The sequence below is a fragment of the Coffea arabica genome, chromosome 5e (assembly GCF_036785885.1).
Source record: "Coffea arabica cultivar ET-39 chromosome 5e, Coffea Arabica ET-39 HiFi, whole genome shotgun sequence".
Taxonomy (NCBI): Eukaryota; Viridiplantae; Streptophyta; class Magnoliopsida; order Gentianales; family Rubiaceae; genus Coffea; species Coffea arabica.
Genome location: NC_092318.1, coordinates 48,683,234 through 48,819,029, shown reverse-complemented (window position 1 = coordinate 48,819,029; position 135,796 = coordinate 48,683,234). Strand labels below are relative to the sequence as shown.

Below are 135,796 nucleotides of genomic sequence, written 5' to 3'. Positions count from 1 at the left end.
TGTTGTGAAGCATCAAATGTGGCAAGGTTCCATGAGGAAATTCCACCTTGCGGCCTTAAGCTTTGCAGTAATCGCCGCAGTTGCTCTATTTATTCAGATTCCATTCAGACAAGAAAAGCAAGGGAAGAAAAAGTAATCAAGCTGCGTGAAGGTACAGGATTCCTTGCTTTATATCTCATGCATCTCACCAAGCCACCAATTACAGGATCAACTAAATGGACAAAGAATCACATTTCACATCTGCCAAAAAAAGTAAATTTACAAAGAGAACTTAAAAGATGTACCTAAGGCAGGAAAGTTGCAAACACTGGGAAATTTCCTCCGTTGTAAGAGTCATTTTCCTTTCTGTGACAGACCCTATGAACGGAAGTAACCAGAATTACACGCCACCAGAATACTTGAGAACTGGGCCGGATTATGGTGGATATTCAGCTAGACCTCGTAGGAGGAATGGATTGTCCTCCTCGTTTGCTGTGGTTAGGCATATCGATATGTTATCTATGAAAGTCATTGGTGCATCATATTGGATAATTTATTTCCAGGAACATATCAGATCAGTCTTTTTTCATATGAAACAGGCTCCCAGAGGAGGAGATCCTGATCCACGGTTCATTTTTGGGGTAAGCAATCCCAGTGGATTTCTTGGCGTATCCAGGTAAATTTGTTCTTCTTTCTACACACCCTCACTTCCCAGGATAATCTCTTTCCAGCAATACATAACTAGAAGATCTATGCTGAAGTAGGAACATGATAAATCTAAGCTGTACGAAGTTTCTTTGCAAGGTAAAACTGCCTTGTATGGTCACTGGTCTTTTAGCGAGATTGAACTGTTTATCTTACCAACCTAGGACCTTGAGAACAAATAAAAGTACAAAAGGGCTTCCCATTTTAAGGAAAGGGGAGATAGCATATAATCATCCCATCTTCAAGTTACATTTCTTATCCATGCCTATTCGCTCTAATATACAAATTACTGTCACATGAGCTCTTGCCAAATCTTTGTGGACAATTCCAAAAGATGCCACACAAGAAAGTAAAAGAAATGAAAAACAATAGTTATCATAAAGATTTAGTTTTGATTCCGGTTCCCTCCCCCCTCTGGGTGAGGGGAAATTGTACAACACTGAAACTTGGAACATAATCACATCTTCCAATCCAACTGAAGAAGTAGGAGCCGAATGTAAGGTCAAAATTCTTTTTCCAAGAATTATAGACTAAAGCACACCAGTATATGTATCAAATAATGAAATCATAAGTGTATACTGCATATTAAGTAGCAGCCTGGATATGAGCAATCCAAAAAAAAAAAAAAAGAAATTTCATTAAAAGGGCTTGCTCAGAAACACTTGTTAACTAAACATAACAGAATGTAAAGTGGAGCTAGCTTGAAGAAAAGATAGAAAAATCTGTTTATTTCCTTTAATTTCAAACCCTACATTTCTTCTAGAGGATTTAAGGATGGAATGCATGCCTCTTCATGCCAGTTCTGATGATTATGTCCGTTTGATGTTCTTTAATTACCAACGGATGATGCAAGGACATGATGATTGTGTGGGATATTCAGGAAGCATAGAGTATTGTTGTTTAGATTGAAGAGAGATGAGAGGCGAGGGGGACGAGGAAGAAAGCATCCCTTAATTTTCACACTAGTCCAACTTAAGAACTAGGTGGAATGGATTAGTCCTATAACCATTTTCTTCGTTTGTATCATTCGTTTCCAGTTTATGGATACGATGCGAAATCTCAAATTTGTGAATGGATAAAAAAAAAATCAGGTACATAATTTTGAAATCTCAGTGTGTGAAAACTAATAAAATGACTTGCAGTTTTCCAGCCCCACCACATTTGCAGAATCAAACTCAATACTTCAACATTGACACAACAAGAAACACAATACCATCGCCACCTGCAGCTATTGCTTTGCCAAGTTTTCAGCTGCAACCGAGTGTGCCACCTGCAGCTATTGCTTTGCCAAATTTTCAGCCGCAACCGAGCGTGCAAGGCCCCCAGGACGGGTCCAAATTATCTCAAGAAGAGCAAAAGAAAGTCTTGAACAGGCTGAAGAAAGAAGCATATAATCCCGTGACAAAATTGTCGAGAAGGAAACCAAATCTGTACTACCGAGATAACCCACTTACTATTTCCAAAGAACTAGAAAAAGAGAAGCATGAAGAAGGTAAGAGGTGTGCCATTTGCTTGGAAGATTTTGAGCCTAAAGAGATAGTTACGATTACTCCTTGCAACCACATGTTTCATGAGGAATGTATTGTTCCTTGGGTGAACAACGAAGGTCGATGCCCTGTTTGTAGGTTCGCAATCAGTGAAAGGTTCGGAGAAACTGCAGCTGGCTCTAGCAATGTGACTGCAAATGACCATTTTGGGAACGATCTGACTGCAATCGTGAGAGCCATGGAAGAAGCTTTTGTACCTGAAAACATGAGGAGGTTTGTGGAGTTCCTTACCTAACAAGGACAAATTTTTAGTTTGAGCAGACTGTTAGGGAAGTTGTTTTTCTGGAGCTACCTTCTGTGATTCAGCAAGACAATACATTGAAGAAATGACAGTATTTGTGTACAGAATATAGATAGTCGTTTGGCAACAAATGCGAAGAACCGAAGGAAAATGAGACTCAGTGGATGCAAATGGGATAATTCCTCTACCACAAGAAGTTTGCGAATGAGGAATGGATTCCATCAAAGAAAAACTCGGGCAGCAAAGAGTGTTAGTTGCACAGTACTTTATTGTGATTCGCAGTATGTTACTTCCGTGCACAGATGTTAATGTCCCATCCAATTATAAAGGTCACAAGCTATTACATATTACTTATCCCAAGTTTCCCACCAACCAACCGAGCAAACTGAAATTGCAAATGCTGTACTTGAGCAAAGAGATTATGCAGAAAACATCATAAAAATACAACAAAAAAAAAGGGAATGGAGGAGTTAGAAATTACATAAAGAAAAAATATAACTAAGGGAGCCTTGTGGAACATTATTAACAGAGGCTAACTAGTTTTTACCAGTTTCCATAAGACAAATTGAAATGAATCCGCTTTTCCTGTGCAAACAAAATTAGCTTTGCTGGGATGGTTGTTTTCGCAGGGAGATAGTTGCACGAAGTTAATCCATTGTCGTCAAGAATTCCAACATCTGCAACCTGCAACCTAGGCTTCATTTCCTGTTTAGCCCTGGCCTAAACTGAATTCCATTAGCATCATGCTACTCTATATAATTTTTTTTGGAACAAACCTCCCCTGAGGTTTTCAATAATTACAGAGAGCTCCTCCAAGTTTTAAAAATTACATATACCTACCCTATTTTTATTGTTTAGTCACAATGTAGGTCCAACAAGATAGATTTTCTCACAAAAATCGTAAATTACCCTTTTGTATAAAACTAAGAAAGAAAAATATAGTCTACTCAATCATTTTCTTTCACCCAAAACAACAAGTCTAATCCTTAACAACCATCCAAGCATAAATTCTAAAACCAAGTAGCCGTCCAAAAGATTCCAAATTGCATATATAGTATCAATACTTGACATGCAAAAAAAAAAAAAGAAAAAGAAAACACACACACACACAAATCCTATTGACAATCAATTTTATACCTCCAAAATTAAATATCAATACTCAAATACGTTTTTAATACATGCTAATCTGATATAAAATCACCATGACAACCAGAAAAAACCATTCTTCATAATCCTGGCTTGGAAAAATTCCAAGCTTCCTACAGTCAAATATCCTTTTTTCCTTCCTACCGAAAGAAACAGGGGAAAAAAAACCAAAAAGCAGTATTTCTTTTTATTTTAACATTTCTATTTCTCATAAAAAATGTCAGATTACTTCCCTGAAGAGGTTTTAGTTCATGTCCTCAGAAGGGTTCCTGCGAAAACCCTCCTGAGACTGAGGTGCGTAGCTAAGTCATGGAAATCTTTGATCTGAAGCCTTCATTTCGTCTCCATGCACACCCATCATGCTTCTCTCTCAAAAATCCTCCACCCCAGATGATAGAATGCTTGTGAGGCGCTACTGCAAACACCGACGGACTGAACGTTACTCAGTATACCACGAAAATGAGGACTTCACAGGGGAAAATGAGGTCAAAATATTCTTCCCTTTTCGCCAGTTAGTGCAGTATTATTTCAGGATTGTGGATTATAGCAATGGGTTACTATGTTTGTCTGATGATGTTTTTGGATACATGACCTTATTATGCTGTGCAACCCTTTCATCAAGCGAAAAATCACTCTTCCTTTGCCCCGAGCAAGTTGTAAAAACTTTTGGCCTAGTATGTACTCCTTGTTAGGATTTGGATGTCACATAAAAAACAGTGATTTTAAGGTCGTGAGAATTGCTTATGCTGAACAGAGTCATGGGGATATTATGCCTTCTATAGCAGAAGTTTTTGCACTACGTGTAGGTAATTGGAGGGTGATTGCTGCTAATTTGCCTCAAGCGGTGATTCCACACTTCTGGACTCATGCATTTGTTAACGGAAAGGTGCATTGGGTTGGTTACAGATTCAATATAGAGGAGGAGAATAGCACGGAGAATTTGATAATGGCCTTTGGTTTGAGTGATGAGGTGTTCAAGGGATTGTCATTGCCTAATGCTTTGGTTCGTGAGTCTACTTTACATTTGTGCAATTCTGTTTGCGAGGATGCAATCGCTGTTCTCCATTATGATGCTAGCTCCGCAAATTTTAACTCGATAATATGCATTGTACTTGCAACAATCTCTGTCCTCTGAAAGGTCAGTGTCATGGTGATTATAGCTTGTGTAGTTTGGATGGAAAAGTTACAATCAACCGAAAGTGCAAACAGATTATGTTGATAAGTTAAACAAAATTTTACATCCTTCTCATAAGGGAAAGTCCATGAAGCTTTCTATGGAAGGAAACAAGAGATGATGAATGAAAACAAAGAGTCTTTCAATCCCTGTTTTGAGACAAATAGGCACTTGATCATTGTGCTATATTTCATTAGTTTGTTTGATTCCTGTCACATTCATGGCTCAGCTACCTGGACCTGGAGAGACCTAATTCTGTCGTGAAGCATCAAATGTGGCAAGGTTCCATGAGGAAATTCCACCTTGCGGCCTTAAGCTTTACACTAATCCCCGTAGTTGCTCTATTTATTCAGATTCCATTCAGACAAGAAAACAAGGGAAGAAAAAGTAATCAAGCTGCGTGAAGGTACAGGATTCCTTGCTTCATATCTCATGCATCTCACCAAGCCACCAATTACAGGATCAACTAAATGGACACAGAATCATATTTCACATCTGCCAAAAAAAGGAAATTTACAAAGAGAACTTAAAAAGATGTAATAAGGCAGGAAAGTTACAAACACTGGGAAATTTCCTCCGTTGTAAGTCATTTTCCTTTCTGCGTCAGCTGACAGACTCTATGAACGGAAGTAACCAGAATTACACGCCACCAGAATACCTGAGAACTGGGCTGGATTATGGTGGATATTCGGCTAGACCTAGTAGCAGGAATGGATTGTCCTCCTTGTTTCCTCCACCTGCAGGAGGTCCTCTGGTTAGTCTTCAGCATATTGATATGTTGTCTAAGAAAGTAATTGGTGCATCATATTCGATAATTTATTTCCAGGAACATATCAGATCAGTCTTTTTTCATATGAAACAGGATCGCAGAGGAGGAGATCCTGATCCACGGTTGCTGTTTGGGGTAAGCAATCCCGGTGGATTTCTTGGCATATCCAGGTAAATTTGTTCTTCTTTCTGCACAACCTCACTTCCCAGGATAATCTCTTTCCAACAATACATAACTAGAAGATCTATGCTGAAGTAGGAACATGATAAATCTAAGCTGTACGAAGTTTCTTTGCAAGGCAAAACTGCCTTGAATGGTCACTGGTCTTTTTCTGGGATTGAACTGTTTATCTTACCAACCTAGGACCTTGAGAACAAATAAAAGTACAAAAGGGCTTCCCATTTTCTGGAAAAGGGAGATAGCATACAATCATCCTTATCTTCAAGTTACAATTCTTATCCATGCCTATTCACTCTAATATACAAATTACTGTCACATGAGCTCTTGCCAAATCTTTGTGGACAATTCCAAAAGATGCCATACAAGAAAGTAAAAGAAATGAAAAACAATAGTTATCATCAAGATTTGATTTTGATTCCAGTTCCCTTCCCCCCTCTGGGTGCGGGGAACTTGTACAACACTGAAACTTGGAACATAATCACATCTTCCAATCCAGCTGAAGAAGTAGGAGCCCAGTTACAGCAACAAATTTTATCCTGGTTCCATCTTAAATACATTTACTAATGACACCAAAGTTTCACCTGAATGTAAGGTCAAAATTGTTTTCCAAGAATCATAGACTAAAGCACACCAGTATATGTATCAAATAATGAAATCACAAGTGTATACCGCATATTAAGTAGCAGCCTGGATATGAGCAATCCAAAAAAAAATGAAATTTCATTAAAAGGGCTTGCTCAGAAACACTTGTTAACTAAACATAACAGAATGTAAAGTGGAGCTAGCTTGAAGAAAAGATAGAAAAATCTGTTTATTTCCTTCAATTTCAAACCCTACATTTCTTCTAGCGTATTTAAGGATGGAATGCATGCCAGTTCTGATGATTATGTCCGTTTGATGTTCTTTTAATTACCAACTGATGATGCAAGGACATGATGATTGTGTGGGATATTCAGGAAGCATAGAGTATTGTTGTTTAGATTGAAGAGAGAAGGGAGGCGAGGGGGACGGGGAAGAAAGCGTCCCTTAATTTTCACACTAGTCCAACTTAAGAGCTAGGAGGAATGGATTAGTCCTATAACCATTTTCTTCGTTTGTATCATTCGTTTCCAGTTTATAGATACGATGCCAAATCTCAAATTTGTGAATGGATAAAAAAGAATCAGGTATATATTTTTGAAATCCTAGTGTGCGAAAACTAATAAAATGACTTGCAGTTTTCCAGCCCCACCACATTTGCAGAATCAAACTCAATACTTCAACAGTGACACAACAAGAAACACAATACCATGGCCACCTGCAGCTATTGCTTTGCCAAATTTTCAGCCGCAACCGAGTGTGCAAGGCCCCCAAGACGGGTCCAAATTATCCCAAGAAGAGCAAAAGAGAGTCTTGAACAGGCTGAAGAAAGAAGCATATAATCCCATGACAAAATTGTCGAGAAGGAAACCAAATCTGTACTACCGAGATAGCCCACTTACTATATCCAAAGAACTAGAAAAAGAGAAGCATGAAGAAGGTAAGAGGTGTCCCATTTGCTTAGAAGATTTTGAGCCTAAAGAGATGGTTACGATTACTCCTTGCAACCACATGTTTCATGAGGAATGTATTGTTCCTTGGGTGAAGAACGAAGGTCGATGCCCTGTTTGTAGGTTCGCAATCAGTGAAAGATTCGGAGAAACTGCAGCTGGCTCTAGCAATGTGACTGCAAATGACCATTCTGCGAGCGATCTGGTTGCAATCATAAGAGCCATGGAAGAAGCTTTTGTACCTGGAAACATGAGGCGGTTTGTGGAGTTCCATCCTTAACCATATGACCTAACAAGGACAAATTTCCAGTTTGAGCAGACTGTTAGGGAAGTTGTTTTTCTGGAGCTGCCTTCTGTGATTCAGAAAGACAATACATTGAAGAAATTACAATATTTGTGTACAGAATATAGATAGTCGTTTGGTAACAAATGTGAAGAACCGAAGCAAAATAAGACTCAGTGGATGCAAATGGGATAATTCCTCTACCACAAGAAGTTTGCGAATGAGGAATGGATTCCATCAAAGAAAAACTCGGGCAGCAAAGAGTGGTAGTTGCACGGTACTTTATTGTGATTCGCACTATGTTACTTTCATGCACAGATGTTAATGTCTGATCCAAATAAAGGTCACAAGCTATTACATATACTTATCCCAAGTTTCCCACCAACCAATTGAGCAAAATGAAATTGCAAATGAAGTAAAGAAAATGTGGATGCTGTACTTGAGCAAAGAGATTATGCAGAAAACATCATAAAAATACCACAAAAAAAAAGGGAATGGAGGAGTTAGAAATTACATAAAGAAAAAAATAACTAAAGGCCAAAAAACACATTAACAAAGAAATTCGCACGAACCAAGTGAGCCTTGTGGAACATTATTAACAGAGGCTAACTAGTTTTTACCAGTTTCCATCAGACAAATTGAAACGAATCCGCAAAAGTAGCTTTGCTGGAATGGTTGTTTTTCCAGGGAGATAGTTGCACGAAGTTAATCCATTGTCGTCAAGAATTCCAAAATCGGCAACCTGCAACCTAGGCTTCATTTCCTGTTTAGCCCTGGCCTAAACTGAATCCTATTTGCAGCATGCTACTCTACATAATTCTTTTTTGGGACAATTTAACAAACCTCCCCTGAGGTTTTCAACAATTACACAGAGCTTTCCCAGGTTTTAAAACTTACATATACCTCCCCTACTTTTACTGTTTAGTCACAATGTAGGTCCAACAAGATAGATTTTCTCACAAAAATCCTAAATTACGCTTTTGTACAAAATTAAGAAAGTAAAATATAGTATACTCAATCATTCTCTTCCACACTTTACCCAAATCAACAAGTCTAATCTCTAACAACCATCCAAGCATAAATTCTAAAACCAAATAGCCGTCTAAAAGATTCCAAATTGCATATATAGTATCAATACTTGCGATGCAAAAAAAAAAAAAAGAAAACACACACACAAATCCTATTGACAATCAATTTTATACCTCCAAAATTAAATATCAATACTCAAATACGTTTTTAATACATGTTAATCTGACATAAAAACACCATTACAACTCTTCTATGGCCTTAAAAATATTAATATTTCAAAAGTAAAGAATAAATGCTACCTCCACAATAAAGTCAAAATAAAAAATTTCTAATCCAATGAAAGAAGTCCTTATGTAATTATTGACAATTTATAAAAGTTTTTCTTGATAACAAACAAAATATGACAAATTTCACATCTTTAGTTTTTCTTCTTATTTCATTATTTATTTCTCCATCACTGCGAGTCTCTTTATTTCCTTCTAATTTGACACATAATCTACTTCCTCTGTTGATTTTGTAATTTCAATTTTCTAACATCCACAAAATTAAAAATAATAAAAAGAGGTTATATTAACTAGAAAAGAGAGGAGCGAAAGATAGACGAGAGATAGAAAAATAGATTTTTTTTTTTTATTTTGTAAATTTATTGTCTTAAATTTAAAATTGTCTACTAAGTGGAGGGTATTATATGTATTTTACTATGTCAAGGGAGGTAAGTGTAATTTTTTAAACTTGAGGGAAGTTAAGTAAAATTGTTAAAAACATCAAGGGAGGTTTCTGAAATTATCCCTTCTTCTTTCTTTACTATGAGAATGATAAGCGCATGGCACTGCTTCAAGATCCCAAAATCAGATTTTGAAGGGGTTTTGAAACCCAAGATCATTTTGAAACCCAAGATTTTCCAAGGTTTGTCCTTCTCTGTTTTCCTTTTTGGGCTTTTGTAATTTTCCTTTTTTTTTTTTTTGTTTTCTCCTAGATCTGTTTAACGTTTCAGTAAGTAAAATCTTGACGTGGCTTTAAATCGACCCTAGATTAAAATCTTGACGTGGCTTCACATCGCCCCTAGATTAAAATCTTGACGTGGCGATTAAGCTCAGATTCTATCCATACAAACTGGTGTGAGAACCTCGACTCTCAAAACACTTCCCAGCTGAAATTTTCTTCGATCTTTTTCCCTCATCAGCCAATCAAGATGTTCTCAATCACTTAGAAGATTCTTTCCCTAACGCACAAATGCCACTTCCTACTGAACTACTGTCAAAAGGGAGTATTTTGTTCTGTAAATCATCAAACAAACTGAAATGGGAGTTCTCATCTTTGCATTCTGAAAAGGATAGCACATGATGGATGCATTCTCTGGTGCCAACTCCCAAACCAATTTTCTCAAACCAATACCAACCTCATTAATAACACACCATTCATCACAGCATTCCTCTCCTGCCTGTTTATCCCTCCTCAAGGTATAAACTTTACTTCCATAATCAACCGTTTGGAATACGAACATGATCTTGCATATTCAGTTTCCTTGAAGTATCAAATTATGGCTTACTAATGTGATATTTTTCTGTTACTTCTTGGAAATTCTGAAGAATCCCTGCTCGGATGGCTGCTCATTTGCATCAAAACAATCTTCATTTCTAAGAGGGCAATTCAAAACTGGGCACTTGCTTGGTTTCAATTCAAATCAAAGACATAGAAAGCATGCAGGTAAATAAGAGATTCAAAAAATTATATTGTCCTTTGAACAACTTCGGCGAGGATGATCGAACTGTTCTATTAACTCTTCGTTTACTGATGTTGAAGGGACTGTGGTTTCACCTAGTTGTGTACTGCCACTTACTGAGGAGAATGTTGAGAAGGTATTGGATGAAGTAAGGCCAGGCCTAATGGCTGATGGAGGAAACGTAGCCTTACATGAGATTGATGGTCTTGTGGTTGTATTAAAGCTACAAGGAGCATGCGGGTCTTGTCCTAGTTCAACAATGACACTGAAGATGGGGATTGAAACTCGGCTTCGTGATAAGATTCCAGAAATACTAGAAGTGGAACAGATTGTTGATACGGAAACTGGCCTTGAATTGAATGAGGAGAACGTTGAGAAGGTAATTGACAATAAGCTAAGATAGAGCAACAAATTCACTGTGTGTTTCAATATTGTTCCGGACCTTCTGGTTTATGGACATTTATCCAATCACCTGCATTTTATATTCCCACCAAACAAAAGAAAAAAATAATTCTGTTGTCATAACTCACAGAAAATTTATTGCTGTTGCTAATGATATTCTTATATGTTTGCGGTGGAGACCTGAAAGAATGAATGGATTTCACATCTGTTGGATATAAAGAAAAAATTGGCCTACTTGTAAAATTGTCTTCTTTCTTGTCAAACCAATACTGCAAAACTATGCCTTATTACTTGTCAGCCAATCAAGTTAGCTAGTTGGCTGCATTGCTGATAGTGTGCAGCTCTTTCATTTGAACTATTTCCTTGGTGAGAAATGTGATTTTCGTCTTTTTCCCCCATCATTATTCTCACATAGAGAAATCTAAGCCTCCTAGCCTCCACATATGTAGTCTACTGCTCTCTTCTTAGGATTGCATTTGAGTTGATTGGTTGTGATTTTACACGAGTCTTTATGTTACTTTGGAACTGAATTCTGCCTAATCTTCATAGAAGCCGTATGAAATTCATATGCTTTCAAGTTCCATGCATCTCAGGAACTCTGGAACATCACATATTGTGCAAATAACCTGATTAATGTTCGTTTTGAATGTTTTTATTTCTTTAGTCCATCTCTTAGGTACTCTTGCGTCTGTGATTGATTAAAGGAGTCTTTAGTCATTGCTGCTAAGAGAGGTAGGCTTTGAAATTATGCAGGTTCTTTCAGAGATTAGACCCTATCTGGCTGGCACAGGTGGTGGAGAACTGGAGCTCGTTCAGATTAATGACTACGTGGTGAAAGTTCGGTTAAGTGGCCCTGCAGCAGGCGTAATGACAGTCCGAGTAGCTCTAACACAAAAGTTGAGAGAAAAGATACCTGCAATAGCTGCTGTTCAGTTGATAGAATGAATTATCTTGTAAAAAAGACTACTAAAAATCAAGAAAACACAGTTTCAAGCACTTTGTTGCACTTTCCACAGTGAATGAGTTTCCGGTGAGTTTTGGCCTTTTGGGCTGCCATCTGATTTTATGCTTGTTCAACATAATTTTTTACTGTATTTTTTGGTGGAAGTAACAAATCAAATTTAACCTCATGGTGTGCTTTTCTTGGGATGGAGAATCCTATCCGCTTTCTCTCTGGATTGCCTAATGCTTGCGATGTGATTTCTTCCATATTTGCTTGTTTTGTCGAGTTACGATCACTGCTCACAGGATTAGGGTTCTAAAACTGAAAACTGAAACTAGGCATGCAACACCCTGATATTTCCATTAGGATGAGGATGGGGATGGCTCTGTAACTATTTTCTTCCAAGGAGCTCTGCCTAGTGCTTCTTGATATAACCAACCTGCAATAATTTGTCAGTTGAGAAACAATTGGCTATGCTAGAAGCTCCAAAAGATGCAACCAATCAACACTTTAATATTCCATTACAAAAATTAAGCAGTTCACTCTTTCCCATAATCATAGAATGGTGTCATTTTGCATCAGAAATCTGCAGCGGCCTGATGCTAGCTAGGATGCATTTACTTTTCCAGGCAAGACTAGGTAGAACTTGGATTGATTGACTAGAAATGGATTAATTTCCCCTGTCCATTTTTCCTTGTGCTTCAGATTCTAGTCGAAGCTCTTTTCCAAATTTCTAAGATTCTTTAGTAGTATTTGAGTAGTGTCTCCATTTAGATGAAAATCAATTGAGACATAAGCTCTGCAAATTATACAGTTCAAAGATTGTTCCAGTTGAGTTCCAGAGAGTTGCACGAATCCCCTGGTTCAGAAAGAAAAACAAACAGCTAGAGACACTTCTATAGCAAGTACCTCATATATGAGTCATATGTGACAGCATCTGGCCAATCCTTGAATACGATCAATGCAGATAGTTTACCAAAGAGCTAACAGAATTACCAGGACCAATCAGTCAGCAGTCACTGATGTTTCATTGTTTCTGAAAATCCCATCTGGAACAATGTGAAAATGCACTGGATTTTTTCACACATTCACATCTGCGGATCAAGAAATCAGATTCATCTGTCTAACTAACTGGAACTCAATGCTTGCACTTCTCTACATGTCAAAGGAAACAGGGGAGGCCAGAAAACTAATTATTGATTCTGTTGCTTTGCTAGTTGGCAGAAAAGAAAAAAGGGGTCCATTCACTTCTGGTGCTTAATTAAGATTTCATAATCCAATCACGAACACACAAAAAAGATAAGCATCCAATTATTTGCTTAAGGTTCTGAAAGAACACTAAAACAACTGATAGTGGCAATTGCATGATACAATGTAAATACTAATACAACAAAAATAAACACTAAAACAAGTGATGTAGACATTAAAAAACATAGCAAATTTTTTTACTTGTTAAAATATGTGCCCAAAATTAATACCCACCAGTCAAATTTCAAACTTGTCCACCTCCCACATTTAATTTTCTCTATAATCCAAATTGTGATAGTGGAGAAAATGGATCCCCGTGTCCAAAACAGGGCCCTGGACCTTAGAATTACCCTTATTTAGATTAATTTTTTAAAAAAACACGTCTTTGGTCCCAGATAGCTCTTTTTTCCAGCGTTATATCTTAAACTTCAGGACTGAAATAAAAAAGGGATTGAAGTCAAGGACGGCTCAGAAGAAAAAACATGGGGCAGATATAAAGTCTTGAAGAAAATGCCAAACAAGGAAAAAAAATCTTTGCAATGTGGAAATTGTAGACAAATTCCTTCAAAAAAAAAAAAAGAAATTGTAGACAAATCAATCAGCAACTGAAATAGTGCCACGTCTACGTTTTCCAAACCACATCCATTTTCTTTAAGTCCTTCTTTAACGATTGCTTCCCTCTCTCAATAGTCAGTTTCTTTCCTCCTCCTACTACTCCGAAGTCCTACAGCCCATTTACCTGACTGGTATTTCAATCTTCTCAGAATTTCTTTGTTTTTATTTCTTGATTTTTTGCGCTTGCGGGTTATTGATTTGTGAAATTTAGCTCTGTTGTTTCTTGTTGGTTGGGATTACTAAAGTTTGAGTCTTGTTTCTTGCATCCTTCAATGTTTGTGCTAGAATTGTTGAGAATTAAGTGAAAGTAAAGAACTTTTCGATTGGTTAGTGGATTAGTGGCTTATTGACGCAGGCAACTCTTTATATAAGTGAGTATAGCACATATGGATAGGTAAAGGATATTGCTCTATCTATTGATTTTGCAAAATGGGCTTTTGAAGAAAAAGAGAAATTTTGGATTTTAAATGTTGAGTTTTCCTATTTCAATATTTTTGTTTGGTGTCTTTGAGTGCTGGATGGAAAACATGGTCGGTTGATTTAGCATACTGCCGCTAGGATAATTCCGTTGGCTATGGTTTGAGCTTTTTTTTTTTTTTTTTTTGGGTTAAGCTGGAATGTAGGAAGAACCAATGTAGAGTTCTTGTCTTTTCTCCTTTTTTTTTTCAAGCTGCTTTAGTTTCATAAATAATAAGGAGTGAATGTGTAAGCTTTTATTTGGTTGGTTAAATTCAGGACTTCTCCTCAATTTTGGTATCCAGTCAATTGTTATACTAAAGTTGTGGATATTGAAGATTTAGATGAATGGACTTATTTGGTGCGCGATATTCTAGCTTTTTTTAGTACCTTTTTAATTCAGTTCTGAAGAAATTAAAAAAAAATTGTTTAGTTTCTTTCTAGTAATGTAAGCAATTAAATCAAGTGGCAACTCAACTTCTAAGTATTGCATGTAGTACTACTGATGTGAGATTTTTCAATATTGCTAAAGCTTACAAAATGAAATGATACTGTGAGCGGAAGTTGATAATTGTATATGATAAGCTCAAGTATTGCCTCGTTTTGCTTTAACGTCAGTAAGATCCATCATCTTGGAATCATAATATATCAGTTGAGCGAGCTTTTAAGGTACAAATATTTCAATCCTCTAGTTGTAGTAACGGCAAACTGGGCACCCTGCTATGGATAATTCTGTTTTAGCAATATTAGTTGGACCTTCTTGTAATCAAATCAGTTTCTGGTGTATATACTTAGTAGTTTCTGTTTTCATTCCTATGCTTCTCTTACAGATGGCAGTATCATCGGTATCTGTAGTAGGAAATGGTCTATCTTCCCATTCTGGTTTTAGCAAAGAAATATATGGCAGGCAGCTTTGCTTATCCTCAAACCTCCCATCACTGAGTAGAAGATCTAAATTCATCATAGTAAAATCATCCCTTGACCAGAGATCACATGAAGGGAGGAGAGGCTTCCTGAAACTGTTGCTGGGAAATGTAGGATTAGGTGGAGCAGCATTACTTAATGATGGAAAAGCTTATGCCGATGAGCAAGGGGTTTCTAATTCAAGGATGTCTTATTCTAGATTTTTGGAGTATTTGGACAAGGATAGAGTGAAGAGAGTAGATCTATATGAAAATGGAACTATTGCTATTGTTGAGGCAATCTCCCCTGAGTTGGGTAACCGGGTGCAGAGAGTTCGCGTGCAACTTCCAGGACTTCCACAAGAGCTTCTTCAGAAATTTAGAGAAAAAAACATTGACTTTGCTGCTCACAATGCTCAAGAGGACTCTGGTTCTTTGTTGTTCAACTTGATTGGAAACTTGGCCTTCCCACTGATCTTGATTGGAGGTCTATTCCTACTTTCAAGGCGATCTTCTGGAGGGATGGGTGGTCCTGGTGGGCCTGGTTTTCCATTGGCCTTTGGTCAATCAAAAGCCAAGTTCCAAATGGAACCAAACACTGGTGTGACCTTTGATGATGTTGCAGGGGTGGATGAAGCAAAACAAGATTTTATGGAGGTTGTGGAGTTCTTGAAGAAGCCTGAAAGGTTTACTGCCGTGGGAGCTCGTATCCCTAAGGGGGTCCTTCTTGTTGGTCCCCCGGGTACTGGAAAAACCCTCCTGGCTAAAGCAATTGCTGGTGAAGCGGGTGTTCCATTTTTCTCGATTTCAGGTTCAGAGTTCGTAGAGATGTTTGTTGGTGTCGGTGCCTCTCGTGTCCGTGATCTTTTCAAGAAAGCAAAGGAGAACGCTCCATGCATTGTATTTGTTGATGAAATTGATGCTGTTGGGCGGCAAAGAGGAACTGGCATTGGAGGAGGCAATGATGAAAGAGAACAGACCCTCAACCAGCTTTTGACAGAAATGGATGGTTTTGAAGGAAACACTGGCATTATTGTAATTGCGGCTACTAACCGTCCTGACATTCTTGACTCTGCCCTGTTGAGACCAGGTCGTTTTGATAGACAGGTATAGCTTCTTCAGTGATTCTCACTCCTCAAACTGAGGTTTAATGGAAAATACTTGTTTAATGGAAAATATTTAATTTTGTGCTCTTGCACAGGTAACCGTTGATGTACCAGATATTCGGGGAAGAACAGAAATTCTAAAAGTTCATGCTAGCAATAAAAAATTTGATTCAGATGTGTCTCTTGAAGTGATAGCCATGAGAACACCTGGTTTTAGTGGAGCAGATCTTGCTAATCTCTTAAATGAGGCTGCTATCTTGGCTGGCCGACGTGGGAAGGCAGCAATCTCATCAAAAGAGATTGACGATTCAATTGATAGAATAGTTGCAGGAATGGAAGGGACAGTTATGACTGATGGCAAGAGCAAAAGTCTGGTTGCATACCATGAAGTTGGGCATGCTGTCTGTGGGTAAGTTTTGAGATTGTCAAGCTTGTCTTTATTAATTCGAGGTATTTTATCCTGACAAGTCATCTTTGAAAAAAAATAATAGATAAATAAAATTAAGGCTAAAGCTTACATCCTCCCATGGTTATTAAGTCTACAGTCTGGTGGAATACAAACTTTGGCAAGTTGTTTTTTATATTAATTATCACTTTTCACCCTGCTGCCTCTTGTAATCAGTATTCAGCACCTGAACAATTAAGCCTTAAGTCAAACTTTATGGATTCTATGAAGTGAATGATTTTTCATTTTTTCTCATATTACTGGAAATGGGGTTGGGGACCTGCGTATGTTATTAGAGATTAAGACATTCCAGTATTTTGAACTTGCATCCCTGGTTTGGCACTTTCCTAAGATCTGTCCTTGATACTGAGCTTTAGTCACTATTTCTATGTGATGATAGTCATGATAGTATTTACTGGAGCTCGACTTCTTCAGATTTTTCACAATCATTAGCTGATTTTCATGCTCAGTTCTGAATCTATGCATTTTGAGCTCATATCCTTGCTTCACTTCCGATTCACAAAGAAGCACACGAGTTGAACAATATAGGATAACATTCTTTAGATCTAGTTGGTGGCTTGGTGTTAGTTTAACATGAGATTTCAAGTATGCAAATCAAGTCATTAGACATGAATGGATTAACTTAATGCTGTTGAGAGATGTGTGGATTAAGATCTAAGAAAATTGTGATCTTCCTGATATCTACCTGATTGGAGCTGATTCCTTTTTTTTTTTTTTTTGGTAAGATCAAGTAGAATTGTTTATACAGACTCTAGAGTCTAGACTTATGTCTCAAGTTTGTTATTATCCAGAACTCTCACTCCAGGGCATGATGCTGTTCAGAAGGTCACCCTAGTCCCACGTGGTCAGGCTCGGGGTCTGACCTGGTTTATTCCTGCAGATGACCCAACCTTGATCTCCAAGCAGCAACTCTTTGCTAGAATTGTTGGGGGGCTTGGTGGAAGAGCTGCTGAGGAAGTGATCTTTGGCGAGCCTGAGGTGACAACAGGTGCTGCTGGTGATTTGTATCAGATTACTGGTTTGGCCAAACAGGTGTATCAGTCTTTCCTCTTTTCAAACATTTTTCTTTACTTATCATTGTATGGTGGCTAGACTTCTTTGAGGAATTAAACAATCATTTTGAATCCTTTCAAATCAGTCACAATGCTGCAAGTTCCGTAACCAATTTCTATAATCTTTTAGTTTTGGGGGATTGAAAAGCACAGAGAATGGTCAAAGTCCTCTACCTAAACTTCCAAAGAACTGGATTAGGCAGCTCAAACCGGCTGTTGGAAGGATTTCTCCTAGAATACTTTTAAGTACTTCAGAATGATCTTAGAACAATCAATTGGCCACGTTCCTTTGTAGTTTTACATACATTATTTGTACATTGAACATTTCTACTTCTGTGGAAATAAATTAGGTGTTCAATCTTTTTTGCAGATGGTGGTCACTTTTGGCATGTCAGATATTGGCCCGTGGTCTTTGATGGACTCATCAGCTCAAAGTGGCGACGTCATCATGCGAATGATGGCTAGGAATTCAATGTCGGAGAAGCTTGCTGAAGACATTGATGCTGCTGTGAAGAGAATTTCAGATACTGCGTATGAGGTTGCTTTAATCCACATTAGGAATAACCGCGAAGCAATTGATAAAATTGTTGAAGTCCTCCTTGAGAAAGAGACGTTGACTGGAGATGAATTCCGAGCAATCCTCTCTGAGTTTGTCGAAATTCCAGCTGAGAACAGGGTTCCTCCTGCTGTACCAACACCAGTAGCTGTATAATTGCACTAAGTAGTACATGGTAGTTAAGCTTGATTATACATCTTCAGTTCATTGAGTGTACAATATTCCCAAATTTTGCATAATGTACGTGTAATTTGCTATTAATTGTAAGTAGAATGTGCAGAATTCAGATTCACTTTGTATTGTATGTAACCATCAAGATTGTAGTTTCATCTTCTCCTTGTGGGTATTGGCTTAACATCAATGTGCTGATGGCAAATAGTTAAGCAACACATATATCATATCCTTGTGAAGCATGAATTATGGTCAATACCTCTTCTAAAAGGAAAGTGAAAACATGCATGTTCTTTGACCTGCTTTTCTGAAAATGATGCATTTAATGTCCAAATATTAACTCATTATCAGGTATGTGGTTCTTGAAAATATCAAAGTCTATAACTACGAGTTACATAAGTTGAAAACTTCATTCCAAAATTATTTTAGACTTGTCCATGATTCAAAGGTGTTGGATATAAATTTGCTTGCACTTTCTTAATTGATACCTCGATGTTAAAATTAACGCAAATTTTTTAAAATCTGCATATTAACAGTAAAGTATAAACATAATTTGATCCAATAGTTTAATAATTTAGGAGTTGTCTTACATATACACGAAAGTAACCTACCACAAACAATTAAGTATTGGATCCAAAAGTAATTTGCTCATTTGCTTTGGTAACCGGTTGCTTGTACTAACAAGGGAGAAAAACTTGCATCCCGTGACGCTGCCTCGTGCGGCCAGTCTGCTTGGGTGTTGGACAATCCTATGAACCAACACAAATGCATAGGCCTTTTGACTTCAACAATTCGCCTTCCCCTCCATAATTTTACCTCCCATTCTTTCAGCACAAAATCATTAACAGCAGAGTTCAAAAGCCTCTGCTCAAGAGGCCATATTAACGAAGCCTTCACCAACTTCACTTCTTTGATATGGTCATATCCACCTCTCTTTTCTGACCTCCTAAAAGCATGCATCCAAACCCAATCTTTCTCCCTTGCCAAGCAACTCCATTCTCTCATCTTGACAGCTGGCTGCTTCAAGGAAAAGTTTGTAGTCAACCATCTCCTCAATGCGTACTCCAAATTAGGCCGTTTGGACACCGCAGTGTCACTGTTCGAAAATATGCCCAACAGAAATACTATGTCGTTTAACATTTTAATTGGAGGGTTCATCCAGAATGGTGATTTGGATAGTGCGTTTAAGTTGTTTGATGAAATGGGCGAGAGGAATTTAGCCACTTGGAATGCGATGATCGTTGGTACGGTCCAGTTCGAGTTTAACGAAGATGGGTTGAGTTTGTTTTCTAGAATGCACAAGTTGGGATTTTTACCTGATGTATTCACTCTTGGGAGTGTTTTGAGAGGGTGTGCTGGGTTGAAGGACTTGAATAAGGGAAAGCAAGTTCATGGATATGTGGTTAAGTCAGGTTTCGAGATGAATTTGATTGTTGGAAGTTCGTTAGGTCATATGTATATGAGATCAGGGAGCTTAAAGGAAGGGGAGAAAGTTATTAGATTGATGCCGATGCATAGTGTGGCTGCTCTCAATACACTTATTGCAGGGAGGTCCCAAAATGGGTGTTCAGAGGGTGCCTTGGATATTTACAACATAATGAGAATGTCTGGGTTTAGGCCGGATAAGATCACATTCGTGAGCGTGATCAGTTCATGTTCTGAGCTGGCCACACTTGGGCAGGGCCAGCAGATTCATGCTGATGTCATCAAAGTTGGCGCCCTTTCTGTCGTTCCTGTTGTTAGTTCATTAGTTAGCATGTACTCACGGAGTGGTTGTTTGGATGATGCTGTGAAGGTTTTTGAGGAAAGAGAGGGAGCTGATCTTGTTTTGTGGAGTTCTATAATCGCTGCTTATGGATTTCATGGTAGAGGAAAGGAAGCTGTGGAATTGTTTGATAGGATGGAGCACGAAGGTTTGGAGCCGAATGATGTCACTTTCTTGAGTTTACTATATGCTTGTAGTCATTGCGGAATGAAAGAAAAGGGACTTGAGTTATTCAAGGTGATGGTGGAAAAGTATGGACTGGAGCCTCGGTTAGAGCATTATACATGTGTTGTGGATCTACTTGGTAGATCAGGCTGTTTAGACGAGGCAGAAGGCTATGTTAGATCAATGCCAATCAAGGCAGATGCTGTTATATGGAAGACTTTGTTATCAGCCTGTAAGATTCATAAAGATTCAGATATGGCTAAAAGGATAGGTGAAGAAGTTTTGAAAATTGATCCTCAAGATTCTTCCTCCTATGTTCTCCTTGCAAATATTCAGGCCTCTACTAGAAGATGGAAGGATGTTTCAGAGTTGCGAAAAGCAATGAGAGATCAAAATGTGAAGAAGGAGCCAGGCATAAGCTGGTTGGAGATAAAGAACCAGATTTATCAGTTCATTATGGGTGATAAATCTCATCCGCTGGCACAGGAGATTGAGAATTACTTGAATGAACTGATGGAAGAAATAAGAATAGAAGGTTATGTGCCTGATATTGGCTCAGTGTTGCATGACATGGATGTGGAGGAAAAGGAGTACAACCTAGTGCACCACAGTGAGAAGCTGGCAATTGCTTTTGCTCTGATGAACACTCCAAAGGGTTTTCCGATCAGAGTGATGAAGAATTTGCGTGTATGCAGCGATTGTCATGTTGCTATCAAGTACATATCGAAGGTCAAAAACCGGGAAATTATTGTGCGAGATAATAGTAGGTTTCATCATTTCAAAAATGGATATTGTTCTTGTGGAGATTATTGGTGAGGGGAACAGGTGTAACCTTTTTTCATTCTTACTAGTTAGCGGTTACTTCCATCATCATCATTTTTCTTCTCGGACAGTAACCATATTATTACAACTTACATTAGAAAAATCGAAAGTTTTGTGGGTTTTAGTTACCATGAAGCCTTTTTTCTTCTCTGAATGTAGCAATATTCCTACAATAAAAAAGTCAACAATCTTAATTCATTCATTTTTGTGGAAAATTCTGTGAATCAACTTTGATCAATGTGGAAGACTTCAGTTCATATTTTTCCTTGTGCAGGTAAATGATTGAGATATGAGTGACAAAGCCTCTCATCAATCTCCCCTCATGTCAAATGGGTCCCCTGAATGAACAGCTTTTTCTTAAACCCACAAAAAAATGAAAAAAAAAAAAAAGGTCTTCCCTCCCTGAACGAATCCGACGAAAGGCTAAAGAAGACGGATGAATATCCTGAGCACTTTGCTATTTCATGGTTTCACTAACAACGAAAGGCATGACTTCTCCAAGTTCATGTTTACTCTCTCTCTAGGTAATCTATTGGTTGCCTCTTGCCACTGACAACGAAATTTCTGAAAATTTCCAATTTCTAGTGTGAACCGGCATTGACTGGAAAATTGCAAATTATTTGTCCTTCAAGATGTAAACTTTTGGTTACAGTTAAGACATGCAATCTGGTCCACAAGGAAGAAGAAATCTTTACTTACTAGTCGATGTTTGAAGAGTTGCTTGGTCATCAACACAAGGGCATACGTAAGAGAGACACAAAGAGTCAAGGATGACCTCGATTCACTTTGAGTCCAAATGGCAGATAGTTGGAAGCTTTATAGTATGATAAACAATCACTATTCAGCTATGCATTCTTAGCAAGAACGTATAATTCCCTCTTTCAAGGGAAGACAAATTCTCAGATTTTTGTCAGGCAAAATAGTAAAAATTCCAGTCCTGCTTCCTCTCCCTGTGCCACAAGTTATAACATGCCAGCATCAATTCTGCCCTCAGCACTTTCAGCAAAAAGGTTACTTGTATTGCCTCCCGTTGATATTGGTGTTCTTCATTTCTTGTTGGCACCTTTGTTGTTGCAGTGATCTTTAGGGGAATTCCTGTTATAGTTGTAAGTGCATGTACTTTCATTGTTTGCTTGGCACAATCTACATGTTGATCTCAAGAAAGGAAGAAAAAGTAGAAGACAGTATAAAACCTCCAAGACAGCCAGAAGGAGAGAAAGATAGTAGCATACAAATGCCAGGGTTGCCTATGAGGTTTTCGTACGAGGAACTCCGTGTGGCACCAAGCAATTTTGAGGAGAAGCTAGGTGGTGGAGGATTTGGGAGTGTGTTTAAGGGAAGGTTACAGGATGGAACCTCCGTTGCTGTTAAGCATTTGGAGAAACCAAGTCTGGATATGAAGGGATTCTTGGCTGAAGTCAAAACAATTGGAAGCATCCATCATTTCAATCTCGTGAAATTGATAGGATATTGCAAGGACAAATCTCACCAGCTTCGGGTATATGGATATGTGCCTAATGGATCACTGGACAAATGGATTTTCAGCAGAGATCCAGAGCGTTAGCTGAATTGGCAGATCCGCAAGAGGATAGCAATTGATGTAGCAAAAGGATTAGCTTATTTACATGAAGAATGTTCCCAGAAAGTCGTCCACCTTGATGTAAAACCACAAAAGCTCCTGCTGGATGAAAACTTCAACGGCAAAGTCTCTGATTTCGGGCTGTCTAAGCTCATAGACAGAGACAAGAGCCAAGTTGTCACAACCATCAAAGGAAATCCAGGATACATTGCTCCAGAACGGCGATTCACGACAGAAAAAGTTGATATCTACAGTTTTGGGATTGGCCTCCTTGAAATAATTAGTGGAAGGAGAAATGTTGATAATCACTCAGAATCTTGCTCGCATCCGTTGAATCTCTTGCAGTGGAAGTCTAAAGAAAACAAGTTACTTGACATTGTGAGAAATTTTGACCAGGACATGAAGAATAATGCAGAGGAAGTGGAGAGGATGATAAGAATCGCAGCTCGGTGCCTGCAAGATGATCATACAAGAAGGCCTTGCATGTCCACAGTAGTGAATGTCTTGGAAGGAGCAATGGAAGTGGAGTTAAAACATCAGCTTCAACTTCATACATGCGTTGGCAGATCATGTTGTGAACATTGATGATGTTTTTGGGTAATGACTGACTTTACAATCACTGCGTATCACACACATGCATAATCGAGATGCAGAATGTTATCTCAGTGATAGTATTAAACTCCGAGGATAAACTCTTTGACAGCAAATTGTTTAAACTTCAAAGTCGGAGAGCGAACACAACAGTGTCCTCATTTCACCAGATTAAAAACAAGAAGATCTCTAGTCTTGAACAATGACAAAATGTTGGCCGCCAAGGTGTATTATCTTCCTTCTTTGGGTCCCAAAGTAGGTGGTGTGAATCTTCTGACAGGCAAAATGCTGGTGCACAGAAAGATGAAAAGGCGTGGTACAGTATTCGATGTTCAGCAAAATACACGGCATATCAAACATTTTTCCCCTGGGCAAACAGCATTTATGTTAAGCGAAGTACAAAACTCCTCCTGTAATCCGGTACACTAAAAAGAATTTAAGTAAACAACCTTTTGATCATACAACAATGGAACTGAAAGACCAACATAAATAACTAGATATGACAAAACAAACAATCCGATTTATGGAACTGGGATGTTCAACTTCAAGAGGACAACAGCATGCCAGAATATGTACATGTATAAACAATATACCAATGTTTATTTCGAAAAGAATTCAAAAGGGTGACAAGCCAATGCTACAGTTAAGATCCAGGGTGAACTATGTCTGCCAAACAGAATTATTGTCATGATTATTCTAATTCTTGCATCCACATTGCTTTCATTAGTACAAATATTGCCATCCAAAAGAACATTGCGGCCTTCTTCTCCAGTCAAGCAGGACAAATGCAGAAATACAAATTCCCTTGATCTAACATTTTAATACTGATTTTCTGGCTTCAGACCTTGACAGACTTCATTCAGTAGGTCACCCTTCATGCATAGGTAATTTGCTCCTTTGGAGGCCATAAACAATCTCAGGTCTACAACGAGGGCAACAAGCCTCAACTCCCAAATGGTATCACAAGTGCCAAAGGATCCTTTTCATCTACGGCATGTGAAGTTCAAGCAGACAACATGTTATATTCTCAACAAGATGCCAAGGAATATTCAGAAATTCAAAATTATGTTGCTTCCATTAATTAAGAGGAATAGCGCCAAACTTCATCCATGTTAGTTACGACAGCCTCAATCTCTCTGATTACCAGATTCAGTAATGCACAATTATTGTCATTTACCACCAAGAACACGCTTAAAATCCTGTCCACAGTTTCGCACTAAAATCTAACCTCACAAAATCACACCTTCCTGTCATTAAATTCATCCCAAGATCCCAACTACTTCTAATAGATTCACCCCAAAAAGAATTCTGCACCAAACAAAACTTTGCCTTCTCCTCACTGGATTGGTATCTATCTTGGAAGGCACTGAAGAAATAGAGACAAGAGGTAAATAAACGCAAAGCAGAAAGGGAAGACTACTAGACTTGATTTCCTAAATCTAAAACCTAATGCCCTTCTAAGCATACATGCACCACCAAATCAGGAACTCCATGTGTAGAAGAAATCAATAAGAAACCTGATGATTTGTTTCAGGAAGAATCTTCTGTTTCATCTTCAGAGGTAACTGGAGTATGAGTGGCATCAGCAAGAGAGTCAAGCATGTTTATCACCTCAGATGGGTCATCCAAGTAGTATTTCGCTTTACTCGGTTTTTGTCCAACTGTGCAGGCAAATACTTCAGCTTTGTAAGAAAGAATATTTCTTGATATTGCAGTGCCTATAATTTCAAACATATCCTCATCAGATCTGTCATCACCAATGCAAAGCACAAAATCAGCCTGTTTCCCTTTCTCCGCCATGGATGTAAATATTCTTTCTGCAACTGAGCCTTTGCTGACCCCCTGAAAGAACACAAGGATTAGACACTCACAATTATGATGTTCAAAATTCAAAGCCAAATGTGTAAGTGTTGCACTATACTGCTGGAGACCCACAGTAACCAAGTTGGCTGAATTGTTTATTAGACATTTACTTCTCAAACTATGAGGCAAAATCAATCAGTTGTTTTAGATAACCAGTAGTCTAATTAGGTGTAACATATCCCAACCATTATCAGATTAGAATCATAATGCATATGTTAATGAAAAGCAATGGACACAGCAGAAATGAAAGCAAAAGGAACCCTATTTAATACAATAAAATAATATAAACAATCCATTGCAAAATGATCGAGTAAACATAATCAACTCCAGATTGCTAAATGATGTAGCTGCACTCAAAGGAAAATTATACTCCGCATCTACATGATTCCCAACCTATCAGGTAAATTATGAAGCTAGTATCCACCAATTCCTTCCGCACTCTATGCTCAACGAGATTAACATTCCAAGAAGGTTACAAGGAAAGAGAACCAAATGAAAGTGCAGCAACCAAGTAATCATACTGGGAAACAACACAACAAGAAAATAAATGAGCTCACAATACAAAGACAACCCACTAAGGGTGACTACAAATGGTTAAACAGATCTTGATAAGTGTATGGGCTGCGGATTTCATTTTCATTTATAGATTCATATAGTACATGAAGAATGGGAATGCATAAGCAAAGTTATAAAATTATTAGTAACTCTTATAATGCCAACACTATAAGTGCTGGGGACTTCACTGTCATTTATAAATTCATGAGGACTTCAACATCATTTATTATCATTCATAATTCTGCTGAGCTATAATAAAAATCAGGCCAGTCTGCTTGCAGAAGACAATCAAACAGGTAGACAAAACATTAGAACTAAAAGTAGAATAAAATAGTTAACATGCAAATCAAGAAGCAAACTACATGCCTGTGGCTTGACTTCTACGATATGCTGGCCACTCTTTACAGAAACAGGCTCATTTGCTAAAACGCTCTCAAGATGATCCAGCATCTCCTTTGCCTGAGAATACCCAAAGTCTGGGTCTGCATCCCCATACTGCCAGACCAAAGCACTTTCTTTCTTCTCAATGCAAGAACCATCTGTTGCCTCAGTATACGATTTCATTACAGGTTCAGCAATTTGCATCCATCCAAATTCAGAATTCTGACCACAGGTCTCCCAGTCTTTATGTTGTGACCACCTGCCAATTTGCAGAATTAGTAATAGAGCAAAACAACAACAAAGGAAACGTGGTTTTTTTATTGGTTCTTTTTTGCTTTTTTTTTTTTTTTTGTGTTGTTTATTGGTTCTGTGTATAGCATTTCCACTACCAAATTGTCCAATCCCAATTAATTTTCACTTTCCACAAGAAACCCTTACCCAGAGTGCTCCATTAGCACCCATATCTAGATCATGGGCTCCTAGAAACCACCAAGTATCCTTAACTGCATTCCAACTTAAGCATTAACGTTTACAAAATATCTGGTCAAGAGAGAGAAATGAAGCTAAAACATTCACTACTCCAGCAAAATGAAGGTCCTCTATAAACTACTTGAGTAGTTACTGGGTATTTAGTTAACCACTGACCCCATCATTAGAGAAGCTGTACAGGTTGCGAATTAATGTGTAGGCTAACTATTTACCTAACCCCATTAAACCCTAAAGACACAAAGCTTAAAACCAGAAGCCCCTCAGAATCAATTTTGACCACATTTCTTCATTAACTTCATAAGTGCCTTCCAATTGGATTCCCAAAAGAGAGTGAACAGTAAACCTACTTACCAGGACAAGTATAAAGAACAACAAATTGTCAATCAGAAGAATACTTCTATATATATTATTAGCAAATATAGACGATAACTATGTGAAGTTTCAGTGTAAAACCATTTCAAGGCATCAATTCGGACACAAGACAGCACCAATGGAACATCTGAAGCCATAAAAGATGTCAATGAAAATTTGAAACCAGAAAAACACGTTCTAGGAAACCAAACCTTAAGAAGTAGCCATGTTCAGCTGCAAGTCCCAGCTGTTTGCAAGGCTCAAACCATCTGCTTAAGCTGTCCCTCCCCCTTCCGCTGACTATGAAGACCACATTATTTGGATCCCCACAGATTGTGTTCAAGATAGAGAGCACTTCAGGGTTTGGAGTTTTGATGATGGAATTTTGAGGCATTACAGTCCCGTCATAGTCCAACAATATGGCCCTATGCTGAGCCTTAGTGTAATCTGACACAATATCATCAATTGAAAGCTTTCTAAAGTTAGGATCCAGAGCTACAACTCTGAACCCGAATCCCAAACCTATGCCATAAGATCTCTTCCTAAAATGATCGGCACATGTCCTCTCCAAGTCTTGCAGGAAGCTTCTTGCCCAATATGCCACATCATGCGTACTTACATAACGATAATGCTTCTCATGTCGCAGTTCTTTCTCTTGGTCAGACATTGATATAGCCTCATTCAGTGCCTCAGAAGTTGCTTCAACATTCCATGGGTTGACTCGTATTGCCCCACTAAGGGAAGGAGAACACCCAATGAATTCTGAAACAACCAGCATGCTCTTTTTGGTTCCACTCAAATCTGAGCCTGCTTCTGCACCAGGTATTCCCTGTCTACAAACAATGTATTCATATGGGGTCAGGTTCATCCCATCCCTTACTGCAGTAACCACAACACACTCAGCAATCCTGTAATAAGCCATTCTCTCTGAGATGGGCACAGGCCTGTCAATTAGAACAACAGGTTGATATCCAGGCTTTCCAAATTTCTCATTGATCCTGTTGCAGCTTTCCTGTATTTCAGCCTGTATTTGCTCCAAGTCCAACCCTCTTCCTCTAACAGGATTTAAAATCTGAACCAGCACTGCCCTTCCTTGCCATTTCGAATGTTGCTTGAGCATATTCTCCATAGCTAGGATTTTCAAATTGATGCCTTTGAAGATATCCATATCATCGACCCCAAGCAACACGGTTTTCCCTTCAAATTGCTTCTTCAGCTCTTCATACCTCATCTCCTTATCAGCAAGTTTCATCACTGATTCAACATGGCCCATATGTATTCCAACGGGCATGATTTTAATACCAACGGTCCTACCAAAGTAATCCAACCCTATATAACCCCTTTTTGATAAATACTCCAAGCCCATCATGCGACTACAACAAGAGAGGAAGTGCCGGGCATAGTCAAAAGTATGAAAACCAATAAGATCACAATTAAGTAAAGCCTTAAGAATCTCTTCTCTAACAGGAAGTGTCCTGTATATCTCTGATGAAGGAAATGGACTGTGGAGGAAGAACCCCATCCTCAATCGAGTAAAGCGCCTCCTCAAGAAAGTGGGCAACACCATTAAATGATAATCATGAATCCAAACAAAGTCATCCTCAGGATTTAGCACCTCAATCACTCTCTGCGAAAATATCTTGTTGGCCGACACGTATGCTTCCCACATGGAACGATCAAACCGCCCTCCATTATCAGCAGAAAATGGCAGCATGTAGTGAAAGAGCGGCCACAACTGCTTCTTGCAGAAACCGTTGTAATACTTCTCCACAATATTCGGCGGAAGAAAAGTTGGCACGCATTTAAATTTTTCCAAAAGATAATTGGCAACATCATCTTGTTCAATTGGATCAACATCAACGCACAGTGACCCAACGTATTGCACTTCCATATCTTCTGGCAAACCATCTTTAAGCCTCAGAAGCAATGAATCCTCATTCCAAGTAAAGCTCCATCCTTTATTATCAGGTCTTCGCTTAGCTTTCAATGGCAACTGATTTGACACAACTATCATCCTATCACCAGCTATTGAAGACGGATTATCCGACGCAACACTATGCGCCTGGTCATCATCTAGCTCACATATACTTCCGGGCACGGTCATGACCCTAGGAAACCTTCTCCTTTCCTTCTCTCTACCCATTACCGGAATATTCCCGGATGCCAAATCTAAGAGATTAGTATACGATCTTGACAACATTTTTCCAAGGTTCTGTATTATCTCCCCAAAAAAATTCAGAACAAAAGTCGCCAACCTAAACCCCACAACTCAAAATTCTTCTTTTCCCCTCAAATTGATAGTTTTCAATTATCTGCACGAGCCCAAGAACACCTTTTTCACATAAAAGAATCAATTCAGAAACAATCTACACTAAATTATAACTAAAAATTCAACAAATGCACTAGAAGATGAAGAAAGCAAGACATCAAGCCAATTAAAGAGAAACCCGTTTACTGTAATTGAATAAATTAGTGATCTAAGCAAAGCCCAACTGAGAAAAACGTGAACAAGAGAAAGCCCAATTATCAAAAGCCCTAAATTTGCAAAACTCAAATTGAAAAAGGATGAAAGACATCCTGAAATTGAGAAGCGAAACTGACCTCTGTTATTAAATCAGGTGAATCTTTTGAATCTTTTCGGGGAGAAAGCTTTGATCTTTGGAGGTGTATTGGGGTCAAATTTGGGTCTATTTCAAAGAACTATAGAAAATAATTATGGACTTTGCATGAAATGTGTATATATATATATATATATATATATATATATATATAGAGATGTATATATATATATATGATATAAGTGATCTCCAGAAAGAGTGCAAGGTGGCCCTGGAAAATGAATATTTCAGAGCAAAATAATTTATTTCATATTGAATTTTTTTTTTCTTTTTTGGAACAAAACGTGCAAAGAAATAAAAGGATCTCTGGTATCACACCACAGTACTCAACTTATGTCACAAGCCAATAAAACCAAGACAGGTACACACTGCAGAACTAAAAAATATACAATAGAAATACTTTTGATCACATTTGTTTCAATATTGTGAATGCTGTTTTACTGTAAATGTGCATTATGGAATAAAGTTCATAATTGAAATATTTTGATAAAAGATGATTAAAAAAAGTGAACGAAAAATGCATTTATAATACAGACAAATTTTTTTTTTCTCAAATGGTGTATTACACTCTAAAACTTACCATGGGCATGAATTTTTGTCATTCCCCTTACTATTTTGTTTGCAGTCATAACGGATTTTATTTTATGATGAAAATCTAATACTTGCATTACTATTAAATAATTCATTCAATATTTTCCATAATTATTATATGTATCATTAATTTTAAGAGTTAAACTTCACCCTATTGTAATACGATATGTTCACGTGTCAAAAATTAAAAAATCGTTATAAAGTCACTTAATAAATCATTTTTCTAACTTTAATATCATTTATTGTCCCCTTATTTGTCTCATCATACAATATATTAATCAGCTAGGAGATTTTCTTCGTTGTGTAGGGTAGAAGAGATTAGAGTATTCAATTACTCAGCCATCAATCTTGAAAATGATGGCTGCTCAAAACGCCAAAAAAAAAAGACGTCATTATATGCAAAAAGATATTATTAAGTTTAGATTAAGAGCTGGTTTGATGAAATCCGGGTGGATTTATCACAGCTCCAAAAAGGAGGAGGATAAGGTTTAGCCAGCCGACTTAGAATTCCGGACTAAAACGCCAGCTGTGGGGAGCACGCGGTGAATGACCACGTGCGCTGCACGTTTGGGCTGGGCAATATGACACGTTTGGCATTTGATTTAAGTGGACTCGGCGTTTGTTTTGTTGGGTCAACCCTCGGCCTGTGAGCGTACGGACGACAGCTTGGAAAGTTTTTTGAAACCATCCCTTGGGATGCGTGTTTTGATTTAACTTTGCCAGCTGGCTGTCCATCTCAGCTTGACACGTGGCGCATTTTCAAAGACAGGTTTCCGGACTTGCAGGATCAGCCACCTATGGTGCCAAGAGCAAATTAGTACTAGTAGTAATCTTTGACCAAAGATCTTGATAGCCCCAACAAATTCAGAGGGCTCCTGTCTGCTGTGCAGCTCTTTACATTTGAAATGCAATGAATCTTGTGAAATAAAGGCTGTGAATTTTGAAAATTTTGGGTCTCTGAATTCTAAGTAAGAGATCGAGCTTTCGAGTTAATCTACTCGAACCTTATCGAATCGAGCTCGAGCACAAGCTATATGTCTTGAACGGATATATACTCGAATTTGGGTGTGAATCAAGTCGAGCTCAGGTATAACTCAACTCGACAGCACCCTTATTTGAGATATATTAAGTGAGACAGACAACTACAGCTGGATACTGCATGCATGCTGCAGCTAATGCAATCAAATTGGGCCAGTGAATGCGGTGCTTATTTTGGGCATATTGCACCAGTTTGTCCACAGAGAATTAATGGACTTTAACCTCATCCATGGCTTGCATTTAACAACTGGGCTCCGCTTAGCTGCATCAACTTGTTACGACTCATCTTAAAATGGTGTCTACGCAATTCGATACTAGCAACTGCTTACCGAAGAATTAAGCACTACAAAAAAAAAAAAAAAAAGAGAGAGAGAAAGGCATGCATGGCTTATCTGGCTATCACGCATTTGGCTTTTATCAACCAGAATATGACAAGCAAAGCATCACATTATATTAAAGCAAAAGCAGAGCTAGAGTTTGAGACTAATATCCACCACATATCTCTAAAATATACAGCTAAAACAAGACTGATAAACATGAGATCTCTGCACACACACACACTATAGAGTGAGTTGTTCTACATTATTACAATTTTGTTGCTACGTAATTATTCTTTCCCAAATGCATACAAGTTACTCTCCATGAGGCTCTACTTTCAATTTTCAGAAACACATAATGGAGATTTCTTGAAATACATGGTGTCATAGGTGATCCTAGTGTTCTTTCTTTTTTTTTTTTTTTTTTTTTTGAAAGAGTGATCCTAATGTATTTAGTGGAGAGTCATGATATTAGTGCTTTTTGTGTCCTACAATTTTACTAGTACACACAATTACTCCAAATTGCGTTTGACTTTTCTATTGATCACCCATGAAGTTAAATGGTTTCATGTACTTAATAAGTCAATGGAATTAGCAAGGAGTCAATTGGCAGAATTGGGAATATGAATTCTTATAAACTTGCAAAAGTATATTTCAAAAGTGAAAAGAAGAAAAAAGTCTTAAAGAATACATAAAAAAAAAAAAAACTAAGAAGTGAAAGTTCTTCCTTGGTATAGGTAACGAATTCAAAATTCATTGCCTACATTTTCCATTTAGGATTTTCCAAATTCTCAATAGTTTAGCTCAATCCATCTTCATTCCTCTCCCCTCTTCCCTTAATATACGATCAATTGTAAAAATATTGCAATAAAAAAAATTCCTTTTTGAAATTTCAATGGTTTAGTTGGGTCCATTTCTTTTCCCCTCTCTTCTTCCTCTAATGTAGGATCAATTGTAAAAATGTTGTACTAAAAAAAAAAATCCTTCCGAATTTACAATAGCTTAGTTGGATCCATCTCTATCCCCCCCTCTCCTCTTAATGTAGGATCAGTCGTAAAATATTGTATTAAAACAGAAAGAAAGATATCTATCAAACTCAAAAATTCTAATAGTAATTTCTCTTTTTTCTTAAGAAATTTTCTATTAGAAGATTAGTTTTAAGAAAATAAAGGGTGCATATATCTAAAATCGTGTACACAAAAAATGTTGAATTTGTTTAAATAGCCATTTATTTGATTGCATCATCAACATATTTTTTAATAATTATTTTATTTTACGGACATCATATCAAACAACTAATACAGTATTTTCTTAAAAAAAAATTATCCCAAATATCTGTTATCCAAACATATTCATCATTAAGAGAGAGAGAGAGAGAGAGAGAGCCCAAGGATTTACTCTTTGTTGAATCATTGAATGTTGAGGATATAAAATTAAAGGGTAAAGATGTAAATTAATATTGGCTGATTTCTTTCAATTCTGGAAGCAGGAATCTAGGCAAATCCCCCGACAACAGTCTCTACCATTTCCTTCCCACTTCAAACCTCCTTTTTCAAAAAAGACTCAGCTGCCTAACCAACATCCGTCACCACCACTACTAACCAATACTGGTGGAACAGAGAAATTCACACACACAACACCTACTGAAAGAAAAGGAGAGCCAGATATATCAGTTATGGCACGCTACAGAGCTGAAGATGAGTATGATTACCTGTTCAAGCTAGTGCTAATAGGTGATTCAGGGGTTGGCAAATCCAATCTGCTTTCAAGATTCACCAGGAATGAGTTTAATCTCGAGTCTAAGTCCACTATTGGTGTGGAGTTTGCTACTAGAAGTCTTAACGTAGACTCCAAGGTTATCAAAGCTCAGATTTGGGACACTGCTGGCCAAGAAAGGTTGCCTAATCTTCAACCCCTCTTACTATTTTATTGGGGTTTTATCAAAACTGAATCTTTTTATGCCATGGGGGTTTATTTCCGTGCTATTATTAGTTTCATGTGTATAGATGTGGATATGCCTTGGTGAGCATAAAAATAATGCGCTATTAGATGTGTTTGATCGATTTACCTGTGAGTTGTGTGATTTTCTTTCTTTCTGTCTTTCTTTTTCCCTTTTTTTTTGATGAATTGAAAGGTTGAGCAACAGTAAGCCAGTTTCTTTTTTTTTTTTTTTTTTGATGAATTGGAAAGTTGAGCAACAGTAAGCCAGTTGATTGCATGGGTTTCTTTGATGATTTTCATATTTGCGTTTTGATTTTTGTATTGGAAGATTGAAGATTGGTGCAGCCAATTGTGTAATGATTGTTGCTAATGTCTTCCAGAAACATTTATTATGGTTTCCATGCACCCCCCCCCCCTCCCCCCCCCCAAAAAAAAATCTTTGTAGGAGTTTTCTTTTGTTTTTTGGTATTTCCTCGATTATTTTGTAAATGGAAATTGATGGGTTTGTCTTGACTTGGTGATTGTCACTTGTTGCTTTAATCAGTATGACTCCTTGCTTGTCAAGGAGGGAGAGTTCTTAGTGGTCTGTGTAGTCTATAAACAAGGTACCAATTATCCATTGCTTGGAAGTGAATAGTACGATGTCCATGCTACTTGTTTGTGATTTAAATTGATCATCAATCCCTTTTATGGTTAATTGTTTTATGATTACCTATCATATGGTCCCTAGGTTACATACCATATGACCTTTAGATTACCTACCATATGGCTCCTAAAGAAAAAGTTATGATTTTAAAACAGTCATGCCTATTGTCCATTGTGATTATCCTTTAAAGAGTAATTCTCTGCATGTTAAACGTAGCAACAGGATGTACTGTGATGTGTGTCCATTTTAGTGTTAGAAGATAGAGAGTTTTCAATAATTTAACTTGAGATGATTCTTAGCCATGCACTTATTTCTTGCTTCAAAACAGGCCTAGGTTTCTACACACTTTTAACTTGAGCATGGGACAAAGAGCTTAGCTTTGTGATATGCCAAACTTCATGCCACGTGTTAATTTAACTGTACTTCTGGGAAGAGTTAAGTTGTGTGAACAACTATTCTTCAAGCTTTTCCTTATTGGTAGGCAGGTTCAGATCACTACGGTCTATAATAAGGCTGGGAAATTCTGTTCTTTTTATTCTCCAAAATCCACATCATAAGAGATACTGCTTGTCGTTGTACTTCTCCTTCTTTGGTACCTTGCTTTATGATTCTAGTTTTACCTAGACTCATAATCCTAGCAGTGTGTTTATACTTGATGCTACTGATCGAAGAAAATTTGTTGCCATTGGACAATAATATCCTTGGGAGAAGTTGCAGTGATCCTTCTATGTCATGGGTTGTATAAATGTGTCCATATATGCTGGTTGTGTTGCGTTTTGATCCGTTACATTGGAATTCTAGAGGTAAAAACATACACGTAGTTTACGTGGATGGAAAATGACTTAGATGATGAATTTGATAATCTAGATGGATATGAAATGCATCAACAAGGTGTCATTACAATTGTAATATGTGTAGAATTCTGCAAACTGTTCAATTGAAAGTATTTTGAATACTTTTGCGGGTTGTTTGTTTTGCTCATGTAATTATTGATGTTACCTGTCAAATGGGTTAAAGTGAAAAACAATATTTTCGAGAGGTAAATCAATTCCTCTCAATGGTTTGCGTAATCTCTAGATGATGAATTCTTCACTTGGACCACTTTTTTGTCAGTTGAAGGGGTTAAATGTCTTGGACTAAAGTTGGAAGGGGATAATGTAATTAGGCCATATGTGTACATTTGGAAAGAGAATAGCGTAATCTTTCAATTGGCATCTTGTTACATTTTTGTTTATTCATTGGTACTTGGCTGAATTCTTATGATAGAATCAGATGTCTAATCCTCAATGAATGGGTGTTTCACTGAGCAGTTATGCTTAGCATCCTTCATTATGTGTTTTGGGCTCCAATTTATTGTTTTATTTCATCATGTATGTTAATGTTAATTGGTTCTCATTCGGCAATAACTTGGGATATCATACCCAAATAACAATTTTATCATTATTTGAACTGGTGTAATTGTGATACTGGCTAAACATTGACTCCAATTTTTTTTGGAGTCAAAATCATCTGCACTCAATCCTGAAGTTTGTAGAAAGTTAAGCATACTGGGGTTCTGATAAGGAGGAAGCTAAGAGTGATTGTGACTGGATATATAAGGAGGAAGCATTGTATCTGGTTATATATTTGTCTGGTTAGGAATAAATATTTAGTGAACAAGATAGGAAAGTTATGGCTATCTCATGTACCTGATTTTGTTTGACAAGGACATAACTTAGGTCTCATGTAACCGGTGTTGTCTATTTCCAAATCCTTGGCATCACATGAGGTATTGTTTGAGGTGCTTTAAGATTCTGATGTGAAAGCAACTATTACAACACTGTGATTGGTAAAGTTATGTAATTAATTGCTCGAAAATGCTAAAGAGGAGTCCCTTATGTGAAGTAAAACATTTTAGAATGCTGCAATTTTTTCCCCTAAGGAGCTCATTTTCATTCGATATGCTAGCCTAAAAGCTTAAGTGAATTTGCTCTTTGTGAACAAATTGTGGAGAAATATGAGGGTGCTGAAAGGAGCAAACATTGAGATATATGTAGTCTTACCATTGGTGTGCATGTCCTTGGGCGCTGATTTATTTGCTTATACCTTTTTCCTGTAATTTAATGATTGTTAGGTTTTGAATTATCATGTACTTGTTTAAAATCTGCACCAGATCTAAACTAGAGTAGTTTATTGTGAATGTTGGAGTACTGAATCTTGTTTGGGTTATATGCCTCAGAGTGCAACTTCTCAGTGGCAGCATCATATGCTTCCTAGGCCATGGAACATAAATCTTATTCTGACATCTGGTCCATGATGAGATCGAGTTTCATTCTTTTCCAGTTTATTAAAGTGTGTAGTGCTCTTTAGATAAGGAGCTTAAAACTTATGGACGAGAATGTTTAGTCACATTTAAAGTTGTGTTCATCTGCTTGAGAAAACACGTTGAGTTTCCTTATTTTCTTGAACTGTTTCTTTGCCTGCATTACCCTTCATAGACCACCTTGATAGAAGCCTAATGTTGTTTTTTTGTGATTTTATGATCTTGAAGGTCACAGGTTGGTCTTTGTATGTTTCCATTCCAAGGGGTTGTCTCAAGTGCCTTGCTCCTGGACTTTTGCCTTACAGATATTACAGATATTACATGCATGTTGTGTGTAATTTTTTAGCATGCATACTTTCTCTGCACTTTTGTTTAGACCATATCTCCACCAAGAAAATTTTAATCATATTAGCATTTCTTTATAGCATCCTCTAATCAGTTTTTTCTGTTTGTTCTTATTTCTTGCAAACTTTCATGTTTAAATCTAATTTTGTGAACTTTTTTTAATGCCGAAGTTAAAGGAGTATCTAGCTCACATGAACTACAGCTGAAATCAAGTACTTGAGCTGTAATTCATTTCTGAATTATGACAAGTAGTTGGAATTGCATACATAAATTGTAAAGCATTTAACTTCTGCATTCATATATGCTTCCTTTGCCCGCTGTAGGTACCGTGCCATTACCAGTGCTTACTACAGAGGAGCTGTTGGTGCTTTACTTGTGTATGATGTCACTAGACGTTCTACCTTTGAGAATGTTGAGAGGTGGTTGAGGGAATTGAGAGATCATACTGACCCTAATGTTGTAGTTATGCTCATTGGCAACAAATCCGATCTTCGGCATCTTGTAGCAGTTTCAACTGAGGATGGTAAAGCTTTAGCAGAGAGGGAGAGCCTCTTTTTCATGGAGACATCTGCACTGGAAGCAACCAATGTGGAAAATGCATTTGCTGAAGTCCTGACACAAATATACCACATTGTGAGTAGGAAGGCAGTCGAGGCCAGTGATGAAGGCGCTACTTCATCTGTTCCTCCTAAAGGCGAGACAATCGATATCAAAGATGAGGGATCTTCTTGGAAGAGATTTGGATGCTGTTCAAGCTAGAGCTTGCATGGAAATCTTCAAGGACAATGGCTCTTGCTGCACAAGTCTTGTACATTACATCGTTCAACCAGCAATATTGTTCATTTGATTGTCCTCTTTGTCTGGGATCATATAAGATGACAGTTACATGGAAATACTTAAGCAGTATTTTCATGAAATTCTTACTTGGTAGGATCAGGAATGGGTATAGTTACTTGGTTAGTCCTTTCCTTTTAGAATATGGAGAAGAGCCTGCTTCGATATTTTCTGAAATATTGCTTTGGAAACCTCAACTTTGGATGGTTGTCTAGTGAAAATTGCATATTGATGGCTTTTTTTTTTTTTTTTTTTTTATAAACGTCTTCCTTACTTTCGATTGCCTCTCAACTATGGGTTAATGTTCTGGATTATGACATTTCCATGACAGCCATAATTCTGGATATTTAGCCTCTAACTCCACTAGGTTTGTATGTAAAGCTGTTTAGCCTGGCAAATGACTGCCCACAGAGAGAGGTAACTCTCTCTAGCATGTGGATCATGGTCGATAATGGGAATATTATGTGGTAATCACATTTTATATATTTGAACAATTATTGATCCCAGCTCATTATGACTCATCAAATAATTGTACTCAGAATCTGACAAGCAAAATATTGTTGGCCATCAAGACTTTCAAGTGTTATAGGTAGATATTTGTGGTAGCAAGGCACCAGCAGTTGGGTTGGACTTGGAGGAACAAAAGGGGGGAACCAACCAACATGTGTTCATCAATTGAAATCATTGAGGTGAGTATTAGTGATAAAAAAAACCATGAAATGTAACTTATTTTGTTGCCCCTTTTGAGTCTTGATAGACAGACTATCGTAGCCAGAGTCCAATGTCTTGATCCAACAAAAACTCAAAAAGTAGACAGGGAGGATGAAATCATCCAAGAAGAGTAGTAACAGAAATCACTCATTCGTTATCTTTATACTTCTCTGAAATTGCACAATCAAAATATGTACATTTTTCCATAAGAAAAAGAAAAAAAAAAAGTATCAAACATGTTCCTATCTTAAAGCTAAGCAAGAAGCCACCGGCTGAGCCATGTTTCCATCCTCCCCTTTTCAACCTCCAACTTAGAGTGGTTTGACTCTAATCATCTTCACGATCGAGTACTAAATATGATACACTAAAAAAATGACACTAGCACCATTGGTTGTTGACATTGATTGTGTCATTGATCATGACGAGTTTCGTCCAACAGATCCAAAAGAACATCTTCTTCACCTCAAAATTCCCATAATCTCAAGGTAACTAGGATTCGACTATAACTTAGTGCCGTTAGATTATCATCCTCCCGTAGAGATGTAATGTACCCAAAAAAAAAAAAATGTAGAAAGCCCACTTGACATCTCGACCCCCAAAAAAAAAAAAGAGATAACAGGGCAAAATTAATTGCAATGAAGGTGTAAAATAAACTCCTATTTCCCATTTTTCCCTTTTGTCTTTTTTTTTTTGATAATTTTTTTTAAAACAAAAAAAATTTGCAATTGGAGCATGAAATGGCAATTGGCAGGTTAGCCGTTGGCTTGTGGGGTGGAATTCGCAATCAACGCCGCAACACGTGCACCTACAATTATTTGTATACTCGATAGTCAACAGCGTTATTCGCCGTTGGATCAGTCAACGAGAAAAAAATGTACACCCTTCTTATCCTGAACCCGCGCAGCACGGAGTCCCCTCCAGTCCCCGCCGCCGGAAAACCACCGAACATTCCGGCAGCTCCCCAAGATCACCAAACAAAAACTGGTCCTCCTCCCCAATGGGCAACATGAGTGCCACGTCAGCATCCACCCATGCGGGGCCCACTAAGCTGGGGCTGTCCATCATGGTGGACCCCACATTGGAGAACCAACCCAATTCTCCGGCGAGCTCGTTGAAGCTGCTGCTGCTGCTGTCGTCGGATTCCAAGCCCGGCCGGTTGGCGAAGACCCCATATTCGTCCTCCGCGGCAGATTTCACGGGAACGTTGCCGGTGGCGGTGGATGATGTGGATGTGGAGGTAGAGGTCGCGGTTGCACTCGGTGCGGCGGCGGCAGCGGCAGAAGTGGTGGTGGGGTGGTGTTTGGTGGTGGTGGTGGGGATGGGGTGGTTGTGCTCACAAGAGTAGGTGACGAGGAGCTTGGTGGGGTCGAGGCAGCTCCTCTCTACTTGTTTTCTTGCGGGACAGCCTTTAGAGCTACTGCACCGATAATATCCCCTGGCATGCAACACATGCAAAATATTAGCTCAACTTTTTTCTACATCAAATATTATGATGACAAAAAAAATCACCAAAACGGAGATTTAACGTTGTCCATACTACTACAAAACAGCATAGCATGCACACTTAAAATTTTATACTACTAGATGAGACATCTCCAAAAGATAAACGTTATCTAAAGGTTGGGACCCTTTTGCATCAGGGCAACAAAAAAGAAAAGTGCAGAAAAGATGGCCGTTCACTAATTTTTGCCAAATTGATCATGCGAGAAGACAAATCCTTACCTACCATTATATAAAGATGCAATTAAAGCTGATTTTTTTGACAGTCCCCATTGTTGTTCCAAAATCATGTATATATATATATACTAATGGAGTAAATAAGTTCTGCTGATAAACTGATTTTGGAACACTTCAATTCTTGGCTTCATCTATATGTTTGATAGATAGCACTTGAAACTGTCATCTTTGATGACATGATGCAATAATGAATCTTTTCGTCTTCTTGGACAGGATGACTTTTCAGGAACCAGAAAACCAGAAAGAAGAAAAAAAAGGAAAACATTAAAGAAAAGACAAATCAAGAGAAGCATCATCAGAAGTGAAATGTTTGGAGTGGGCTCCCACTAATCAAAAGTAGCCCCCCCCTCTCTAATGCTCCCAAATCCAAATTGCAAATTCTCATCAGAATTTGCTTGCTAGCTCTTAACTCTTAAGGGCGTGTTAGCCACACATTTCTTTTGAGAGAGTGGAAAACCAAAGAGATGTAAAGCAACTCCAACCACTACATCCATTAATTAATTAATGCACATATTTTAGTCCACAACTCCGAGCCGCCTTTGTATATCTTTTCCAGCATTGATATTTGATACTAGACTAGACAAGAAGATTATTTCGTTCCAACTCCAACAAATGCCCGGCCGGCAGCTACAAGATTATCCTAAGTTCCATACTAAAATTCGATCAATTTTGCCTAGTTTTACTCAATGGATATTGTTTTATAACACCTATAATCAAAGCATCTCAAGTTTAATTCCAAATTTAATGTATGTATTATATGCTACCATTGCTAGCTGCAGCATCCCCATGAACAAACAAGCAGAATCTCAAGGCATTTGTCTACCATTTAGCTTTCTTGATTTGCTGAAGCAAAGTGCAAAAATCAAGGGTAGTATACAGTATAAAAGGAGAGGATTCTATACCTGGGATATGGTGACCCTTTAATTGGCTTCTGCCCATACTTCCTCCAGGACCAAGAATCAGGGGGTGGGTATACCTCTCCTTTACTTCTTGATCCATCCCCTTCTCCAATTGGCACTGTTATTACCTTCTTCTGGGCGCCCTTCCTATCATTCCACCAAAAAATACAGCATCAACGCTCCAAAATTCTTCATGGAAACGGTCTTTCTTGCAAAAAAAAAAAAAAAAAAACCCACCCCTCCACCTCCAGAGAAGAATCCCAAGAAAAACTGTAAACATGTGAAACATTCGAGGAAAAAAAAAGGGAACCTTTTTTTAGGTGAAGGTGCTGTAACTTCATATGCTTCGTCACCAGAGAAGGGAGAGTCATCAGCAACATTCTCTGGGGTGCTTGTGGAATCCTCTTGCTGATCATGATCTAATGGATTCTTCTGAACCATCACTAAGTAGTAAAAACTATGCTACAGGACAAAATAGTTACGACAGGATATAGTTGCTACAGGCTTTGTGGCTTCTGCAGGCTGGAGATTCTAGCAGCGGAATCTACACGTACAAATATGACATCTGTTTATACATGTACAAACACGAAAATGGGCCAAATGGGAGAGGAAAAAGTGGTGTTGCCGGAAGGGAAGAGTAGGTGCGGTGTGGTATCAAGTGGGGAAGGTAGTGGAATTTTGAGAGGTTTAGGTTTTAATATGGGAATAGTCACATTGACAGATTGGCACAGGTCTAATTTAATATAGGACGTGGGAGCAATTCACGCAATAATGCGACACAGTCAAGTGTATTTTAGATTTTTTGGCTAAGGGCCCCTACTTATAAATTTGGAGCTGATCTCATGGATAAATATTTATGGTGAAGTTGGCTAGTTTGATATTATGTCATTGGGAGCATTAAAAATTTGTACCAGACGAAAAATGCATCAGCAACCGGCCTATTGTTAGGGGCTTTTATCTATTGGTTTGGGTATTTGGAGTCTATGGTGAAAATGGACCAACTGGTTTTAGAGGTTTGGTTGGAATGGGAGCTTTTGGTTCTTTTTGTTAAGAGGACGGCTATATATCCATCGTGTCCAACTAAATCCATGCAAGAAATGTAGGGAGTAACATCCAAAAAAAAACAGTTTGACAATCATTAGCTCTTTCTGGTTTTCTGAAGTACTATAAATATCCTTACAAGTTTTACACCATAGGTTTTCTTGCCAGTTTTCAGTTAGCATTAGTAGGCAGGAAAAAGAAGGGAAACGTAAAGAAGTGCAGCACTTGTAAATTCTTTATCTAGTGTGACAACTTGATTATTACTCCTATTGGACAAAAAGTGATAGAATGTGACTGAACCACTACTGTTTGTCTTCCTTGCTATAGTTCCTAATCCAAAACTTGACATGTTCCAAAAAAAACTAGCCCGCCATCAATTACTGAACCCAAGTAACCTAGCTAGCTAGTTGGAATGGATCTTTGAATGTTCTAAGTTTCAGAAGAAATCTTGATGATTTAATGTGGATCCTTATCCAAAGTCAATCCTGTTCACAATAAAATAGTTTTCAGTCTACCTCAGCATGCTCTCGCAGCCATCCATCCAGGGGGATGGCATGGCACATGGCAATTTCATCGAGTCTTTGATTTCACACATAGTAAAATAATGACTACTGCCTGCGGTCATTGGTTTCATACCTAGTAGATCAGATACTAGGCTTTAGAAATTATAAACTACGCATGCATTTCTTGAATGTGTGCATGGAAAAGTAGTAGGGAAATAGAGAGTCAAGTAATGCATATTCTAAGGCCCCTCGGCCGCAGATTGGCTATGGGATAACCTCGTTAGGTCCCAGATCGTGTGATCGACTCTGACTCTCCTATCCTCTCATATATTTTTGGAGGGCGGGGTGTACGGGCGTAGGGAAATTAGTCTGGTAAAAGTTGAGATACTCCTTGTGTTGACAAAAAAAAAAAAAAGTAATGCATATTCTAAAAGAGTATAGAGATTTTCCTAGGGAACTTTAAACCAATCGTAAGCTTTACAAATAAAAGTGACATAAACCAATTGTAAACTGTAACACTTGAGCATAACTTCTTGGTTAGGATCTAGTCATTGTACATGAATCTTCATTACTAAATTTTTTGACAAATTTTAGTTGCTTAAAATTGTAACAACTGTTAGGCCTTGTTTGATAATTTAACTCAACACTTAAATTTAATGGGTTCAGACGCGTTTGATAACCAAAATTAGAACACTTGAAAAAATTCATTAAGTGGCGCTGAATTTTCTAGACAAAATTTACTCCAAAAAATAAGTGATAAGTTATTCACTTATCATTTAATGTAATATACACTCAAATGTATCAAATTTAGTATTTAAGAATTTACTAATTTAATAGATTCAGATTTCAAATTTCAAATTTCAGTTTTATCAAACACGTACGTACTAAACTAAAGTACTAAAGGGAAAGATGCATGTCAGTTTAAATTCTTGGACATCCTTTTTTCTAACCAAAAATTGGATATACCAATGCTTTGTCTTTTTATAGGAAACATAATGGAGATATGAACGGAATCAGAAGCATCTATTTACCTTTGAATGAAAAGGATATATCGATCAGGATTATTATCATGCTGCATAACGGACTAAACCTATTACAGGGCCTTTCTCTTTTACAATGTACGACTTCAGAGCTATAAAAAAATGTGTATGCCTTTATTAATGATAGTTTTATCTCTTGTCATTCAATACAAGGAACCAAGAAGATTCCGAACTATTGAAAATAATCAAATGTACGACCCTCTAATTGTATTGTGTATTCAAAGGTGGCGTGGAAGGGGGAATTGGTGTTGGTTTTATCATTATCTAATTGATTACTTGTCTATATAAACTTCCTATTTTAATGAATAATAATGACAGAGAACAACAGGCTGCAGTCAATTGTGACGTCATAGAACTTGTGGATTCTTTATTTAAGAGGAATGAAATATCAAGATGCCAATTCTGCTCGTATTTTCCAAAAACCAAAAAAACAAAAAGAAAGAAAAAGGTTGCAATTCTATGAAAATCCGTAGTCAATTGTATACCACACTTTTAGCATATCTCAGACTTATCGTACTCTCTCCGTCCCACTTTGATAGTTCTGTTTCTTTTTTCACACAGTTTAAGAAAAAATAGTTAACTTTGTTGGAAAAGTAAATTTAGATTGCTATTTTCCTAAAATACCCTCACATTAAATAGAGTACAACTTTATGGGAACTTGAATTGATGGTAAAAAAAGAATCAATTCTCATTAAATGGGGTAGGTTTATAGTAACAACAACTTACATTGAATAAGGGCATTTTAGGAAAATTAAAATACAACCACATTCTTCAATTGGAAAGTGGACTACAATTTGGGACAGACGAAAAAAGAAAACTGGACTATCAAAGTGGGACGAAGGGAGTATATGCTTCCTGGCGAAAATAAAAAAGTTCTATTCATATGCATTAAAGTATCACATTAAAGAAAATGATACAAGTGTTCAATGTGGATATACCTATGCATATTAGAGCTGTAGCCATTCACTTTAATCGCATTCAATTTTCTTCACTCAATTAATTATGCAAATTCCGAAAAACATTTTAGTTTTATTTGTCGAAAAGTGGGATAACAACAACATAACCATCATAAACTTCAGAGTAGTAAAATATTGGAGTTAAAAGATACACTAATCTAGTAAAAGGCTTTTCCTATTTTTCTCCAATTTTGATCTTGAATTAAATTGTTGAAGTGAAAAAAAAAAAAAACACCTATCCAGTGAAGGGTTTTATTATCTTCATCAAATTTTATTCTCAAAATTTTTGGGATATCTCAATTCTTTCTGTGCTTCCATTAAATTGCTGATATTCTTGTGTCCTGAGATCAGCAGAAAATTAAAAATTAAAAAAAAAAAAAAACCAATCCTGGTTGGTTTGGTGGCACTTCTATTATTTGGCGACACTGGCTAGATGAACATTATTATTAACCGACTTATGTTCCTTTTTAGTAGGCAATGCCAACATTAGCTTAACCTATACAACTAATTATTTCTAATGACAATTACTCATTATCAGGCAAATAATAAAAAGCATAAAAAAAGGGAATAAATCATCAATTGGGGTGGTTCTGCAACCTGGACTACTATTAAATCAACCATTTCGTAAAAAAAAAAAAAAAAAGGATACGCATTGGTGGATAGGACTATTCTATCTATTTTGATTAGCAACAATCAGATTGTACAATTAAGTTTGGTTGATAAGGAATAATTCACCTCTGACTATTATCTTACTAATGCCAGCAGCATACTATTCTGATTGGATTGATTATTAAGATAAAGTTAAATAATTGAAAATGAAAAGGTATCTTAATTTGTTGTGGAGGGTGGGAAATAGTTTGCGGGGTCCACTCCATGCAGGACACCGAAAAAAAAAAAGGAAAAAAAAGTAGTACAAGTCTCGTTGATTTCTTAATCAGCAACTGATTATTAAAAAAAAAAAATCTCTAAGGATGTCATGTAAGACCAGTTCTTGCTCCCTTCATTGCCTTAGGAGGGCAAAGGATGCCATGTTACTATAGGTTCATTATATTCAAAGATGAATAAAAAAGTGTATTTTTGTTATCTTGACAGGATAGCAACTTTTTATTCGAGTTGATTGAAGGAAGGTTTTAGGGGATGTTTGGAAAATGGGTTTGAAAATCATTAACGGGTATCAAATTTAATGATATTTTTTCTTATTGTCTGATTAATCACTATTCTAATTATACAATGGGTTTGAAAGTAAGGATGATTATTGATTAGTGAACATCCATACCATTGTGAGGTTTATAATTTTGATTTTGGTTTCCATGCAGAAATGCGAATCAAAAGCTCCATGGTCGTTTAGATGATTATTGAGGTACACCTCCCTTCATAATTCCCTTTTCCTTTTTTCTTTTTTGGATGAAGTATCTTCTTTCGCAGGGGGATTTGATTAGATAAACTGGTGCAAGAACCAGAAGCCATTTAGAAAAATGTTTTAATTTACGATTCCTCCCACATTACCACCCAACCTAATCCTCCCCCATTGTGCATGGTATCTTAATAACTCATAAAGATTCAATTTTAAGACGATTATTTTATCAAATTAGGCATTAATTAACCTACTAGTAAAACATTCCAAATCTCTTAAATCATTAAAACCACATGCTGTTGTGTAATTTAACATAATTTGGGACATTGAGTCTCAACACCATCCAATCTAGCATCTACATGTTTTTTTGTTTTTTGGGTTCGAAAAAAGGATGATCTAGCACCTAAAAAATTGCCCTTCAAATGAATTGATTAGAGATGGAAATGTCCCATTGGGAAAAATGGGCCATGACTTCACATAAGAAGACTGTCCAGAGCACTAGTCAGGACTAGTATCCAGACAGCCATAGCATTAGAATTTAATCCCCTTGTGTTCTCAAGGGCCCAGAAGCTTAGTTCTAAAGTGAGGCTAGTCAACACCAAAAGCCTAATCCATCCATCAAGAACAAAAGGGTCAAATCAGACAAAATCATACAATCACCTTTAAGACTTTAGCCCCCATTATCCAGATGCATGCGCACACTCAGATTATCTTCATTTGACACCGGGTACAGACATGATCTGCTCCATGAACTAACCTTCTAATCTTATAAAGCTCTCTTAGACTTTGGAGTTCTTGAAATGGTTTTCTTTTCCGTCTTTCTTGTGCCTTTTTTTTTTTTTTTATATATACGGTCTGGCTAACAGATGCTCATTAGATACTCGATGATAAAAGTGGTTTTAAGTGTTAGTTTTTTTTCAGAAAAGTATAATTAGTTCGAGAAAACATTAGAGTTCAGAGAGAGCGTAGTAAAATGTGAGTATGCATTTTTACAATTCAAGTGTTTTGTGTTAAAGACATTTTACACGAGCCACCTTAGATGCATGGTGTTGCGCATTAGAGACAGTAGATTGTGGAATCTCCCAAGCCGTACAGCGCGATCAAATTGGCTAGTCACTAGCTACAATGTGTGGTGTAAAATTTTATCCTCTCTTGTCTGCGATCATTGAAGTCTCCAAAAATTTGTTTGCTTCTGATACGAACCTATAGAAACGGAATCGTGTGGATTCTTGGCTTAGCTCTGGACAATGTGTGACACGACAAAGAATTCGAAGCATTGACTATTCTTAAGTGAATGAAGTCTGGATTGAAAGGTCGGTACGTAGAACTAAAATAATTAATGTAAAATCGTAGTGCATACATGGATTCAAAGTACTAGTAGTGTTTCATGAGCTTGGGATTGAGCATCAACAGTTGAGACTGAAATCAAAACTGGAAAAGTTGCATGCTGGCAGTTGCCAAGCCTGGGTTTCGGGCAATTGGACCTGATTTCAGAGGCTATGGGCTTTCTGAAGTCCCTGCAGAGCCAGAAAAGACAACTTTTAAGGACCTTGTGGATGATCTTCTGGCAATTCTTGATTCTCTTGAGCCTCAGATGGTACCAAGTATTGAAATCAAGGAAATCTTGGACTTAGTTGATCCATCCGTGCCATTACCTTCTAGGTTTAGTGAAGAAGATCTCGACAAATACGCAAAGCCTATATAAGAAATCCGGTTTTAGAACTGCACTGCAGGTCCCATGCATATAGGCAAAAAGGAAATAAATTTCTAACAATCAAAATCATCAAATACTGAAAATATGACTTTCTGAAATTTTTTCAATGTTTTTGTTTCAACATGTATGTATTTATTGGTCTGCTGCAGGGCTTGGTTAGAACCTGTAGCGGTTTGATAATCCTAAAATTACTGTTCCTTCCCTGCTTATAAAGGGAGAAAATGACTGCGTCTTGAAAATTACAGGTCTAGGAGAATATATGACTAGTGGAAAGGTCAAAGAATATGTTCCTGATCTGAAGGTAATTGTCATACCGGAAGGAAGCCACTTTGTTCAAGAGCAATTTCCTGATAAGTTCAACCAGCATGTGCTAACCTTCCTAAACAAGCACAAAAGATACTGATCATGTGTACCTGGAACAATCCATCTTTTATACCACATCTTGCATTTCCCTCAGCAAAATTTTTCAGTATACAGCAAGTGTTGGACAAGATTCTTTACCTTTATTGAACAATTGCCGAACTGGAAGGATTTACACGTATTCCCGCAACCTACTTTTACAAGTAAAATTAGTGACCTTCATCAGAGATTTTTCACTTAATAGAAATGACCATTTGAAGTTTCAATTTGAGAATATGAATTTTCTAGCCATCAAAGCCATTCTACTGTTGCTCAAATACTTGCCAGACGGACCAATGTGCCTGATGATCAAAATTTTGCTGGAACAAAGCATAAACATATACAAAGCATCGTTTTCTCCTCTTTCTCTCAAACATATATATGTTTCTTGATCATATCCTGCAGACTTAGTAATAAACCCCTTCATTTTTAGCCCCAAAAAAAAAAAAAAATATTTCACCTGGGAACTGAGCTAAAGTCATCACGGGATTTCCCATCTTCTTATCACATTGTACTTGTGAGTTGAATGAATAATTTCTTGTAGATATGGTGGCTTACGTGTATTCCAAACACTGCTCGATCTGCAGTTTGCACAGAAGATATTAACGTTCCACTTGTAATTCCGGAAGAATAATTAATGCATGCATCATCCATTCCAGCCCTTGCTTCTTCTTTTTTTTCAGTCTTATTTTGAACAGACTGAAGATATACTTTCAACTTGTCTGATGGCAATTATTGCCCATGACTTAAAAGACGTCAAGAAAAGGAAAGTTTGCCAATCCCATAGCATTTCATTAGACCCCTGAGTTGAACAATGAAACTGAAATGCGACCGACCAGATTTGCTCAAATCAATTTTAATTATCATTTGTTTGAAGGTTTGACACAGAAATTGAAAGTTAATTACATTCAACTCCAACAGCAGCAAATCATACAAAGTTTCTTAAACCTATGTAATTATGACTAATTCTAGTGGTTGGAAAGGAATGTCACAACAACCATAAATGTGAAGGGCATAAATAGTTTTGCTTTGTCTTTTATTTGGGACATGATATAACAATGTTTGTCACATGCCTATGGCCCTTAATTGATATTTCAACTTCATTTCAAGTAGGCCATCATTTGCTGCTGTTATTATTGTTTTCTTCTTCTTTATTAATTGGAGGAGTGCATGATCATGATTTGATTTGTCAATTATCTTTTTTTTTTGTGGCCCTTTTGGTTGTGTGTGGGGCATTGTAGGTTAGAAAGGAAAAGTCTCACCTCTTGCGTGGATCTTAAACAAAGTAGCACAATTGATTCTTCAAATTTACGCATCAAAATGGACCAGACATTTTGGACCCCTTTCAGATTATGGGAATCCGAAGAATTGAGTTGATTATTACAAAAATTATATAACCATGTTCCGTCCATCAAAAATGAATATACTGCAAATATTTGTAATGGTATATATATATATATATATATATATATTCATTTCTAGCTTTTGTTTACACTCAAATTTCCTTCCTTTGTGATTTCTTTTTGGCAAAAACATTTGTGTTTGGATTGCATTTTCCGTCATTTTCCATGGAAAAATTACTGTAGCGATTTGATATATGTGAAAGAAAAAGGTGATAGAGAAATGTGATCACGAAAAACGACAATATTTTCCGATGGAAACAAGCAATCCAAACAAGGATCTCTAGCTACAAACCCGCAAATTGTAGGATCAATATACCAACATATTAGAATCCAACGTTGTAGCAATAATACAATCCAACACATATGACTAGCCTATAGCTCACATTTAGTGAAATTTAAATCTTGAAATAATTTAATCATAGCCCTCTGCGGTATCAACCATAGTAGTTTCTAGTATTATACTCCCTCCGTCCCACTTTGATAGTCCTGTATTCCTTTTTCATCTGTCCCAAATTGTAATCCACTTTCCAATTGAAAAATATAGTTGTATTTTAATTTTCCTAAAATACCCTTATTCAATGTAAGCAGTTGTTACTATAAACCTACCCCATTTAATGAGAATTGATTCTTTTTTTACCATCAATTCAAGTTTCCATAAAGTTGTACCATATTTAATGTGAGGGTATTTTAGTAAAATAGCAATCTAAATTTACTTTTCCAATAAAGTTAACTACTTTTTCTTAAACTGTGTGAAAAAAGAAACAGGACTATCAAAGTGGGACGGAGGGAGTATTCTTAAAAGTTTTCAAACCTCAAGTTCAACCTATTTTCAAACTGACAGACACAAAAGTTATAACAAGAAATTAGATTATTAAACCACAAAGTTTAGCGTGTGTGTTTAATTTCAGTCTAATTGGGATTAATGTAACATGTGATTAATCTCACTTCATATTAACTCTAACCAAATTATCATCTCTAGTTAATAATGTGAACCGCGGAGTCCAACATAATTATAGAGAATGATGAAAACAATCAAAAAGTTAAAGTCAAAGGCATGCAACGTACGACTTGGTCTTTTTCTTAGTGATTAATATTTGGTGTATGTAAGATTTATTCTTAAACTAAACCTTGAACGATGAGAACACGGAGAAACACAAGTCAAGTCAAAGCCTCGTACACACAAACAAATTTTCTTGCTTGATTAAATGCTAATACTCCTAATACTGCAAAATACAAATTGTTGAAAAATAAATCTCGAACGACAAAAACGTGAATTACTTTAATAGACATCCACGTAAGCTCATCAATAATTTAAAGTTAACAACTCAACCACTGTGTGTGTGTGTGAGTGTGTGAAATGGCCTACTGGTAACGGGCCAGTGGGGGGATATAAATACATTTCTAGCGTATGACAATGTCCACCATTATCAACCCAAGAAAATAAAAAGTTCTTGAATTTTGCCAAAACCCCTTCTTCATTGCCGACAGAAGAGAAAATGTCAGCTGAAGAAGAGCTAAGAATCTTCGATATTTACTGGTTTGAGCATTGCATCCTTAGGAAAAAACAACCCTCAACCTCAAATCCAGTTCTTGATATTGATGGAGAGGTTAAACCAAAATTAAAGCTTTCTTCCACTCCTTCATTTGTTGTTAGATCTTTTAGTGCGCAAAATTTGAGCTCCAAAGATAGCCCATCGACTACTTCTCCTGATCATCGGTCTCCTTCTCCAAAGTCTGTTCTTCTTTTGCCTAAGCCACAAACGATTCTGTCTGGGAAGGAAGTCGGAGAGTTTTCAGAAGTAGAAGAAAATAAAGCTGGTTTTGATGCAGGGAAAAAGAGGAGGAGAAGAGAGAGGAGAAGAAACAATAGCAAGAGTTTGTCTGAGCTTGAGTTTGAGGAGTTAAAAGGGTTTATGGATCTGGGATTCGTGTTTTCTGATGAAGATAAAGATTCAAGTTTGGTTTCCATCATCCCTGGATTGCAGAGATTGGGAAGGAAAGTTGACGAAGAAGAAGAAAAGAAGGATTTTGCTGATGAAAAACCTGTTGTTTCAAGGCCATATCTATCTGAAGCATGGGACGTTTTAGATGAAAAGAAGGCTGAGAGAAAGGTAAAGAAGAAATTGATGAATTGGAAAATTAATCCAGGTTTGGGAAATGAAATGGAAATCAAAGATCAACTCAGGTTCTGGGCTCATACTGTTGCATCTACTGTTAGATGACCACTTTTTGTATTGTATATACATATTTTTCCCCTTTTGTCCGCTTGCAAGATAGAATCGTTTCATGTTACACTTCATAGTTTCATAATTTTTAGTGTTCCCTAAGAACAAAGTTCAATCCCTATAATCAAACTACAGCAGCCTGTAAATGCTACAAAACAAATAAGATAAATATTTCCATTTGTAATTTTCATATGGCACATCAATCAAAATTGAAAATAATGGTACATTTGTGATGTAAGGTCATCACTACTATCTTTTTTTGCATTTTTTTTTTTATTTTTTTGGTTAATTTTGGGTGCGATCATCAAAATGGTTTGAAAGATGAAAAACATAGAGAAAGACACGAGGGATAATGGAGCAGTAAAGGATAGTGCTCAACTGTGCCGTTGGGAATTTGAGTTGGAAAAGGAATCCAGCAGTGCAGATCCAAATGAATTGCTGGCGCATCTGTCATTCCAAAAAGAAAGTAAAGCCAGTTGCATATGGAATATTAAAACAGTTTGCAGATTCCAAAAATCTGGAAAAAATCATGCACAATATTTCAAATTCGAGATCTAAGTCAACTATCTACAGCCCAGTTATATTACATGAAACCTAATTGAAGATAAGGTGTGTTTGGATATCAAGAATTTCCAAAAAAAAAATTCAGATTTTGTTTTACTTACATCATATCATACACACATTTTCCAACGATCTTTTTATCTAACATACATCACATCACAAAGAGAGTTACACTGACTATTTCAAATAAATATTTCAAATAATCTCCTATCCAGCCCCTAGGCTCTCTGTTTGAATATAAGGAAAATTGTATGGAAAAGTGAAGTGAAGTAGGAAAATGAAAATAAGTTTTTCATACACATTTGGTTACTAAGAAAAACATTGTAAAAATATAAGAAGTTAATGACAAGTTAATAGCAGTTATTAGAACTTTTGTGTGTAATTAATTATTTTCCTTCAAAATCCTTTGCAGGACACAATATGCATGGAAATGCAAGAAAAAATTGTAACATTTCTGCCAACTAAACATGCATGAAGGAAAAAATAATTAACTTTTCTTCACTTTCCCACACTTTTCCGTGCAAACAAACACTATCCTATTGTTTCATCACGAGAAAATTTAGAACTTTTTATTATTGTAGAATAGAAATCTAGATCGATATGAATATCCATAAAAAAAAAGCTCTATAATCCCTTTTTTAAAGAACCGTTCCTTCGATTTATATCCCTCATGTGTATTTCAAACAAACATCATCATGAATAACAAGAAAAATTTAACTCTTATTACTTAAAAATTTCCACTTGTGATTCAAAAATTCAAAAAGATTCTACGGTTCTTTAGGGATTCATTCTCTCAATTTTTATCGCTTAGAGACAATAATTATTTGAATTTTCAAATGATTGAAATGATTACAATTTAAGGTTCCAAAACACTTATATTACCATCCACCTAAATTCATAAGTCGCAACTATTCCTGCAATTTGTGTTTGCCCTTTAACAATAAGCTCGTATTAGATTCAATGAGTATCATTTCAAAACTGCTTAAAGGAAGAATGTGCTAAAAGAATAAAATCCCATCAAAATCGTAGGGAGAAATTCAAAAAGAAAAAAAAAAAGAAGATAATAAAGAAAAGCATCTCCATCATCACTTGTTGATCTCCTTCGTCGGATTATGGCACTTGGGAATTGATTAAGACTTACAGCTCCTGTAGGTTTTGCGGTTGGTAAAGCTTCCATATGGCACAATGTTTTGTTGTGACTAACGAAAATTTGTTGGGCATCTGAGTATTTTAATTTTCTTGTGTGATAATGACTTTTCTTTGGCAAAAGAAAGAGAATATTACTGTAATAGTAGTTCAACTAAGAGATAGTTCAAAGAGGAATTTTCTTCATCCTTATCAAGTTGCATATTCCTCTTTTGATCATGTTAAAATCAAAAGTTAAAAATGCATTTCAATATAAAGAAGAAAAGAAAAATATGTGAGAGTATCCATGTCTTTATTTCAAGATCAATATGCAATATGAAGCAATAAAAATTTGTCAAATTTTATTCACAAAAAAAAAAAAAACTCATGGCCCCGGAGTTTACAAATATGGGGTCATAATAAATCTCATCAGTGCTTATTACCTTTCTCTGATTTAGAAATGAAAATTATAATTTAAAAAAAGAGTAAATCTTATGTATACTGACGATGTATACATTATCATGGTTGAATATATGACACATACACAAAATTTGAGTTTCAAATTCAAATTCAAATTATGTGTCATGTATCTAATGGTAAAAAAAGCTCTTGATACTTAAAATGGGAAACTAGCAAAAGTGAGTGAGTGAGTAGCCTGAAATCTAGAAAAAAAATCCTTATTGCTTTTACACGTGCAAGTCCTTAAATTCGACTTGCTTGGATGGATATTGAATCCTACTAGTCTTTTTTTTTCCTGTCAACACAGGGATGTTCGAATCAATCCTTACGGGGCCCGACTAATCCCCTGTGCCTGAAGTACCCTGCCCCCAAGAACACCCAGACGGTATGTAAAGTCAGACTCGAACCAGTGTCATCACGAGGAAGACCCCGTGGGATCACCAGCTGAGCTGACCCGAGGGGCGAATCCTACTAGTCCTTGTTAAGGAAACTCATAAGTTGTCGAAAAGGACAAATAGAAAAAATAAAAAATTGCTTCCGCCAACTTTTGATTCGTTCACATTTATTAACAAGAAGCATATCCTGTTTGAAGTGAGGAAAAAATAATAATAAGAGGGGGAATCATTTCTCCAGTTGACTATTATGTCTCATTTTATACCACAATGCAGTGGCATTTTTTAATACAAAAGGAACAAATCTCTGCCCATGCCTACTTCTTCTTCAGAATATCAAAATAGCGAGTTGATGCCTACATGCACATTTATTATTGTACAGGTAATTTTGTTTATTGAAATTTAGATAAAGATATCTCAACCATTTGTTGCCTCAATTATTTAATTGGAGCAAGAAATTTCCTGACCCCATATCTACTCGGCCTTATTAGCAAACTTCCGAGTCATACTCTTGACTGGCATTGCCTAAAAGGGCAATGATATATGCCAGAAGTTTCCTTTTTTTCTTTAGGGAAAAGAAAAATCATTGTAACCGATATATAGATATAGAGAGAGAGATAAAGCATAAAGATATTTTATTCATCATGGGATTCCTTTTAAGAATTCCGCTCGACGGCATAAAGGATACCAATTGGTAAAACTTTAATTAGCCTATTACTGAATTATGAAAAAGATGAGAAGAAAAAATTTCAACAACAATATGTGATGAGCAAAAGGTAAACCAAACAACACACCATTTTATTTTTGATGTTCAAAAAGAACAAAGAATTAATTTCATCAACTCGCAGCAGCCCTTTCCATGATCTCCTCAGAACCTCGGACGCTTGCATTCAACAGGAAGGCCTTGAGGATACCTCTTACGATCAGCACAGTAGTTGTAGACCATATGCTTCTGTTGAACCCATCGGATTCTATTTCGTCCTTTCCCATCAAGTCCTTGAGTTTCCCATTCTTGAGTGTCCAGAGAATCAGTGGATTTAGAGCCAGAACCGCAAGGAGATCCAGGAACACAAACATTTCCCTTGACGTTGAAGTTTCTGTAGTAAACTGTGAATGGTGCATTTGCCCAATCTGTCTTCACTTGGCCACCTTGTGTTGCCCAGTCATCTGCATTCCAGAAACTGCAATACACCCTCATTGGTTGGTTCTTGGGGAATGGAACTCCAATGGCTTCGTGGTTGTTGTATACTCTTATCGGAATGTTGTCAACCAAGAAACTGAAAGTAAAAAAAAAAAAAAATTCAACATTTGGTGAAAATAGATGGAAATCAAAATTTAACGGTACCAATTGAACCAATAATATTTAATAACTTTTATGGATTAATCTTTCTCGTACCGAGAGAAATACATTAACGGTCAAGAATGCGTGTTCGATGTGTAAGACTTGAAGTTAGTGTGAAAAAAAGAAGTTAATTAGTATAAAAAAAATTAATCCAACTTTTATTATTTTTTATGTTTTGACTAGCATGTTGATTGAAAGGACTAAGAATGGATCATCAGGCAGATGGGATCAAAAGATAATTAATGATCACCATGCATCTATAAATATCTTTTTTTATGGGCATGGTATAGGGACTTACATTATACGTTGAGAGTTCCACACTATTGTATAGGTATGAAAGAAAGTTGTGGGATCAAACCAAAGCTTAAATTGCTGTTCTTTATCCCCTTTTCCTTGTGAGTAAACATTGGTGTGGAGGGTGTATGGTTGCCCACTAGCATTGCCCAAGAACTCAAAATCAATCTCATCATGTCCCTGTCCCACAGATGATAGCTACAGAAGAATATGATTGCCATTAGCCACTTAATTAAACACCACAAATCTAATTAATACAGTGCAAAGAGAAACTTTTATTTTTCTTCAGGAAAAAAAGAAGAAGAAGAAGAATAAGCGCTGATGATCATGAACTTACATAGAATGTGGTGACGGTGCCAGCAGAGTTTCCAGGGACAAGCTTGAGTTGCATGTCAAATCTTCCAAACAAATATTCATTCTTGGATTGAAACCCTGAACCTGATATTTTATCTAGGGACAATGAGAGAAGTCGACCACCCTCGGCTATCTTAACTCGTTGATCGCCAAAAGTTGTGACAGCATCTTGGTAAAAATTACCAGCGGAGGTAGCCAAGAGCAGTGTCATGAACACTGAAAGCTTCAGCCAATTACTGCAAGTGATGGACTTCATTTTCATTGATGATGGAGAAGAAAAAAATTGAACAATGGGAACTGTGAAAGGAATTAAATAAAGGGTTTAATTTCTTTTTGGTGGTGGCTAACGTGAGAGGATGAAGACTTTATATAGTAGATGTTCTGCTCTTTTTGGGCATTCTTTCATGATTGACAATCATGATTTAGGAAACATCATAGGGGAGAGGAAAGAGCCAGCCAAGGTTGTATTGGATGGCAAAGTTAAGGAGCTGGCAAAATGTTTTCTCATGCATAATTTACGAGACAGAATGGGAGATTCCGCGTTGCCGCGGCGGTGGGGGGGACAAGCTACCAAACAGTCATAGACTCTTTTGATTGATATTATTTTCAAGTGTATACAAACAAGTCCGAATCATTATTGGAGTTCATTTATTTATTTATTTTGAAGTATTTTAAAGTAACATTAACTGTTGCTCTTAAAAAGCTATTTTGAGTGTTTTTAGCATTTCAATATAATCAATTCAAACTACTTTAATTTGCCTCATTGTTTTGGTCGTCTTTTGGTCTAAATCATTCCTTGGCCAATTAGTATTTAACGACGTGAATTTTTTTTTAAAATTTTTTAAGTAAAATTGCAACATTTTATTGATAGAGAACTGATGCGTATACAAAGTAGCATATATATATATATATATATATATATATATATATATATATATATATATATATATATATATACACGCTATCGCTATCTGTACATCAATGAAGCTCTACAACTTTTACAACCCAAAATTTCTACAACATCAAAGAAGTCATGTAGAGGAACTAATGTCTTAGCAAAAAGATTTAAAATGATAAAAAAAAACCTAAAAATTTTATCCTTTACTTTTCTTTTTAGGAGCGAGACTGAAAATTCTGAAGTTAAATTATGTGTGTTTGGATAAGAGATTATTTGGAATAATTTTTTGAAAAAGAAATAGCATAACGCTTTGATGTGATATATGTAAGATAAAAATGTGATAAAACAATATGTTAATCATACAAGCAGATAAATTTATGTAAATAATTTACTATCCAAATTTGTTTTGATTCAAGAGAGACTCCTAGTATAGGACCTATATCCAAACCCATATGAGTTCAAGTCCTTACCCATAATCTCGTTTAATGAAGATGCATATTATAATCCAAAGTTGAGATCAGGTTCGCCCAACCGGCTAACCGGCGAAGACCACCCAAGCCACCACCCTCCACCTTCCCCCTCCGTTCCCGGGGCCCCCAAGGCAAAAGACTTGTTAGTGCCTAGACTTCTTATTCTTGGCAATACATACACCACATGAATTGCATTAGTCAACTAGCATGCATTTATTGTTTGATTTTCAGTTTTGTCACCTACTACCACTAAATCTTGGTCAAGTTCATACACTACAATAATTATAAGTTTTGCAGGATTTGGGCACTAATTGACACCACTAAAATTTTCAAACAAAAGAAGAAAATAATGCCTCCCCACCATCCAAAGAATTGAGTAGTTTGATTATGATCTAGTAGTACTGGACTGGCGAAAAATGTAATGTATTGTTTTAGTATACTTTTATTTTTTCTTTTATAGCAATGGCAATACTAGAAAGCTCAAGCTTAAGTTGAGTTTGAGCTCGCTTATTTTGCTTTCTTGAGCAAGATCGAACAATTTAATCGAATTGATAACGAGCAAGACTGAGTTCGAGTTCAAATAAATATCTTCAAGTTCAAGTTCGAATCATCAGGCTTGATTAGTTCGTTGCCACACCTAGTACAAGAAAGTGGATCGCATCATGAGATAATGGTAAAAATATGATAAGGACATATAATTCCTTTCTTTTTTTTCGAGGTGGATGTGTGTGTGTGTGTGTTTTTTTTTTTTTTGGGGGTGGGGGGGGGGGGGGTGGTGTTTGGATCAAATTTAAAAGTCATCCCTTCCCCACGAGGGAATTTGATCTAGTGCAGAACTTGTTTAAGGTAGATAAGGAGAAATGCTTATGAAACAATTGGAGCTAAACTACATTTCTTAGTGGACAAAAAGGGCAATCCATTTCAGCCTCAAGCTTATTGAAAATTTGATCTCAGTACAAATCTTATCAAACTAATCACAGTCAAACGATAAGCTAGGTTTAATTAGCATTAATTCTAGTACATTCCAATGACTTCACATCCCAACTAACACTACAATAATTGGAAGAAGTCAGGAGCATACCTTTGCTATTATATTATATGTTAGATGAGACCAACGAGGGCTTACTTTATTATTAGCCACTCATGAGATTCTAATAATAGTCCACAAATAATTGAGCAATATGCTGCTATTGTAGTTATATACTTCAAAGCTTGGGAAGAAATACTATGAAGTCTGTCTTCCAGTGTTTTTGGCATTTTATTCACAGAAGAGATCACTATGGCTGCTGAAGAAATTCTGGAGCTCTTTGATTCTTATTGGTTTGAACATGGAATATTCACTAGCAAACATTGCTTAGCATCTTCAACTAGCAAGCCTATTCATGATCAAGAAGATCATGAGCTTGAAAAATCAAAGCTTGCGGGCATAGTAAACCTTCAAGTTCGTTCTCTAAGTGATCACTGTGTCAGCTATAATACAGGCTTCAGCCCAGATGCTGCATCTCCTAAGTCAGCGATTTCCACAGCAACACTACCAAAGATACTCTCTGGAGTAGAAGTGAGTGATTTCTCTGAAAGGATTGAAGAGCAAGAAGAGATTGAAACCACAACCACGAAAAAATTCAGTAACAAGAGGAGGAGTAGAGGTAATAGCAGAAGCTTATCAGAATTAGAGTATGAGGAGCTTAAAGGGTTCATGGACTTGGGATTTGTGTTCACAGAGGAAGATAAGAGCTCAAGCTTGGCTTCAATCATACCGGGATTGCAGAGATGGGGAAAGCAAGGCAGCAATGAACTAGTCCACGACAAGTATGCAGTTTCAAGGCCTTATCTTTCTGAAGCATGGGGTGTTCTGAATCAGAGGAAGGTAAATAAACTACCAGTACGCTGGAGATTTCCTGCTGTGGACAATGAAATCAACATGAAAGACCAACTTAAAGCTTGGGCACAGACTGTTGCGTCAACTGTTAGATAAGACATGTTTCTTTGGATCTTTTTCCACTTACATTTGCTCTTGTCCATTGGTTATTTTCCTGTTTCTAGTTTCACTTCAGCTTCCATGCGCCAACCTGGATAAACTGTAATTGTAAATAAGGAGATGTTAAAAAAGTAAGCCCTTGATGCCAATCCTACTCTGACTTCCTCAAGGACGGCCTTTGAAAATAGCAAAAAGACAATGTTCTTGCGTCATAATAAAGTGCTGAAATGAATCCTTTACACATCTTTGTCCACTACATGGCACATCTCAGCATGAACTGTGCAGAATTAACAGTGAGCTTAACAATGATTGTCTAGTGCTGCAACCAATATAAGAGTCTACTATAATTTGACAAGTTTTCGAAGTGGGATGCCTAGCCAAATGCTAAACAAGAAACAAAAAAAACAGGCACCAGAGGAAACCTGCAAGAAATTTTCTTCTTTTGACTCTACATTTTTACACTCTGCTACAGTGGACGATGAGTCCTTGATCAGTTTCATCTTAAAAACAAGAGAAGTAATCATTGATGGATGTCCACATTACTAGTATGACGTTTTTGAAGCTGAGCAGAAGAAAACGTCACAAAAAATGAGATAGCATGCAAAAGCAACGCCATACAAAAAGCTCTATATTTACAACTAGGTAGGTGTTTGTGATTACGACAGGTAGATATTAAATTACCAGAGATTAAGCCAGTTCCAGCTGGGAACTGCCTTGTTGTGAGACCTAATTCATTCTGTTTGTTTTAAAGCACACATAACCCATAGAAGATATGACACTCCTATTATCCTGTTCTTGAAGGTCTCCAAAAACTGATAAGTCCATACCAGCCTCAAAGGCTTTTACAGTAGACAATATACTGATGTCGAGGCAGGACTGGGAAAACCAGAAAAACCAAGGGCTTGAATCCTTTTGCCTTCCTTAAAGACAATATTCTTGTAGTATATTCCGCAGCTTCTAACCAATCTTGCCATGTTGAAATAAACTAACTTGAAAAGAATCAGTTAACCAGTTGAGGCCCACTCATTGGACAGTAGTAACCCATTCCTTCAGAGACGGTGCCCCTTCACATATGCAATAATAAAAAAGTCTCTGAAATCATGAACAAGTCAAGTACCATCTTCCCATAACAAACACAAAAGAAAGAATTACTCCACACCCAAGTTGATGTGAGTCTGTTAAAGTAGTACATGAGAATAAGAGTTGCCTCCACAAGTTTTGCAAGCATTCAGATGAAACTTATGAAGCAAATAGATCTCTTCTGGTAATTTTTTGTACTTTCACTGCAGAAAACATGAATTTCAAAGGAAAAACCACACATTTTGTTGGATGATCATGAGCAGACAGTGACGACATGTAGCGCACAAAATGTGCAAGAATAATGCTTTATTGATTATCTATAAGACAGTTGAACGAGCCAATATCAAGTTTACTATATGCACGGTATCTACTATGAGTTACATATGCGTCCAACAGATGGAATTTAGAATCAATAATTACATAGAATCGTGAAAGTAAAAGCTATCAAAATTACAGCTTAATTTTCAGTGTTAGAGATTGTTTCTGGAAGTTCAATGGTGGGAGGTTTATCAACACCCCTTCTTGAGTATTCCCTCCATCTTCGAGCAGCCGCCGCAGCTCTACTTGCTCTCTCTTTAACTTCTTCCTCTGTAGCATCATACAAATTCTAGTCATCTTATTAGTCTTATCATAAACTTCAACTGAATATTCAGGTAGTGATTTCTTTTTTCCAGGAAGGTTGTACAACGTTTATGTAGGATGCAGACACTGAAACATGTATAGGCTACAGAAAGAACATGTCCAATTTACTTTTCCAAATTTTATACATGTTCAAGAGGTACGAGTTTACTGCTTTGACAAGCTTATAAATAATTAAATCAAGCTCCACTTCAAAAGCGGATCGTTTAGTGATAAACATTGGAGCAATCTGAGAGAAAACAATCTGATTCGATGATCCTAATTGGTTACAGCTGATTCAAAGAAAAAAGGCTACCAAATTGAAATCTTGCCAAAATGGGTAAACCCAATGTGTTTTGAACAACTTGATCCTCCTTACCTGAATTTCTGTAGCCCTTTGGTTTGCCCCAGAGATTGTTCCAAAATGCTTCATATTTATCAGATTCTTTCTGTTTCATCATCCTCATTTTGACTTGTTCCTACAACAAATTAATGAGGTTGCATTGTAAGATAGAAGCGGAAAATTGGAAATTAACTAAATTTGAAAGAGAATTTTATCCCTACTTCTACGTAAGTACTTACCAAGATCTTGGTTTGTCTCTTTTCCCATGTAGAACTTGCCTGTCAATTGAGTGTAATCAATTAGATGCAAATGACCAATAGCAGTCAGAAAAATGTTCAAAAATCAGATAAAATTCTGAAAGTCCTTTGGATACTTGACAAATGCATACATTTGTGCCATGGAGAACCTTAGATTTCATGTCAATATGTATCTACTGATAATGGAAAACTATATCTATATGTAAAACACGACTTAGATTTGAGGTTCAATGATATAAATGTGCCATTTACTCTAGTTTCTATCAGCTTTGAACTTCAAGACAATTTTCTTTATAGAGAAAACTGCAACCGAATCTTTAGGCTGTCAGCAGTCACATTTCTTGAATCCCAATTTTTTCCTGATGAATTCTGTTTTAGTCTTTATAACAGGATCACTATTACTTATCTTTACCTCCGTTCATCTTTGTCAAATAATCCAACTAAGTGATTCTCACAGGCAGTCTGAGTATTTTGGAGATAACTCGATGTATGGTAGATTAGAAAATGTCTTACCATTCTGAAAACATCTACACCTGGAGAGCCCATTCCTGAAAGCATGAATGCTACCTAATGATCAATAAGAAAAGGGAAAAAGTAAGACACTTTTTAGTGGTCAGGTCACCTGAAGATGACGAATAAAACAAAGCATCTCTCATATTGAAATGCCAAAATTAGGCACTTTTGTCACAATACAAGTTCTGAATGATAGAGAGATGAACTAATTTTTCTCAACAACGACAATGTAGATGCATAATTTATCATTAAACTAGAACTCCTTAAAAAGCATGAAAAGAAATAGGTATCAACAAGTTTGATTCTAAAGAACTCCTCTCAGGCCATTGATAGATGCATCAATGCATCAAAAATCTTATCGGTTTCTCCTCCAGCCTTCTCCCAAGAATGCATCCAATAGTAATAATTGCTCCTGCTCCACAAGGCTTGAAATAGCTTGATAATTGAGCAGACTAATAATGAACAGATCTTTTCCATTCAAAGCTAATAAAAGAAGTTTTTAAACCATGTCTGTCTCCTTGTTTAGCAAGTATTCAACCACAATAATGAGCTAGAGAATATTTTGAAGCCATATACTGCAAAAACTAGTCCTAAAGTTAGGACGGAAATAAAGAAAGAGTCCAAGGAGAATATAGCTCACATTTACTCTGTCTACCCTTTGCATTTCATCTTCAAGCAAAGACAGCTGCTGAGCAGAAGTCCAGTGAATGCAGTCAACAGGGCTGAAATGAAGCAGCATTTGTTATATTAGATGCATAAAACAGATTCATTTTGACAACCAAAACCTAAACAAGACAAGTAGGAGACACTTAAAGGACTGTTCTAATTTGAGCTTCATCAGAAACCAAATATAATAGTGAACCACTTAAAAGTGAAATAGATTCTTGGGGAGTATCCAATTCCTAGCCAGCCTAAGGTCCAGTTGATATCATTGGGTAACCTCTTATATGATATTCTATGATATTCAATTGAAAACCTTTCAACCATTTCCTGATTTCAAATCAGAATAAATCGAGTTGAGGTTATTGTGTTATCCATAAGTAGATATCTCAAGTTTAATACCTTCAACTTTTCGGAATTACTGAGTCAACTTACCATTGTCATGGCTGCACAACACACTTATCGCATACTTTGCTCTTGATTCCAATTATCAAAGTTCCATTAATCCATCTTTTAACTCTTAGTTGTTTCAGGTTCTTGTGATTGTTGAGTTTTATTATTCATTATGCAAGATTGTTAGGTCAAACTTAACTTTCTCAAGTATTTGCAGTTGCATTTTACTCAAAAAGTAAAATTGCATTCTTATTAGGATAAATAAGTGACTTGGAAGTCTTCTGATCCTGTGCTTTTACTGTAAAACTAGTTTAAGGCAGGTTATTCATAGGAAATACTTGAAGAAGGCTAGTTTCAAGGTATAAAGGATTTTTAAAATCCCAAGAAAAGGAAAATCACAAGCCTCCGGGAACCCAACCAATATAAATTACCATGTTTAATTCTATTTCTTTACATATGCTCAGGTTCCTATGTTCCAGTGGTATTTATAGCACAGCAAAATCATTATGGCAAAATCATACCAACTATCAATAGCTTGCTGAATTAAATCAGGGTTTCCAGACTGACTATACGCTCTGGCTCTACCAAAGTCTTCCTCAATGGTGAATACAGCTTTGCAAACATTTGTACAATTTTTACAGCCTGTTAAGGGAGAGGAAGAGAAGATGTTGTTAGTGGCAAATCACAGAATGTAGAAGTAACAACTAACAACCCATAACCTTTCCTATATGTTAGGGACTAGCACAAGATCCAATATGACATTAACCCTTCAATTACACCGAAAGGAGTTTCTCTGATTGAATTGCCAGAAAATGTTCCTATTACAACATGAAAGCAGTATCAAATAGTTCCCTGACTTCAGAGAGGTCAGAAACTAGTCTCAAATTTTTATGTTTACATCTATTATCGCTGGATATGGGTATGCAACTATCTGCACTAGTGAAAATTTGATTTAAAGCCAAATTCTTGTCAATGGGATGACAGTGTTGTAAAACTTCTCATAATAGCACAAGATTAATCAACAAGGTCAACTCAATTTCTGAAGATACTTTCTCAGAAGCTTCAACGATGAATATTCTGAATGCCAATCCTAAATTAAGAGGAATTTCATTTTTGCATGGTGTAGCAAGGGGAGGGCAAAAATTTGGAGGGGGATAATCTCAGGGGAGGGCAAAAATTTGAAGGGGGATGATCTCATGACTGCAGAAATGTAACTGGATGCTTGACTGTTGAACTACTCCTGGGCTGAAGTTAAAATGGCACTTCACAGTTAAAATGGTAAAAAGAGAGTGAAAACAATGCACCTATGCAACTGAACTCGTCGACAAATACATGATCCTTTGGAGCCGAATCATCCAAGAAAGGATTTATTGCAGTCATAGCATATCCATGAATTTCATCATAAATCATTCGCTGCAGCGGGTCACTAAGAACCTAGACTCCAAGAATATTTTCATCAGACACTACAAACATAAATCAAAAGCTGACTCAATACTTCAGCATTCTATAATTGGAACCTACCGAATAAACCTCATTGATGAACATGCAAAAGTTAGTTGTTTCTGGAGCATCACCACTCAAGTCTGGATGGCACTCCTTCATGCAATTATAATAAGCTTTCTTGATTTGATCTGGTGTGGCGTCTGGAAGCTAATGACATGGACCAATCAGTAAATGAAGTACTATACGATCCATAGCAAAGTAAGGTACAGTGATCTCAAAGCGAGATTATTGCATGACATCAAAAATATCAATGACAGAATTGAAACCATAAGTAACAGTCAAATCTATCCTGCATTTTAATGAGGTATCACGTTATAAATTTCACGATTATTTATGCTCTCGACAAATCAATTTCCTGGAGCTTGAGCAATGGTTGTTTGTCTACTTAAGAAATTGAAGAGCTCAACATTGTAGAAGTGCTGACATTGTACTTACAAGCTGTATAAAAAAAAGGAACTAAATCATAAGGATATTATATAAAAAATCATCTGCTGATGCATCATTATGGTTTCCAGTTCCTTAACAAAATCGTGTATTCAGCAAGAACCTACTAGCTCAGGAATGAACTTTATCAGTGGGAGCAGTTGCTATATAAGAAATCAGTCGTCCAGCTATAAAAGTATAAGACCTTATTTATACGAGGCTTATATAATTAATAGAGGCAAATTGAGAATTTTTATTTAAGGAGAACATATCGTTTACTTGTCCGTCTTACATCTACAGAATTTAACTTGTCACTCGTACGACTCCCCCATTCCCATGGAAACTAATTTTTGGTCTTTTCATGCTTTAAGAAGTTACAAGTTCAATTGTTTACCTCCAAACCGAAGTTGAAAAGAATTTATCAGTACTATCAATTCATTATGAAACATTATCAATTGCGATCCTTAGTCCTTACAGTTTTGAACGACTGAATAGCAGATATCAAGACTTCATAAGAGTTCATCAAAATATTACACTCTTTACACTTACATGAAGCATTAAACCACTAGTTTACTGTACGAAGAGTTTCAGCCATCTGTGTCCAGAAGAGTCTGGTTTTGCCAAGTTTTAAGTAATCTTACATGTTGCATATGGGTCTACTTCTTCATGATGCTAAAATTCTTCTTACACCTAGTAACCAAAATGTTCTTGACTTCTCTATTTTCTATAGGATCCGTCCTTCACTCTGTTCCCTACTAGCAGTCGCAAACATAACCATAACAAAATGTTTCACATGTTATAATTTTCAAGACTAAAGAACCCCAACAAAAAGGGGAAAAACTGATGTGAATATAAATTACCAATCCAAGAACAGCATAGTAATCATCAGCAAAATCTTCAGACAATGAAGGGTCTGCTGTGGCAACCCTGAGCCTTCCAACACCTTGTCTTCTTCTAGCAATTGGACTCCAACTCATATAGTATTTCATTTTGGGTAGGTTACTCATATATTTCTTCCCCAAAATGGACCATTGTTTTCTTGAACTAAAACTTGGTGATGGGTTCTGGAATTTCAACGCATCAGTGCACACTGGAGACAGTAGCTGAGCCATGCAAAGAATTTTGTACAAATAAAATTGACTCGAAAACTTTGCGCTTTTGCCGACAGAAATTTATAGGGAAAACAGAAAGATCATAGATAATTTTTTTTCATACCAAACAAGAAATGATCATAGATAATTATGGTGGGATAATTTGGAATTTTCGAAATTTATGAGGAGGGAAGAAATTGGAATGGAAATGGAGGCTGCTGACTTGGCAAGCTGAGAACCATTTGTTTTGCAAGAATCTAGAGGAACCTGGACTGCAACCAGAATGAATCTAGCTACGCTCTCGACTGTGCATGGACTGGGTGCCAACGGCACGCGTTTAAGTTTGCTTGCACGCTTCTTGGAGCCGTCTTTTTAACTCTTTCGCATTTTTCTTCTGTGGACTCTATGGGCCACACAATATTTTGGAAAATTCCGGTTGACAAACGACCCAATTAGACTTTGCCTGTAAATTTGAAACTTGAAAAGTAAGGGACTTCGTGATCAAATTTAATAGGATCACTCTATTCATAATTTTATACTAATAGTTGAAGTTATTTATGTTTTTTTTTGTAGGTAAAAGTGTACGGAAATTAAGGGATGAGAAGAAAAATTAAAGGGATGAGAATAATGTTAAAATTTTATAGTGAGCCGCCTTTTTTGTGTTGATCTTTTGCATTTTGAGGATATAGAATAGAAAAAACGATGCCAATATATGTGCTTTTTCTATGTTTCTTTTTTTTTTTTGGGGTGATCTTTTGCCTTTTTAGGATATAGAATAGAGAAAAGGATGCCAATATATGTGCTTTTACTATGGTTCTTGTATTTCGACATATGCTATTTTTTTAAAAAAATTTCAAGGAGAACTAATACATTCAAAGAGAAGGAAAAATAGAAAGGTTTGAAAGTCAAACTAGAAATTCATAACTAATATCCTGGTTGGGCATACGTTAGTTTCTAACAATTATAGACCTGTGCATTTGATAAAATTGAAATCTAAAAAACTCAAAAACTAAAATTTGAAATCTAAATTCGTTAAATGATTGAATTATTAAGTATTAAATATGATACTTTTGAGTATATACCACATTAAATAATAAGTTATTTTTTTTGGAGCAAGTTTTGTTTAAGAAATTCAGTACGATTTTATTAATTCAGATGTTCTATTTTTTTTTATCAAACGCGTCTGAACATGTTAAGATTCAAATTCATTTAAATTTAAGTGATGAATTGGTTTATCAAACAGAATTTAAGACATTGTCACAATTTATTTCACGTTTGACGGTACAAGATATCTTGACACTAAGTAACTTTTGTCATATATCATAGTAAGACTAACTCAAGAGATGATTTACCAAGCACATTTATGCACACATAACACATTTCTTGAATGGTGTTCTTTCATTCCTATATTGTTGGATGCAACATTGTAGTGGAAAAAATGTCCTTCCACTCTTACATAGTTACACTCTTCCCTCAAGTCGCGTATTGAGTTCATCTAATTGGGACATTTTAGAGATTACGATTGAAAAATCACTTTTAATTAGCCCCTTGTCTTGTCATTTTCTTTCTTTACTTTTACCCTTTTGATTTGATGACCCCTAATTGAGTTTTACTTTTCATTAGTAGGACACACGGGGCGGGCATCAAAAAATCAGCCGATCGTCAACTGAGCCCAACTCTAATGGGCCCAGAGCCCAATTTCCTAGATAGATACCCTGTCGGGTCCATCTAGGAAACATGGGGTAATGTAGCAATTTTTTTTTTCCTTTTAAAGCTACATACATTAGCATTTACATATATATATATATATATATATTTCATTTTGTTGATTGAATTTTGGGATTGGATGAAGGTGTCAATTGAGGCAATTAAGAAGGCAAATGGGCCAACAGGGGACACAACATATGCTGGCAAGAAGCTTACCATTCCCTAATATCCATGTCTTACGAGGAGTTGTTTCTTGGTTGTTGTAGTGTTGAATCTTGTTCAGAATGTCGTATTTTCTCTGCTGAGAAATTGATAGTTAAAGTAGGCCAAAATCTTTGTTTTGTAGTGTACCGGGAAGGGCTACTGCCCTTGTATTGGGAATTTGGGGAATCGCTTGAGTTTGGGAAAATGCTGATTGTTGGTCTACATCCGAAAATGGAAGTTAATTTGAGCAGCTTGAGTTTTCTCAGTTTCTCCAATCTGTCTTGAAGTACTGATTCTCCTGTTCAATTTCAGTTTATGCTGTTATATTACAGCTTGCTAACGTTGGAATGGATCTTTGACGAACCCTGTACATATATATTCATTGCAATATAGATGTGAGAGATATAGTTTATTGAATGAAGGGAAGAGGGGAGGGGAGCAAGTATGGACATGCCAGAAAAATCTTAAAGAATCATTCCAGAGATGTCTTGTGTGTAGCTAAAGACAAGTAATGCCTCTTAGAAAGAGCAACTTCTTCTACATCTTCCCCTTTTTGATAGGTCATTTCCATGTCTTTGTGAGTTGGACATAACTTGATGTTCTTTTACATCAAGTTCCCGTCTTTCATATTGGTCGTCCGCCACCAACTGATGCTGAAAGTTGAGACATCTCGTTCGGGTCTGTTGTCATTAAGCTTTGAGGCATTCTCTACGTTATGTTGCGCATGTCGTGTAAACCTGGTTCCTCAGCTTGTCGTGATTTTTCCTGTAAACCACGAACACAAGAAAATTATTGTGACATGAGATTGGGTACAAATCCGAAAGCATTCGCTTCTTAACCCCACCTCTAGCTCTCATCCATGACGACTTTGGCCGATTGGGAAGCACCTGGAACTTCCTGGAATGCAAGTGCCGTAGGAATGCCTTCCTCTCTCTGTGCTTTACCTCCAATTTCTTTCTTCTTGTCGTCTTGGCCATTCATGAGATAAAAAAGTGCCGGTGAAACCATCCAGCGCTTGTGACTAAACTACGAAAGGATTTATAGTAATGGAATGACCGACTAGATCTTCACAGCTAAATGAACTGGACTACATACATTTCAAGCATTATTCTATCTTCTAGCATGACCATCCGGGTGGACGTAAAGCTGAGACATCCCCAAAGCTTCCTTGGGGATTAAGTGTTTTATTGTAACTACAATCTCAACTTTGGGCCCACTTGGTAATAACTAATACGCATCCTACAAACTTTGAGGATTCAAGTAGCAGGCGTCAACCCATTTATCACGATAAGCCAGGCAAACATTTACCATGAGAGCTACAACCCATCTGATACAATACTATAATCCAATTGCAAGGACGCAAGAAGCAGGCATCACAAGAAAACCCAGAACCAGCACTAAATGGCCAAACCCTTTGGCCCCTGCTACATTCCACCAGCAAAATGCTACTTAAGCAGAAGCATACACAACGGCTAATAACAAATTTCAGACCACACAAGAAAGATGCTGCAAGGCCACTTTGAACGAGCATTTTTTTTCCCAAATCATGCAGATACCGTAGATCCCAATATCATCCCATATAAGCTAACACTTTGGCAAGAACAACGAGAATTGACTAACTTGATGAAATGGTAAAGTTGGAATTCGTTTTGCCAGAAATAAACAGAAGCAACATGTCTTAGTCTTAAAACATAGCGAACACCTCTTCAAAATTTCCAAACTCAATAGTAAACAGATATGGTCTACAAAAAGCATAAACATAATCTCCTAAGAGTAAAACTGGTAACAACACCCTGTCTAAGCAGTTTGAATATTCTGGGCCTTGTTCAGGATGACACCTTCATATTTGACCTGGAACCACTTCATTGCATCCTCCCTGGTAACTCTTTGATGGATTCCAACACGTGACTTGCACCTACGGCGACGTGCCACCCGGTAGCCAGGACGTTCCAAAACAACATAGAAGTCCATACCATAAATACCAGTTGAAGGGTCATACCTGTGGAACTCAAAAAATACATCATCAGATGAACTAGCACAGCAAGTAAAAAGCAGTAGCAATTAGTTTGCACTTATCAATATAGGCCAGATCACAACATTGGCAAAAAAAACTGCATCACAAGGATGCATGCTAATCAACTCAGACATACAAAACTGAATAGGCAAGGTCCTAATCACAACATTGGCAATTAGTTTGCTCCATACTTGCTATAAAGCCTATATTGCAGTTGAAAAGAGAATGAAAGCTGATAGGGAAAAGCTACACTTCAGCAGAACACATTGCTATTGGAACAAATGAGCTGTTTAACACATTCAAAATTTATTAGCTGCAGATCTATAATTCATTCGACAGCCATAAAAGATTGGCTAATACAATTCGCAGGTCCATAATGAATTAAAATTGACATACTTAGCCTAAGAAGATATCCTGCAGCAAACTCACTAAATGAGGACCATAGCATAATTTCAGCAAAACTTAGAACACCAGGAACTCATAGGAATAAATGAAATGGTCAGAACAGATCAGCTTACTTAATTCCAAGATCAATGTGCTCTTGAATACCGAAGCCAAAGCAGCCAGTCTCACTAAAGTTTCTCTTGAGAAGCTCATATTCCTTGACCTTCAACCCACTCTCAAGGAGTTGCATTGCCTTGTCACCTCTAACAGTAACATAGCATGCAATCTTCTCATTACGCCTGATGCCAAAGGACCTCACAGTGTATCTAGCTGCCAACCAAAGCGAACAACCATGTTAGGAAAACAAAACATACACTTCTTCACTCAAGGTATGATAAGCTCCAAATATATTTATTATCCACATAACCTATTCAGAATTGAATTTATTGGGAAAAGTGAAACCTAGGATAACCCTGCTACATATGTCAAAATAACTCAATATTCAGAAGATCCAGCAAGACTTGTATGTTTAGGCATGTACGACCTCCAAACTTTTAACAATCAAATGAGGCTAAACTCCTCCAGCAAAGCCCTTGACATGAAAACCGTAGGCTAAAAGATGAGCCACTTGACCATCACTCAAATCATATTTATCTACAAAATCCATTTCAATACTAATGAATACAAATATTCCCAACAGCATTTTTCCCCTTTTTACTGTTTCATTATCACATTTCAAAGAACGAGAATTAGAGTTGAGAAAAATGTACAAAAAAGAAAAGAAAAGATAATACGAGTTGAGCAGGCAACTCACCCTTGGAGAAAACAGGGGATTGGCCACTGAGTTGCTCCAACACCTATATTGATTGGAAAAAGAAAAGGCTTAAACTTTCTACTCCATTTCAGTACATAACAAGAAATTCGCACCCAAAAAAAAAGTGAACAAAATCACATTAAGCAGGTGACAAGCGAGGTACAGAGAGATGAGAGTTGCGACACGGTACCTTAGCAGCTCTGGTGAGACGATCTCCACTCTCGCCGACGGAGATGTTGAGAACCAGCTTCTGAACCTTGATCTCCCTCATGGGGTTGTTCAATTTCTTCTCTGACGCCTAACGATACAAACAAAAAACACACATTAATCACACATACAAACACAAAATCACACACAAGACGAAGAGATGGAGTCAGAGAGAGACAGACCATGGTGGTGCGGCGAGGGAGGCAGCTGAGGCGTGTAGGGTTTAGAAAAAAATGGGTAAAGCGCTAAGAGAATGAAAGAAACCCTAGTTTATCTCACCACTATATAACGCAAGACTGAGGCTGTTAATAGGGTCGGGCTAATCCGACCTCGACCCTTTAAAACCAAAAAGGGGTCGAGCTTATCACATATTTCTGAGCTAGGCAGAGTTTGGATTAAATAAGCTCGGTCATATTGAAGCCCGGCCAATTATTTTATATACGTGTGTGTAGGCATATATACCAATTGGTTGGACGTAATTTTTCTGTGGGGTTCACTTAGATTTGACGGGCGTAACTTTCGAGCGTTTCTAATCTAATTGTGTGTCTGTGTGAGTTTATTCCGTTTCGAAAAAAAAAAAAGTGTGTGTACGCATATATAACTATAAATGTATTATTTTTAAACATGCAATGTGTAATTGAACTATTAGTAATTAGTCTTGGTTTTGAAGAGACATTGATTTATTAAATAAATATATTTAAAGAGAAAAATCTATTAGTAGTCTATTGACTAATGACTATTACTATTTATAGGTTTTTCCATGTATTTTAAAAAAATTAGACAGACTTGTTGTTGGAAAACTTTTGGTTTATGTACTTTTAATGAACTTTTTACTAATTTATGTGTAGTTTTAATATTGTAGATTGCAAATTAATTTTACTACTTAATAGTTATAATAATTATATTAAGAAAATTAATGGGTAATAAATGAGTTTAAGCTAATTTCGAATTAGACTCAAAGTTGGAATATATTGTGAGTCGAGTATAATCCTGACATATATTAGTTCAAAATTCATAGTCCAAAACTAACTAGATGAGTTGAACCTAAATTTGTTAAAAATTGACCCGATTCGATTGATAGCCCTGAGTAAGACGATTGTAATGGCACGTACTTGTGCTTTCCCATTCCTAAGTAAGATGGTTGAGTTGAACTGAGTTTGTTAAACAATAACCTAATTGACAGCCCTAAGTAAGATGGTCGTGAGGGCATCTATCTGCCTTTTCCCCATCTTACCCTCCTTCAGTGTAAATTGACATACTTATCCTTGAAGCAAGGGTACTGTCTCAGTGGTTTATATTTCAGCTCTAATATTTGAGTGTTCTTTGTGCATAATTGCATTTCAAAAGTTGTGACAAATTTTCACACCCATAGGAAACATCAATCCATTTAATTATTTTTTAATAAAGGATGGTCTCACAAAACGTCTTAGGCTATATACAAATCTTTTTTCTATTTTCATGCAAAACTAATGATTAAAATATTAAAATAATTTGAATTTTGCAGTGTGTTTATTTGTAACACAATTTAATAATGTTGATAGTGTATGAAACAAAAGTTAATGGCAAATAATTGTAAATCAATTATGGTAAACAATAACCAACCCTCCGTTGTCCACTTAGTTTCTTCCTGGGCATAGGTTAGGGGATCAATCCCTCTTACTGCATTTCCTCCCCAAAACTTTTTGAGGCACGGTCAAAGGTTATTTAATTCCTTTCGAACTGCTCAATAAATTAGATAGGTTCATTCGCTTCTTCTTTTCTACTTCCCCTAGTATAGGATCAATCGTAACAATTCCTTTTCCCCTAATATTGGACCAATTGTAACAACATTGTATTCAAAAAAAATTTTATGGTAAACAATTAGATTCATTTATTATTGATCCCTTTCCCTTCTACTAGGCCTTATATCATGTTCGATTGACTTTTATTTTTGGGGCATAAAAATAGACTTATAAGTTGGTCGCGTGCAAACAATTCAAAATAAATCTCACGAGGAGAGGTTTGAGTTTAGGTGGATTAAAATAGAATAAAATTACTTAATTCACACTAAAATATATATGCCCAAGTCCCAACTTTGAGTTTTTGGCACATTTTAATGAAAATGTTAATATGGCTATTGAAATTACTTCATTCCCCAAGTTTAAAATGAGTAATTTGGAGGGCTTATTCCTTTTGAATGTGACCGAGTTTACTAATCTAATTGTGGCCCATTACATGACAGAAGAAATGCAAGAAAAAGCCTTTCCACCTCAAATCAGAAGCCCAATTAGCAATCTGCAGGCTTTTGTGGTCAATTCTTGCTGCATTTCTTTCAAAATCTAAAAATCACAACTTTTGTATCTTCGAGTACTAGATGGCTTCACCATCAACCAAAGCTCGGGTTTTTCTGCCAGCCTGCGAGCCCTTAAATCTTTCCTTAAACCCTTGACCTTAAAGATTATACACAAGAAGTTCCCGAGTCATGGGAACAAGGGAAGAACGAAAAGGGCTCTGTGAATCTGCAATAAAAACCCATTCACGAGATTTGTTTGCTTGTAGATTTTTGGCACATGTGAAAGCTGGTGTTCTTGCAGAAATCTTCAGCTTAGATAACTCATTCTAGGTTAGTAGAAGCAGCTTTCTTAATCATTTATTGATCTATTTGCTTTAGTTTCTCTTGTGGTTTTGGTGCCAGTATGTTTTTGGGATGAATTTCCTAATGACGTGTTGAACATTTCATCTGCTTGAACCAGTGCATATCCGAAAATTTTTACTGTTCGTTTTTCATTCTGTCAAATCATTTAGTAAATGAGATGTAAAGAAAAAGGGGTTAGGGTGTCTCAAATCCCAAAGATTGCAATTTGCCAATTTTGTTCAAATAAGCAAATTTTTTTCCCGTTAACATCTGAGTTCTGGATTAGCCTAAAAGAATGTGCTCCACTATTTGCTTTAGAGAAACTGTGTGGTAATATAAAGTTAAGCTCAGGAGTGCTTATAGTAGTGATAAAGCTTGTTCCTTGCAGGCCTCGGGGTTCCTATGATGGATGAGTTGTAAAGAATGTTCAAGATATTATCAACCACGTCATTAAACATATGTATTGCTTCACTTTGTAGAGTTAAAAATTTGAAGAATGCCGAAGCAGTTTTGATAGATGGTATTAGAGTTGGAATACTACCTGATGTGGTTACATACAATACACTGATTGATGGATACTGTCGTCTATTTGGCATTGATTCTGGTTATTCAGTTCTTGGTAGAATGAGGGAAGCCGGGATACACCCAAATGTCATTACATACAACACTTTGTTGTCTTGTGCAAGTAGATATAGGTTGTTGTACCAATCTCTTGATATATTTGATGAAATGCTTCAAGTGGGCATTCTTCCTGATGTTTGGAGTTACAATATATTGATGCATTGCTTTTTCAAGGTGGGGAAACCAGATGAGGCTTACAGGGTTTTTAAAGATATATTTTTGAGGAATATTTATCCTTCTCCAGCCACATTTAATATCATGTTCACTGGACTTTGCAAGAATTGGTATACGGATAATGCTCTTATGTTACTTCGGAATTTGCAGCGTAATGGATTTAGACCTGAGTTGGTAACTTATAACATTCTTATTGATGGGCTATGTAAGTCGGGAAAGTGGAGGACGGTGAAAGGGCTTCTGAAGGAAATATTGGATTATGGCCATATTCCAAATGCCATAACTTACACTACGGTTATGAAATGTTGCTTCAAAAATAAAATGTTCAATGAAGGGCTTGAGATTTTTTCAGAAATGAAGGCGAAAGGATATACTTTCGATGGCTTTGCTTACTGCACGGTCGCTGGTGCTTTACTTAGAACTGGTAGAATAGAAGAGGCAAATCAATGCATGGGAAACATGTTTAGAAGTGGTATTGATCTTGACATGGTGTGTTATAATACCCTAATTAATTTGTATTGCAAGGAAGGTAAGTTGGAAGATGCCTTTGGGTTGTTGGATGAGGTAGAAAAGATGGGATTGGAATGTGACATTTACACCCACACTATTTTGATTGATGGGTTGTGCAAAGCAGGTAATATACAGGGTGCCCAGCGACATTTAAAGTACTTGAATAAGATGGGCTTTAGAACAAATTTGGTTGCTTTCAATAGTTTTATTGATGGATTGTGTAAACTTGGTCAGATTGAGTATGCAATGCAGGTGTTCGAATCCATGAAAGTGAAGGATGAGTTTACTTATTCCTCCATTGTGCAAGGACTTTGCAGTGCTGGAAGATTTCATTTGGCTGCTAGGCTACTCCTATCCTGTGTTAGAAGTGGAGTGAGAATTTTAAGGTCTGATAAAAAGGCTGTTATTCGTGGTCTTCGTTTTACAGGCTTTGGTCCTCAAGCTAAGAAGGTCCAGTCAAATATTCGCTTGGCCAAGTTACTGCACTATTGATGTGTTATGGAGATAAAAATTTTGTATCTGCAAAAGAGATTATTCCTGTGCTGGCTGGAAATTCGGGGTTCATACTTTTTATGAAAGTGAACCAACAGTCCACCTTGTAATTTATTTGAAATGACTACTCTACTTATGAGTTATGACCAGCAGATTGACATTATGGTACAGAGAAGCAATTTCCTTCACCATCCTTATTGCTTAAAGAGAGAAGCAATTTTCTTCACCATGCTAACAAACTTAAAGGCCTGACGAGAGTTGGAAGCTGGACAACTATTTTCTCTGAAATTGTGGACAACTTGCTCTATGTTGTTGAGCAACTGAAGGCAATTAAAGTTGACTAATTTAGCATCAAAAGACAATATCATGGTTCGGAAATAAAAACAATTGCATTTTGGGATCTGTCACTTTCTGGGAAATTAAAGAAAGGTATTGACCTAACTTCCAACAATTGAGCACACTGATGCTAGTGAAATTTCTGGATGATTTCCTTCTATAGCATGCCTACTGGACATTTTTACAAATTGAAAAATTTTCCTTACTTGAACATGGACTGATATTCTGTTGTCATCTGAGAACTCAGATGAGAAGCCTCAACTATAATTTTCTTCTTGCTGAGAATTAAGACCAGCATTGACATAGACAAGTGCTGAATAGAATAATTTTGGTACTTTGATTATTCTATTAGCTATGTTAGGTGTAATTGGAAGTTGATCATCTTTATGCTTAATGGAAGTTTACAAAATGTTAGTATTATCTGGTGGGTAGGTACAAGTGATGGAATTTTCTTCTAGAATATCAATTGCACATAATTTTTCTAACCAATTGTTTATGCTGCCTATTGTAGGAAAACAATTGAAGTAAGCTGGCATTGTTAATACTGGATTTTGTATATCCTTCAGGCTAACACATATGCTGAAAAGGGTGTAACAGCTCAAAACTGTTGTCACATATTTTCTGTCATGGATACTGGTGCCACTCAAAACTTATTGCACTCTTAAGATATGTTCTCCTTTTGGTATGGTAAGTTTCATGTAGCTTCGCAGGGTAGTTACCTCAAGTTTCTTGAGATAGCTGCTTCTAATCTAAGAGGATTCAAGAGAATGTAATATGAGAATATTTCAGTGTGTTGCATTGCAAATTCAGATACTGCTGTAGATTATTTTACACTGAATGTTCTTTTAGATAGATTAGTACAGCAGCAAAGGCTTACTACTAGTCTTTGTTGCTGAATTAGTTTTTGGGCACTTATGATATTTCTTGTTATGATACAATCCTCTTACCTGATTTTGGTTTGCAATTGATGTTCCGCAACCTTGAAGAGACAATTGGGTTGGGAAATTGATGAAATTTTTTGATCTTCTCAAGTAACTGTCGCCATACTAGAGAAAATGATACTCTTATTTTTTTTTCAGTTTCGAAAAATTGAGAGTTCATTTTCTGTTTCTGTTGACCTGCAACTTATGTTTGTTTATAATGTACTTGCTTTCATTCTTTCCTATTCAATTAGACTCTAGATTACCAGATGACACCTTCAAAACTTTCTTTGGATAACCAGTTCATTTTAATTTAGTTCTTTCATGTCTCATATTTCATCTATTCTTTTTTTTTAGGGTTCATATTCTCAAGGGGCTGGCTCTAAACTGAACACGGACTGTTTTAGCGCGGCTCTCCATTTTTGTCACTGAAATCGGGTTCTAGGTTCATTTCTCATATGTGATCTCAGTGGCACAATGCAGTAATGGCCTTGATAATTATCGAAGGTTAAACAAGGAAAAGGATCCGAAGAATGGTTTTAGCCATCAAGGAAGTACTGATGTGTCAATGTTCTGCATCCAAAATGCACATGTCAACATGTAATGATACACAATCTGTGCATATAACATTTGCCTTGCAGTAGAAACTTTGGTAGGGAATCGCAAGTCAGAATGCAAAACTGTACTTGTCCATGAAATTGATGGTTTTTTTGTCCTTTGATTGGGATTATTTCCTAAATGAAACAAAACAAGGAAATCCAGTGTTGCTCGTTATTGAGAAAACAAGTGGCAAGAGAACATTCAGCATTTTGTTGGGTGATTTTTGATCAAGCATTGGCCTAAGCTGAGCCCTTAAACTTTACAGATTTCGACAAAGGGTACGAATTCCTTTCTGGAAATTAATGACTCAAACACGAGATATCTATACTTAGAACATTCTGGCTCTCAAGAACGTTGAGATTATGAAGCCAACTACCAAACATGCTAGAAGAAAGTTACAGAACTGTTTACATCTCCTTGGACTCTCTCTTGGGGAATCATATCCAGCGACTGCCATCGGTCTTATTTCATGGTAATCTCTTATGTATATACTGATATCCTTAATTAATCGAACATTCTTTGCTGTGTTGTTACAAATTTCACACAATCTGCAGGACAAGTGAAACACCAGAATGAATCTTTTATTCAAACAGAAGAATATGACGATAGAACTTCAACATGGAAATGATCTGGGACGAAGGCTAACCTGTTTCCTCTCTGCTGAAACCATGTTTCAGCACAAGAACGATGCGAGATCCCAAGTTCTCCTCTACAATGGCAACCGAGCTGAATGAGTTCTGAGCTCCCTGATGATGATGGTTCGTTCCCCAAATGACATATTCTACAAATCTGTTCTGCTCTCAAATGCTCTTCATCAATCTTCACATCATCCGCATGAGAACCAGTCTCTTCTTTTGGCCGTTTATCTTCTCGTCCTTCCCCCAATGATGTCCCTTCTGGGCTTCCCGAATCATTTGTACTCAGCATTCTTGAATCATCATTAGCATCTTCAACCCTTGGCTCCACTCCTGCGGTGCTTGCTTCGACTCCAATGTTGACTGAAGATTTTGGAAAGCAGTTCTGTGTACTTTGTGCATGATCAACTAATTCAGGTGGCTCCATTGAAAATTAATTTTAGTGATCCAAATTTTTGTTGTTATTTTGGTGTATACAATGCCACATAGTTTATCAAACAAATAAAACTGAGTTGCGTAGGTAACGGAAAGCCTTACCAGAAAGATCTTTGAAGGATAGGAAAAGAGTCAGAATCTAATCTTTTCTATAATCACACAACATAACAAAACAATATGCTTTACTTGGAATCCTAGTTTTTGTGTGCCGACACGTTAAGGAAACCTGGGAAGTTGTCCTTGAGACTTGGGCCTTGTATTAACACATACACACACAAAATGTGGTCTTTTGGGTAAAAAATTTTGGGTAAAAAACAAAAAAGCCATGTGTGTTAAATTTAATATACGGGAAAGCTTCTCTTAGTTTTAAAACTTATAATACGATACCTCATATTTTGAACGAAATTGTAAAGGTGATGGAATCCGTTAAAATTAACAAGTGCGGACGAAATGACAAACCCTGATATAACTAAGCAAAAGGCATTTCAACAAAATCATTTGTTTTATTCTTTGGAGAAAGAAAATTGGGGGTTAAGGGGTAGAACATGTATATTTGTTAAAAATTATATATAAAAAATTTGTTTTTAGATTCTAATAATTCATTTCTGTTGATTTCAAAGGATTCCGTCGCCTTTATAATTTAGTTTAAAATATGAGGTGTCGTTTTGTACGTTTTGAAATCGCAAGAGACTTTTCTGCATATTAAGTTTACCACAAATGCTTTTTTGTTTTTTACCTTTTTTTTTAATGGTACTAGTGCAACTGGTCTTTGCATTCTCCTGAAACAACTATCAAGAAAATCAGCAAACATTTGTAAATTGGAGTGGTTTAACTGGAAATTCTATAAGCCTGCCCTTAGATTTTATTAGTACAAGTTATTTGCTAGTTACTAATCATCCATTTTCAGAAGTATGTGTTAAAGGTTTTCATTGGCCAATGAGTTCTTGTGTAACATTTACTGCAAACACACTATCTGTAAAAAACTAAAACGAAAGTCAACCTAATACAGCAACTTTCTTGGACTCTCAACAGGCTAAATTTCTTTTCTTTAAAAAAAATTACATTTTTCAATTGTACGGAGAAAATGCATTTTTACTCTTTTTTTTGTAATAAGAAGACTGTTTGTGTTTAATCGGATAAATATAATTTGAAATTGACTCTATTTATCCGATTAACCGAAGCAGTTTGCGGTTAGAAAAAAAAAAAAACAAAAACAACTTTTGACCCCCAAAAAAAATTCAGATAAGTCCACATGGGACAAATCCAGTTACGTCATCTAATTACAGCGTCCACTTTTTACGAGGCACCTGCTGACATAAAAAAAGCTTACTTAGCCAAGTCGTTCACTCCCACTGCACAGTACACCCTAGACTAGAGTAGGTATATATACCAATATTCTCACGCACTTCTCCTCGATTTCTTCACCTTCTCTGCGTGTTTCTGCTTCTCTTGTGCAAAATCTGCGATATGGCGTTCCGGAGGATCATTTTGGGCCAAGTTGGTCGTGTCGGAGAGCGATCGATGTCGTCGTGGTGGCGAAATGTCCAGCCAGCTGCTAAGGATCCGATTCTCGGAGTAACCGAAGCTTTCCTCGCTGATCCGAGTCCGGATAAAGTGAACGTCGGAGTTGTAAGTTTGCTCCCTGGAAAAAGGAGGAAATGAAGAAAAAAACTCTCCTTTGTCTGAGAAATGATAAGAACGTGACGGCAGTTTCTGCTGTGTTTGTTTCAATTTTATGAATTTCCTTTTTTTTTGTTGTCTGATATCGAACAGTAAATTTTTTATTTATTTATTTTTTTTTATGATTTGGCTCCGTTTGGTTCAAGTTGGTCCAAGTTCGAGGTTGCTCGGATTTCAGCTGAATTTTGGCCTTTTTATGATTTTTTAAGTTATTCAACAATTTTTTCTTTTGGTTCAATTTTTTGAATTTATTGTAGAATAGTAGTTCTTGTATTTAGCTGCATGTTTTATGTCGATGTTTTCTGAGAATTTCAGCTGAATTTTGACTTTTTTTTTCTTATCGTTCTTGGATTGAAATTTTGATTTTGAATTTTTTGTTGTTGAAGGGAGCTTATCGCGACGATAATGGAAAGCCGGTGGTGTTGGAGTGCGTGCGGGAGGCAGAACGGAGAATTGCGGGTAATCTCAGCATGTGAGTACTGTAAAATTGTAAGAGTAGTGCGTGTTATTTATATCTGGTACAATTTCCGGAGCTTGAAGTAAAATTTGGTAAAAGAGCACTAATTAAGTTAAAAGAATTTCTAATCTATTTATATGTAGTTTTGGTAAATATGTTTTCATTTGCTTAATGTGAATGCTAAATCATCTCGGCTGAATATTTAGTAATTTCCTAAACTCAAACAGTGTTTTTTCTTTTTTCTGCAAGTGACAATCTTTGTGTTACTTACAATAATATCGCTATTAGTATTCCAAATAAAAGACTTGATTTTTTTTTCCGGTGACAAGGTTATACTTGGTTCCCATAATGAATTTAAGCAATTGACTTTGAATTAAGTTGGAATAAAAATATCAATATTTGAGTAGATAACAACAATGTTATATATATCATGCCTCGACATCATTTTTAATCGTCATTTAAAGCTAACAACTTTTGTTGAATAACTTTCGTACTTTATGAGTTCTATATAGTTACTATGTCTTGGTAGCTAGTGGTCGAGCATGCTGACATTGGTAGGGTCGTAAATTATTTCTATCTTTCATTTTTAAAGTTGCAACTTTGAATTGGTCCAGTATTTTATGGTGGTCCAAATTCCATAAATCTTTTTATCTTTTTATCCTTGCTGGATCCACTTGCAATATGATTCTCCTGGTTTTTTTTAGTGCGTTTTCAGCAAGATATATCCACTTTTCCCTAATTGGAATAGACTCCCTCTTGGAGATTTTTTTATCCAATTACAGTGATGTGAGTTTAGAATCTTGTTCTTGATGGTTGTGTTGGATAGAATGGGTGAAGTTGCAAATGAGAATTGGAAAGAAGGAAGAATATAATTATTTGGTGAAACATCAAAGGGGAAACAAAAAAGGTAAACAAACTTCTATAACAGTCAATTTCAGTTACATGTGAATTATTAAGGATATTTTCCAAATGATTTGCATCGCTGGATAGGTTTTCCTTGATGTTCTTATAGTTCTTTATCCTCTATTTGGGGCAATAGACCAAGCATTGGTTGATTGATAAATACGTCGGACAGAACAATATATTTAGTGCTTTACAATCTTTTTTCTTAGTTGCCTGGTCTTCCAAGTTAATAGCTTTCCTTCGAAAAAGCTCTTTGGGGCCTTTTTTGACAATATTAAAGCTAGAATTATTCAAATGAGCAATCCTCTAATATCTGTATGAGATAAACAGGGAATCTGCTAATGAGTAGAATTTCCAACTTCCAACAGTATTTCTATGCTCTATCTATCCACTTATTCTGCTCTATTAATTTATACACTTGTGTAATTAGTGCTGTGAAAGTCCTCACAATTCAAGTGTCAAGAATGCTATGAGGCACACAATGAATTTCATCTTAGTCTTGCACAATCATCCTTTAGCCTCATTTGGTTGAAGGGGAAATGACTATTCTAGCTTTTCAGGGAGTATCTTCCAATGGGAGGAAGTGCAAAAATGGTCGAGGAAACACTAAGATTGGCTTACGGGGAGAATTCTGACTTGATTAAGGATAAGAGAATTGCAGCAATACAATCTCTATCTGGGACTGGTGCATGCCGAATTTTTGCAGAGTTTCAAAGGCGTTTTTGTCCAGATTCACAAATTTACATTCCGGTCCCTACCTGGGCCAAGTAAGTGCTGAAGTAGTTGTCCTCTTAACAGATTGGTGGCATTTCATTTGTGCTTTATGATTACTCAATTGAATACTTAGGTAGTTATTCAGGATTTTGCTGCTTTTCTTAGTGTTCTTTTCAAGATAATAGTCTGAGGTTTTGGCAGTCATCATAACATCTGGAGAGACGCCCATGTCCCTCAAAGAACTTTCCACTATTATCATCCAGAGTCAAGGGGATTGGACTTTGCTTCAATGATGGATGACATAAAGGTACTTAGCAAAAGGTTGCCTCTTTTGAGTAGTTTGTGTTATGGATAGATTCTTTGTCATCAAAATGTTGTTCCTATCCTCAGCATGCGGGTATTGTTGTCATACTCTTCTTTTCTTGCACAGAGTGCTCCAAATGGATCATTTTTCCTGCTTCATGCTTGTGCTCATAATCCTACCGGAGTGGATCCTTCGGAAGAACAATGGAGGGAGATTTCATACCAGTTCAAGGTCATTGATATGTAACTAATGATTTTTTTTCTTGTCCTTTTATCGTCATGTTTCTCTTGTTAAAGAGCCATATATCTGTTTTCAGGTCAAAGGACATTTTCCCTTCTTTGACATGGCATATCAAGGTTTTGCGAGTGGTGATCCAGAGAGGGATGCTAAGTCTATCAGGATCTTTCTTGAGGATGGTCATCTAATTGGATGTGCGCAATCATATGCAAAAAATATGGGACTTTATGGCCAGAGAGTTGGCTGCCTGAGGTGAATTAGAAATTTAATTTGGCTCTGACTTTTTGATGATTATATTTTCTTTTTCTTTAGCCCTATTGACTGATATGGCTTTGTCCTTTCAGTGAAGGGCTTAATTCTTTAATATCTCATGATTTTCTAACCAATTTTAGGAAGGAATTGGGTTATATGATTAGCTTCTCAGATTGGCCATTTTTACAATCAGGAACTGAATTACAAAACCTTTTACCAGACTTCATTGAAGAAGGTGAAACAAATAGGATTCATTTAAGAAGGATCTGTTTGTACTGCAAAATCTTTTGAAGCATTTGATACCTTGATTTTCAAGCTTCGTGTCACGGTTAGAAAGCATTCTACAGTAAAGCAATATTCTGGCATTCTCTTCCGTACCCAGTTTTATGGGCTAACAATGCAAACCTGGAGCATTCTCTTTCCTGTTAAAAATCCAGCATTCTTGTATATTTGCTACTGAATGATCTGTCTGGACATGAAAAATATTACAGAAACTCCATTTTTTTTTAACGATTTTCTGATGCCTGCTTTTCTGTTGACTGCAGCGTGGTTTGTGAGGATGAAAAGCAAGCGGTGGCCGTGAAAAGCCAGTTGCAGCAGCTTGCCAGACCCATGTACAGTAATCCACCTACGCATGGTGCCCTGATTGTTTCTACCGTTCTTGGTGATCCAAACTTGAAGAAGTTGTGGCTTAAGGAAGTAAAGGTAAGTTTCTGCAAAATTTATAATTTTTGCCAAGTGTTGGCTAATGTTGGCATTTTAAATAGAGGATAATCCTATTCAAGTCCAAAAATAAGAAGAAAAAAATAATTTCTTTCTGGAGTACTTTGGATGGGTCTATGAAAAGTCTCATAAGTCAAAAGAATTTGGCTTGAAGCCGAGGAGTGCAAGATCATTCTCATTTTAGGAATTGGAAGAAGACAAAATCAATATTTTTTCTCTTTCAAGTTATAATCGTCCTTCTATGTTAGTGGAGGAGGTCGGCAGTTGGTCAAAGGAGTTTAAGTGTTCTAAATATGTGGATATGCAGGTAACTACTGAGGGGAAAGGAAATTTAGTGGATTGATAGTTTAAAGACCTGGTAACATAATCTGTAAATATGCCTATTGCATGAAGAAACAAGGCTAATATTGTTGAGCGAGTAATGATTTTAGATCTTCCCTAAGTTGAAAGTTTGATGTATGGTTGATGTGCTTTCATTTATTGATTGTCAAATTATTTATAGTTGTTGTGACTATGGTGTTGAAATTCAATAAAATGCCGGACTCCAGGGCATGGCTGATCGTATCATTGGAGCAAGAATAGCATTGAGACAAAATCTCGAAAAGTTGGGGTCATCTCTTTCCTGGAAGCACATAACGAACCAGGTTGATTTATTAAAAGACTTTTTCACTCTTTTATATGTTATAACTCTGTTACCAATTTACCCCCATTCTGGCACAAAAACAGATTGGCATGTTCTGCTATAGTGGGTTGACACCTGAACAAGTTGACCGCTTAACTAATGAATTCCATATTTACATGACTCGTAATGGTCGTATCAGGTAAAATGTCTTCTCCTCTACTGTATCCTCCTGCTCTGATCGTTTCTATTTTCATTGCAATGTCATGACTTGTTAATTTATGAGCAACATCCGCAGCATGGCGGGAGTCACCACAGGAAACGTTGGTTACCTGGCTAATGCAATTCATGAGGTGTCCAAGTCTGCTTAGGAACTTGATACTGGCGCATGTTTCAGCAATAATCCAAACGGAGGCTTTGGAAGGTTACAGGTTCTTTGTACAATTCAAGAGATTTTGGCTTTTAGGAATTTTTTGAGATTTTCTTCCAACTTTGTGATCCTAACACTAGGATGGACAAGTGAGAAGTCCTTCTTGAAGAGTTGAAGGAAAGCACTGAGACCAACTGGGGTTGGGCCAAGTGGTAAGCAGCTTGGTTCCGCTTAAGCAGGTCTCGGGTTCGAAACCTGGCGTATGCAGCTACCCTTGTTGGGAGACTCACCCACCACAGCCAGGTGTGCGACCCGGGTCGACCAACGGATTAGTCAGGGCAAAGCCCTGGATACCGTGGCAGGCAACCAAAAAAAAAAAAAAGAAGGAAAGCACTGAGGACATAAGCAACAGATATTTGATTTTGAATAAATGCCGGTGCATGTATTCATTTTATACCCTCCAATTCTGGAACTTTTGGCAGCTAGGAATCATTTGACTGTTGTAATTCAGAGGTCGGATAGAAGGTTATGGAACCTTGTTTGGATTGCCAGTTTCCGTCAAAAAATTACATCGTTTTCCGTGATCACATTTCCCTATTAACTTTTTTCCTCACATACATCAAATCGTTACAGTAATTTTTTCATGAAAAATCACGGAAAATGCAATCCAAACACAATTTTTCCATTCATAATCAAAGATGTCACCTTCTCAAAACCCAGCAACTGAAATTGGATGGTGACTCTCATTTATTGTGTTTATCAGGGTGATTTTTTATTTTTTTTTCAGACGCAGGAGATATCTTGGCTTTCGGCCCGACTAATCCTCTCCGGTCCGAGAGAAGATGCCCCATCCCCTCGAACATGGTACCCATGGGACTCGAACTCTGATGGGACTGGACAACGGTTCTTAAGGAGGCTTCCGTAACCAACCGAATTGCCTATAAGGAACGTATAGCAGAGTGATCTCATCCCGTTTTTTTTTTCACTTGGTGTATGAACTATGAAGAACTTTAATAACTGCCAATTAAATTTTATTGCGTTTTGGATAAGTGGTATAATGGTTTGAGGAAATATTCACAAAATCTTGGGCGTGTGATTTGCAAGGGTTCTAACTACTAGATGACTTGAGCATCTCTGGTAAGAATGGGATGGCAAAAGCTCCAATTTATCAAATGGATTGACAGAACATGTACATGGAAAATGCAGTTAACTGACCAACACATAAAAAAGCTTTTATAATCTTTAGTAACGACAAAGACTCTTTTAATCTTTAACCATGGCAACGACATATTTCAAGCAAACAGAAAATTGTCTAAAATAAAAAATCCACTCAAACAAGATACACAAATTACCTTTATTATATTAATCCTGGATGAAATCTCAAAGAATCCCAGCGTTGAAATATGCGGGTGAACTTGGACGGCTGCCTCTCGAGACGCTTTCAGGGTTCAGGAATTAAATGTAGTTTGTTAGGGGCTGTGTCTTTTTTTTTTTTTTTTTTTGTCGAAACGATAGCTTTATAGATTACTCAAATGTTTACAATATTTAGACAAAGGTCCAGTCATCAGGACAATAGTCCTACCAAAAACAATAGTGCCTAGCACTACAAGTTGGGATTCACCCATTCCTCATCCACGAGGATGTTTAGAGCATGCATGCTCAACTTGATACTTCCTACAAATCCTGATTCAACAAAAGAGAAAGAACACTTTTGGAACAAATTACTTATGTATTTTATATCCTCCAGGAGAGTAGCCATCTGTTGGTTGCTGGTCCTTGTAGATTTTATGCACTCTACCAGCTCACTGTCTTCTAACTCTACTTTAACACTCGTCCAGCCTTGACTGATTGCATTCAGAAGTGCTAGCCTCACCGCACCAGCTTGGTCCTGCTTTGTGTCTCCAGACATTCTTTCCCTTAATGCCCAGCTCGCTTGTAGACATCCAGCCAAGTCAGTAGCAGTGATTCCAATCCCCACCATTTGTTGCCTGCTATCTTGGTGCGTGTGGATTTTGATCTTCAGCCTGGCTTGGTTTTCTCCCTGGCTTTGAACTCTCTCCATCCAATCCAGAGATTCTGTGCCCTGAGTGTTAGGGGCTGTGTCAGTTGGGCTTTTTACACTGATTCAAGACACCATCATGTCTATGCTTGTTGACTGATTCGTTCCGTGGAATTAATTCCAAGTTCGTGAATTTCTTTGTTCTTTAATAGTTGATTCAATATTTTTGTTATTTTCTTTGTTCCTCACTTTTCTATATGATTTGGATTGATTTCAATTCTTAACATGCTTTTTGCCTTCATTTGGTGTTATCTAGTTTTTTCTTTTAAATTTTGCAAAACTTTTTAACACATTTGTTGCACAATAATCAATCACTTGTACTGATAGTAATTAACAAAAAAAAAAAAAATACTATCCCATTATTAATTATAGAGGTGGCAAAATGGGCGGGATTTGCTTGGATTCAAAATGAAATCGAATCATATGGGTTTGGGTATAACCTTACCCATATGTGTTTTGGGATTAATTTGGGCGGGATCACTTTGGGATGGGTTTGGATTGATTCCGCTCAATATCCAAATCTATTTTCTATATTTTTTTTCTTTAATTCTTTTTTATTTTTTATATAACTTTAATATTTTTATTTATTAAATTTCTTTTGATCTTATCGTGAATTTATATTTTCTTTTGATTCTTGTAGACACCAAAATTTTACCATTTCATTTTATTTTTATTGTTATATATTTTTTTAAGCTGTTTAAATGAAATCATTTTCACTTAATTGGTTTTCTTTTGTAGGAAAGTGAAGAAAGGAAAAGAAAGAAAATGGAAGTGAAAAAAAATTCAGATTTTTGCAAAAAAAATAAAATTTCAGAGATGGATTTTTGGATAAATGAAATTTTTTGGGAAGATATTTGGACCCAATGGGTACCCAAGTATTTTCCAACATTTCCCATCAAATAATGAGTACAATTGGGATGCATCCCATTTTAAACCCAATATCAAATTACAATACCCATCCTGCCCAAAGTCTTTTTGGACATGGATAGCCCATTGAGACTTGAGACAAATTGCCACCTCTAATTAATTACTCCCTCCGTCCCACTTTTATAGTCCTGTTTTCCTTTTTCGTCTGTCCCAAATTATAGTCCACTTTCCAATGAAAAATGTAGTAGTATTTTAATTTTCTTAAAATACCCTTATTCAATGTAAGTTGTTGTTACTATAAACTTACTCCATTTAATGAGAGTTGATTATTTTTTTACCATCAATTCAAGTTCCCATAAAGTTGTACTCTATTTAATATGAGGGTATTTTAGGAAAATAACTAACTAAATTGATTGTTCCAACAAAGTTAACTACTTTTTATTAAATGTGTGTAAAATGAACCAGAACTATCGAAGTGGGACGGAAGGAGTACTATTCTTCATATAACATTACTTGGGGGAGGACCAAAAATAAAATAGAAGTTTAGTTTGAGTAAACCGGGCACAGTTTTGTTTTTAGTTTGAGTAAAATGACCTATTTTTGACGGATTGAACCATCAAAATGAAAAATGCCCATAAGGTGGAAATCTATAGAAAATGACTATAAGCGTGACCCTATCACGATTGAAATCTCTACTCAACAAAAATGAAAGCCTAATACGGAAGAAAATGAAAATTTTCAATAGCACATGCAATTCTTTATAAGAATCAACTAAAGCAGCAAGTAAACAGGTTGCAATGAAAACATGACACTACTATAAGCATCTACTCCTCTCCCATTCCTTCTTCAGGGAATCTGCCTAATTGGACACACATAGCATTACCAATTTAGATCCCTACATTTCTCAAATCTCTTGATCAAAACAATGTACAAAAAGGGTGACACGGTTCTTCTTTGGCTAAGAAGGGTAGGCACGATCACCAAATTCAAGGTTAACTTGCAGAGAAACTATATGCAAACACCTTTTAGGGGTGTGAAAAAACGCTGCACTGGTCCAAACACCCCACCTAGATAGGTCACGGAATCATGTTCTTCTTCACATCCATCAATGCCAACAGGTTATTTGCCATTTCATCTGATTATGTCCCAGCAGGATGTGGACAGTGGCCCGTCGTTTGTCTTCTAACATGCTCTGGTATTAACCGGTTGATCAACTCAGGTGAAGCTCCAGATAACTGCAATTAGAGGCATGGTGAAACTGTATTTTGTTGACAGTAGACAAAACAGAAGTACTCCATTTCCAAATCCTTGCAATTACCAATTCAAGAGTCTTTCATAACATATAACGTTGCAGAATATTACCAAACTTCTGGTCATATAAGAAAAGGTGTTCGCAACTGAAAGATCCCCAATATATAGAATTTTAAAGCCAACTTCAGGTCCCAATTTAAATTATGAACAGTTTTGCAGTATCTGTTATTATGGACTTAAAACAGATTCTCACACTAGTTCAGCATAACCACCAAACGTAAAGCATCTTCTTCCTTCTGTTTATCTTTCCTTCTCTTGTAGGATTATAACAACCTAAGAAGCCTGGCAAAGGATTATAAAGTAGACTCCCTTTGGCCTTTCTAGTCACAATAAACATAATCAAATAGCACTTTTCCCATCTACAGTTCTCAAGTATCCAGAACTTAATAGATTTCCTTCTCATCACCTTCCTCCCATTTTCCTTCTCTAGACGGGTAGCCACATGGATCAGGATGGACACTAATTTCAGACTGAAAATCCATATCTCAGTTTGAACCAAATATTGTTGGCGAATCAAACAACCACCAGAAAAGTATGGTGCCAACGCCTTTTATTATTTTATGATACATATCCTTTCCTTTTCTAGAAAGAGCGCAGGAGGAAAGAGAAAGGCAGCAAGTGAAAAATGGTGGGGTGAGAATTGAAATTCCCTCTAGGATGAGGAAACAAGACCCTTAATCTCCAGGTCTTATTTGAGTCTGTTGCTAGCTTTTAGGCTTTCATTGCTTTTCCTTCATCTTTATGGACTCATTAATTTTGCTCATAACTGTTATTCAAATGAATCATACATAGCTAAGATGCTTATATGAAAAACTACAGAATTCGAACAACCAGAGAAGAGATGCAGTAAAAGAATTCCAGTTAGTAGCATTGTACAGAAAAAGGTGGTTAGGAATCATACTTCCTGTTTAAAGTCGAAAAGTGTTGGCAGAGGCCGATTATTTGGGAGGCGGACATGCGGGTCACGAAGATCATCAAAGAAAGGATGAGCACAGGCTTCTAACTGCAGGAACACAGAAAAATTATTTCATGGATTTGCAGAATAATCCCATGGTCGAGAAAGAGAAACCCCGTGATCGAAAAAGGAAAAGTAAAAGCACCAGTAACATCATTTGTAGTCATATTGCATGGAATGTCCTGCGGTATTACATAACCTTAGCATCTCTAAATTTTACAAGATGAAATCAACTAAACTTACAGCAGTACAGCGAAGACTTGGTGAATATTGAAGGAGCCGAGATGTAAGATCAATTGCTTCAGGAGGCATCCTTTTGTGGAAAACCTGTTCCACGAAAGCTTGTTATCCACTGCAAGACTTTACCTGATTACCCAGATTCTAAGGAGACCAACATTTCACCAGGTCAAAGTACAAAATTGCCATACCTTGTGCCAAGGATGAGCTTTAATTTGAGGAAACCTAAAATCAGTGTAATTTGGATTCATACAACGAATTTCTTCCCGAGTTGGAGTACCAAGGACCTAAGAGAGAGTCCAAATTAGCACAACTAATCTTGTAAAAATTTTAGCCACAAATAAAAAAATGAGCATAGATGATAGAACATACTTTGATAATCTCTACAAGTTGATCCACAGCATTTTCTCCAGGAAACAATGGCTATAATAGTGGAATATATTTAGCTAGGGGATCGAATATACTAGATGTAATACAAAGCTTTTTGGAAAAGGACAATAACTAACAAAAACTAGAATGATATCCACATAACAGACCTGACCCAAAAGAAGCTCAGCAAGGACACAGCCAGCTGACCAAATATCAATTGACGTTGTATATTCTGTTGCCCCAAATATCAGCTCAGGTGCCCGATAGTAACGAGAGCAAATATAAGATATATTAGTTTCCCCCCTGATCTGGTCACATCAAATTTTGGGCAAATTAATAGAGGTATTGAGAAGAAACTTTGCACAACTAGCAATTCCAAATCAAAGCTCTAATGATCTTGCATCACATGAGATCAGGCTGTAGTCCTTTCTCAAAAGGTGAAAACCCAACTAATGTATGAAAGAAGCAAATTGTAAAACAAGTACAAAAATGAAATATAGCTCAACATGTCTCGTTTTACCCATTTTTGGAGGTTTTACAACATCACAAAAGAAGCGCCTGGGGGGGGGGGGTCATGAAAGCTGCATCACTAAATAACTCAGCATTGATAGATCATATTTTCCTACAACTAACTAAAAGAATACTCTGCATGAAGAATTAAGGCATGCTCCAAATTATACTGTATTTACTCACATCTAAATCTATTTCTTTCCAGTTCTTTCTTAAATTTGTTAGAGCTACTTCTTCCAGCATGCAGAGTTAAATACTTCCCTAATTAAGCCTTTCCTTCAGTTTCTTCAGTATGTGAGAGAACTATGTTTTACTTAAGACTTCTCCAATACATGAAATGATTTCTGTTTACTGGACGGTACATAAGCTGTTCCAGCAAAATAAGATACTGCAAGCCGCCAAACACTTCTGACACTTCAGTAAACATTGCTTTTACAGATTTTTTTTAACCTATGGCTACAGGAAAAACAAAGGACCAAGTAAACCATGATTATTCTGAATTTCAGGCAGGTGACAGTCAACATACCAGAACTTTTGCACTTCCAAAGTCACAAAGCTTGACCTGATGGTTAAGAGGATCAACCTGTACGAAACATGTAATATATGTTGAGAGCCAAGATGCAATTTAATTTACAAATGAGGAAGTGAAAAATGCATACCAAAACGTTCTGAGGCTTCACATCTCTGTGACAAACTCCGGGAACACTATGGATATAAGCTAGCCCCCTGAATATCTGGAAAACATTAATAGCTCCATCAGTCACCATAAAATATAAGTTACAAAATTCAATATATATATACATATATGTATGTATGTAAACCTGATATGTGTAAAGTTTGACATATATGAGTGGCATCGTTCTTTCATTCGAGTTGCTGTAATGCCGTAAGACCTTGTACAAAGTCTCAGGAACATATTCCATAACCAAGTTGAGAAAGAGTTCATCTCTAGTTGTTGTGGAAAAAAAGCAGTGCTTCAGGGAAATCACATTTGGGTGATTCATCAAACGCATCAATTGCAGCTCACGGTTTTTATACCGTCTATCCTGCAAAACCTTCTTTATTGCCACAGTTTCCCCAGTTTCCAAGCATTTTGCCTGTATTCATCACGTAAGGTCATTAATTTTCGACAGTGATGTCAACACGACAAAATTTAGTAAACAAACCAGGTAAGATGTACACCTGGAAAACTATTCCAAATGATCCAGTTCCTACAACTCGTTCAGCCATGTAACTGATCGTCTGTTAAAGAAACATCAAAAGAAAACAACTAAGCTTTCCTTGAATAGTGCAAAGTATCGGTTACAATTGGTTAAAAATTCATAATCCACCATGATCCAAGAAAAGTATCCAATGAACTAAAATCAAGAAAAAAATCAACAGAAAGTTTAAGTTATGTGAAGACCTCTTAAGAGAACTATTATGTGTTTTTTCAATCTAAATTTGCATTAGGTGCAACAACACCAGAAATACATAAGGCTGAAAACCAATTACCCACCCTTTTTGGCTCCCCATTTTTGCCTCCAATTGTAGTTGAAATAATGTGACCAGTGACTGCACCGTTTCCTTCAACAACAGCTGCAGACATTTCCTACAGTGTAATACAAGCAAAGTAATCAATCAGCGAAAATAAAAAGGTCAACTGACCATCTTGCATCAACATCAGTAATCTAACTTGTTACCATAGCCAAAGCAGGTCAACTTAAAGAACAGAGGAATGCTTATGCAATGTTAATCCAGTAAATCCAAAAGGCAGAGAAAAAAAGAAAGCTATCTTTGATATAACATAAAAAAGCTTTGAAGAAAGCATCACACGCCAAGAAAGCTTGTAGCTGAAACAATAGACTGCTCATCATTGAAGGAGAATCAACCCTTGCTAACTACATGAAGCAAAACCACTTTGAGTAGATTGAGCCACAGTTTACCTCGAGACCAAGAAAGGCAGATAGTGCTATTCACAAAGATCAAGAAAGGTATCTAACTTGGAACTACCTAAGCACGGAAACCTCAAAAAATGCCTAATGTTACACACCAGGAAAGAAAAGTGCAAAAACCTGTTTAAAAAAGGGGGGGGGGGGGTGATCCCACAAAATTTAAAAGATTTAACAGTATATTTTTCTGAGATCCCTTCAACGGACATTCTTTTCATGTTGTCTAAATGAGCTTATTTAATCAGAAGACCCTAAAAAGTGAGGAGAAAAAGAACTTGTAAAATCTATGGCATATGAAATTGAACGCCAAGGACCCTAAAGCTCAAGAAACATCAAAATATCAGGCAGAAATTTTGTATTATCACCGATGCAGGAAATAATGCAGTAGAAAAAAATGCAGAAACCCAACAAAAATAAAAATAAAAAAGATAAAATAATCAATGTTCTTAATCTCTTGGCAAAATTGAGCTGAAATCTCTGAAAAACGACGGTGGCAACAGCTCGACAACTAAAATGCCTCACAGATCGCGGGAAAATTTTTCCAGCTGCAGCACTTCCGGCGGGAGCCTCTGATCCCAATTTGAGCTAGACAACCCAGAGATCAAGCCAAAAACGGAGCTAAACAGCTAGATCAACCTCTAAACTAGACAAAACCCACCACAAAAATGACAAAATCTTGAAAAATAACTGCAAAATCAACAGTGTGGGAGAAAAAGTCTTAGTCTTTGCTTGTTCTTATTCACCTTGTCGGAGTCCATGTCGGAACGGCGAGACTGGGAAGCGAGCTTCAAGGCAGCTGCAGCAGCCCCGGCTCCCTGGTCATGATGATGATGGAGGTGGTGGTGGGGGTGGTCCGGTGGTGGTGGTGGATTATGTAGGAGGTGCTGCTGCTGATGCTGCTGAGGTCCCAGCGGCAACGAGGCCATGTGATGTGGGAAAACAACTATCCTTTTTCTCCGTTCTATCTTTCCATCGCATTTATTTGTTATTTTTTTTATTCTCTCTCTTTCTTGTATGTTGATACTTGATAGTAGGTATTAATTATTATACTAGTAGTTGTATGTATGACATTGGTATCTTATCTATGGGTGTACACAACCACCACTCTACACTTGTTCTTGCTGTTTTTCATGTCATTACACCTTTTTTCTATTGAAAGTAGTGTATTCTTTTTTCTCCTTTTAACTTTTAGTGGGAGGTGAAAGGTATTGACAAGTATTGACAAGTATGAGTTGTTTTTGGGTAGAAAAGTTGAATATTTAAAGTACCATTATGTTGTGTGAAAATTTATAAAAGACAATGATTGATATTAAATTTGATATAAATTATTTGCTCGTTAATTGATCTGATCCGAAAGTAAAACAATTTAATCCCTCTTTGTCTTCTCTTTTCTTATTAGTTAAAAACCACAAATAAGATAAAAGTTGATTATCCTTTCATGTATATTTATAATTTCATGAGAGTCGAGCTAATCAATTTGAGTTCATGTTAAAAATACACTATCAAATAAATATTGAACTGTTCTTGTTATCTCTGTTATTTCAAATCCTCTATTTTTAGCCTGATGAAGGTGAATCACTTGCCAACTTTGTCATGTAATATCAAAAGTTTAGTTTGGAGTTTGTTTTACTAAATCATCTTCCTTTTTGGTAATAGATAAAAAGAAAAAATAACTTAAATAACATCGATTTTGTTGATAATCAATTTGCCGAGTTATTTGCAAAATGTGACTTTCAAAACTTGTTGAAAATAATATCAGATTTTAATATTATTTTGTTTACTATAAAGATACTTAGGTGATATCATAGATGATCCTATTTGGACAAAATTTAGATATGAAGTACAATATGATGAAAGTTTGTACAATACCATGATGATTGTATAAGCATAACAACCAATATTAATCTTGACGTCATTTTTTGGTTTTTTGCCCTTAAAATGCTGGTCGTTTGACATTTTTTGCCTCTCTTTCTTGACGTATACGGTTATCGTATGTATGTCAGGGTACGAACCTACCGTACTAGAGAATACGTATAAATAGAAGTAGCAGATAGGGATAAGGAGACAAAGGTGGGGATGAGCAAGACCCACGCGGCCAAGGAGAGAGCGTACGGACGCGCTCCACAGCATGTGCCATGTCATATGGGAGAAAGAGTTTGTGTCTCCATGTGGGACATTATTATATTGTTTCATATCCAAGATTTTGGAATTTTCATTCCCAATTTGCAAATTTTGGGGTCTGATTACAGGCAAGCAAATCCATTTGTACCACATGAATTTGATTTTTTTGAGAAAAAAGGTAGGGACTAGAGACAGGGAGATGAACTCAACACAAGTGTCCCTATTCCATAATTGATTGAGCCCTATTAGATAAAACAAATTGGGACAATCCCAACCGATACAAAAACAAAGAAAAAGAGAAAATATATATAAACAAAGAAAAAAATATATATATATACACATATATATGAATATGAAGATGTTACACCTACAGCTTGTCATTTTAAATTCATAAATTACATGAGTTTGGACTTTTAATATCACTAGCTCAAGATTGTGTTTTGAAAGATGAGAAATTAGAACGGAAGAGTCAAAAAAATAAAATTTAATTGCTGAAAAAGTAAAGGTAATTTAGCCTGAATTTTCTCTGATGTGTTTGGATTGTAATTAATTGAGATATTTTTATTGTAACACTTTTTTTGATATGATATATATGAGATAAAAAGGTGATTGAAAAATGTGTTGATGATGCAAGCAAATCAGTATGTGTAAATAAGGTGTAAATAAAGTGAAATAATCTTCGATCCAAACACACTACTCAGTTCTCGTTTCTTATATCTCACGGTCACCCCCTCGTTTGCTTAATTGAAAAACAAAAAAAAAACTTTCCTTTTCTTTTCTTCCTCATTCGTGATCATTTTACTAGTTATTGTTCTCTTAACAGAAATTTCTATTAATTTGTTTGATCAGATCCATTTTAGCATTCTGCAACTTACATATTATTTGGTATTTGACTACATCAATTGCTATAAATCTTGGAGCTTTGTTTAGTGGCAGAAAATTTCAACATGAGAGCTTAAGTATTCGAGTTATATATAAGATGATGAAGAAAATCATCACGGATTAGAATAGAAAATTAGTAAAGCATAAGAAGCAGACCACTGAATATGAGATGATATCCTAGACCACAATGCTGGAAGAAGGTCTGAGAGATGGCCAAAGCTGCCTTCTAAGTGAAAGAAAACAAGTTCCTAATTGATTTGCTTTGTCTCATATTTTTGTTCCATCTATATTTGCTTTGCTTTTCCTCACCTGCCTTGTTTACTTCTTCATGGGAATTAATGCATGTTAGAATTTGCAGATCTTAACAATTTAAAATTTGTGGTCAAGGCTACCAGTTGATAGAGGAAAGCTGGTTTTTTTTTGTGGTTTATATAATTTGAAAAATATTTCAACCTTTTGCGTCACACCACATTATAAAAATATACCAATGAAGTTTTTTCTTGATTGGTTTTTTCCTCTTGATGAAATCACTAATTATAAGTGAGCTTAGACACATTTATTAAGTTCATTTAATTTTTCCAGCAGAAACTATTGAGTTCATTGATTAATTAATTGGGCAATGAACAAAAGTAGTGTTGAAAGCCTTAGCCAAAAATAAAAAAGAAAGAAAGAAAATTTTTTGAGTATCTTACCAACTTACCATAATGGTCAAACTGCGTCAAATTTACCCAATTAAAGATCAGTTATATTCTGGCCCCTGGAAATTTGAGAAAATATGCATAGACCCTCTTAGGTTTGACAAATTGTTAGGTCCAACTTAGGCGGGTTTGACATGGAAACAAATGATCATGTTTCGGGCATTTCTAAATTAGAATGCCAAACCCTTTTGTCTTCTTTTCATGTTTGGATTGTCCTAATTTTAATATGCATGTCATTTCCAATTTATATGGCTTAAGTTTAAACAAGGCAATTTGTAAAAATTTGATGATTGAGCTTCTAAAACGGGATAATATAAAAAACCTCGACTGAGGTTTATGATTATTTCACTTAACTCTCTGACATTTCAAATATTGTATTTACCTCTTCTAGTTTGAGTTTCAACATAACGAAATCAGTTTGTTTATCTAAAAGAATAATATAAAATACTAAAAAGCATTTTCTTTTCCAAATTACCCTTGCACATTCGATAGCAGGAGGATTTGTTTGTCTTGATTTGGATTTGGATTTGAGGAAGAAAGCTCTTGAGGGAATTTGACAGAGTTTCTCCGAATGTTAGGGATTTTTCTCTATCTTTGCCTTGAGGGAAGACCTCTATTTATAGCCAAAATATGTAGGCTAGGTCTTCAAGAAAACCCTCAGAATCTTCCTGCATTTTGGGATCACTTGTTACTCAAGAAATCCATTTAACTTGGGCTTAAATAATGGGCCAACCCAAATAGTCCATTGTGAATTAATAAATCAATTAATTCACTCTAACTTAAATGGACACTATGAATTTAATTTGATTTAATAGCCCATATAATATTGGCCCAATTTGCCGGTCCAAAACATAATGGACTTCTATAATTTAATTTAATTTAATCAAGATCAATTTAATAAATCTCGACTAAATAAATTAAATAAATTTTCTTTGTCTACAAATGCCCCCACTTCAAGACTCAATTGGGACTTGCTTGTCAAGGATTGAAATAGAGACTTGAAGTACTTGTTTTTTTTTTTTTTTTGTTTAATATAAGGAGGCTGATTTCCCTTGAATCACGTGTGGTCTACACCAAGGTGCAATGCGTAGGATCATTACCCAAGTGATTACAATGAAACTGTTGCTTGCAATTAGTCTCGTGCATTTGGGAAACTTCTATGACCATTGCACCGCCCAACATCTAATAATCAAAGCATGGCTATCACTTTGTTCGGTGGAATACTTATCATGAAACTTCCACTTTCGAGAGCCGAGACGTGGTGCAAAGATTAGGAAATGTCTTCACACTTCGGCACTCAAAATTATATGCGGCAGACTTGCTAAATCAAAGATAATTTCCAATTCGCATCTCGGCTAATTGGAAGTTACTCGAATTTGGCAGCTTCCAAGTTCATGATCTTGTTATAACCAGCCTTTGCAAATTCCAGACGGCCATCGGTTTCTTTTTTTTTTTTTTTTTTTTTTTTTTTTTTTTTTTTTTTTTTGCAACCTGGCACCAGCTCGATTTGAAGGAGCAAAACCCATTGAATTTTATATTTCCAAATGCTATGAGAAACTGGTCACAAATATTTGGAACCTTCTTAACTTAGGTAACCGCCAACCAAACATGTTAACTCTCACCACCTTGTATGAGGTTTCAAACCAGGAAACAAAATTGATGGTTGCCGAATCTTATTCGCAAGCAAATTGGCATTGATTTCTTAAACTTGATTTAAAGAAGTGCCATTGCCGAAACTTGTAGCTTCCAAATTGGAATTGATTTCTCAAACTTGATTTAAAGAAGTACTACTGCCGAAACTTGTAGCTTCCAATTGATTCATGTATAGAATCATACTGCCGTGGCTTCAATGCTTTAAAGAGACAGGAGCCCATTTTCCCTTTTGACTTGCAATTGATTCCAAGAGAATTAGAAACATACCACCTTCGATTATTTCCAAATTGAGCATTGCCGAATTCATTGAGCACTTGCAATGAATTGGTAATTGGGCAAGTGCCTGCTGAATTGAGTACTGCCGAATGCATTCGGAATTGAACAAACTTCATTGAGCACTGCCAAATCCATTGAGCACTTGCAATGAATTAGCTAATTGCCAAAACCAACTATTGGACGGTGTAGAAGGTAGGTGATTTCTTTCCTTCTGACCTTTACTTTCACGTACCAATCAAAATAGGTCCACCGCCCAGAATCACACACCATGGGAGCAAATCGACAATTGCTAAAATCAACTTGTAAACCATTGGAAACTATCAACCGAATGACTTTTGGAAACTGAACCCAAGATGCTAAAATTGTAGTTGTATCATCGAAGTGGTTTGGTAATTATCAAACCAATGGTATTGTCTGCAAGATGGCTTCATTGATTTTTAGAATTCCAGATGTCCCAAGAGACAAATCGCGGACCTTTAGGCAAACGAGCTTCCGAGCAATTGTTCAATCAAACCCCTATTGCTTCACTTTCCAAACCCCTCAAGCGTCAAGCAAGATACTGAAACCAGAAAGTGCTAAGACCAACTCATGGCCTAAACGAGTTTTTCGGCAACACGGCACTTCCCAAATTTCACCAGCTTCCTCAATTGAATGAGAAACTGACTTCCTCTTTTCTAGCGTATATGAGTTTTATATACAGAGGTAGAGCTGCCCGAAGCTATACCGAAAATTTTTCCAGCTTTCGTGAAGAATTACAACTTGCGAAGCTCTCAAGCTTGTGAGGTTTTCTAGCTTTCGTCTTGATACTATTCCAATCGCACCAAAATTTTCCAGCCTTCTTGGTGAATTACAATTTGCGAAGCCTTCTAGCTTGTGCAGTTTTCCAGCTTTCACTCAGACCGAAATTTTCCAGCTTTCTTGGGGAATTACAATTTGTGAACTTCACCCCAGGTAACTCGCAATCTCATCTGGAAACTTTCTTACTAAGAAATTCGATTTTCTCACGTTTGTCATTGCTGGAATTTTAATTTTCGTGCACCCTATATTGCTGAAAAATTGCATGTGTTGCTTGTTCAATTGACCCAATGAGACTTAGTGCACATAGGGACTGCCTGGCTTTGATTCATGCTTGACCCCCTGTCTCAAGTCAATTTCGGACTTCATTGTCACTTTGCATGTGAATTGGCATCATATGAAGATACGAAATTTATAAGCACCAATTCCGTTTCTTTTTACTTTTTTTTTTTTTTTTTTTTTTGTACTGCCGGATGAAACCTGGCTCATCATAAGATCGTATGAAAGCTCTTGCTTTCATTGAGAATCAAGTCTTTCCCGAACCTTGAATTCTCGAAATTTGCATGGTATGACCCTTTATTCTGGTTATTCACCAAATTGGGGCCAATGAATCACTTCACAATAGCATAACCACCTGTATTCATGATTTTTTTTTTTTTTTTTTTTTTTTAAAAAAAACGATAAACCTTGCTGGACCCATCAAGTTGAACATGACAAAACCCATCTCGCGGCACATTCACATTGTTTTCACCAATACCATAGGGTGAGGCTGCTTGCCAGATGATTACTTCATGCCATTATTTAGCTAATAAGTGTCCCTATTCCAAGACCATTCAAGCTTTCTTCGTTGTCTTACATGCAAGACATCTTTCCTTGTTTCAGGCCACAATATGTAGAGCTAGGCCAAGTCCACGGTCCCCTCTTGTTTTAATATAATTCCATGCTGATTCAACTGGTAGCTAGCACGAAGTGCTCGCCAACACGTGCCACGCATCACAACTTTCTTTTGCATGTCACTTTTTGCGAAGCCAGGCAAAATTTTCATTGCTTGACGAATTTTTTTTTTTTTTTTTTTTTTTTTTGCAGCAGACGTTGACATTTCTGCTAGAGCAAATTGTTGTTCCAATTGTGTCCACAATTTTAGGACCATAGCTCTTGGAGTTCAAAAAACTAAGGTAATTCACATACCTTATGGCTTTTATTTCTTGTCAATGCCAATTTTTTTTTTTTTTTTTTTTTTTTTGTGATATGAAAGAAGGATCCCCGACACATCCTGTATGGTGGACATTTAATTTGAAGAAGGCGCAACCGCAAACTCCCACGAGAGCCATATTATGGCTTGAGGAGTACACCAAGGAGGTGCGACCAAGAAATTTGAAGAAGGTGCAACCGCAAACTCCCACGAGAGCCATATTATGGCTTGAGGAGTACACCAAGGAGGTGCGACCAATATTTGAAGAAGGCGCAACCGCAAACTCCCACGAGAGCCATATTATGGCTTGAGGAGTACATGAAGGAGGTGCGACCAATATTTGAAGAAGGCGCAACCGCAAACTCCCACGAGAGCCATATTATGGCTTGAGGAGTACACCAAGGAGGTGCGACCAATATTTGAAGAAGGTGCAACCGCAAACTCCCACGAGAGCCAATTATTTGAAGAAGGCGCGCAACCGCAAACTCCCACGAGAGCCATATCATGGCTTGAGGAGTACATGAAGAATAAGACACGACTACCCACTTCAATAAAACTCACCCAAAAATTCAAGAAGCTTTTACTATCTTCGACCATGCCATTTTAACCAAACTTTCTTTTTCCTTCCTTTTGCTGCAGGTTAATCTTGATGCAATGGTGGTGTTCAAGGAAGTCGCTTTTTCAAACGAAAAGTATCTCCTTATCACTGACAGCGATGGTGACTCCGGTGACAAAGGAACGAAATTATTAGTGCATCCCCCTATACAAGGAAGTTACTCAGGTAAGTGGCCTTCTCACCAGTACCCAGAGTTAAAGAATTGGTCACTCGACCTTCCTCAAGATGATGGCACGAAGGTTCACTCCTTGAAATCCCTTATTCATCATAAGGAGCCAAGGACAACTCCTTTTCAGACCCTTGGCAGGCGGATCATAGATGGAGATGCACATTGGGGTCCTTCCTTGAGACTCAGTGGTGCATTCAGTTACATCGAGAATTATTGGGAGTGGTTGGAGGATATTCTCGGCAGGAACAAACAAGAACTCCGTGAAAATTGCTTGTTTGATGCCTTATATGCTTCGCTTTTCACATATGATAGGAACCTCCATGTACTTAGAGCATTCTGCGAGGCGTGGTGTCCGGACACTAATACCTTGCATACATCTGTTGGAGAACTGTCTCTTTCACTTTGGGACTTGCACAAGTTGGGGGGACTTCCAATCATCGGGGGTATCTATGAAGAGGTAATCCCATGCGCGGAGGAGCTAACTGGGGTTAATGAAAAGAAATTAAGGCATATTCCACAAAGTTGTGAGTATCTGTTCGCAGCCTTACATCATCTCCAACGTGGGGAATCCAACAAAGCTGGAGTTTCTGCTGACCAGTGGATTAATTTCTGGTTTAAAGGCAAAACCAGGTACTCAAAGCCAAAGCAGAGAAGGATAAAGAGGGCATCTCGTGCTCAAGCAACCCAAAATCCGGATGGCGAAATTGGACAACCGCGCAAATTTTCAAGTCAAGACAATGGTGTATTTAATACCATAGGAGTTAAACTTCACTTGCGAGAAGAGAGTTATCTTGCAGCATTTATATCTTGCTGGCTCTGTGTCTTTGTTTTACCAGATGAGGACCCCCACTATATTAGACCATCAACTTTCAAAATGGCTAGTATGATGGCTGCCGGTCGTAAGACTTGCCTTGCTGTTCCTGTCCTGCTAAGCATATACCGTGGGCTTGATAAAATTTCAAACTCAGCTACCCCAGGATGTGCACGTGCGGCTTTTCCGGTGCACTACGTATATGCTTGGTTAGCGAGTTATTTCTCTACCCATTATTCGACTCCAAATACCATGCCTGGACCTACCATGACCAACTATTCTGGAGAGGGTGGCGCACGATACTTTGATGAAAATAGTGCTCGCGACCTCATTCATCAGGGAGATAAAGTAACTTGGGGAATCACTTCTCTTGTGAAGAATCGCAATGAACTCTTTATTGACGATGGCAAACTAGCAAATCTCGAACTAAGTTATTTTGTAAGCGCCTGCTCAAATTACTTAGTTTTGCATGCTGAAGGGGATTTCCTTGTTGAGCCATATAGTCCATATAGATTCGCGCGACAATTCGGGTTTTATCAAGTTCCTCCACAGGAACTCGGGGCAGATGTGCGTTCCACAAATTATGACTTGAGTCGAATACTCTGGCGCACTGCTATTCGTAGTAAAACAGAGTCAAAGATACTTTTTCCTAGCTATCCCTTGAATGCTAGCAAGCACACATCTTCAGGCTTTCAAACATGGTGGTCTACGGTACATGATGATTACCTCCTCAAAGGGCGTGATACTTTGATTAAGAGTATCCAATCAAGTGGGGAGCAGAAGAGGTCAAAAGGGAAGGAACTTGCAAATCTGAACAATCTCTCCAAGGTTGACAACAGTCTTGAGATGAAGCAAAAGACTGTGAGAAACGAGAAGGAAATTTTGAAGAGTTCAAACAACAAGGTTGCTACCCTTGAGGACCTTACCCCTAATGAACAATTTTCGAAGGGTACTTCAGTTCGTCTTCCCTCAAAAATTGTGAAAGCCATTGATCATGATTCTTGCAATTCACATGAGGAGAAGAGGAGCGAGCCTTTTGATGAGGAGGATGAGCAATCCACTAGCACGGACCAGCATTGGAAGCGCAAGAAGTCCAAGGTAATGACTTTCCCTTTGGATGATATTGGTTTAGATCCTAAGGAACTCTTTAAAGACATTCCGGATATATCTGTGCCTGGTATAAGCCGTGTCAATATTGTAAGGACCCCCCTTGCCTTCTTTAATTTAGCATTTGAAATCTACTTGTCAATTTCATATTCATGATTTGTCTCATAACGTTTTCCTTACAGTTGGATGATCAAGACTTGATCTTCATTGATGATGGAGAACCAAGTCAAATATCGGTTGAAGGACCTACTGCATTTGAACTTTTGGCCAAACAAGTGATCAGTTCTACCCAACAAATGGGTGCTAGTGAGAATTCCAAAAAGGCAGTAGAGGATGGAAATGTGATTCAGCAAATCACGCCACAGAAGGTGGAACATATGACTCCATCGGCCCAAAAGAAACTCAAAATTTTCGATCCACCATCGTGGCCAAGGGCACCTCGAGTATCTGAATTTTGCCCCCAAAATGTGATCTCAACATGCCGTCGAGACTATATCCAAATGTTGTGGAATAACTTGAGGGTGATGATATCTCAAACAGCCTTAGAGCGCATGCCTGCACTTGAAATGAAAGCCAACGAAATCATAGAGGAAATGCAAAGCTTCAATGCCGCGGATATCTCAAATTTGCAAGGCCTTTTAAAGGCTTTCTTTGCAAATGCAGCTCGTTACGTTGCAGTGAAATCTTCTCTCTCAAATAAAATTCCAGCTGAATCATATGATGAGTTGCTTTCTACGGCTACCCAACATCTTAGAGACGCTCAGAGTAAGGAGAGACAACAGGCAGAGAAGATCTCAACACACATGTTGAAGCTTAAGGAGATTGATCGCGAGGAAGTAGAGTTGAGGAAGCGACTTGAGTTCTTGGATACTCACAGGAAGGAGACGCTTTCACTGCTACGAGAAGAGCAAGATGATCTTACCCGAGTGCAAGGCGTGATGGTCGACTTACAAAATGAAGTTCGAAAGATCGAGAATTCCCCGCCCCTACTTGCTGAGGAGAGTCAAACTTTGGACAAGATGCAAGCGTTACTTGAAAGCAACCAAAAGGAGCTGTCGTTATTTGAATTCTAGAAATAGTTGCAATCTTTTACTTTGTTTCAAATTTCATCTTTTGTTACCTGCTCAAAGCGTGTAGCTATGTGCATAAACATTTCATAATGAAACTTGCTCTCTCTTTTTCACATTCTTGCAGACGTCCTCGTCTTTATTTGCTTTTTCGATAGCCACCATTTTAGACTATCAATTGTAGTATGAACAATTCTATCTTTGCATAATTTTGATCACACTTGAAAAGATAATTATCCAAATAATTTGGTAATCTGAATAATACACTTTCAAGTATATGTCACAAAATAATTCGAATTGTCTTAAAGATGAACGCTCTTTTTTTTTTTTTTTTTATCAAAAGAATCATCCGGACAAAGGATTTAGTTTTATATAATTGTAACTGAACTTAGAAGTTGCCCTCTAAGCTGCCTACGTATCCCAACAGGGAATCAAGTCACACGTAGTTCCTACCATTCACAGTTTAAACTCTTGCGGGTCAGGAGTATCCATTTGTTTACCACCTTAGATTTGGTGGAGTGTTTCAGCAGTTTAACCACGTGCTACACTATTGGTGGTTGTTATCCACAGTTTTAGCTCATGCGGGTCTGGAGCAACAGGCAGTTTAGACTCATGCGTCGTGGAGTAGTTCACTTTTTTTTTTTTTTTTATGGCATGTATAACTTCACGAATTTTCCATTTATAGGACCAACTTTCACGCCATCTTTGTCCACTAATTTGTACGCACCATTCGTGTAGACTTCTCGAACAATGTACGGCCCATCCCATTTAGAGACGAATTTGTCTTTAGTGCGATGAGTCATAACTATTGGCCTTCGAACGGCAAGTACCATGTCCCCGACTTGAAAGGAGCGACGTCGAACTTTCTTATTAAAAGCTCTAGAGAGACGGGCTTGATAGCACTCCAGATTTTGTTGGGCCTCCAATCTCTTTTCATCCAAAGCTTCCAACTCTTCAAGGCGCAGGCGAACATTTTCTTCCTCCGTGAGCCCTTCTTGGATAGCAATTCTCAAAGAAGGAATTTGTTGCTCAAGGGGCAGAACAGCTTCTACACCATAGACCAAGGCATATGGTGTGGCTTGCGTCGGAGTTCGGTATGTGGTGCGATAGGCCCAAAGAGTTTCGCCTATCCTTTCGTGCCAATCCTTCTTTGACTTTGCCACCACTTTCTTCAACAAGTTACATAAAGTTTTGTTGAATGCCTCTGCGAGACCATTGGCGGGGGCATTATACATGGAGGACTTTCGTTGCTTGAGATTAAATTTCTCACATAACTTATCCATCAAGCCATTGGAGAAGGATTTTCCATTATCAGTGATAATGTACCGGGGAACTCCATAACGGTAAATAATATTCACACGAATAAAATTCACCACATCTTCCTTTCTAACTTGTTTGAGCGGTATGGCTTCAGCCCACTTAGAAAAGTAGTCGGTCGCAGCCAATATATATAAGTGTTGACCGGACGACTTTGGTAATGGCCCCACAACATCAAGGCCCCAAGCATCAAAAGGCCAAGAAGCAACGGTCGGGTGTAACGGCTCGGGTGGTTGATGAATGTAATTTGCATGAAACTGGCAAGCTTGACATTTTTGAGCATATTCTATGCAATCTTTGACCATAGTAGGCCAATAGTAGCCCATCCTTTTAATCCGAAAATGTAACTTGGGACCGGATTGATGTGCTCCACATATTCCAGAATGTGCCTCGTGCATCGCCTGATATGCCTCGTCTTCGCTCAGACAGCGCAACAGTACACCTTCAAATGATCTTCGGTACAGCGTGTCCTTGTACAAGATAAAACGAGGGGCTCGACGACGAATGTCAGTTCTTCTACGTTGCTCCTCAGGTAATTTTTGATACTTGAGATAATCAACGAGGGGTTGTCTCCAATCTTCTTTGTCAATTTCATAGGTTGAGACCACATGAGCGTCGCCTCCTTCAATATTTTCATCATCAATCAGTGATGGAACTACCCACTTTCGGCACACACGGACTTGTATCTCATGATCCGGCATGGTAAGTGAAGAGGCTAGCGCAGCTAATGCATCAGCTTGCTTATTTTCCCTTCTAGGAACATGCTTAATACTTGCACCTCCAAGCCGCCTCATTAGTTGCGTTGCATATTTGTGATACGGAATTAACTCGGACTTTTTGACTTCATAACTTCCCAAGAGTTGGTTAACCACTAATTGAGAGTCACCATAGATTTGAATGTCCAACTGTTCCATATCAACAGCTATTTCAAGTCCGAGTATGAGAGCTTGGTACTCAGCGACATTGTTTGAACAATGATGACTTAGAGTAAAGGAATATAGCAATATCCCTCCATCAGGAGTCACGAATACAATCCCTGCTCCAGCTCCATGACGATGAGCCGCACCATCAAAATACATCTTCCATGGTGGACGAATCTCGATAAGGAGTACATCCTCATCCGGTAAGTCATCACTTAGTTCCCATTCAGCAGGTATCGGGTGATCAGCAAGAAAATCTGCCAGAACTTGTCCCTTCACAGCTTTTTGAGGCACATAAATAATTTCAAACTGTTGTAGTTGAAGATACCATCTAGCTAGACGGTCGGACAACACTGGTCTACTCATCACATATTTTATGGGATTCGCCCTGGAAATGAGCCTCACACTATGCGCTTGAAAGTAGTGCTTTAACTTCTGTATTGCAAAAATAAGGGCTAAGCACAACTTTTCAATTGGCGAGTAATTTAGTTCGTTGGGGGTCATCATTCTGCTTAAATAATAAAGGGCAACCTCCTTTCCTTCATTATTTTCTTGAGCGAGCAATGCCCCCATCGATCGTTCTTGGGCGGCAATATAAAGGAGTAAGGGCTTTCCATGAATAGGTGCAGCCAACACAGGTGCTTTCATAAGATAAGACTTAATGCTATTGAATGCATTACTACATGCCTCATCCCATTGAAATGGCACATCTTTCTTCATCAAGCGACTAAATGGCTGACACCTTCCTGCTAAATTTGAGATAAATCTCCGCAGATAAGCTAATCGCCCTTGAAGACTTTTCAATTCATGAATGTCACGAGGTTCAGGCATCCTCAATATAGCATCAATTTTGGCCTGATCAATTTCAATACCTCGATGGCGAACCACAAAACCAAGAAATTTCCCCGACGTGACTCCAAATGCACACTTGAGAGGGTTCATTTTGAGTTGATACCTTCTCAACCGATCGAAAACTTGTCTCAAATCCTCCAAGTGATTATTTCTTTTCTTTGATTTCACAACTAAATCATCCACATAACACTCGATATTCTTATGAAGCATGTCGTCAAAGATACTTTGCATTGCTCTTTGATATGTGGCACCAGCATTTTTGAGACCAAAGGGCATCACTTTATAACAATAAATACCCTTAGGAGTACGAAATGCAGTGAGCTCCTCATCCTCCGGTGCCAATCGAATTTGATTATATCCAGAAGAGCCATCCATAAACGACAGAACTTCATGCCCAGTAGTTGCATCAATCATGAGTTCAGTGATTGGTAAAGGGAAGTCATCTTTGGGACAAGCATTGTTAACATCCCTGAAATCGACACAAATGCGGATTTGTCCATTCTTCTTTCGCACAGGCACGATACTCGAAATCCATGTGGGATATTTAACTTCACGAATAAACCCGGCTTCAATGAGTTTATTGACTTCAATTTCGATCAACGGAATCAAATCGGGTCTAAATCGCCGTTGTGCTTGCTTCACAGGTCGAACTCCCTTTTTAACAGCCAAATGGTGGACGGCCACTTTTGGGTTTAAACCCGGCATTTCTTTATAAGTCCATGCAAAAATATCTTGATACTCCCACAAGAGTTCAATATATGCCTTCTCTTCGTCAGGACTCAATGAAGCACTTACATATATTGGACGTGGGTTCTCTGAAGTACCAAGATTGACCTCCTTTAGATCATCCACAGTGGCCTTAACACCTTCCTCCAATTCAGGTGGAGCCTCTTCAGCATCTTCTTCTTCTTCAGGCGAGTCACCGTCAATTATGGTTATATGGTTGCATGAAGCAACACTCTCTTCATCATCCTCTTTTGGTCTTGTGTACACCACGGTATACTCCCTGACCCTCAATTCAGTCCCACACTTTATTACAAGGTCTGTGCATCTTCTCATTCTCGAAGGAATGATACTGCCAAATTTATGAGGACAATCAGAAGGTTCTTCAAGACTTTGCAATGACTTTGCCATTTTTCCTTTACTCTTATGAGAGTTTTGAGATTTTTGTCTTTTTTGTGGTCCTAATCTCTTAAAAACAGATACCCGTGGAATTTTATTTTCCTTTTCGTGAAAAGCTTGAGATTTACCAACTATTTGAGAAGACTCATCCTCTATAGCAATATATTGGCTACTAACTCTATTGATCTTGATGCGGATTGGTGTAGGAGAGGAGTAGCCAAGGCCAAATTTGGGATTTTCAACGGCGTATCCTTTTTCCTTCAACATCTTTTGGGTAGGATTCAACCCATGAATCATGTCACTGGTAGATTGACGGGATGGAACATTTAACACCGCAGATTCTTTGAGATCGTATCCAGCCTTAGCGAGAAGCTTATAAGCGATAGGATCAAAACCTTCTTTAGTTCTTGACTTTGGTATGGTCTCTTGTTCAACTTCAGATTCTTTGGTTAAAAAGTTAGACCTTTTAAGTTGAGAAGATGACGCCTTTTTTGTATCAAGATGAGCTACCGGAAGAGTCAAATCTTTTAGAGTTTCATGCTGAATTGCAGGTGACTGTCCCTGTTCCATTCTTGATTTGGGAGGGCAGCGAAAGACAACTGATTCATTGTTTGGCAATGAAACATCAGTTTCTTCATGAACTTCCTCTTTTGATTTCGAAGTCATCACTTTCTCCCCTTTTGCATTTGGAGATTCGGGGTTCTGAATTTTATCCCCAGATAGAGGTTGTTCAGTTTTATCCTTCGCAATGTGCCTTTTGATGTAAAATTTGGCATCGGCGATATATGCTTCCGCCTCAGTGAAAGGATTATCATCAGCTTTCACACTTCTTGCCACCCCGTTTTGACAGTACTTGAAGCATTGATGAAGAGTTGAAGGTACAACTCCATTTTCATGAATCCAGGGCCTTCCCAACAATACATTGTATGTTGTTTTAGCATCTATCACATACAATAGTGCTCTGGACGTCATGTCATCAATGATTATCTCCAAATTTAGTGACCCAAGAGCTCTTTGCCCTCCTTGATTGAAGCCTTGAATCATCAGTCGGCTATTGGAGAGTTCATCAACCGGGATACCAAGCTCCTTCAGAGTTTTTAAAGGGAGAATATTGACTGCGGAACCTCCATCTATCAACATTCTATTCACTTTTTGCTCTTTTGCATAACCAGTCACAAACAAAGGACGGTTATGCGGCGTTGACCCAAGCAACAAGTCTTCACTAGTAAAAGTGATACTTGTGACGTTCACCTCTTCATTGCTGGTAGACACACGACCTTCTTCATTGCCGGTGGGCGCACGGGCCATCTCACAGAGAGATTCGCAAGTATTATCTTTTTGTTCCTCGATATGATCTACTTGCGTTGTGTGACTTGCGACCACATCAACATCAAAGAATTCCTTTGGCAAAAACTCTTTTAAAGTAATAGGAGTTCGCGACTTTTGCTTGAAGATTCGGCCTCCTTGAAGATTATGATAATCATTAGTTTTCTTTACGTCATTCTCTTTCCCCTTCCAAATCACCATACTTCTTGTTAAGACCTTGCTCGCCCTACTAGATGGACAAGACTTCCGCCTCCTTTTTTGCGTGACTAGAGTCCATCCTTCATCATCCACATCAGACTGTAGCGCCTTTTCATCTTCATATACATGTTCCTGAAGAGTTGAAGGAGCACCTTCTTGTTTGATTTCTATAGGATCAAGTGATCCAAATTGAATTATTGGCAATACAGGCACCATGACCCTTTTATCCTCCACGGACTGCAGGGAACCAATGGACGTTTGATTCACACTCGCCTTGTCTTCTTCAAGGAGAATTTTTCCCTGTCTTGCCAACTCCATTACTTTGTCTTTGAAGACAAAGCATTTTTGAATGGGATGCCCGACCAATCGGTGATACTTACAGTAATTTGGATCGTCAGTGTCCCTGGCCTCATCAGGTCGCTTCATCTCAGGAAGCGTGATCAAGTTTATACCTAACAGATCGTCGAACATACCAGGGACATCAGAATCAAGGAAAGGGTACTCCTTATCCTGCATCTCCTTGAGAGTTGGTTTCCTCTTTCCTTGTTCTTGATGTGCATTGATCTTGCTATCTTCTCTCCTGGCAGTTTTGGGAACAACCTTAAAGGGCGTTACACTTGTAGCCATAGCCTCCTTTTTTTCATTTTTAAATGGTGGCTTGCCCCCTTTCCTCGCTTCTTGTCTCTCTTTGGCCTTGTAAGGGTCAGGAACTGGCGGTTCTTGTCCATCAAGATTAATCTCCAACTTATGGGCTTTTGTGGACAGTTCATCAAATGTTCCTGGTTGTACACCTTGTAAGATGTATCTGAGTCCCCAGTGCATACCTTGAATGCACATCTCGATCGCGGAAGATTCAGAAATTCGATCTTTGCAATTTAAGCTTAGATTCCTCCAACGGTCGATAAAATCAATGACAGGTTCACTCTTCCATTGACGTGTATTAGAGAGTTCAGTCATGCTGACAGTTCTCTTTGTGCTATAGAAGCGACTAAGGAATTCATGCTCTAACTGCTCCCAACTGTCAATGGTTCCAGACTCAAGATCCGTGTACCAATCAAAAGCATTACCCTTCAGCGAGCGAACAAACTGTTTAACGAGCAAGTCACCATCAGTGCCCGCATTGTTACAAGTTTCCACGAAGTGTGCTACATGTTGCTTAGGATTGCCCTTACCATCAAATTGTTGAAATTTTGGAGGTTGATACCCCACAGGCATTTTCAAACTTTCCACTCTAGCGGTGTAAGGTTTGGTGTAACCGCTGTATGGCTTGGCGCTTCCACCCATCTTATCCTTGATTGTACCTTCGATAAATTCCTTCAGATTGTCAACATGAATGGTGCCATCAGGGGAGATTGAAAATTCCTTCGCGGCTTGTGACTTCGCATCCTCTTTCTCCTTCTCCCTTGATGACGAGTCCCCTTCATCTTGCACTTTGAATTTCTGTTTGGACATGCTAAGGCTATTTTCGCCTATATTTTCCACCATATCCATTAATTTGACTATCTTGGCATCCTGACTTTGTGCATGCACTACTAGCCCTTCGACAATTTTGGCTAGATTCGAGATCTGGTCTTCCACAGTTGTGGTATTGGTCATCATGACGGGCATCACCACAGAGGCAGCCGAATCACTTGGGCTACCAATGGATTCATCATGGGCTCCTTTCTTGTTAGGAAGCATCTCGAGATTTGCTTCTTCAGTCACAACGTTCGCCTTAGCCTTCTCTGCTAACTTCTTGGCCTTACTCCTTGTCAGAGGTGCAGTATACTGCGTCCCTTGAGTGGTTGAGACATCAGCAACTAAGCCTTCAAGAGAAAAGTTCACCTTCTTGAACTCCATCGAATTTTGAAACTGGTAAGTTGTTGGAAGAAAAGAGATGAGAGGCAGAGATTGTCCCACTGGGCGTGCCAGAAATTTGTAAGCACAAATTTTGTTGCCTGAAATAAAAGACAAGAAAACTTGCACAAATATCAAATTTATTAAATCAAATAATAAGCGGGTTACAATCTCTGAAAGTTCTTGAATCAAAGAAATTAATCCCCTGATTCTTTTCTTCGAATAGCTTCAATTGAAGGGCGAAAAGACTTGTTCTCCAATCGAAAGGGTGTTTCCTACAATTTCGGCGTAGAAAACGATTGATTTGATGATGGCGTCAAACACTTGGAACTTCGAGTCTTCAACACCGATAGCAGGAGGATTTGTTTGTCTTGATTTGGATTTGGATTTGAGGAAGAAAGCTCTTGAGGGAATTTGACAGAGTTTCTCCGAATGTTAGGGATTTTTCTCTATCTTTGCCTTGAGGGAAGACCTCTATTTATAGCCAAAATATGTAGGCTAGGTCTTCAAGAAAACCCTCAGAATCTTCCTGCATTTTGGGATCACTTGTTACTCAAGAAATCCATTTAACTTGGGCTTAAATAATGGGCCAACCCAAATAGTCCATTGTGAATTAATAAATCAATTAATTCACTCTAACTTAAATGGACACTATGAATTTAATTTGATTTAATAGCCCATATAATATTGGCCCAATTTGCCGGTCCAAAACATAATGGACTTCTATAATTTAATTTAATTTAATCAAGATCAATTTAATAAATCTCGACTAAATAAATTAAATAAATTTTCTTTGTCTACACGATCAGGCGTGGAACGTAAGTTTCACAAATTTTATTTTTTACATATATAAAAATAAAATATACAATAATACTACAAAATTACAACTCGAGTGCCAAGTTAGTATTTAGAAGTGCTATATCTGCACCACGTTCTGAAAGAAAAGCTTATTTAGGATCTGACCAAACAATGGAGTCGAAGACAAAACGATGAATTAACCATTACCTTTGAATTATATATGGTTTTCTAAGCAATGAATTTTGCTTGTTTCCGTCGGAAAATATTGTCGTTTTTCGTGATCACATTTCCCTATCACATTTTTCCCTCATATATATCAAATCGCTACAGTAATTTTTTCATGAAAAATGACGGAAAATGCAATCCAAACACAACCTAAGAATCCTTACATTTACGAAGCAATCATGAAAGACTAAACGAAGGATAGAGGGCACAAAACCGTTGTTTTCTCCGCACAATGGTTTCGAGATTTGGCATGTAGATGCATAGAAGTTAGCTGAGAGTTGTCCATTGGAAAAACAGACGAGAGTTGAAGCAATGAAAATTATGACAAAATAGTTTATGAAGGCCATGACTAAACCTTCAAGTAATAGTTCTATAGGTTCCAAAATAGGCTTCTTGGAGTTTGAATGAATGAAAAGAATTGCATGAAATCCTACCCTTTATATATAGAAGATGAGTAAGCATGCATGATGCTTATGAAACATTGGGACTTTGTGTCCGGTTTCATCTGATTGTTGTATTTGTTATAAATAATTGATATCCGTATTAAATATAAATAAAATATTTTATTTATATATGTATATATATATCAAATTATTTATCAATACGATGATACTATGTTTTTGTACACTGAATAATGTAAAGAATATAAAAAATACACTGAAACATGTGAAACTATGGCCTTGTTTGGCAAATAAGTTTTTGATCAAGTTTGTCTGCTACAAGTTTTGAAACAACTTTAGTTACAATAACTTCAAAAAACTTCTCAAAATTTTTAAATTATACATTTTAAAATATCCAAAAATTTACACACTTTAAAAATTTTTTCTACAACTTCTATAATAAGTTACAGTAAAATTTTAGACAAACATAAAAAAAACTTACTTGCAAACGGGGCCTATAATCTTTTCACATCTGATATTTAAAAATTCGCTAACTGAAGTCTGAACACGCACGTATATATTTTCAGGCTTCACTCTGATTGAATGGATAACAACAAAAGAACCATCCAAAAAAAAGAGCAAAAATGTGGAGATGAAACCCCGTAACTAAAAATGGGAGTAGACTTGTGCTTCTGGGGTCATCCATGGAAGAAAAGTACAGAAAGCGTGTTACAAGATGTCCCCTTATTCAACAAGACAAGCCTACCAATAGTACTAGTGTTGTTAGAAGTGTCTCGCTTTTCCAATTTGGCCAGACAACAAAAATGATTAATGTGGTCGTCAAGAAGAGAGAAATGATTCCATTTTACTTCTTGCTGCAAATTTTTCCTACCTAAAAAGCTGGAAATTTGCAGTGCACTGCTGCCATCCACTCGTGGGAGGAAGTCCACTCGTGGGAGGAGGCAATATTATTGTGTAGTATTAATTGGTCAAACATGATTAGCATGTAATTTGAGGAAATGATAACATCTATGCATGTAATTTAAGCTGTGTATATGTAGCACAATTGGAAATCTCAATTTATGTAAAGCAATACACAGTTTTGGGTCAATTATTTCTTGAATTATGAGTTCGACAATTAACTGCATATGGACCATTATTCAAGATAAGCGTACGTGGAGTTGATTTGGACTGGATTATTTTGTCCACAAAACAAAATAAACCAAACTTCCGGTTTCTATTTAAATTACAATAGTATTATAAATAAGTGCAACAGAGAGAGACCTTCTCCTATGAATAAGTCATAAAAACAATAACAATCAAGATTCATTCAATTTGAAGGTACAAGCTGAAGAAACACATCGAGCTTATTTTTGGCTCCTTTTTGCTGATTCCACTGCATCTAGAATGACGCTATATATATATTTTGTCCAATACCTCCAAAATAAGGCATTAGAGCAAGAAGAAAAAAACAACAGCACAACAAGCATCAGTGAATCAATTAACCACCCTGCAGTTCCTTCTAATCTCTCCTTGGGTGCCAGTAAGAGGGCTAATATTACCCATTTTGATCATTGCAGCCACAAAATCACTCCTGAAAGTAGCCTCACTACTGCTGTAAGTCCTGACTAACGCATCTTGAGAGCCACCATTAAACAGTTCTTGGTCTGAATGAAGTAGCCCACGTCGAACCAAAAGGTTCTTGTAGTAGTTGTTTTCAAATTTAGTAGGAGTCTGAAGATCCAAGGGTGCCAAATTGTTGTCACCACCTGATAATGGGCAATTGGCTTTTCTTGTGGCCGCAAAAGTTGGGTCAATATCGGTATCATTGTAGATATGCGGTCGAAATGAGGTACACCTAGCTTGACCGATGGTGTGGCCACCGGAAAGTGCGGTCATATCCCGGGCGCTTAGGCCTTTCGCAGCAAACATGGAGATTAGGGCTGACAGGGAGGAAGTAGGAGGAGGGATCTGGCTGTTTGCACCACTGAGGCTTGCTGTTCTTGCATCTCTTCTGCCGAGGAGTACTGTCCAAGTTGGTCCTCCAAGCTGCACCAAGTATGGATGTTAATTGATTTTTTTTTTTTTATTATGACAGTGTAATACTACTAATTAAGGATGAAAACACATTATTGTAACAAATAGACTATACAAATATACCCTCATACGTACGAAATAATTACATGGTTTTTTTTTTTTATTCTTCTCTCATATTACAAGGGGAAGCGAATAATAAAAAAAAAAAAAGAGTTTTGAGAGTCAAAAACATACTCGTCATATTAAGTAATAACAAGTCACAACGTACATTTTTGAACAAAGAGACAAGTTTTCCAAGGTTTAAAGTAAAACTTGATGGTATTGCATCTTTAAGTCAATCTTTTACATGCATGATTTCAAATGAGTTGTGCACTTGAGCTTAGAAAAAACCATGCCTTCTTCCATAATATTTAATCTCTCAGCCTACTTCACTGGAGCAAGTGAAGTACTCTAGACGTTGTGGGAAAAAGTATATGGGTAGGTACTTTCAAGTGCAGATAACTATCAAAGGAATCAAGATTAATAAGCCTTTGTATCAAAACTTACCAAGACCACTCCATCTCTAGCAGCTAGAGCAAGGATATCAGCACAAGATACCGTCGCCTTACAAGCGGCTTCAACATTGGATTTGATGGTGTCAATCACTTCAAAACGTCTGACCGAATTGTTGTTCGGACGTGCAGTTTTTTCACCTTTGAAAGTTGCTGTGTCGTCCAACAGTATACCTCCGTCACAGCCCTAAAATACCAAAGATAAAGCTGGCATGACAGGTCTGCCGACTGCCGACATAAAGAAATGCATGCTCTAGTGATTATTATTGGTTGTTTATAAAAAGACGTGGGAAATATTATTGAACAAGGATGCAATGATAGTCAAACTCCAAGTTTTAAAACCGAAGTCTAAGGAAAATTCCAATTCCAGCCATCAAATGATCCAGGTACGATAGATTTCTGTCTTCGACAACACCAACAGCATAGAATCCTGCAGTCTACATTTTTATTTCAAAGAATAGCTTATTATTCTACGTAGGGATGAAAATGAGTGGAACTAGCAGTTTGCGAAATTGATTCTGAGTTAAAATATTTGAGTTCGAGTTTGATTTTGAAATCAACTCAGTCAAGTTCAAGTAATATAAATTAATATTATATATAATAATAGACAAAGAACACGATATACGTTTCATATTAGTAAATATAATAAATTATATACATATATCTATATATATGTATGTATAGAGACACATACAATTTACAATTCAATTAAGCTCGATCAAACTTGATGAGCTTTCGAGCGTCACATATAATGCTTGAATTTGAACTCGTTGTAATAACTGACCGAAAAAAGATGGGGTCTAAGACAGAAGGATAAACAATGGAAGAGGAATAATATATAGTAGTTTCCTAATGATTTTATCTACTGTGTTTGTGCTTGCTTTGATGAAATGCAAAAGGGTTCTTACATTCACGAAGCAATCATGAAAGAATAAGCGTAGGATGGAGGCCCCAGTCCGTTGCTCTTTGTTAACAGCTGCTGTCATGGCCTTTAGCACAATGGTTTGCAGATTTGGGCATGTGGAAGCATAGAAGTTCGCTGAGAGCTGTCCATTGGCAAAACAAACAAGAGTTGACGTAACCAAAAGAATGACAAAATAGTTTCTGAAGGCCATGAGTATACTCTTTTCGGTAGTATTCTATAGGTTCCAAAACAGGCTTCTTGGAGATAGATAGATGGCTGATTAAAAGTGCATGAACTCCAACTATTTATAGGCACAAGCAAGCATCCATGCTGCTTACGAGAAATGGAGAACAGAGAAGGAAAAAGCTCCTTCCTGTTTACATGTAATATTTCAAACTTTGGTGCACCAAAGTCTAAACGCGTAGATCTTTTATCCTTTCACTCTGGTTAGATGGATGACAACGAAAGTGCCATCCGTAAAGGGGGGAAAAAAGATGGAAACGAAGGTATGAGACACCATAATTAAAAGGGGAATTGACTAATGCTTCTAGAGTCATCCATGCAAGAAAGGGCATTGCAACCTGTCCTCTTAATCTACAAAACGTGCCGACTAATGGCGTTAGAACTTAGAACTTAAAGAGGTTTTTCACTTTTCCAATTTTCTAATGGGGTTGGAACTTAGTGAGGTTTGACCATTATAATCCGTAAGTAATATATAGTGATAGTCACATGAAAGGATAATGCAAAGTCATGAAATTGGTTTTCAACAAATGTCGTGCTCAAGCAGAGATAAACACATCCATTATACTGTTGGCTAGATTTTTCTCTACCTTATAAGCTGAGAAATTGCATTACGTTGCAATCCACTTGGTAGGACGTCCAATCAACAATCAGTGGAAACTGTGCATCATTTACCAACATAATGCGTGGAAAAAAAAACTATTTGTTTAATGTAAACTTCCATGCTTTTATTGATCAGAAAAGGGAGAGTGTACAAAGAAATTAAATCCAAATACATCATAATTATTTATCTGCACGAAAAATTCATCTAAAGCAACTATGAGAAAGTCCAAGTTCCATCACTAAATCCCAGTTCTCTTTTTTGTTTCGTGGGTTTTTCTTCCATCCAGCAATTCACAAGTTTTGTAGCATCTGTAGGAGTTTGTTGGAATATAGTCTGGTTCCGTGCTTTCCACAAGCAGTATACTGCAACAGCAAGACCAAGTCTTCGCGCCTAATCAGGAAAAGAGTTGGACTTCCAATGAGAAAACACTCATTGCAGCTATTGCAGCTCTTGTTGCCATCGAAATGGTGCTCTCTGAATCAAGCATAGCTATAGCAGTTTCTGCCACGCTACTCTAGAAACAGGGCACTTACTCTAAAAGTAGTCTAAATTTTTTTAATATTTAAAAAATATCCCAAAATATATTCTAAAAACTCTTCTACTCTTAATATCCTAAAATATTTTCTAAAAATATCCCAAAAAATACTGTAAAAACTGTGCTACAGTAAAATTTTTCAAAAACACCCCCAAAAATAGCTAATCCAAATGGATCTAAGTTGAACATTTTTAGCATGTAAATTGACCAAAACGATAACAGCTATGCTTTTTTTAAAAAAAATATATATTTTGTTTGAACATGTTAAGTTTTTTTCATCTAGTATGTAGCGCAATTGGGATTATGAATTTGTGTAACGTAGTGCACTTTTGGATCAAAATTCTCTTGAGTTGGATAATTAAATGAGTTGGTTAGATAAGTAAATGCAGATGGACCATTATTCAAGAAAATTATTGGAGTTGATTTGATTTGTGAATGGCGCATCAAGAAGAAAATGTTGGTAACTAGTCACTTCCGCCTTCAAGTAACATGCATGGAATTATTCCTTCTGGAGTGCCTTGACAATGATATAACTGGACTGGCTTTTGTTCCCTAAATTACTTCGTAATCACATATAGCAGTCAACAAGCGGTGTTAGCTAAAGATTTCAAACCGCGCGGGAGATATTTTCTAGTATCCAATTAATGCTTGTCGATGGAGAAAGTCTATCGTTTAGCACAGCAGCCTTTTTTATGCACAAGTCAAGCTAATTTTCTTGAATAATCTCTCATACAGCAGTCTTATTTATGGTACTGCGTAAAGAAGGCAAAGAAAAATAGTTGGGATTAGACTTTTTTTTTTCCCTGGCACAGTCTTATTTATGGTACTGAAATATTACTTCTTTCTTCCCTTTTTTTTTTTGGTTTGGGTAACTTTTCATTCCAATTAAGATTTTAGGGGGTTTACTTTTCCTGCCAAAAACTTGTCAAAGGCAAATTGTATTGTATTGCATTGCAGAGTACATTTGACCCCACTTCGAGAAGCCAAAAACAGTGGAATGTGGCTGGTCCTAATCCACCTACTCATTTCAGACCATGGCAAAGGAATGGCCTGCTGCGATCTCCATAAAATCAACAGGGAAGCTAGTACTGCTAAGTTGATGCTGTCAAATGAGATGGGCCAATCAGATACAGCCTAAGCTCAAACGTGACTAAAGAGCAAATTTGTACAAGTAGAGGAAAAGGACGCTTTACCAAATGACACTAGACATTCAAAGAACGCTGCACCAACTAACAAGGAGCTACTTCTGACTTATTAGGTTAAGATAAGAAGAAGCAATAGGAGCATTCAAAAATGAGAACTGCATGACAAATAGCTCCAGCACCCTTCATTGCACACAGAAACTGCAATCCATGACCAGATCTAGATATGAAATATATTGATTAGAAATCATTATATTGTGAACTTACACCTCACAAGGACTAGACATATTTAATATTGAACAACTAGTTTGAAACAAGAATTAATACATCCCTGACTCTATCATTTGCAACATCTGTTCAACTAAAGCATAATCATTAAGCATAACTTAGAGAACACACAGGAAGCTTACCATGATAATCCAGTTTCTGTCAAAAGAGATACAGAATGCAGAAGTCTTGAATAACTGATGGAAGTGTTCCCTCCAGTTGTTAGCTTACAAGGATAGAACAATTCAGAACTACAAAGACGAATTTTAGTCCATTATTTTCACCTGCTTGCTTTATCACTGTCCTGCTAAACCTTCGGAGACTGGGGACCATGGAAGCTAGAACAGCTACCAGCCCTTGAGGTTGGACGGTGGTTTTTGACTAATGGGACCAGGGATTGCACAACATCAGCCATCAGCGGTCTGTAGTCAGCCTCAGGCTGTACACACATTGCGGCAATGGCCGCAATTTGGATAACATCCTTCATTGAGTATTGACCGTCCAATCTAAGATCCATAATCTCTAAAACCTTTTCTCTATCTGTGAGTCGTGGCAATGCCTAACAAGGAAACCAGAAGCAACAGACTAAATAACACAGATAATAGCATAAATATTCTGACTCAGATTGCAAAAGGAGAAAAGCAAAATGCTGAGGTCTATGGGAGCAGTGGCAGGATACTAGTCAAGGAACCTACCCAGGATACAAGAACACCTTCGCCTGGAGGCCTTTTCATATCAACTGGGACTCTGCCCGTCAGTAATTCCAGCAGAACAATACCATAACTATAGACATCTGATTTTGTTGTCAGATGCCCAGTTAATGCATATCTATAGGGTAGCAACATGTAAATAATTCAATGACAATTTATCAAAGGAAGGGTTAAAATCCAGAAAAGAGCGGGGAAAAGTTAAACATAATCTGACAAAAGGTTAACTAGGAAACTTCCTTACTCCGGGGCAACATATCCTTGAGTACCCAAAACCCGGGTCGAAACATGCCCACCAACTTTTTCAGATCCAAGTTTGGCCAACCCAAAGTCAGAAACTTTGGCATGAAAATTTCTATCCAAAAGAATGTTGCTGCTTTTAAAATCTCTGTGAATTACCGGGGGACTAACATGTTCATGCAGATACTCTAAGCCTTTTGCCGCCTCTAATGCGATACACAACCGAGTATCCCAGTCCAAGCTTGAAGAGACGTTATTAGAACCTAAATTTAAGAGCAAAAAAAAAGGTTAATGGAAATGGGGAAAACCAATTGAAGACAGAAAGACAACAACATATGAGCCACTCATTATTCAAGTAAACATAACCAATCCTTAACAGATGAAAAAGGCTTTCGCATCTTTACTTCTTCTTTGTCCTCTTTCGCTTGCTTGTGTCCAAGTTATAAAGCTTTGAACTTTCTAATTTAGAAGTGTTTTTCTGCTAAGCAGTGTAAAGTGTCTTGCTCTGCAATTTTATACTGTATTGCAGATTTTCTCCCTCAAATGCAAATAGTGCTTTTCTGGTCCTAGTCCTTTGTAATATGGATTAAGAGACACAATGATGTTCATGCTACTTGAAATTTTCAACACCGAAGTTTCTCCAGATCCTTGTGGTTTCATGTTTCAGGTTCAATATTTTAAGTTGAAGGCCTGGAAGACTTGGTTCAGTTAAAGCTTTCTGTTTATAAGCTTCTACACCAAATTATTTTATTTGTTTCCTTTGATTTAGAATTGCTCTCTCATGTGTGTTAACAGGGTGTCACAACAATTGGCATTTATCTTAATGACTGAGTATTTCTTAGCCAAAAGATGTAATCATGTCTACCGAGGAAGAATAGAGACCCATACTTCTCTTGCTATTCAATCTATTTTAACCATATCAATATTATCATGATTGTCGGATGATGGGGACTAGTCCAAATCTAAAAGGACAGAGGCAGATGAAAGCTACATGACATATGAAGAAGAACATGCAAAGTTGCCACAAAAGCGCACGGAACAGGCACCCCGAAAAAGAGAATAAATATGGTCAGTCTATGGTATTGTCATGAATTAAATACAAGGAAACTCTAAGCTCATCGCCCAACCAACTCACCACTGATGGGATACAAATGTTCCTGCAGACCACCGTTTGCCATGAACTCATAGACCAGCAATTTGTGATTGCTTTCTGAGCAGTAGCCAATCAACAACAGCAGATAAGGTGAATGCAGTCGACTTAGAAGTTCCACCTGTATCGATAATCAAAAGGGTAGTCATCAAAAGAAAACTTCAATTTTTTTCATTATTGAATTGGCAATTTACAAACTTGGAATTGTCATAGGACATTAAATTCTTGACAGTCACTTCTGCAAAAACTAGTATTGGATCATACATTTCATATATTAAGCTCAGAAAGCTATAACTTCCCGCTAACATTTCAAGACAATTCATCTTTGGAAACTTATTCTTAATTGGAGTCCAGAATTCAAACCCCAAGGTTCAATTTTCAGCTATTAATAGCAAGATAAAGTACGAGACAAAACAGATCCTAGTAACTATTTACTTTTACAATTTGAAGAAAATGTACCTCTACTTTGAATTCCTCTTCTCCTTGCTTTCCAGCCGAATCCATCAACTTAATTGCAACCTTCCTCCCATTTTGAAGCACTCCTCTATAGACAGAACCAAATGCACCATGTCCTATTATATTAGACTTCCCAAAACCACCAGTTGCAGAATGCAGCTGCTTGAAGGTGAAAACCTGAAGCCCTTTCTGAGTAGCAACTTGAATATTTGCAAAACTGCTTGCTTTCTCCTCATTAGCAACCGCTTAAATTTATTTACGTAACAATGAAAAGAGAGATAGGAGAACAAGATCAAAAGTCAATCATGGAATTGGCAACTTTAGCTTCAAAAATATCAGAGTAAGATACAAGATTCCTTTTGTGTACTCAATCTGCAGTATCTCCAGGCACTAGATGGGAAACATACATGGCCTTCCTGCTATTACTCTCCCCGTCTTTCTAACCATAATTAGTAAACAACATTTTGTAATGGGTTAGAAAAGATCTTTCCTTTTCACCTTAGCACTCACTTTTACTAACTTAAAGCTTCAAGAAACAGAAATGCCATGTTCCGTTGGCATAAAACTCAATATACTCTTAAAGTCCTACAAAATAATTCCAACCTTTGAGCAATATCGCACCAGAAAAATATAAAAATAAAATAAAGTTAAAACCCACAAAATATAAAACTGCATTAAACTCTTAACTCTTAGTGGTGAAAGAAGAATGGACTCAAATCAAGAACCCACAAGCCAGAATCTTGATAATGAACTCCCATTTGACGTCCAAAATAGAAATACTTTGTTAACAAAAAAGAGCCAAAGGGGGGGAAAAAAGAGTCCTTACTTTTCCTCGCTTTTTCCAAGCGCCTGGAGACTTTGTTCCTAATGTAGCAATAGTAGCTAAAGGCCACCAGCAAAGAAGCAATGGCAAGAGAAGCAAAGACTAGGATTGTCACCAGCACTAAGTGCTCTTTTCTCTTGTACTCATCATTTTCTGCTTCCATTTCAGCTGGAAATGCAAATGAAGTGAAGAAATTGGAGAAAATTTATGGTGGTCTTTGTTTTTTGAGTAGCCTTTTTTTTTTTTTTTAAGCTTAAAGGTTTGAACTTTTTTTGTTTTGGGGGAAAGAATTAAAGGTTTGAACGTTGAAGTGACTAAAAGTGGTTAGTTGCATTAATTCCACTTAACAATCCTTTTTGTGTGTTTCCTCTGTTTCCTGTTTTGTCTTCTTCTTCTATGGAGGGGTGGAGACGTGGAGTGTTACCCACTTACGGAGTTACAGTACTCTAATATAATAGCAAAGGGGAAATGAAGAAGATAGAAAGAACTCGAGAAGAGGATGACAGAATTCTTTCAGACATTGTACAATCAATTTGGTCTAGTTGGCTACTCAACATTTTGTGCAACGTACAAATGGTTTTTTGGTACCGCAAGTTATTTCAACGTACATAGATGAATGTGAAATGTTCACGAGCAGATGTACAGGTAGCAATTTGTACATTTCCATTCTCCAATTACGGGTACTGGTAAACAAGAAATTATCTTTGAACATTTAAAGTAACTTCTTGTATGTTTGTACCATTAGTCCCTAAGCTAGTAGTAACTTTTCTAGGCAATTTCCAATAAAAAAAAAAAAACCCTTTTCTAGGCTATGCTCTCTTTTTTTTTTTTGCAGATCCCAAGCTTGCTCCAGGAGAAATGGTGAAGCGCAATAACAAGTTCCTCGAAAAGAGGTTCTCACCTTTTTTCCGTCAGAAGCGGCTTTCTAAAGATTGTAGCATCCGAGGCTTTTGGCCATTTCTGGAGTACAAAAACTAACGATCCGGGGCTTTTGGCCATTTCTTCCACTTTTTTGCTTGAAACCTGCACATTGGCCCCCTAGCGTCCAGAGGCTCATTGTCTATTCCTTCCAAGTTATTGCACGGTATATCAGGGAGATTCTTGTACAAAATTGGCATGACGTCCAGATGTGGGATATTGTCTACTTGAAGAATCCTTAGCAGTTTGGATTAGTAGGGGCACAATGTGGCCCATACCATGGATGGTGCAAGTATCGTCTTTCAAAATCTTTTGTGGTCATTCACCTTACAAAACAATCTATATGCAGCTTTCTTGTTTCTTTCTTTTGAGTTCTTTTCTCAAACATCAAAAGTGGATTGAAAATGAAAACCAGACAGGAACCGATGTTTGTTTGTCTTCAAAGGTCTGAATTCGTGAATTTTTGCAGTTGAAATTGCAATTGTATTTAACCAAATTGAATTAAAAATGCAATTGCAATTAAAAAATTGAAGATACTGCTTTTACCTTTTAAGAGGTTTAGCTGAAAACTGTGTTCATGGAAGCAAACCTATGAGCCATCCATTAAGGAAACAACCATGGCTCGTCTTGAAATTACAAAATAAAGGATGGTACAGAACTGCTTTGTGATTGTTTAATAACCCTCTACTCGGCCCTTTGAGCTAAACCCTACTCTGTATTCACTACAACCGAATGCAACTTTAAAATAGAGAAGTAGAAACATATTACAAATAAACCTATTCAAAAAACAAAAAAGGAGAACCAGTAACCTAAATGACGGAAAAACATAAGAGGAACCATGATGCAAAACCATCACAGAGAGATTTCACCAGCAACACATTGCTACTACAAAATCACGAGCTCCACCGATTGAACCTATGCTAATTATGCCTGCAGTCTCAATTTGTTGTATCGATCAACAGCCATGGACACCGATTGCATTGTTACAGGGACTGATGGACCCATCTGCATTTTCCATGGATCAAACAGTAAGAATGGAACATATGGTACAATTGTATATGAAGGTAAAATGTTCTGATAGTAAACAATAGAAATCAAATGCATTAATCATTAAATGCAAGCAACCAAAAACACGTTCGTGAGCTTACCGTGCTGCAGATGTGAAAAGTACTAACGTACCCAGCATATTTGGAACCTGGATTGAGGTGAAAATGCCATCATCAAGAAAGGAACAACCATCAAAAACCAAGAACCCATGACATACCACTTTTGTTAATCAGAAAACAAAAACACCCACTGAGACAAGGGACAGTAGTCATTCTATCAATAAACCTCCATAACCATTTAATGCAAGGGGCCTCATGTATCTTAATCAATAAAGCTTTATTAGTATCCTTTATTAGTATCCCCATAATTATTTTCTGTCTTATTCTTTCTTTTTTTCCTTTTTTTTGGGACCAGTGAAATATGAAAATCACGCTTAGGGAACACAATTATGGAAAACAAGAGAACAAGATGCATAGGATTCATAACCAATAGAATTATGAAGTAAATCTCACAAAAGGGAAAAATATGCTGTTTCAGTTCACAGCATCAACCAAGTATTTGCCCATTTTATCAATCTCAATGAATAAGAAATCACAAATCCCTAGTGCAAACCACTTACTCTTCTTTAATCCTGCAGGTTTAGCATGCAAGAGGGCATTGACAAAGGCACCTATATTTTCACGTAAGGCTTCTTCTGGATACGTCACCTGCACAAGATTATTGTTCCATTCCAAACAATACATATCAGAACTGGCTCCAAATAATAATTTACATATCCTTTGACTTGATTTAATACAAAACAAGATGAACAAGAAAATTTGAAGTAATCAAACCTTTCCAAGTGGTACATGCACTATTGCAGATTTATCTTTTTGGAACATAATGGTTTGACTTATTGCTTCTCTAACAGCCCTTGAAATGTCATTGGTCACAGTGCCATTCTACATGTATCAGGTAGAAGGGCATTAATAGTCATACAAGGAAACTGCAAATCATTCACAAAACATGCTGATGAAACTAACATCAGGATTTGGCATCAACCCTCGCTTCAGGAATTTTGCTATCTGCAGCATGGAACACATGAGATGCAACAGATGCTAAACTTTATTGACTGGAAAGTTACAATACAGCTAAAGTCAGAAAAACCTTTGGCACGTAAATCATCATTTCCCGAGTAGCAAAACATCTATCATACTGAAATTTCTCCTCACCTGCAGATAATTGATTTTAATGAGTCGAGCAATTCTATGATAATTTCTCTTCAAATAGGCCAACAAGATTACATAGAGGAAGGAAAATCAGAAGTTACTGTAAAAGTTCACACGCAACCACCATCAACCAAAAAGCATATTTAACCTTTATTACTTGGCTCAATTCAATTTTGAACCGACTAGAAAATTTGGGCTTCTTTTAGTCCTCGAATACAGATCGAAGAAGCAAAGAAGGGCGAGACTAGAGACCCAAGAAAATTTTAATTATGATACTTGTCAGCAAAATAATTCCCAGCAGCCATCTGTTTTTGAAACATAGGATTTCATAAGTAACACCCCTAGTTTCTTATCTTATTCTTTTGTTTATGAGGGTGACAGATGGCAGAATCATGTTAACTATACCCTGGTCAACAAGATGACCAATCATGCATTACCAAATCAGAAGAGACCATAAAAGAAAAACAGTTCCTCACCTCTCTTTATTCTATCTACAAGCTCCTTTCCACCAACACAAGCAGCCCCAGCTTCACGAGCCTCCTCTGCAGCATCTCCTTCAGCAAAGACAGCCACCCGAAAATTCTGAGAGTAAATGGTCATCAATCAGTTCAAGGGGAAAAGAAAAGCCAAACTCATTATCAGAGGTAGACCCTTCTAAGTACATGTTTTACCTTTCCACAACCATGTGGGAGCAAGACAGAACCACTAAGCTTCTGCACTTGAACAAGAGAAAAGAAAAACTATTATAGTTACAAAATAAGAGGTATCACTACTAGATATGGGTGCATGGTCGACCGCCCTGCTTGTAGGGTAAAACTGCACACTTAGTCAGTACTACAACAAAATGGTGGTAACCATGTGATTGGATTTGCTTCTTTTTCTTAGCAAAAATTATCATGGAAAGAAAGGAAAGAACACACACCAGATCAGTTCTACGTAATTCAGGTGTCAGTTTGATGTGTGCTTCAAACGTTTCCTCAAAATTACGCTTGGCATTAGCCTGTACAATCACTAGAAAGAAGACAAACCAAATTACACTAGCTTCCAGAACAAGGCTGCAGCAGTTCAAGAAAAAGCACACGAAGAACTTATTCATGTCATCCAGATTCCAGACTTAGTCTCAGCATACACAGAGGAAACTGCACGTGCTTCCTCTTACATTAAACACCTACTGAACCAATTATCCTAAAGACAGCAAATAACCTGCACTCTTCACCAGAGCTTCAACCCTGTCCTAACATGTTAATCACTATTCCAGGTCCTTTCTCAAATAAACATTTGCAACATCAGAAATTTTTTTACTAACACTCTAATTCCTTACGGCACCTAAAGATCATCCATTTAACTAGTTCACGAGTTCCTGTATCGGTCATAACATTTACAGCATCAAAATTTCAGCAGATCATTCTAATACCCAAATGTAACTAAATACCAAACAATTTATTAGTTCACGAGCTTCTACACCACTTTCAAGAACATAATTTGTAGAAGAAAATGTATCCACAACTCCATCTGTCTGAATAAGCTTACATAAAATGCATCCTATATTCATTTTCCAAACCAACAAACAACTATTCGATGCTATTATCTTTAAAGAGGACAAACCGAAGGGGAAGAAAAAGGGTAAAAATCCGACCTTTACTAGCTGAATTGCATCTTTAAGATCATAAACAACCTTCCCTTTCTTACTATCATCCGTCCTAATCAAAGTCGGAAAAGGGACCTTTTCCTCCTGAACCCTCAAAACCCTCCTCATCATATTCTGATTTTCAGCCTCAATTCTCCTCCTCTCCGTCTCCAACTCATCATCCTCCTTCACCTCCTCAGTTGCCACCCGGTCCTCAGGCAACGGGGCCACCCGAGCCGGGTACGACACCGGAGAAATAATCGGAGTATCCTTCACATATCGAATTTCCTCTCGGGTCCAAGAGGCTCTAACATCCTGGTCCGGCCCACCAGGGTTTTGCTCCGGTGGCGATGATGATTGGCCTGTGGCGGGGCCTTGGGGCTGGGATTCAGTAGCTGCTGGTGGTGGGCTTTCCTCCTTTTCGGGATTGGGTTCTTTAACGGCGTAGGAAACCGGTTGGATGGGGATGGGGTTTCTTGGGGATGAATTTGGAGGAGGTTGGTCGGAAAAGGGCCGATTTCTAGTAAGGAGAGAAAGTAGGGATTGGTGGGATTTGGGGAAGGAGTAATGGCGGTGGGCTTGAGAGAGAAGTTGCTTGAATACGGCCATGTTTCAGACCTCCAAAAAGCTCAGAAATGGTGAGAATAGTCACTACTCAAGAGTGAAGACGAAGAAGAAGAAAGCTGGGGTTTTAGCCCTTTAGAGGTTTACGCACGGACCGGCCGGTTCAGGGGGAAAGGTTTTATTATTATTATTATTATTATTATTATTATTATTATTATTATTATTTATAATTGAGCACACACAGGTACCCCTGTCATTTTTGTTTTCCTTATAGAATATTTTGAATCTTAATATTTTGTGCTTTTACTTACATATTGGAAAAATGGGAAGTTTGATTTTCCTTTTTTGTTTTTTTTTGAGGATTCTCTGTGGTTTTGGGCTGAGGGGTTCAGCCTATTTCATGTTATCAAATTCAAGTTGATCATCAGAACTATCATATGCTGTCAAATCCATGGATGAAAAGGATTGGGAAAAGGGGAAGCAAAAGTCAGGAGGCTGCATACAGCCATACAGGAAGGAATAAAATGAAAATGCAAACAAGCTGCCTGTAGAGCTAACAAAATTGAAATTTTGTGTAACCATATATCAGTATAGTGCCCTGACATCAAGTTCTTGACGGACACCCCAATAAGTAAAATAAAATTTTAAGGTTTCCCTTCAAGACTAAAGCTACGAAAGCCAATGCGAGCAAATTAGATAGAGAAACTGTTGTAATGTTGCAACAGAAACTGTGATGACACCAAATCCTACAGTAATTTGGGTAGCTGCTCTGAGGTAGGGAGCTGGAAATCTGGAATTGGCCTTCGCAGCAAGAAGACTGGCTTGGTATGAGTTGAAGAATGCCTTTCCGAGCTCGTGTTTAACTGTTCATCACAAAAAATGCTGAAAAATTCAGGCAATGTAAAACAGTTGGTCACAGTTTCTCCCGGTGCGAGCAACTACGCAGAGAGAATGATGATGTGCATGAGTGAACTCCAAACCAAATCTGCATTTTGAAAAAGTAGTCAAACTATTTCAAAGAAATACCCCTTGCTCAGTCAAAAGAACAAATGAAAATGAACAAGGAAAAAAGATGTACCTATAGCTGTTCTGTCATACCCTTCTCTATGATGAAGGTTAGGAAGAATGAAAAAGAAAACACTTTACAACTTGAATACTTCTGATCTGCGGTTGGTTTCTTCAACTTCCTGAGTAGAAGGTGTCACAAGGCAGCCTCATATGAAACTGGATTCTCCCAAGAGTAACTCAAACATGTCACCATGAGAAAGAAGTATTTGTAGCCACTCTTTCTCAGCTTTGCCTCTAATGGAGGTTAGGAAAAATGAAAGGAAAAACACTCATACAACTTGGATACTTCTGATCTCTGGTTGGTTTCTTTCAACTTCCTCAGCGGAAGGTGTCACAAGGTAGGCTCATATGAAACTAGATTCTCCCAAAAGTAACTCAAACATGTCATCAGGAGTGAGAAGGGTTGTTCCACCAAGAATCAGTTCTTTATCAGGCCTACTACTTTCTGATAATGCCTCATGAGCTTCCCGTACCTTAACCACAAAACAAATAGGTGTGAGCATGTTTCCAGTGTCTAATACATGGCTAAATTTCTTTTCTCTAATTTTTTAAGGATTACATACACTATTTATTTTTCCATTTCCCGTCATCCTTTGCTCTATCTCTTTTCTTTGATTTCCTTTTGGAAAAGAGAAAGTATCTTATACTCTTTGAGTTCAAACCACTCAATTGGAGATACAAAGATGAGGATATAGCAGTAAGTAAAGCAAAAGTGAACTCGATCAAGTTAAATTATGCACACCTCTACAGTATTGATGCCTCCTATGACAAAAACAAGAATAATATCTTGGTCAGCAAGACTTGGTTTCGCCTGGAAAGTTCAAAAGAAAAGCTCTTCAGTATTAGATAATAAGGATAGATTTCATGCTTTTTTGTCTCAACATAGGGGGAAATATCAAGATGAACTGAACCCAATACCTGTCCAAGACCAAATCTTCCAAATCCACTCTTGAAAAGCCGTCCAACAGTGGAGGAATGGTACTCTAGGCCAGGGAAATCATACTTAGCCAACACCCTTGTCAGAACTTTGTACAGCAATCCTTTATTTGAATAAGGATCATCGTTCAACTTTGTTTCCAAAGGCATAATTCTCCTCAAGCTGGATAATTTGTGAAGGAATTTGAAAAGATTATCCACCCTATCTCGTAATTCTAACTTGAGTTGCATGTCTCCATAAGCTTGGTCTTTTGTTTTATCCGTATCCTCATTTTCGTCACCCCAACTCTCCCACTGATCATCATCAAAATCAACTGTTTCCAATTGACTCGGAGACTCTTCCTTCTTTTCATCTGGATTTCTCCGGCTGAAGTTGGCTTTTAGCTCTTCTGCCAAACCTTGGAGAAATTTCAGTCTTGCTACTGCTGGGTTCTCAAGTATTGCATCCAAAATAGCTTCTTGCATAAAATGTTCCTCTTGCCAAGAAAATGGACCACCAGATCCAGATGTTGGAAAGTTCTCACCTGCCAGTATATACCCAATAACTGTAAGAAGTAGAGCATCTTGAAGGCTAAGCAGACCCTGTGAAGAATGACTCTTATGCTCCTGCAAACCCACTAAAGCACTCTTGTTAATGAGATCACTAATCTGAGAGGCAAGGCTCTGGCTCGTATCTCCTGCATTTACGTTCAATATCTTCTCAGCACTGCTAAATCCATCCCATCTGGTAGAATGTAATTCATCTAAAGCAGTTAATGTTGCTGCTGCTAACTGAATGATCCCTTTGTTTCTCACTAGCGATGATTGACTTTTTGCTATTGCCTTAATCATTGGTTGAAGCTCTGTGTTGGAAATGGAACGTTGACGAATTTTCATGTTCAGAGTTATATTTTCCTGCCGCAAACTTTCTTGAAGCCATTTCTTAATTAGCACAGCCCCATCTTTTGTTCTTCTGTCCAGTACAGCTTCCAGGTACTTAGTTCCATGAAAATTATCAGTAGAGACAAAGGAACCCCTTATTTGCTCAAACTTGGAATTTTGCAGCGGCTTTTCTCCATTTAGTTTCTTACTCAGATTTGTCAAATCAACAATTTGAGCAGCAGCATTGCTAGAATCCCACCCATGTAAAAATGCCTCAATGCTTTCTAGAAGCTGAAAATTATCTCCTAAAGTTTCTTCCTCAAGTATTTTATCAAGTGGTATCTGAACATCAAGAGGAGGACGTACAACACCATGCTTGAGTTGACTTTGAGATCCTTTCACGTGAGTTAATGAAGTTGTTGGTTCCCTTCGAGGCAAACATGAAAATATCCTATCCACCAGTGAATCTCCATGACAGCATGGAGTAAGAAGATCAAGTGTCCGATCAATAAGAAGCAGCCCTGCAGATCTTTTACGACGACCAACATCATAAAGACTTGACATGTCCATCAAAAGCCTCCCAACAGTTTTTGAGAGATCACCAAGGGAAAATATTTCGAGTTTCAGATCCATCTATTTTGTAGCAAACAATGTAACAACATAAGTACATTTGAATTATGGCACTGGACCAGAAAGATATAATACGATTAGCTGACAAGTATGTTCACTTGTTTTTCTCAATTTTATCATGCAGAAGGAGCAATGGTGGGGTAATGGAGTGTTGAACACAACTTTCTGCTGCGAAGGTAATAGTCAAGTTTAAGTTACCAATTTTGTGGAAAACGAAATGAGATCAGAAAAGAAAGCAACACTATAGCATCATCACCTTTGTAGCCAGATAATAAAGAAACTGAGCTGTAAGAGTTGCCCCAGCAGGCACATCCTCACCATCATCAGGTGTTCCAGTACTTATTGAAGGCAACCCAGGGCTTATTGAGTTCTCATGTTCAACTGACAAGTTTCCTTCCGCAACTGATCCTTCAGAAGGTAAAACAAAAACTCTAGGTGAAAAAGGACATAATATTAATGGGAAGTGATGAACATTAACAACTAGCATTTGGCCTCCATCTGCTGCAGGCACAGGAAAACCATCTTTATATACAACTTTTGCAGTTGAATTGGGGCCAGAGTTGGAAATGTCGTCTCCATCAAAAGCCAGTTGCGACCATCCTTCACCTTCAGGAATTAAACTCTCCCTCGGATTGCTATCATCAGACTCTCTAGAGTTCATCTGACCTCCTTTTGTGAGTTCCTCATAATCTTGAACTAGTAAAGATTCATATTCACGGAATGCATCAGGTCCCAGAGGTGAATCAGGATATGCTGAGTGGCCTACCTGCAACCATAATATGAGGAAACAAGTCCTTAAGAGAATAAGGCAAACAAATAAAATCTTACCAAACCTAAAAGTGTAGAGCAAACGAGTGTCTGGACAAATGTCCCTGCAAAAGTTGCCTTCACTTTTAAGTTTAAGAATGTCTTACAAGCTCCTTGATCCAAGAGCTTCAAACCAGAAGACAAGAAATCCTATCATAAACTCTCATACATAAACAAATGCAGACAGCATATTCTCAAATATGACAGGCATTCTATCATGCAGAGGGTAATATGAGAGGAAGAATTAACTCTAAAACCAGAAGTTGTCATATATGAAACTCAGAATTACAAGTCAAATGCATGCATACTGTACTTTCAATCTTCAAACTAGACAACAACCATTATTCCATATACAAACCTATATTACTTCAGAAACTTGAGAACAATATTCACACTTTGGAAGAGCTCAAACATAGCAACCATTCCTTATTGCTATGCAAAAATGCTCAAGAGCAGTCAAACTCATCAATTCAAACCTAACAGCAGAAATCATTGATGGAATTCAGCCAATACCTAGTCCATCATTTCAAGTTCTCATTTACAGCATACATTTGAGGCTGGAGGCATAAAAGCTTTCCACATATAAGATCAATTTGAAGGAAAAAAAGGAAAAAAAAAATTCAGATACATGCTTACTCATCCATTTAAATAAAATAAGAAAAACCATGAAGCACCAAGCACTAAATGTGCTGTTTGTATTTGCTTCTTGCACAGTTGTAGTTTGTTTACAGAAGGACCAGCATATGACTAATGCATAGAGATACAAACAAAAGCATAAATGAGAAATTTGGATCCTTCAGAGCAAATTAAATAGCAATTACAAATAAAACTTCCATGACTATCAGATTTTACATCTATGGTATCAAGCAGCTTCCATGGAAAAAACTCCAATTGAATCTTTGGATCTTAGAATACATATCCTTTAGAAATTTTTTGCTACTTGAAGCTTCAAATTAAACAAAAATCCCAACATTAAAAAAAATAATAATAACATTACGGCATCTTAAGTTTGTAAGAAAGAAAAAAGCACAAGAAAGACCTGTTCCATCATACATTCTCTATTTGGTCAAGCACTAATAATTAGTACAAGTGAGTGATGATAAAACAAACAGAAGCACAGAATACGAGCCTCTGATATTGGTGTAAAGATTATACAGCGGTGGATTCTTTGAATAGTGCTCAGGCAACGTAAAACATATCGATGTGCATCACTAAGTAGGCGAGAGGTGATGACCACCACTTTCTGTGCCGGTTCAGGATTTGATTGCCAGCTAACCACCTACAAAATTTGTCAACACTTATCATCAAGAAATGAGAAAAGTAACTAAACAGGGAAAGAGAAACTCCAGATGGATTATCAATTGCCAACCAAAAAAAAAAAATTTAAAGATTCATTATACAAAAAAACTTCCCATGAAAGCACAAAAAAGACATCAGATCTCGCATATATCACTCTCTGGTTGTCTGCACTAGTTTCAATTCAGTATTGACTTTAAGCTTTTTCATATTAGAGAAAATTGTCATAATAAGTCAGGTATCTTATTCATCAAAGGGGGGGAAAACAGGGAAAAAATGGTTGGTACTGGAGGAGCAGATGACATGGCTTCCAAGATGAAAAAATGTCTTGCACAATTTCAGCTGGAAGATATTACCAGTACACGAGATGATGCCGAAAACGGTGATTTGAACAAAATTACACCTGAAGCATGAGTTGCTGAACAGGTCACTATATCTAAGAATATGTAAGGATTCTCAAAATAGAGCGTCTAAAGTTGAAAATTAAATAATGCGAGCACAAAACTAAGCAATCCTCTTGTTATCTTGAAGAGCAAATATTTGGCAGAAGACAAGCTAATGTAGTACAACTACAGTTGCAACGATCAATAAAATTTAATACAGACATGCAACCAAAGTTTCAGAATGGGTTAAACAAAGTAGAAGTAAATGGGAATCACCTGACCTCATCAAGAGCAGACGTCTTCTCCAAGCTGCAAACAGCACGAGCACCGAGTTCTAATAATAAAGGAAAAGCTCCAAGAAACTGAAAACTCTCAGCACATCCAGCATCCAAATATACAATGGCATCCTTAATATCATCTGATATCTGAATAACACGTCAAGGAAAATTCTCTCAGCTTCATCTTCCCATGCAACCCATAGAACAGGACCATATTAACTCTCAGAGCATTATAAAATCGCATTGACTGCCCTATCTATCTAAATTCACAAAATTTCACCAACTGGCTCCAATGAACTGTGCGTTTCATTTTGATAGCAATCAATTCTCTCTTAACTAATTAACAACACAATTTCCTATAAAAATCAAAATCTGCGCCAGTAATTATTTCCTGTTCATGCTTCCAATTTCTTTTCCACTAAAATGCTCAAGTGGGATTTTTTTGATCCTTACATTTATTACACAAAATTCGGGAAAAAGTAATATACAGCTGGAATTAATCATGACGCAATATAAGAAGCAACAAAGTCCAATCTTTGACTCCATACAGGCATTTTTATCAAATGGTTTTCTGGCACCCTAATCTTCCATAAATCCTAATGCGGTTTCAATAATCTACCTCTATACTAAAGCTTACAATTTTCAAAATTCTAACTTGGGGACTGCAATAATTCGAGCACTTGAATATATATACAAAATGAAACTGTTACAAAATTACTCCCCAAGAAACGAAATAATTCTGAGAATTAGAATGGAAAAAGAGAAGAGAATTACTTGTCGAATTGAATCCAGACAACATTTGATGACATCAACCATGGCCGATGTTTCCCCTGCTCTCTG

At 37.2% G+C, this 135,796-nt stretch overlaps 23 protein-coding genes and 1 long non-coding RNA gene across 50 annotated transcripts in view; 12 read left to right on the top strand and 12 right to left on the bottom strand.

The window, feature by feature from the left end:
• LOC113687867 (uncharacterized) overlaps nt 1-2,826 on the top strand; it is a 3,482-nt gene extending 656 nt beyond the window's left edge. The window contains exons 1-4 of one of the 4 annotated variants that reach the window (XM_072048915.1): nt 1-151; nt 355-476; nt 579-655; nt 1,827-2,826. The exon at nt 1-151 is cut by the window's left edge and continues 641 nt beyond it. In XM_072048915.1, the coding sequence (XP_071905016.1) occupies nt 360-476; nt 579-655; nt 1,827-2,466 (834 nt within the window). In that variant the 5' untranslated portion in view covers nt 1-151; nt 355-359 and the 3' untranslated portion in view covers nt 2,467-2,826. Of the gene's footprint in view, nt 152-225; nt 656-1,826 lie in introns of those variants that run through there. The other 3 variants (XM_072048914.1, XM_027205391.2, XM_027205390.2) reach the window with 3 other exon arrangements.
• Nucleotides 2,827-4,816: 1,990 nt separating this feature from the next.
• On the bottom strand, nt 4,817-8,493 carry LOC113687869 (uncharacterized). Of its 5 annotated transcripts, XR_003447801.2 has the most exons (4): nt 8,174-8,371; nt 7,030-7,623; nt 5,451-5,529; nt 4,817-5,287 (listed from the first exon to the last, which is right to left on the bottom strand). It is a non-coding gene; the product is annotated as an uncharacterized lncRNA (long non-coding RNA). The 5 variants fall into 5 exon arrangements; XR_011814380.1 differs by having other exon boundaries at nt 5,451-7,623; nt 8,174-8,400; XR_011814381.1 differs by having other exon boundaries at nt 4,817-5,529; nt 8,174-8,370.
• Nucleotides 5,412-7,916, top strand: LOC113690244 (uncharacterized). Of its 2 annotated transcripts, XM_072048911.1 has the most exons (3): nt 5,412-5,546; nt 5,655-5,731; nt 6,959-7,916. In XM_072048911.1, the coding sequence occupies exons 1-3, from the start codon at nt 5,412-5,414 to the stop codon at nt 7,548-7,550; spliced, it is 804 nt and encodes a 267-aa protein (XP_071905012.1). In that variant the 3' UTR covers nt 7,551-7,916. The 2 variants fall into 2 exon arrangements, with proteins under 2 accessions (XP_071905012.1, XP_071905011.1); XM_072048910.1 differs by having other exon boundaries at nt 5,412-5,731.
• Nucleotides 8,494-9,723: 1,230 nt separating the features above from the next.
• On the top strand, nt 9,724-11,837 carry LOC113743428 (nifU-like protein 3, chloroplastic). Its single transcript, XM_027271427.2, has 4 exons — nt 9,724-10,042; nt 10,172-10,289; nt 10,386-10,684; nt 11,461-11,837. The coding sequence occupies exons 1-4, from the start codon at nt 9,923-9,925 to the stop codon at nt 11,650-11,652; spliced, it is 729 nt and encodes a 242-aa protein (XP_027127228.1). The 5' UTR covers nt 9,724-9,922; the 3' UTR covers nt 11,653-11,837.
• A 1,666-nt stretch (nt 11,838-13,503) lies between these two features.
• LOC113687849 (ATP-dependent zinc metalloprotease FTSH 2, chloroplastic) lies at nt 13,504-18,343 on the top strand. Its single transcript, XM_027205369.2, has 5 exons — nt 13,504-13,644; nt 14,800-15,978; nt 16,073-16,386; nt 17,235-17,475; nt 17,866-18,343. The coding sequence occupies exons 2-5, from the start codon at nt 14,800-14,802 to the stop codon at nt 18,205-18,207; spliced, it is 2,076 nt and encodes a 691-aa protein (XP_027061170.1). The 5' UTR covers nt 13,504-13,644; the 3' UTR covers nt 18,208-18,343.
• A 517-nt stretch (nt 18,344-18,860) lies between these two features.
• Nucleotides 18,861-21,189, top strand: LOC113688380 (pentatricopeptide repeat-containing protein At2g41080-like). Its single transcript, XM_072048909.1, has one exon. It carries the CDS (start codon nt 18,974-18,976, stop codon nt 20,966-20,968), a length of 1,995 nt encoding a protein of 664 aa, XP_071905010.1. The 5' UTR covers nt 18,861-18,973; the 3' UTR covers nt 20,969-21,189.
• Nucleotides 21,190-21,716: 527 nt separating this feature from the next.
• LOC113688379 (probable alpha,alpha-trehalose-phosphate synthase [UDP-forming] 7) lies at nt 21,717-29,522 on the bottom strand. Of its 6 annotated transcripts, none has more exons than XM_027206187.2 (5): nt 29,385-29,522; nt 26,996-29,115; nt 25,929-26,202; nt 24,662-24,986; nt 21,717-23,511 (listed from the first exon to the last, which is right to left on the bottom strand). In XM_027206187.2, the coding sequence occupies exons 2-4, from the start codon at nt 28,981-28,983 to the stop codon at nt 24,675-24,677; spliced, it is 2,574 nt and encodes an 857-aa protein (XP_027061988.2). In that variant the 5' UTR covers nt 28,984-29,115; nt 29,385-29,522; the 3' UTR covers nt 21,717-23,511; nt 24,662-24,674. The 6 variants fall into 6 exon arrangements, with proteins under 6 accessions (XP_027061988.2, XP_071905009.1, XP_027061989.2 ...); XM_072048908.1 differs by having other exon boundaries at nt 26,996-29,095; XM_027206188.2 differs by lacking the exon at nt 21,717-23,511 and adding an exon at nt 23,645-24,131.
• LOC113688381 (G-type lectin S-receptor-like serine/threonine-protein kinase SD2-5) lies at nt 22,122-23,138 on the top strand. The gene is made up of 2 exons (XM_072049795.1): nt 22,122-22,472; nt 22,551-23,138. Exons 1-2 carry the CDS (start codon nt 22,122-22,124, stop codon nt 23,136-23,138), a joined length of 939 nt encoding a protein of 312 aa, XP_071905896.1.
• Nucleotides 29,523-32,832: 3,310 nt separating the features above from the next.
• LOC113688469 (ras-related protein YPT3) lies at nt 32,833-37,652 on the top strand. Its single transcript, XM_027206289.2, has 2 exons — nt 32,833-33,243; nt 36,905-37,652. The coding sequence occupies exons 1-2, from the start codon at nt 33,023-33,025 to the stop codon at nt 37,338-37,340; spliced, it is 657 nt and encodes a 218-aa protein (XP_027062090.1). The 5' UTR covers nt 32,833-33,022; the 3' UTR covers nt 37,341-37,652.
• A 1,118-nt stretch (nt 37,653-38,770) lies between these two features.
• Nucleotides 38,771-41,544, bottom strand: LOC113743345 (probable WRKY transcription factor 69). Its single transcript, XM_027271327.2, has 3 exons — nt 41,073-41,544; nt 40,766-40,909; nt 38,771-39,561 (listed from the first exon to the last, which is right to left on the bottom strand). Exons 1-3 carry the CDS (start codon nt 41,201-41,203, stop codon nt 39,012-39,014), a joined length of 825 nt encoding a protein of 274 aa, XP_027127128.1. The 5' UTR covers nt 41,204-41,544; the 3' UTR covers nt 38,771-39,011.
• A 9,124-nt stretch (nt 41,545-50,668) lies between these two features.
• Nucleotides 50,669-51,394, top strand: LOC113687607 (uncharacterized). Its single transcript, XM_027205181.1, has one exon. It carries the CDS (start codon nt 50,669-50,671, stop codon nt 51,392-51,394), a length of 726 nt encoding a protein of 241 aa, XP_027060982.1.
• Nucleotides 51,395-54,625: 3,231 nt separating this feature from the next.
• Nucleotides 54,626-56,316, bottom strand: LOC113743781 (xyloglucan endotransglucosylase/hydrolase 2-like). Its single transcript, XM_027271879.2, has 3 exons — nt 55,908-56,316; nt 55,575-55,768; nt 54,626-55,211 (listed from the first exon to the last, which is right to left on the bottom strand). The coding sequence occupies exons 1-3, from the start codon at nt 56,184-56,186 to the stop codon at nt 54,803-54,805; spliced, it is 882 nt and encodes a 293-aa protein (XP_027127680.1). The 5' UTR covers nt 56,187-56,316; the 3' UTR covers nt 54,626-54,802.
• Nucleotides 56,317-58,571: 2,255 nt separating this feature from the next.
• LOC113687605 (uncharacterized) lies at nt 58,572-59,267 on the top strand. The gene has a single exon (XM_027205180.1). The coding sequence runs from the start codon at nt 58,572-58,574 to the stop codon at nt 59,265-59,267; it is 696 nt and encodes a 231-aa protein (XP_027060981.1).
• A 1,358-nt stretch (nt 59,268-60,625) lies between these two features.
• On the bottom strand, nt 60,626-66,308 carry LOC113743529 (uncharacterized). The gene is made up of 9 exons (XM_027271573.2): nt 65,921-66,308; nt 64,656-64,784; nt 64,439-64,568; nt 63,656-63,776; nt 62,722-62,803; nt 62,082-62,135; nt 61,551-61,589; nt 61,348-61,447; nt 60,626-60,938 (listed from the first exon to the last, which is right to left on the bottom strand). Exons 1-9 carry the CDS (start codon nt 66,170-66,172, stop codon nt 60,808-60,810), a joined length of 1,038 nt encoding a protein of 345 aa, XP_027127374.1. The 5' UTR covers nt 66,173-66,308; the 3' UTR covers nt 60,626-60,807.
• Nucleotides 66,309-69,653: 3,345 nt separating this feature from the next.
• Nucleotides 69,654-71,805, bottom strand: LOC113688434 (large ribosomal subunit protein uL5-like). The gene is made up of 5 exons (XM_027206247.2): nt 71,664-71,805; nt 71,465-71,572; nt 71,275-71,317; nt 70,595-70,790; nt 69,654-70,061 (listed from the first exon to the last, which is right to left on the bottom strand). Exons 1-5 carry the CDS (start codon nt 71,664-71,666, stop codon nt 69,860-69,862), a joined length of 552 nt encoding a protein of 183 aa, XP_027062048.1. The 5' UTR covers nt 71,667-71,805; the 3' UTR covers nt 69,654-69,859.
• A 1,894-nt stretch (nt 71,806-73,699) lies between these two features.
• Nucleotides 73,700-78,907, top strand: LOC113743626 (uncharacterized). Of its 3 annotated transcripts, none has more exons than XR_011814376.1 (5): nt 73,700-74,083; nt 74,470-76,321; nt 76,740-76,915; nt 77,506-78,220; nt 78,303-78,907. XR_011814376.1 is itself a non-coding variant. In XM_027271672.2 (2 exons), the coding sequence occupies exon 2, from the start codon at nt 74,519-74,521 to the stop codon at nt 75,890-75,892; it is 1,374 nt and encodes a 457-aa protein (XP_027127473.1). In that variant the 5' UTR covers nt 73,702-74,083; nt 74,484-74,518; the 3' UTR covers nt 75,893-76,322. The 3 variants fall into 3 exon arrangements, 1 of the variants encoding a protein (XP_027127473.1); XR_003461142.2 differs by having other exon boundaries at nt 73,702-74,083; nt 74,484-76,321; XM_027271672.2 differs by lacking the exons at nt 76,740-76,915; nt 77,506-78,220; nt 78,303-78,907 and having other exon boundaries at nt 73,702-74,083; nt 74,484-76,322.
• Nucleotides 77,994-78,810, bottom strand: LOC140006647 (uncharacterized). The gene is made up of 2 exons (XM_072048906.1): nt 78,395-78,810; nt 77,994-78,296 (listed from the first exon to the last, which is right to left on the bottom strand). The coding sequence occupies exons 1-2, from the start codon at nt 78,808-78,810 to the stop codon at nt 78,077-78,079; spliced, it is 636 nt and encodes a 211-aa protein (XP_071905007.1). The 3' UTR covers nt 77,994-78,076.
• Nucleotides 78,908-80,152: 1,245 nt separating the features above from the next.
• Nucleotides 80,153-85,664, top strand: LOC113688221 (aspartate aminotransferase, mitochondrial-like). Of its 3 annotated transcripts, none has more exons than XR_003447898.2 (11): nt 80,153-80,447; nt 80,885-80,970; nt 82,419-82,625; nt 82,774-82,879; nt 83,003-83,107; nt 83,193-83,365; nt 83,911-84,070; nt 84,637-84,732; nt 84,815-84,909; nt 85,006-85,131; nt 85,218-85,664. XR_003447898.2 is itself a non-coding variant. In XM_027205976.2 (10 exons), exons 1-10 carry the CDS (start codon nt 80,286-80,288, stop codon nt 85,076-85,078), a joined length of 1,263 nt encoding a protein of 420 aa, XP_027061777.1. In that variant the 5' UTR covers nt 80,154-80,285; the 3' UTR covers nt 85,079-85,664. The 3 variants fall into 3 exon arrangements, 1 of the variants encoding a protein (XP_027061777.1); XR_011814377.1 differs by having other exon boundaries at nt 85,006-85,138; XM_027205976.2 differs by having other exon boundaries at nt 80,154-80,447; nt 85,006-85,664.
• A 3,072-nt stretch (nt 85,665-88,736) lies between these two features.
• Nucleotides 88,737-94,339, bottom strand: LOC113743199 (shaggy-related protein kinase eta). 2 transcript variants are annotated; one of them, XM_027271155.2, is made up of 12 exons: nt 94,060-94,337; nt 92,884-92,976; nt 92,568-92,627; nt 92,207-92,482; nt 92,045-92,119; nt 91,912-91,968; nt 91,043-91,183; nt 90,879-90,929; nt 90,698-90,793; nt 90,513-90,596; nt 90,216-90,317; nt 88,737-89,238 (listed from the first exon to the last, which is right to left on the bottom strand). In XM_027271155.2, exons 1-12 carry the CDS (start codon nt 94,240-94,242, stop codon nt 89,143-89,145), a joined length of 1,314 nt encoding a protein of 437 aa, XP_027126956.2. In that variant the 5' UTR covers nt 94,243-94,337; the 3' UTR covers nt 88,737-89,142. The 2 variants fall into 2 exon arrangements, with proteins under 2 accessions (XP_027126956.2, XP_071905006.1); XM_072048905.1 differs by lacking the exon at nt 90,879-90,929 and having other exon boundaries at nt 94,060-94,339.
• A 4,167-nt stretch (nt 94,340-98,506) lies between these two features.
• Nucleotides 98,507-104,819, top strand: LOC140006646 (uncharacterized). Of its 4 annotated transcripts, none has more exons than XM_072048902.1 (4): nt 98,507-99,897; nt 100,831-100,916; nt 101,573-103,726; nt 103,819-104,819. In XM_072048902.1, the coding sequence occupies exons 3-4, from the start codon at nt 101,588-101,590 to the stop codon at nt 104,707-104,709; spliced, it is 3,030 nt and encodes a 1,009-aa protein (XP_071905003.1). In that variant the 5' UTR covers nt 98,507-99,897; nt 100,831-100,916; nt 101,573-101,587; the 3' UTR covers nt 104,710-104,819. The 4 variants fall into 4 exon arrangements, with proteins under 4 accessions (XP_071905003.1, XP_071905005.1, XP_071905002.1 ...); XM_072048904.1 differs by having other exon boundaries at nt 100,828-100,916; nt 101,573-103,627; XM_072048901.1 differs by having other exon boundaries at nt 100,828-100,916.
• Nucleotides 104,820-114,974: 10,155 nt separating this feature from the next.
• Nucleotides 114,975-117,572, bottom strand: LOC113690410 (peroxidase 4). Its single transcript, XM_027208300.2, has 3 exons — nt 117,174-117,572; nt 116,261-116,452; nt 114,975-115,726 (listed from the first exon to the last, which is right to left on the bottom strand). Exons 1-3 carry the CDS (start codon nt 117,378-117,380, stop codon nt 115,175-115,177), a joined length of 951 nt encoding a protein of 316 aa, XP_027064101.2. The 5' UTR covers nt 117,381-117,572; the 3' UTR covers nt 114,975-115,174.
• A 1,893-nt stretch (nt 117,573-119,465) lies between these two features.
• On the bottom strand, nt 119,466-123,888 carry LOC113743510 (probable serine/threonine-protein kinase PBL7). Of its 3 annotated transcripts, XR_011814375.1 has the most exons (8): nt 123,337-123,888; nt 122,514-122,755; nt 122,040-122,175; nt 120,909-121,167; nt 120,653-120,785; nt 120,101-120,516; nt 119,742-119,910; nt 119,466-119,650 (listed from the first exon to the last, which is right to left on the bottom strand). XR_011814375.1 is itself a non-coding variant. In XM_027271558.2 (6 exons), the coding sequence occupies exons 1-6, from the start codon at nt 123,494-123,496 to the stop codon at nt 120,265-120,267; spliced, it is 1,182 nt and encodes a 393-aa protein (XP_027127359.1). In that variant the 5' UTR covers nt 123,497-123,887; the 3' UTR covers nt 119,912-120,264. The 3 variants fall into 3 exon arrangements, 1 of the variants encoding a protein (XP_027127359.1); XR_003461119.2 differs by having other exon boundaries at nt 119,466-119,910; XM_027271558.2 differs by lacking the exons at nt 119,466-119,650; nt 119,742-119,910 and having other exon boundaries at nt 119,912-120,516; nt 123,337-123,887.
• A 941-nt stretch (nt 123,889-124,829) lies between these two features.
• LOC113743443 (uncharacterized) lies at nt 124,830-128,870 on the bottom strand. Its single transcript, XM_027271448.2, has 10 exons — nt 128,143-128,870; nt 127,429-127,506; nt 127,178-127,219; nt 126,983-127,088; nt 126,445-126,509; nt 126,321-126,362; nt 126,132-126,239; nt 125,918-126,005; nt 125,400-125,446; nt 124,830-125,256 (listed from the first exon to the last, which is right to left on the bottom strand). The coding sequence occupies exons 1-10, from the start codon at nt 128,740-128,742 to the stop codon at nt 125,176-125,178; spliced, it is 1,257 nt and encodes a 418-aa protein (XP_027127249.1). The 5' UTR covers nt 128,743-128,870; the 3' UTR covers nt 124,830-125,175.
• Nucleotides 128,871-129,245: 375 nt separating this feature from the next.
• LOC113688038 (sec1 family domain-containing protein MIP3-like) overlaps nt 129,246-135,796 on the bottom strand; it is a 7,042-nt gene continuing 491 nt past the window's right edge. Inside the window, exons 2-9 of one of the 4 annotated variants that reach the window (XM_027205631.2) lie at nt 135,731-135,796; nt 134,960-135,103; nt 134,129-134,278; nt 132,449-132,958; nt 130,684-132,195; nt 130,508-130,576; nt 129,776-130,238; nt 129,246-129,682 (exon numbers count right to left, since the gene is read on the bottom strand). The exon at nt 135,731-135,796 is cut by the window's right edge and continues 8 nt beyond it. In XM_027205631.2, coding sequence (XP_027061432.1) covers nt 130,110-130,238; nt 130,508-130,576; nt 130,684-132,195; nt 132,449-132,958; nt 134,129-134,278; nt 134,960-135,103; nt 135,731-135,772 — 2,556 coding nt within the window. In that variant the 5' untranslated portion in view covers nt 135,773-135,796 and the 3' untranslated portion in view covers nt 129,246-129,682; nt 129,776-130,109. Of the gene's footprint in view, nt 129,707-129,775; nt 130,239-130,507; nt 130,577-130,683; nt 132,196-132,448; nt 132,959-134,128; nt 134,279-134,954; nt 135,104-135,730 lie in introns of those variants that run through there. The other 3 variants (XM_072048899.1, XM_072048898.1, XM_072048900.1) reach the window with 3 other exon arrangements.

Bases quoted from the DNA above. Each gene is read 5' to 3' on its own strand.
- LOC113690244 (XM_072048910.1), top strand. From the start codon at position 5,412: ATGAACGGAAGTAACCAGAATTACACGCCACCAGAATACCTGAGAACT. The intron at 5,732-6,958 runs GTAAATTTGTTC...AATGACTTGCAG, and splicing joins GGATTTCTTGGCATATCCAG to TTTTCCAGCCCCACCACATT.
- LOC113743428 (XM_027271427.2), top strand. From the start codon at position 9,923: ATGATGGATGCATTCTCTGGTGCCAACTCCCAAACCAATTTTCTCAAA. The intron at 10,043-10,171 runs GTATAAACTTTA...GAAATTCTGAAG, and splicing joins CCTGTTTATCCCTCCTCAAG to AATCCCTGCTCGGATGGCTG. The intron at 10,685-11,460 runs GTAATTGACAAT...GAAATTATGCAG, and splicing joins ATGAGGAGAACGTTGAGAAG to GTTCTTTCAGAGATTAGACC.
- LOC113687849 (XM_027205369.2), top strand. From the start codon at position 14,800: ATGGCAGTATCATCGGTATCTGTAGTAGGAAATGGTCTATCTTCCCAT. The intron at 15,979-16,072 runs GTATAGCTTCTT...GCTCTTGCACAG, and splicing joins CAGGTCGTTTTGATAGACAG to GTAACCGTTGATGTACCAGA. The intron at 17,476-17,865 runs GTGTATCAGTCT...TCTTTTTTGCAG, and splicing joins TTACTGGTTTGGCCAAACAG to ATGGTGGTCACTTTTGGCAT.
- LOC113688380 (XM_072048909.1), top strand. From the start codon at position 18,974: ATGAACCAACACAAATGCATAGGCCTTTTGACTTCAACAATTCGCCTT.
- LOC113688381 (XM_072049795.1), top strand. From the start codon at position 22,122: ATGTTGATCTCAAGAAAGGAAGAAAAAGTAGAAGACAGTATAAAACCT. The intron at 22,473-22,550 runs GTATATGGATAT...CTGAATTGGCAG, and splicing joins ACAAATCTCACCAGCTTCGG to ATCCGCAAGAGGATAGCAAT.
- LOC113688379 (XM_027206187.2), bottom strand. From the start codon at position 28,983: ATGTTGTCAAGATCGTATACTAATCTCTTAGATTTGGCATCCGGGAAT. The intron at 26,203-26,995 runs GTTTGGTTTCCT...GCAAATTGGCAG, and splicing joins GAACATGGCTACTTCTTAAG to GTGGTCACAACATAAAGACT. The intron at 24,987-25,928 runs GCATGTAGTTTG...GTGTTCTTTCAG, and splicing joins TCGTAGAAGTCAAGCCACAG to GGGGTCAGCAAAGGCTCAGT.
- LOC113688469 (XM_027206289.2), top strand. From the start codon at position 33,023: ATGGCACGCTACAGAGCTGAAGATGAGTATGATTACCTGTTCAAGCTA. The intron at 33,244-36,904 runs GTTGCCTAATCT...TGCCCGCTGTAG, and splicing joins GACACTGCTGGCCAAGAAAG to GTACCGTGCCATTACCAGTG.
- LOC113743345 (XM_027271327.2), bottom strand. From the start codon at position 41,203: ATGGTTCAGAAGAATCCATTAGATCATGATCAGCAAGAGGATTCCACA. The intron at 40,910-41,072 runs GTTCCCTTTTTT...GTGGAATGATAG, and splicing joins GCACCTTCACCTAAAAAAAG to GAAGGGCGCCCAGAAGAAGG. The intron at 39,562-40,765 runs GTATAGAATCCT...GTTGCATGCCAG, and splicing joins AAAGGGTCACCATATCCCAG to GGGATATTATCGGTGCAGTA.
- LOC113687607 (XM_027205181.1), top strand. From the start codon at position 50,669: ATGTCAGCTGAAGAAGAGCTAAGAATCTTCGATATTTACTGGTTTGAG.
- LOC113743781 (XM_027271879.2), bottom strand. From the start codon at position 56,186: ATGAAAATGAAGTCCATCACTTGCAGTAATTGGCTGAAGCTTTCAGTG. The intron at 55,769-55,907 runs GTAAGTTCATGA...ATTCTTCTGTAG, and splicing joins GCACCGTCACCACATTCTAT to CTATCATCTGTGGGACAGGG. The intron at 55,212-55,574 runs GTAAGTCCCTAT...TTTTACTTTCAG, and splicing joins TGGAACTCTCAACGTATAAT to TTTCTTGGTTGACAACATTC.
- LOC113687605 (XM_027205180.1), top strand. From the start codon at position 58,572: ATGGCTGCTGAAGAAATTCTGGAGCTCTTTGATTCTTATTGGTTTGAA.
- LOC113743529 (XM_027271573.2), bottom strand. From the start codon at position 66,172: ATGGCTCAGCTACTGTCTCCAGTGTGCACTGATGCGTTGAAATTCCAG. The intron at 64,785-65,920 runs GTAATTTATATT...CCATGTCATTAG, and splicing joins ACTATGCTGTTCTTGGATTG to CTTCCAGACGCCACACCAGA. The intron at 61,590-62,081 runs GTAAGACATTTT...CTCAATTGACAG, and splicing joins GTGTAGATGTTTTCAGAATG to GCAAGTTCTACATGGGAAAA.
- LOC113688434 (XM_027206247.2), bottom strand. The intron at 71,318-71,464 runs GTACCGTGTCGC...CAATCAATATAG, and splicing joins GTCTCACCAGAGCTGCTAAG to GTGTTGGAGCAACTCAGTGG. The intron at 70,791-71,274 runs GTGAGTTGCCTG...TTTGGTTGGCAG, and splicing joins ATCCCCTGTTTTCTCCAAGG to CTAGATACACTGTGAGGTCC.
- LOC113743626 (XM_027271672.2), top strand. From the start codon at position 74,519: ATGTTCAAGATATTATCAACCACGTCATTAAACATATGTATTGCTTCA.
- LOC140006647 (XM_072048906.1), bottom strand. From the start codon at position 78,810: ATGGAGCCACCTGAATTAGTTGATCATGCACAAAGTACACAGAACTGC. The intron at 78,297-78,394 runs GTTAGCCTTCGT...CTTGTCCTGCAG, and splicing joins TTTCAGCAGAGAGGAAACAG to ATTGTGTGAAATTTGTAACA.
- LOC113688221 (XM_027205976.2), top strand. From the start codon at position 80,286: ATGGCGTTCCGGAGGATCATTTTGGGCCAAGTTGGTCGTGTCGGAGAG. The intron at 83,366-83,910 runs GTGAATTAGAAA...TGTTGACTGCAG, and splicing joins CAGAGAGTTGGCTGCCTGAG to CGTGGTTTGTGAGGATGAAA. The intron at 84,910-85,005 runs GTAAAATGTCTT...CAACATCCGCAG, and splicing joins ACTCGTAATGGTCGTATCAG to CATGGCGGGAGTCACCACAG.
- LOC113743199 (XM_027271155.2), bottom strand. From the start codon at position 94,242: ATGGCCTCGTTGCCGCTGGGACCTCAGCAGCATCAGCAGCAGCACCTC. The intron at 91,969-92,044 runs GTATGCATTTTT...TGTTTCGTACAG, and splicing joins TGAAGCCTCAGAACGTTTTG to GTTGATCCTCTTAACCATCA. The intron at 90,794-90,878 runs GTATGTTCTATC...ACTCTCTCTTAG, and splicing joins AACTTGTAGAGATTATCAAA to GTCCTTGGTACTCCAACTCG.
- LOC140006646 (XM_072048902.1), top strand. From the start codon at position 101,588: ATGGTGGTGTTCAAGGAAGTCGCTTTTTCAAACGAAAAGTATCTCCTT. The intron at 103,727-103,818 runs GTAAGGACCCCC...TTTTCCTTACAG, and splicing joins GTATAAGCCGTGTCAATATT to TTGGATGATCAAGACTTGAT.
- LOC113690410 (XM_027208300.2), bottom strand. From the start codon at position 117,380: ATGGCCTTCAGAAACTATTTTGTCATTCTTTTGGTTACGTCAACTCTT. The intron at 116,453-117,173 runs GTAAGAACCCTT...TTGGTATTTTAG, and splicing joins TTCATGATTGCTTCGTGAAT to GGCTGTGACGGAGGTATACT. The intron at 115,727-116,260 runs GTAAGTTTTGAT...TACTTGGTGCAG, and splicing joins CTAGAGATGGAGTGGTCTTG to CTTGGAGGACCAACTTGGAC.
- LOC113743510 (XM_027271558.2), bottom strand. From the start codon at position 123,496: ATGGAAGCAGAAAATGATGAGTACAAGAGAAAAGAGCACTTAGTGCTG. The intron at 122,176-122,513 runs GTACATTTTCTT...TTATCGATACAG, and splicing joins AAGAGGAATTCAAAGTAGAG to GTGGAACTTCTAAGTCGACT. The intron at 121,168-122,039 runs GTGAGTTGGTTG...TCTTAAATTTAG, and splicing joins ACATTTGTATCCCATCAGTG to GTTCTAATAACGTCTCTTCA.
- LOC113743443 (XM_027271448.2), bottom strand. From the start codon at position 128,742: ATGGCCGTATTCAAGCAACTTCTCTCTCAAGCCCACCGCCATTACTCC. The intron at 126,006-126,131 runs GTTTGATTACTT...AATCTTGTGCAG, and splicing joins TGCATGTACCACTTGGAAAG to GTGACGTATCCAGAAGAAGC. The intron at 125,257-125,399 runs GTAAGCTCACGA...TGGAAAATGCAG, and splicing joins CTTTTCACATCTGCAGCACG to ATGGGTCCATCAGTCCCTGT.